Source organism: Candoia aspera, chromosome 5 (genome assembly GCF_035149785.1).
Source record: "Candoia aspera isolate rCanAsp1 chromosome 5, rCanAsp1.hap2, whole genome shotgun sequence".
Classification (NCBI taxonomy): Eukaryota; Metazoa; Chordata; class Lepidosauria; order Squamata; family Boidae; genus Candoia; species Candoia aspera.
In genome coordinates, this window is record NC_086157.1 from 81,177,937 (window position 1) to 81,298,351 (window position 120,415).

Here is a 120,415-nt window from a genome sequence, read left to right on the forward strand (position 1 = left end):
TTTAAGAGCACTTTGTTATATGGAAATGAAAATTAAGTATGTCAAGAGAAGTGGTAAGATGAATGTAGTAGGTAAGTTAGCTGATTTTGTGTCAGTCAATGATCAGCATAAAAGAAGATGCAGTACAATGAAAGCACCCATGCTACTATACCATTCTCATACGGAAATAAAATAAAACATCAAGTTATCAACACTAAATCTATAAAGCTAAATCTTATACTTAAAATATGTGATAAATAAATATTGCTTGAACTATAATACAACAAAATAGTAATTGAAATGTGCATTGTAATATATAACAAATCTAAAATACCAGGGTTCAGTTTCTATAATCTCATGAGCAATTAAGCAGTTCCCCATTTTGGGCTCTGCAGGCAGCATAACAATATTTAGAGACATTCAGGGGGACTGTATCGCTTGATGAGACAACAAATACTGAAGTTATAATGAGTCTGGTTGCCCTGGTGATTTATTATTAGAGGCTTTATACAACATGCATGAATATCCCTATAAAAGAGACAGGAAGGGGAAAAAAAGAGCAGTGGTCTCAATACTGAGCATACATAATCATTATATACAGGTAGTCCTTGCTTAATTGTCATTCATTCAGTGACTCTTTGAAGTTATGATGGCACTGAAAAAATGTATTTGTGACTGGTCCTTGAACTTGAGACCATTGCAGAGTCCCATGGTCACATGATAAAAATTCAAGCCAGCCTGCATTTACAACCACCCTCCTGCTGGCCTCTGCTGGCCCCCCAGCTGACTTTCATCATTGCCTGCCTCCCTTCTGCTGGGCTCACCATCCTGGCCACATGTGGGGAGGCACTGCAGCTCTGGGGCTTTTTGCCATCCCATGGCTCTGCGGCTGTTTGGACCCTCATACATCCTCCCCCACACGGCAGCAATCACCCCCAGCCCCACCACACTCACTGGCCACCCGTGTACCCTCCCCTAGCCCCTCTCCACTTGTGCCACACCAGAGACCAGTGCACCCTCCCCCACCTGGCAGCAGCCACTTACTTGCCTGCTGGACTGCATGCAAGCCACCTGAGACTTGCAACTTCCTGCTGGCTTCCTCACTGACTTTGGTTGTTGGAAGCCAGCAGGAAGTTGCAAGGAGGTCCTCACTTAATGACCCATGGTGATTTGCTTAATGACAGCAATGGGGACTGCAGGGATTGCTGTCACTAAGTGATGCTGTCACGTGACATCATGCTTCATAACCACACCTCTTAGTGATGGAAATTCCAGTCCCAATTACCAGTGTTAACTGAGGATTACCTGCATATATAAAAAATCTTATTGTCTCCTTCCAGAACGGCAGTTAGTAATATGTTAAATTGTGTTAGACTTTCAGTTTGAATAAGATATCTAGCCAATTTAAAACTAAAGGGATGATCACTTAAATAACGTTCTTGGCTTTCTATATCCAAAATACTATAGCTCCACTTTGGCCCGATCAAACCTTAAAGCTAACAGAATGTCCTGTGAATAGCCAGGGTCAATCAACTTTTGCATTTCATTTACTGATAAATTTATCAGAAAAAAAATAAGTAACAGAGATGGGGGACTTCTGGGAAAGAAATGGTGAACTGAAGACTGTTCCATTAAAAGCAGAGCTGATGACCCCAGTGGAATGAAGAGCTGGCAAGTAGACCAGCTCTTCGTAATTCCTCTCAGGACAAGGAAAGCACTTGTGCTCCATGGAGTTTCTCCTCACAAGGAGACTGCAAGACAGCAGTCTCCAGCGGGTGTAGAGCTCAGGGACATGAGGGAATAGCCATCTTTTTGCGGGAACCATGGTTCGGCCTTCAAAACGACACTGGGTTTGCATATGTCCTTTTCTAATCACTTTTGGAAATTGATTGTTAACTGCTTTTAAGCTATTAGGAACTTTTGGATCAACAAGTTTTATACCACTGGGTTACTTTCCTTCAAGCTTTAGCAAAGTAAGTTTTAAATACAAGTTTAAGGACTTAATTTTTTTCTTTTGGGATAAACAGCAAAAGGGTGATTAGAACTTTGACTTTGGAAAGTTACAAACAGACTAAGGCTCTAGATGGATTTAAAATAAGATTTTGGAATTAATTATAAGAATCCTTCCTATTGGAAAATGCTTTTGTTTTGAATTCTCTTAAAAAAAACATGGTAGGATGAGACTTTGAAGGTTGGACACTAGAGGGAACCAGAAGGAACTAAAGATTACAATTAAAGGAGAAGAACACTTAAATTTGACTTACTAATACAGAATGAAGCAAAATACTTTAACATTGGATGTACTGAAGGATATTTTTGAAGAATGAAACAGAAGTTAATTTTAAGAAGGTGTGTCTCTACAGATAGACTATGTTTAAAAGATGTTATGAAAGAGGAATAATCTTTACCTGACAAAATTGAGACTGATCTGAAAGTGGATTTAAAAATGACAGCCTACAAGAATGATATGGGAAAAGACACTATACTGGACATACAGAAGAAACCAGCTGATGTCTTAATAATTAAAAGGGATATACAAGTAGCAAACCAAGAGAGTGACATGGTTAATTTTCCTATGTTGGATTTACAAAAGAGGCTTGTTAAAGCTTTGAAGAATTTTGTGAGAAGGGACAAAGAAAAAATGAAAAAAAAAATCAAGTTCTAGGACATTACAGTATTTGAAGGGACTAAAGACCGAGATTGTTAAAAGTAAAAGGAAGCAATATAAAGCTGGTTTATCTGATCAAAGCTAAAATAGATATATTGTTATCTCTGGTAATCCTTAATGGACTTTTGCTGATGAGGACGGAAACAACAAGGCTTTAAGAATTTGTTTTTATGAAGATGGGATATGGGAAGAAAAGATCATTTGTTCTATTTTAAGAGAGTTAAAAGTTAAATTTAGTTTAAGTTACTAAAATTGTTTATACTTGTGATGAAGGGGGATGTCATGTCTTTACATATACTTTTCTTTTTTTACTATATTCTTATTTTTACTTTCTTTTCTATTTTTCTTTCAATTTTTTTCTTTTCTGTACTTTCTGTTTTTTCTTTTTCTTTTTTTTATTCTTTTAGTTTGTACTAGTTTTTATCTTTGTAACTGTAATCTTTAATAAAATAACTATAATTTAAAAAAAAAAAAAAAAGGGAGATAAATCCCACAGAGTAAATGATTGATTTATTGATTTATGGTATATAAACTATTATACACCAATAGTTTGCAATTGTTAGCTACAGTAAAGTTTAAATTTTAATTAAAGAATAGCTCACAGGACATATTAAGGCACCTGAAAAATATTTCTCAGAGATTTAGAATGTAGGAACCCCATTTCTGTATGGTTTTAAGTGTATGTCATACAAAAGTTGCCTTTGGGCTTTTGCAATAAATATTTTAATTGCTGCCAGAATATACAAAGCTCTCTGAAAGCTATAAAAGGCTTGAATAGTCAACACTGACCATTCTGCACAACACAATCTATCTATCTATTTATTTATTTATTTATCCAATTTGTCCCTGTCCATCTCCTCCCTTCGGGGGACTCTAAGTATGCATTCCAGAGTCCTGCAGCATAGCAAAATATACCCTAATATTTCATAACTGGACCTGGGGTAACTCATTGATGAAATGTTGATTTGACTCAGAGAAGATGAGGGAGAATGCCAAGAGGTTATAGAAACGATATGTTAGTTCTGGGAAAGCAGAAAGTGTTAGAAAGAAAGTTAACACAACTCTACCTTAATAGTATTATAAGTTGAAATAGATATGGAGTTTGACAAGATTTCAAGATTGCTGTCAGCCCTTCTAGAAAGGCAAGGACAGGAAATAGGAATCCTTAGGAGTCTTGGGAGGTACTTTAATGCAGTTAGGAAATCTTAACAGTATTTTGGAAGCCTGAGTTCCAACACCCAGATTTCCAGCATTCACTGGAGTTGAGGGAGGGGAGAAATGAGCTTTTAAAAGAAACTTCACAAACAGGGCAAACCCCAGTGTACTGTGAGCTTTAAAAAAAATCCTTAAAAACTCTTTAAACAGTAATTATTGCATTTCATCCATGCATTGACCACATAAGAGATAACAGACTAAAAGAAATAGCCCATTTCATCATTAATTCATTAATGCATAATGACACCATTTTACACTACCAGTGATAGAGACTCTGTATGGAAACACATTAGTATGGATGCTTAAAAGAAAGTGCTGTTGTAAAAATCGTACGTATTTCCTAGTTGGCCTTTCTCTCCATTTGCCCCACCCCACCCCCACCCCCACCCCCACCCCCATTCCACTAACATTAATATATAAACCTGAGATAATGCTGCCCTTTTACTGATCTCTGACCCATCAGCATATGGTCCGGAGTTAGAGTCTTCAATGAGTATAGAATTTCTCATAGATTAATTTTGGAAAATTCCTTCTCATTATTCTTCCTTTATCGCTACAGAACACTTGCATTCCTGACAGCAATTTATGAAGCTCATTTTGGGACAAGTATTGCTAATATAGGTTGTTCCAGTTGTATTAAATGTGCAACAATTTGCTTTGCTTGATGGTTACTATTGATGTATTCAGTTATATTATAATAACAGTTGCTGCCACTCAGCACATATATATTCCCTTAGGGATTTCTTTATGAGGAAAAGCTGCTGGATTTTTATACTTAGGGTTTTGATCCAGCAGTTGATCCTGTTTGTAGCAGTGACAGCGCACATTTCTTCCAGTGAATTGCTTTTGTCATTTCTAGGGGAATAAAGCCAGGAAGGATATAGTCTTCTGTCAATTGCCCTGGTACTTTTGACAAACTAAAAGGCAACGTGCATCTGGAGAGCATTTACAAAAACAGGATGGCAAACATCTTCTGCTAGAATCATTATTCTGAATATGTACTGTCAATTGGAATGATGAGTTTTGAATGCCACATAATGGGCATTTTAATAGTACATGTGATGCAGATTCAGCATCTCTTTCTGAGCACAGGCCAGCTTTCAGACAGAAGTTTAGTGGGTCTGCTGATTGTCATCCTAATGGGTAGTACGCAATTGGTGTCAGGATAAAGAGCCTCTTCTAGCAGCTTGTAGGATATTGTATGTATGTATGTATGTGTGTGTGTGTGTGTGTGTATATATACAGTATATGCTGTATGTGTGTGTGTGTGTGTATGCTTATACATACATACACGCATACATACATACATACATACAGTTGGAGGGGAAGGCTTTTAGAAACCAGCTGGAGCTGCTTTCCCATTGTTAGCTGTTTCAGGATTTTTATTTTATTTTATGCTGTATTTCACTTTTATGATTGGTCTTAGGCCACATTTAAGTAAATATTAATTCCAATATAGGCCAGTACATGAGCACAGCTCAGAAGAGCATTGGGAACAACACCAGAGGCTCCAAACACCAGCTGCTCATAAATAGAGCAGTCACCTGGGACTCAAGGTCCAGACAGACCAAGCTAAGCGCAGCCTGGATTGACTACAGGAAGGCCTATGTCTCAATGCCACATACATGGATCTGTGAATGCCTGGCGCTATACAAAGTCAACAGGACACTCAGGACCTTCCTCAAGAACTCAGTGAGAATGTGGAAGACAACACTGGAAGTCAACTCAAGGCAGCTTGCACAAGTGGCCATCAAGTGTGGCATATACCAAGGTGATGCACTGTCCCCACTGCTGTTCTGCATGGGCTTGAACCCCCTCAGCCCAGATTATCACAAGAACTGGATATGGATACAAGTTCAAGAGTGGAACTACCATCAGCCACCTCCTCTACATGGATGACATCAAGCTGTATGCTAAGAGTAAACAAGACACTGACTCACTGATCCACCTGACATGGATCTACAGTGAGGACACTGGGATGTCATTTGGACTGGAGAAGCATGGCCGGATGGTAGTAAAGAGAGGGAAGGTAGTTAAGACTGATGGGGTGGAACTACCAGCAGGCCACATAGCAGACATACAGACCAGCTACAAATACCTTGGTATCCCACAGACTCATGGGAACCACAATGAGGAGGCAAGGAAGACAGCAACAACGAAGTACCACCAAAGGATAAGACAGGTCCTGAAGAGCCAGCTCAATGGGAAGAACAAGATCCATGCCATCAACATGTATGCCCTGCCAGTTATCAGATACCCTGCCGGTATAGTGAGCTGGCCAAAGGAGGACATGGAGGTTGCCAATGTGAAGAACCAGAAGCTCCTCACAATGTACAGAGGCTTCCACCTCAAGTCCAACACCCAGAGACTGTATACAAGGTGGAAAGAGGGAGGGAGGGGTCTGTTGAGCATCCAAGCCACTGTCCTGGATGAAACCCAGAGCATCTAGGAGTACATCAGTAAGATGGCCCCTAAAGATGAGCAGTTGAGAGAATGCCTGAGGCAGTAGCAGACATGGAAGGAAGATCAAGCAGAGGAAGTGCCATGGCAAGACAAGACCCTGCATGGGATGTGCCATCGACAGATAACTGAGGTGGCTGACATTGGGAGATCGTACCAGTGGCTGGAAAGGGCTGGACTAAAAGACACTGAGGCACTGATCATAGCAGCACAAGAACAGGCACTATGCACCAGATCGATAGAAGCAGGGGTCTACCACACTAGACAGGACCCAAGGTGCAGACTGTGCAGAGAGGCCTCAGAGACAGTTCAACACATAGTGTCAGGGTATAAGATGCAGGCAGGAACAGCATACACTGAACAACAAAACCAAGTAGCTGGCATTGTGTACAGGAACATCTGCACAGCATATGGGCTAGACCTTCCCAAGTCCAGATGGGAGATTCCACAGAAGGTCATGGAGAATGACAGGGCTAAGATCCTGTGGGACTTCCAGATCCAGACAGACAGGCAGGTACTGGCCAATCAACTGGACATCGTAGTAATAGACAAGGACCAGAAGACAGTGGTGGTGATAGATGTAGCGGTGCCAAGTGACAGCAACATCAGGAAGAAGGAATATGAGAAGCTGGAGAAGTACCAGGGCCTGAAGGAGGAACTAGAGAGGATGTGGGAAGTGAAGGCCAAAGTGGTCCCAGTGGTGGTAGGGGCACTTGGGGCTGTGATCCCCAAGCTGGAAGAGTGGCTCCAACAGATCCCAGGAACAACATCAGAGCTAGGAACAGCTAAGATACTGTGCAGAACCCTCAAACTTCCAGGCCTCTGGTAGAGGACCTGAGGTTGAGGAAGACACGTGCCACTCATATGGGTGAGAGGGAATTTTTTTTTAGACAGTTGGAGGGGAAGGCTTTTAGAAACCAGTTGGAGCTGCTTTCCCATTGTTAGCTGTTTCAGGATTTTTATTTTATTTTATTCCCATATTTGCTGTATTTCACTTTTATGATTGGTCTTAGGCCATATTTAAGAAAATACGAATTCTCAAATCGTGTAATGAAAATTATATTAAATGCATTTCTTTGATAATGTCTTTATTTTTCAATTTTTAAAGGCAATTTTGTATGAAGGGCATAGGGGAGTTGCATCATCTCATATATGTACTCATTCTTGGATCACAACTAGAGCAGCTGGTGAGGACTAGGTCCTCTGTGCTTTTTGTCTGTTTTGATTCAAAAGCAGCCTTGAGATACCATGGGTGCTTCCATACTGCCATCATTTCCACTCCCCAGTCCCTCAAAAGCAATTTGAAGATAATGTGTGAATGTTTTCATTAACACTCAGCCTCAAAAACATGGAGCAAAGTATGAGCGAATTGTCCCAATCTGAAGAAACAAAAATTCTTTCATTCCTGTTCCTTACAAAGGGAGATAAATTGTATAAAATATATGCAGGTTAGTAGGGAAATCGACCTGGAAAAAGACATGAGGAAAAGCATACAACCATGTGAAAAAAATTATAGATCTGCCTAGTTTATCAGTCACTCATCCTACATTCTACTCTACTCTACTAATCGCATGTGATTTTGGTGTGTGTGATTCTATTCTGTAAGTGACTTTGTTCACAAAACAAAAAAAGTAGAAGAAAAGCCTAGACAAAATCCAATATTGTGAGATTAGATTTTTGCTTATACAATGGTACTTTGCATTGTGCTACTCTCTGTACACATTCTTGTTCACAAATCTGCTCCAGACTTCCTTGTCCTCTGAATGAGAGGCATTTTCAGAGGGTGCAAGGGAGGGCAAATGACAAAACCAATATTGCGCCAGTACAATCCAAGCTCCATTCCTTGTGTATGTCTATCATGGCATTCTACCCCCATATGTTAAGGGGCAGAGTTGATGGAACAATGCTTGTCATTTTGACAAAACTGAAGTTAGGAACAGATGCCTCTTCACACAAGAGGGAGATGAAATCTGTTGCATTAATTACGTCCATTGGTAGCTGAAAAGTATTTGATTTCATCCATTGTTGAGTGCTTCTCATAATGATGTGAAGTTCTGATCATAGAAAGTAAGCTCCAATCACTTGAGATAGTCTTTTTTTAATAAGAATTTTATTAAATTTAAGACAAATATAAAAACTACAAAAAGAAAAAAGAAAAAACTAAAAAGTGAAAACACAAGATATATATATATATTTAGATTACAAGAAAGGGTGACTTCTGACTTTTAACAGCAAGGATATACAACAAATTTTCCATAATCAATCCCTTACTCTATATTAAACAAAAATCACATTATTTCTATAAATCATTCCATTGGCACATTATAAAAATCACTAAATACAGTTGCTCCATCCTCTTATATTAAAAGAAAAAGGAGATTTTGTTGTTTATTCGTTTAGTCGCTTCCGACTCTTCATGACTTCATGGACCAGCCCACGCCAGAGCTTCCTGTCGGTCGTCAACACCCCCAGCTCCCCCAGGGACGAGTCCGTCACCTTTAGAATATCATCCATCCATCTTGCCCTTGGTTGGCCCCTTTTCCTTTTGCCTTTCATTCTCCCTAGCATCAGCATCTTCTCCAGGGTGTCCTGTCTTCTCATTATGTGGCCAAAGTATTTCAGTTTTGCCTTTAATATCATTCCCTCAAGTGAACAGTCTGGCTTTATTTCCTGGAGGATGGACTGGTTGGATCTTCTTGCAGTCCAAGGCACTCTCAGAATTTTCCTCCAACACCACAGTTCAAAAGCATTGATCTTCCTTCGCTCAGCCTTCCTTATGGTCCAGCTCTCGCAGCCATATGTTACTACAGGGAACACCATTGCTTTAACTATGCGGGCCTTTGTTGTCAGTGTGATGTCTCTGCTCTTAACTATTTTATCGAGATTTGTCATTGCTCTTCTCCCAAGGATTAAGCGTCTTCTGATTTCCTGACTGCAGTCAGCATCTGCAGGAATACAAAGTCTTTCACTGCTTCTACATTTTCTCCCTCTATTTGCCAGTTATCAATCAAGCTGGTTGCCATAATCTTGGTTTTTTTGAGGTTTAGCTGCAAGCCAGCTTTTGCACTTTCTTCTTTCACCTTCATCATAAGGCTCCTCAGTTCCGCTTCACTTTCAGCCATCAAAGTGGTATCATCTGCATATCTGAAATTGTTAATGTTTCTTCCAGAGATTTTAACTCCAGCCTTGGATTCCTCAAGGCCAGCTTGTCGCATGATGTGTTCTGCATACAAGTTGAATAGGTAGGGTGAGAGTATAGAGCCCTGCCGTACTCCTTTCCCAATCTTAAACCAGTCCGTTGTTCCGTGGTCTGTTCTTACTGTTGCTACTTGGTCGTTATACAGATTCTTCAGGAGGCATACAAGATGACTTGGTATCCCCATACCGCTAAGAACTTGCCACAATTTGTTATGGTCCACACAGTCAAAGGCTTTAGAATAGTCAATAAAACAGAAATAGATGTTTTTCTGAAACTCCCTGGCTTTTTCCATTATCCAGCGGATATTGGCAATTTGGTCCCTAGTTCCTCTGCCTTTTTTAAACCCAGCTTGTACATCTGGCAATTCTCGCTCCATGAACTGCTGAAGTCTACCTTGCAGGATCTTGAGCATTACCTTACTGGCATGTGAAATGAGTGCCACTGTTCGATAGTTTGAACATTCTTTAGTGTTTCCCTTTTTTGGTATGGGGATGTAAGTTGATTTTTTCCAATCTGATGGCCATTCTTGTGTTTTCCAAATTTGCTGGCATATAGCATGCATTACCTTGACAGCATCATCTTGCAAGATTTTGAACAGTTCAGCTGGGATGCCGTCGTCTCCTGCTGCCTTGTTATTAGCAATGCTTCTTAAGGCCCACTCAACCTCACTCTTCAGGATGTCTGGCTCTAGCTCACTGACCACACCGTCAAAGCTATCCCCGATATTGTTATCCTTCCTATACAGGTCTTCTGTATATTCTTGCCACCTTTTCTTGATCTCTTCTTCTTCTGTTAGGTCCTTGCCATCTTTGTTTTTGATCATACCCATTTTTGCCTGGAATTTACCTCCAATGTTTCTAATTTTCTGGAAGAGGTCTCTTGTCCTTCCTATTCTATTGTCTTCTTCCACTTCCGCGCATTGCTTGTTTAAAAATAATTCCTTATCTCTTCTGGCTAACCTCTGGAATTTTGCATTTAATTGGGCATATCTCCCCCTATCACTGTTGCCTTTTGCTTTCCTTCTTTCTTGGGCTACTTCTAGTGTCTCAGCAGACAGCCATTTTGCCTTCTTGGTTTTCTCTTTCTTTGGGATGTATTTTGTTGCCGCCTCCTGAACAATGCTGCCAACTTCTGTCCAGAGTTCTTCCAGGACCCTATCTACTAAGTCCAGTCCCTTAAATCTATTCTTCACCTCCACTGCATATTCCTTAGGAATATTAGTGAGCTCATATCTAGCTGATCTGTGGGTTTTCCCTAATCTCTTTAGTCTGATCCTAAATTGTGCAAGAAGAAGTTCGTGATCTGAACTACAGTCAGCTCCAGGCCTTGTTTTTACCGACTCTATAGATGTCTGCCACCTTTGGCTGCAAAGGATGTAATCAATCTGATTTTGGTGTTGTCCATCTGGTGAAGTCCATGTATAAAGCCGTCTCTTAGGTTGTTGGAAGAGAGTGTTTGTTATGCAGAGTGAATTGTCTTGGCAAAATTCTATCAGCCTATGTCCTGCTTCGTTTTGTTCTCCCAGGCCATACTTACCTGTAATTCGAGGTGTCATTTGACTGCCCACCTTAGCATTCCAGTCTCCTGTGATGAAAATAACATCTCTTTTAGCCGTGTTGTCCAGTAGGTGCTGCAGATCCTCATAGAACTGCTCTACTTCAGCTTCTTCAGCATTTGTGGTTGGGGCGTATATTTGGATTACTGTGATGTTAGATGGCTTGCCCTGAATTCGAATTGAGATCATTCTGTCGTTTTTTGGGTTGTATCCAAGCACTGCTTTAACCACTTTACTATTAATTATGAAGGCTACTCCATTTCTTCTGTGGTCCTCTTGTCCACAGTAGTAGATCTGGTGGTCATTTGATGTGAAGTGGCCCATTCCAGTCCATTTCAGTTCACTGATGCCCAGAATGTCTATCTTTAATCTTGACATCTCACCAATAACCACATCCAATTTGCCCTGGCTCATAGATCTTACATTCCAGGTTCCAATGGTGTGTTGATCCTTAGAACATCGGATTCGCCGTTCACCACCAGCACTGTCGGCCGCTAGCCGTCCTTTCGGCTTTGAGCTAGCTGTGTCATCACATCTGGGGCTAATTGAGCTCATCCTCTGTTCCTCCCCAGTAGCATTTTGACCATCTTCGACCTGGGGGTCTCATCTTCCGATGGTATACCGACCTATCTCTGGTTGTACTGATCCATTTAGTTTTCACGGCAAGAATACTGGGGTGGGTTGCCATTACCTTCCCCAGGGATCGCATTTAGTCTGACCTCTCTGTCATGACCTTCCCATCTTGGGTGGCCCTTCATGGTTTAGCTCATGGCATCATTGAGGTGCTCAAGCTCCAGCACCACGACAAGGTAACAATCCTTTGCTGAAGGAAAAAGGATATATATATATATATATATATATATATATATATATATATATACATACATACATACACACACACACACGCACGAACATACATACACACACAAAGACACACACACCTCCTAATCAACTTTCCCCCAAAAGATAACATTTATTTAATTATTTCCTTCCTACTACTATTCTATACATTTCTGTCTACTATAATAAAAATCAAACTAAAAAGCATATAAATTGTCTGCCATTATAATTAATAATACAATCATATATTGTATTATTAATTATATATATATATAATTATATATACAATATAATAATCTGAATCATATCAAGCCTAAAACCAAGCATGTATTATTGTACTTTATCAAACTTAATCCAAATCATTAAAGATAAATGGAGTCAAACCAGCCCTAGAAGCAATCCAGACCTATACCACATTAACCTTAATCCAGATCATTAAGGCATCAGGCTAGAAACCGGGAGACCGTGAATTCTAGTCCCGCTTTAGGAAAGAAGCCACCTGGGTGACCTTGGGCCAGTCACCCTCTCACAGCCCTAGCAAAGAGACAATGGCAGGGACTTATCCAAGCAGTCTCCGAGAATCAGACACAATAGAACGGGGAAAAAAAATTGAAAAGAAGGAGACCCAACAAAAAGAGAGGCTAAATGGCCTGCCTAAAAGAAACAAAACAGCTGTGGAGAAATTAATATCCTTGAATACTGAAGTCCTGTTGAAAGTGCATGTTTACAAGGAGTCAGAAACGAAGTATTCCTATTGAGGAATTTATTCCAATGCGCCCATTAGAGCTTCGCATTGCTTCAGAAAGATGCTATCCTGGACTTAATCCTGACAAAACAGGGAGAAATTGGTTGATGGTCTGAAATTGCCAGGTACCTTGAGGGGAAGCAACCACGTCATACAGGAATTCAAGATAACTGGAAGAGGAAAAGTTGAGAGAACGCAGTCAGGATCCTGGACTTCAGGAAGGGACTTTTTAATGAACTGAGACAAATATGGGCAACTTACCAGGACTTGCAATCTTAAAAGATAAATGAAAAATGAAATGCTGAAAGCATGGACATCAGAAGGAAATATGGGGAAAGCTGTAAAAGGCCTACTGGGCTATGAAAATCGTTTAAAAGAAGTGCTTCACAACGCACTTCTTTTGAAATCAGGAAAGCAGTCACATCTCTTTCCAGGCTCTCACGGCTTCTTGGTAAGCTGCTTCTGGCTGTCTCCACCTGCGTGTGGGAGCACAACCACTTTACTCACCTTGGCAAAGTAAAAAAGATGCAGAAGAAGATACAGCTGCTTGTTGATTTGAAGAGACACGCTTCATGCCAGTCTAACGTATATATTGCAAAGCACCTCTTCTCAAGAATCTGCACAGCTCTAATTGGAATGGGTGAGTAGAGAGCTTACTGAACAAAGAACGAAAAAGGAGATGTACAGGAAATGAAAGCAGAGGCTGGTAACTAAGGAGGAAAGCTAGCTGGTAGCTTGAGCCTGTAGAGATGGAGTTGGGGTGGGGAGGAAGGGGTAAAGCTCAGAATGAGCTGAGGTAGCCAAAGAATGCAAATTACAATAAGAATACATTGAGGAGGTACAACCAAAATAATAACAACAACAACAACAACAATTAACAATAACAATAAGTCACAGAGATTGTTGGTCTGCTATTATAAGAGATTTACCCATGGCAGATCAATAGTGCTCCCTATCTCTCTCTCTCCCCTCAGCCAGTATTCAGGAGCTAGTCATGGGAGAGTCAAAAACAAGGATCAGATGGATAAGTTATTTTTATTGAAGATACAAGAAGCTGTAATTAGGAAAAGTATCGGTTACTATAGAAGATAGCAATCCATCCCTCTCTCTTTGAACAGGTTATAGCAATCCATCCCTGAACAGCTCCAGAGTTTAAATCTTACATCTCTTTTTTTCTCCCTTGTAGGCTAACAAATTTTTGGATGTTCGTTTACTGGTTTAGGCAGCATCACCCCCTCACAGTTGCATGGAAAAGGCAGGGAAGTGATAACGGTATACAGAGAAGGCAAAAACTGCTGCATGCTTTCTTTGGGTTAATGTTCTGTACTTCTGGATAGGAAAAATGAAATGTATAGGTACAGCACTGGGGAGACCTGACTTGGCAGTAATGCATATGAAAAGGAATTAGAAGTAGACCACCAGCTGAAATGGGCAAGCAAAATGCTCACTAAAATCACAGGTTGCCTTAACAGAAGCATTGTGTCCAGATTATGGGACTGAATAGTTCTATTGTACTATGGACCACATAATAATATGTCCAGTTCCTGATATGGAGTAGCCACCGCAGGTTTATAGGAATAGCTTGGTAATGGGTGTGAAGCTAAGCAGTTATGAGAAATGAGACATGGCTAAAGGAACTGGCTATGGTTAGCTTGCAATAAAAGAAGACTCAAAGATATTGAGGTGGTCTAGAAATATCTAACAAGTTGTCATGTGCAGGAGGCGGTGGTCCTGTTCTCTGCTGAAACCAAAGTGGGACAAGGATCAATGGGGTGAAACTGAAAGAAGAGTCAGGTTGACTATTAAGAAGAATTAAAAGTCATAGCTGTTTAGCATTAGAACTGCCTACAGTGGATTCCCCACTCTGGAGGTTTTCAGACAAGGGCAGTATAGGCTCATTTCAAAGATGGTTTAGTGGATTCCTGTACTAAACAGAGGGCTGAACTAGATGACCCTCAAGGTCCCCTTCCAACTTATGCATCCTATCCTATGATGGAAAGTTCCAGAGGAATACTACTAGGATGCTATATTTGTAAAACGAATCAGTGTGTACACTTATGGTAGTCAAACCGTTTTCAACCCTCTGGATGCTGTTCTGTAACTGAAATTTTAGACTTACTGTCATTTGATCCCTAAATGGCCCCCATTATGGATTCCTTTAAATCAAATACTGAATCTTAGATTCACTGTTTGTTAAAGCATTTGGATTAAAGCTGTTTGAGATTCAAATAAGGCAGTAACCTAAATGACAGAAAGTTACTGGGTTTTTTTCCCCTGACAGTCTTCAAAATACATGCCGACAGGATGAAAAGCAATTAGCATTTGCTTTTCTGTCATGAATGGGAATGGGACCTTGTTGGTTATGTAGTTCAGCCCTCTGTTTAGCAGGGGAATCCACCCATTGGATGCCATATTAACCATGGTCAAGACAAAACACCTGGCTATCACTGTGGCCGTAGTAGAGGAAGGGGCTGAGATCTGGAAAGGGCTTTTTAAAACCAGATCCCAGTGCAGGAGAGATGCCTAGAATGAAACTTCAGTTAAGGATCTATATGTGTCGAATACAAAAATGACCCAGTGCCTATTACTTTCTGAAGGTAACAGCCAAGCATGCTATATAAAGATGTCCAATGCAGAAACCAAATCAGATGTGATCAAACGCATCACATTAAGCCAGAGTGTGGCTTGCTTCTTTGTGACTTAGCATGTGTATGTTATTAGTTTCAGTGGTTTGAACCATGATGTATTACTTCACCTGATCTAGCGAGTGTGCAGTTGAACTGTGGACTCTGATTCCACAAGACGGAGAAGGTCTGCCTACTTGGATGGTTTTTAAAAGGTTAATTAGAAAATTTCTTGTTAGATAAGGCTATTGATGACTGTTAATCAAGATAGCTACAATATGGCTATGTTTTCACGACATACTAAACCCAAAGCTACTATTTTCAAGGTATAAGGGACAATCCAAAACCATATACACACACATCACATTATTTTATAGTGTTGTGTTAAACTATCACATTACACCATTTTACAACAGTTTTGTGAATGCAAATGGTGTGGTTTAGTAACCATTCTTTAAGGTCCAGCTGTTATGTGAACACAGCCGGCATAATACCAGAGTATCATCAAGTGATACTTTCAATAGTGTTGTCCTTTCTGAAGACCTTCCCTGACCATCACTTTGGTTATTAAGGGAACTTGCTGAACCAGATTGCTTTTGATCTAATTTATTAGGGCTTTCCAAAGTTGGTTATGTTATAGTGCATAAAGTCCTGTTTAACAAGTACCAAAAATGTAAGATCTATCGCCTAATCCTACCCACTATTAATTTCTGTTTGTTCGCTTCTTCAATTCTGTTTACCTCACTTATGCATGGTTGAATTAACATGATTTACTCATTATCCCAATTTTGGTCACAATACACTGAATAAACTCTGAGGGCTTAGATCACAGCTGTAATGCATAGGCACCCAGATCTGGGCTGCAAAAATACAAACAAGTATCAGCCCCTCCGCACCCCCACCCCACTACTCTTTGCTCCCTTGTATTGGTCGTCCGGATTGTTGCAGCCCAGACCGGAGAGCTGTAAATTCGGTCAATTACATCGTGTTTGATTAAAACTGCAGTGCCAGGCATCGCACATCGAACACTCGGGCTTCCAGATGCACGCCGTAAAATCCCGGCGAGCCTTAGATGGCAATAATGAGTCAAAGTTTGCTCGATCTAGTGATTATCCGGATTTTTCGCAGCCCAAAGGTGGCAGCCCTACAAGACCGAGGCTTCCAAGAATCATTTCGTGCGGAGTCGATTGGTCAGACCCATCACGGAAGGACTGCTCGGATTAAGAAGGGATTGGCGGGCGAGTGTTCGAGCAGGCGGGGTTTGTTTCCCCGGTGACGTGGACGGCCTTGGTGCTTGTCGCGTTGCGCTGGCAACTTGGAAGCGAGAAGCTGCGATTGAGACGTGTCATGGCGGCCGCCGAGGAAGGGGACGCGACTGGGGAAGCTGCGGTGGTGGAGCGCGGGCCGGGGGCGCTTTATCACATGTTTGTCATGATGGAGGATCTGCTGGAGAAGTTGAAGCTACTGAATTACGAGGAAGAGGCAGCGTTGCGGAGCCACAATATGAGACCGCCTTCCCGGTAAGGCAAGCGAGTAGGCCTTGCTCTTTGGTTTTCTGGGGGGTGGGGGGTGATGTGTAATAGAAGATGAGTCCCACTTTTTCCAGCTTGGAAGAATAAATTGCCTGATCTCAGCCAATAACTGTGTCAGGGGCTTCGTGGATTAAAGGCTAGTTCACGCGTGTGCATTTAATGTACAGTTGACGAGTGTGTGTTGTGCTTTTGCCTGTAAGTTTGGGGTTTGATATTGGAGTTACTGTGTCTGAACGAGCCCCAGGACTGTCAGACAGCAGAGAACATTGAAGTTGTTCTGGAGAAAGGCTCTTTGGAAACGGAAGTGTTTTGTGTTCCAGTTCCGTGTATAATCATTTTGGACTGAGACCTTGCATTTTGCACGCAGGCCTGTTTCTATATAAAATTAAGGAAAAGTAGGAAACTTACATACTTAATAATACTATTCTGTTGCAGGATAAGCAGTGTTATGCAAAGTGCAGAAAAGGAGCAAGAAATACTAAGTCAAAAAAAGTAAAGGCCTGAGAAGAAAATGAAACATAATAAAAATTATTTACATCAATATTATGTGCTATATCTGTATACCTGGCAAATTAAGTAACTTAAGAGTTAATTTTGTTAAACCAATTAGAATTTTTGTGCTGAAGAGTTGGTGATTTCTTCCTTGTTATATTTATAATCTTTCAAAAATACAGTATCAGACATATGACAAGTATTGTTTATTGCAAAGAAACTTTTTGTCCTTACAAGCTCAAATTATTGAACAGAATAAGTGGTTGTGATTCAGTAGATAAAAGTTTTTTGGGATAGAACTTTTTCTTTCAGACTCATTGTAAAATGGGAAACTAGTTGTAAAGCCATTCTAGTGAGAGTAAATGAGAAATTCTTAGAAATGTGTTTTGTATAGAGCTGGTGATCTAAATATATGCATCGTTTTCTAATATATATCTGAATTAAGGCCACAGGATAGGCATGCATCAGGCAAATGTCTTACATATGAAGAATGGTACTCTTATTAGTGTTATTTCTGAGAAGTAACATATTCATTATAATTTTACACTGGCTGTATACCTAGCCTCCTTTTTTTCCTGATTTCCCTACAAGTACCCTAAGGGGACGCGGTGGCGCTGCGGGTTAAACCGCTGAGCTGTCGATCGGAAGGTCGGCGGTTCGAAACCGCGCGGCGGGGTGAGCTCCCGTTGCTCGTCCCAGCTTCTGCACACCAAGCAGTTCGAAAACATGCAAATGTGAGTAGATTAATTGGTACCGCTTCGGCGGGAAGGTAACGGCGTTCCGTGAGTCATGCTGGCCACATGACCCGGAAGTGTCCTATGGACAACGCCGGCTCCAAGGCTTTGAAACGGAGATGAGCACCGCCCCCTAGAGTCGGACACGACTGGACTTTACGTCAAGGGAAACCTTTACCTTTACCTTTTACCCTAAGTCATGGGAATCTTGGGTAACTTTTGATTTTTTATTTAGGGTTATAGAGCATTTTGGTTAAATGCTGTGTTACTAATAGATAACTCATGGACCATGGAGATATAATGTGAGATAAAAACGGAGTCTGCCAGACTATGGCTATGATTATATGCTTCTAAAATACATGCCAAGGTGTGTAGCTATAAGTTTAGGATTGTACCATGAATACAAAAATAATGTGCCACATTTCAATACATTATTCTCATTGAAGCTATGACTTTAGTATGCATTAAATCTATCTTTAAAATATGACAAATACTTTTAATTTTCTTTCAATTTTAATACTTTCCCATCTATAAGGAAAAAACAACAAAAATACATGTTAACTTGGTTTGCTTCTGCAGTTTTTCCTGTTGGGACAACATGGCAATAATAATTTAAATGTTGCCAGTAAAACTTTCTACCAAATCAGTGACTATATTTTTGTCATGCAAGTGAAATGTATTTATGGTGTATATTGTTTATATGCTGTTAATATAGATTGTAGTTCCAGTTTTTGTGATTTGTTAGGAAAAAATAGAATAGTCTCAGAATACAGTCATATACATACATACTTAGAAATACACCCCATTAATTTTGTCAGGTTTACGGCTTGACCTGCATTTTGGTCTTTAGTTCAGTCCCTTTTACAACATAGGAATTGAAATTAAAACATTTCCAACAGATGGCTGTCCAGACTCTCTGCATCCAGTGAAGCAAAACCCATCATTTTCTTGACTAATTGGTTCCACTGTCAAAGTGTTAGGAAGTTTTTCCTAAGATTCAGCTGGAAATAGCCCTCAATTGCAATTAGTAGTATTTTGCCATTCTGATTTCTTTCAGCAGTATAAAAAGTTGACAATACAGTGTTTTTAAACATCCAAATATATTTAACATTGATTACTTTTTATAAACTGTACAGTTTTTAAAGAGTTTTCCACATTCTTAAATCACAAAGATATATCCAATTTGTTACAGATTTAAGACAATCAGAACATATGAGGATAGATTAATGGGTACATACAGGTTGAGAAATTGTATTTGAGTAGTGCAGACCTAATAAAAAATATTATGACACAGAGTAAGATAACATTATAAAAACCATGCCCCAAATCCTTTTTCTTAGGTGTAGCATTAATATGCTTGATGTGAAATTGCAGAATATTAGTGTAATGTCAAGATATAAAAATAGAAAAAAATAACCCCAATTTTGAGCATTCTAATGCCATTTTCTTTATAACTTTTATTGTATGAATATCTTTGTCAGAAATAGGACATAGGTAATAGATATTTTGGAAGTGGTCTCAGAGAAGCTTCTTCTGAAGGAATTCAAATCAATCTGAGAACTGAGAATAGAAAATAGTAAGTTTAAAAACAAATCTAACAAATCTATGCTGTGTTCAGGTCCAATCATCATCTAGTATTAAGCCCTTAATATTGAAGCAATCAGCAAACCATAGGTTCCAAACAGACAGATGAAATAGATATCTTCTTAGAATAACTGTTCACCTGCTATTTGGGCATCACAGAAGATCTTGTTAAAAACTGCTTTGAGTAAATTAGTGTTTGCTGATCATGAAGATATATATAATTGAAAATATGTTTTCAATTATAGTTATATTAGTATATTAAATATACTATTCTGTATGTGTATATTAAAATAGTTATATACTATTTTCTCAGGTCTTATAATAGTTATTATTTGTGTCAGTAATGATAAATTAGGTGTATCTTTTTTTGTCATACAAAGCCATTTGTGTTTTTGTGGTATATTCGATACTTCCATAGAAGATCAGATTAACAGTACATTTTATAATCTGCTCAATAACTTCATATATTTTGTCCAGAGCTACTGCCATGAGTCATTGTACAGTATGGCAGCACAAAAATACAGTAAATAAATCTGCTTTTAAAAACCTTGACTTATGTTATTTTTCTGTAAGGTATACATACGGAATAAAAGTCATGGCCAGTTTTGACATACCATTCTGAAAGTATTGCAAAGAAAAGAGCACATATATTAAGAAAATTGCCTGTCAGTGAAATACAGTATCCTTAGAAAAAAAAGTGTTGAGGGCATAAATGATTGTACAAACACAGAGAAGTTTTCTTAGCTTTTAGAACAATTTTTTTTCAATATAGGCAGATTAATCTCTGCTCCTTTTTCTTTTAAAACAGGCATTATTTTGCATTGCCTATTAACCCAGGTGAACAGTTCTACATGTTTTGTACCCTTGCTGCTTGGCTGATTAATAAGGCAGGGCATCCTTTTGAACAACCACAGGAATATGATGACCCAAATGCGACAATATCTAGCATACTTGCAGAGCTGCGGTCCTTTGTAAGTAAATTATTTAGGTTACCATCTTTGAACTGTTTTGATCATTCCTAATAACTCTGTAGACTGCAAATACAGTAGTTCTTTTATTTTTTAGCAAAATTATATTGACTTAAGGAAGAATGGGTGACTAAAAGGGTAGTGAGTGGTAAAGCATCAGACGTTTTTACAGCTTAGCAACTAGCTGACCTTGAAAGCTAAGAAGATTGGACCTGATTAGTACTGTGATAGGAGACTATTAAGAAATACCAAGTCTGTAGGCTAAACTGGAAAGTAAATAAATACATTAAAAATCCCAGGAAAAGGCAGTGGCAAGTAAAACTATATGGACTTGTTGATGAAATCACCAGGACTCAAACTTGTTTGGATGATTGAGAAAGCCAAAGAATACCAAAAATTAGTCAGTATGTGCTTCATTGATTATAGAAAGGACTTTGATTGTGCTAATCATGTCAAGCTGTGGAATGTACTTAGAAAAATGTTCTGGAATCCCAGAACAACTCATTGTCCTCATGTGAAACCTGTCTACAGATCAGGAAGCCAGAGTCCAGCTGGAACATGGTGAAAGAAAATGGGTCCAGTTGGCAAAATAGTGAGACTGTAAATTCTCCCTTTATTTATTCAACCTGTATATTGAGAGAAGTTGGCTTGGAAGATGGTTAGCATGGTCTTAAGTTGGAGGAAGAAGGTCAGTAACCTGTGCTACATTGATAACACTGATAGCTGAAAATGCAAATGATATGCAAGCTCTGGTAATGAAAGTCAAGAAGCACAGTGAAGATAATGGGACTAAGATTATATGTAAAGAAGATCAAACTTATGGCAACAGGTAGAGCATCCAGCCATAGATTTGACAATGAAGATATTGAAACAGTGGATAACTTCTGCCTTTTAGGATTGACTATCAACAAGTAAAGGAGCCATCAGTCCAGAAATATGCCACAGATTAGTACTAATGAAGGCCTTGAAAAAATATTCAGATACCATGATATGTGATCAGAATAGTGCAGGAACTGGCTTTCCCTGTAATGGAAGCAAAAGTTGCACTTTGAAAAAGCAGTATATAAAGCATATTGATGCTTTTGCATTTTTTGAAATTTTGAATGTCAAAATTATTTTAAATAACATCATCATCTTTGGTGTTGGAGAAGACTCCTAATACCATGAATAGCCAAGAAAACAGACAAATGGATCATCAAACAAATCAACCAAATGACCAGATTCAAATTATCCTACTTTGGACACATTATACAAAGACCTAGCTCTCTGGAGAAGTCTGTAATGAAGGAAAGAGAAGAAGAGGATGACCAGCGACAAGGTGGATGGACTCAATTACAGCAGCGATGGGTGCACCATTGAAAGGACCAGGTTGAGGATAGATTGCCCTGGAGAAAATCTATGTTGCCAGTAAGAGTTAATGGCAACTTGAAGCCACATAATCAAGCTTGACTCACATTAGACTTTAAGAGAGTTATAGAAGTATTGGCCTTGTATATATTTTATTTATGATCAAAGATCAGTTGCTAATTACATATTATACATAATCAAAGCAAAAGGAAAAAAACTCTCAAACTAAACTAAATATTTAATTAAAAGAAATATGAATCAGACTGTTAACGCTTCAACCCTCTGAAACAGCAATAACTATAGAACAGGATTTAGCAACTGCTCTAGAGATGACTAGAGTTAGACCTGTTAGTAAGTGGAGAATATGCTCCACATTCAACCTATTAAGGTGATTGCTTAAGAGGTATTACTAAATATGTGTACCAGGCCCTATAGAATGGGCACACAATAATGTATGTACTTCCTGCTGAATACAATGGGCTTACCTCTGAGTAAGGTAAATAACACCATTTTCAAACACCTCTGTCAATGGGGCTTACTCCCAGGTAAGTGTGGATAGGATTGCAGCCTCAGTCTCTTTATTAGAATACAACCAGAAAATATAGGAAATTTGTATGCAGTATACAGGAAGTTTGTATGCAGTATTCAAAAACAGAAAAAAAATCAGAAATACTGTGTCTGTGTATATATATACACATACACACACACACACTTTTGTGCAAGGGGAACAGGGTAAAAAGGCTAAGATATGCTGAAGCTCACAAAGATTGTAATGAAGATCAGTGGAAAAGAGTATTATGGAGTGATGAATCCAAGTTTGAAATTTTGGGGTCCAATCGTCGACAGTATGTGAGAAGAAGAGCTGGAGAGAGATGGACAAATGAGTACTTGTGGCCTTCAGTGAAAATTTAAACAAACACAATTTTCAGAACATCTTAGCCTAAAGAGACTGAGTTGATTGAACACAATTTTCAGACCACCTTAGCCTAAAGAGACTGAGGCTGCAATCCTATCCACACTTACCTAGGAGTAAGCCCCATTGATAGAGGTGTTTGAAAACAGTATTATTTACCTTACTCAGAGGTAAGCTCATTGTATTCAGCAGGAAGTAGGTGTAATCCTATCCTACTCACCAGAAACAAACACCTCTACCCATTGAGTATAATGGGACTTACTTCTTAGTAGACATACATAGGATTGGGCTCTGAGAAATAATTATATATGGTAACTATACCATCGCTAAAACAAAAAATCTAATGGTGGCTTAAGACTTTTGTACTGTACTGTATGTCTTAGTTTCCCCCACTAGGCATGTGCATAAATGCTCTTGCATTGAAATGTCAAAGCATTACATCTGGCCCAAAAAAAAAAAAAGCTCTTTAGTGAGATAAATACAGAATATTAATTAGATAATTAACTGGAGTGAAAAATGTTCCAGACAAAACCACCACCATAATAGATGGTACACTCAGATCTTTTCTGAGTATCAGTAAGGAATACACATTACCTCAACTCCATTATTGCTTTCTCAAAGCCCACTGAGGTCTGATACTGGGCTGAGAGTCTATAATATCTTAGATCTTATTCAGTGCCATTCTTCTAGATCAGTAGAAAGTTGTCCAAAAAAACCTGAAGAGGCAAGGGACCCCTTGCTGAAAATCAATTTTAGCCAGAGATTTATCTGAGAATCCTGCAAACAAGCCTTTAAAGTAGCTAGCCCAGATTCCAGACACAATAATGAACTAGAAAGTCTAGGAATTTGGAGTGTGACTTTTAGAAATATAGACAGTACTGTTTCTCAAGGTCTTAGAACTTTATAATTGCAAATCAGTGAGCCATACAACAGGTGGCTAATCACCTAAGCCTTAAAAATTTAGAGCAGGAAACATAGCTACCACTTCTGTTGCTAGCAGAATAGCATTAGGCATCAATAGTAGGTTCTTGTTTGTTCTGTCCAAGCAGCCCGCAATTGTAAAGTAACTGCCAACATTTAAATGCTATAATTTGCTCTGTGCAGGTATCACTGATCTCTCATCAGTATCTGTGGCTTGCATGTCTCTTACTACTTTTAGCATAATTTTATGATTGTTAGCCGCCCAGAGTCACTGGTTTGGGATGGGCGGCTATATAAATTAAACAAACAAATAATTGTTGATAAGTCTTTCCTATCAGCAATACGAAGTAAGAGCTCAAATGTTCTGGCTTACATCTATTAACATTGTAGAAGTATTGAAACAGGTTTATTTGGCATAATTTGTGCAGTTAAAATCATTTGTTTTCAAAGCTTGGACTGTAGAATTGATGTAAATGTTGAGAAACTGGGGACCCAGGATGCCACCTTGCCCCTTTTTGAATAGAAATGGGGGCAGAAAGGCATTCTAGGATACAATATCTAGCCTGAATTCAAGTATTTACCTGCCATCTTATAATTAGAAGTTCAGGTAGTTCTTGCTTAACAACCACAATTGGAACTAGCAATGCCGCCACTAAGCAACACGGTTGTTAAGTGAGATATCACATGACCGTGACAGACTTACACCCTCACTTTTGCTGTGGTGGTTAGGTGAAACACCCATGGTCATTAAGTAAGACATCATGTGACTGCAATTTGTAATTTTACTACATTGACTCTGCTTGTTGGAAGCCAGCTGTGAAGCATGCAAATAGCAATCATGTGACCACAGGAAGCTGCAATGGTTGTAAACACCCACCGGTTGCATAATGCCCAAATTTTGATTGTGTGACTTCAGGGACGCTGCAGTGGTCATAAATGTAAGAACTGGTTGTACAGTTACTTTTTCAGCGCTGTTGTAACTTCAAATGGTAGCTAAACAGGACAGTCATTAAGCAAGGATTACCTGTAGTCATTGAAAGTAAAAACTCGTAGCCTCATATCTCAGGACTGAGTTACATGTCCTTAGATCTTTAGATGTCCGCTGAGAGTCACTTCATGCGAGATGGGTGGTGACCAAATTTGAAATATAAATAAATGAAATATAAATAAATAGATCAATAAAAACAGAAGGAGTACCGTGAGAGCAGGGGGATAACAATTTTAATTCAGTTTGCAAACCCAGTTAAAATGGCAATTTCTAATTCTGATTTGAAAGTGAGAGCCTGATTTTTCAATTTTGACACCATATCAAATCATGGCTAAATTTCCCTAAGTGTGTTTGATGTGATATGTGAATGAAGACTGTGTGCTGGCACATACTGCGTGTATGTATCCTATTGGTTTGAAGAAATTACTAGAGTCTCCTTGTGTGAGATGAGTGGCCATATAAATATGAGCAATAAATAAGTAACTTGTAAGGTAAAAATGACACAGAATAAGCAATATTAATATGATTGTGCTTATTGCCGTGAAATATCTCTAGAAAGCTGACACAAACATTTGATATACTTTGGCTATCTCTTTCATTTTAGAATTGTGTATCCAGTTAGAAAACAAAAATAAAACATGGATAGTGACTATAATAATCTTGAATTTGGTTTGTGCATTTACTTTATTAGTTTGCACATTAGTTTGAATTCTTATGATTTGCTCTTTGCAGCTGAACATATAAATTAACTACACTGAAGAGTGTTGTATTAAGTTGCATATTTATTTATTATTAAATTCTCAACAACTCGGTGGCTCACAAGAGGCAAAACAAGGAAATTATAATAAAACCAATTAAAAGGAAGAATAAAAGATAAAAGATAGCAAGAACTACAAACCAGATGGAAATGAAGCAAGGGGGCATAAAACCTTGTCTGCTTCCTCTTGTGCTAATTGTATAAAATAATAAAGCTGGAACAATACAAACAGGTCAGATCCAAATATCACAGCTCTTTGCAACAGCAGCAGAGTAGGGGCCATCCAGATCGCAGGAGGAACCTCATTCCAGAGGGCAGGCACTGCTAAAGGGAAAGCGTGCTTCTGGGGTCCTGATAGATGACATTGTTTAATCAAAGGAACCTGTTTAAAGAATGAATTGAATCAGCCAACCCTGCAAGATCAAATCAGCCAGACGGATACTGTGGGAGACAGGTGGTTCCTCAAGTAACCTGGCTCTTATGCCATTCTGATGGTGTTTGGTGACTCACATGTGCAGATAGTTTCTTGTTGTGACAAACAAGGACTTTAGAGAAGGTAGACATTATTATTTGATTTAATGATGCTTTGTTTCTGTTAATGATGTTTATTTCTTCTTCAGGGAAGAACTGTTGATTTCCCTCCCTCAAAGTTAAAGGCCGGTTATGGAGAACAAGCATGCTATGTTCTTGATTGTTTGGCAGAAGAAGCTTTGAAATACACATCATTTAGCTGGAAAAGGTACAATATCTTGTCTGCTTCCTCTTGTGCTAGTTATATAAAATGAGAAAGCTGGAACCATATAAACAGGGCAGATCCAAAGATAATGTAGTGATACAGATAGTACTATTGTTATTCATTTGTGTAGGATCCAGGTAGTCTTCTCTGATAGGTTTTTATTGTGAACTTGCTGAACCAACTTGGGAAAGGCTTTTGTATTGTATGTATGCTGTGTTTTGGTTTGGTTTTTGTTTTGGTACTCTGGAGTTGGAATGTTCTCCCAAATTACACTTACTGTCCTTTCAATTTATTATTTATTTCTTAGTTTTGTATACATTTTAGCTACTATAGAGAGCAGAGATAGGGAAATTTTGGACCTCCAGGTGTTGGAATAATAGTATCATAGAGTTTGAAGAGGCCCTAGAGGTCATTTAGTTTTACTGCCTGCTCAGCGTAGGATGCACTAAGCACCTCTGACATATGACTATCCATTCTTTATTTGAAGACTTCTAGCTGTTGAACTACAGCTCTTAGCCTCTGTCATAAATAGTTGTTTTGGTTGGAGTTGTTGAGTAATGAAGCAAAGGAACCCCTGATCATGGGTTTCACTTCTCTGTGATTGTGTGAATCATTGCTACCCTTTAATCCTACCTTTCTTTTAAGTGGTTCAGAATAAACTATGTGTAATTACATTTTATTGTTTCAGTAATTCTGTAAAAAGATTAGAGCTGAAGGCTTAGACTTAGGCTTGTTGTGTAGAATTTCTAGGTGCGTACATATTTAAATCTGGATATCCAATGTGGAAACATCAAATTTTAGCTTCTGAGCTGAGACCATTGGCTAGGGGCTGTTACAAAACAGTGATTAAGAACATGACATTTAATCTAATTCAGTTAAGTGTTATACATAAATTTCCCAAGTGATTTTAGGCATGTTATGGGCCTAAGCCCCAAAGAATTAATTTTGTTTTTTAATTTAGTGTGTTATGCAAACTCAGTTGTTACGAATTTGTAGTTCACAGTAGGTTTGGTTGATCAATAAATAATGGTTAAATTCTGGCTTAATATATGTTTATCATCTTATCTCAATCAGTCAGATCTTTATTACATCATCTTGTCTTGTTGTCCTTTCCTCTAAAATATGGAAATCATGTTCAGAGAGATCAGTGGTGCCACTCGATTGACATTTTTAGCTTCAGACTTTTCACTTAATCCAGATCTGTGAAATAACTCATGTATTCTGAGATTACGCAGGTTTTTTTTGCATCTACATATTTAAGTGATATGAGATTTGTTGTATTTTGTGTTGTTCTTGATTGTATAATTATATGTAAATTATTTCAATTCTTTTTTTGACAATATTTTTATACTGCCCATATAAACAAATGTTGGATAGTGTACAGAAAGATAAACACCATCTATACTGTAAAACATCCCCAATGCAGAATAAAATAACTCCTCCCCCTCCCAAATCCATATAAAAACGTAAAAAACAAGAGATAGCTGTAGCCCTGTCATTGTTAAGTTTTGAAAGTGCACCTGAAAAAAAATTGTTTTCCCAATTCTTGCAAAATATCAGTAACAAGGAGGCTAGGTACATCTCTACCAATAAGATGATCCAAAGTGATCATCACTACCAAGAAGGCCTGTCTGCTGGGTCATGAATCCCTCAGCTCCTGAAGGAACAGGACCTTGAGCAGACCTTCTCTAGATCACCTGACAACTGTCATTTTGGAGAATTCAGTCCATTATATTAGCAGGAGCCATGCCATAATATAGCAGATTGTGTGGTGGAAGCCATTATCAGCAGGTGTTGAGAATGGAAGTTAGTTAAGTTAGATATTAGGGCTATTTTGTTTTAAATCTTATTAGGTAGCAGGAGTATCGGGTTTAGGATATTATAGTTATAGGAATGTTACTTTACTCCTGTAAAAATATCTTGATGTATATTGATTTTATTGCTTTTGTGTAATTTTAACAGTTTTTAATTGTTAATTTGATTGTGATTTGGATCACACATTGATAGGTTGTGTAACATAAATAAAATTTTCATTTGTTTGTTATATAAAAGGCTTTATAGGAATAACCAACATTTAGGATTAGGATTAAGCATAATGGTGATCAGTGCAATAACCAAAGAATATGTGATACACTGCAGTAGTGAGTTTAATCTGGCTGCTGCCTGACTGCAGCAGTGTATTTTACTTATAGCTTTTGAGTGGTCCTCAAAGGCAGGCCCACATATAGCTTGATGTAGTCAAGTTGTGAGATGATGATGGCTTTGGTCACTGCTGTTAGGATTTGCTGATCAAAGTAGTGCTGCAAATGATGTACCAGTCAAAGTTACAGAGCTATTTGCAGGAACTGCAAATCCAGGAGTATCCTCAAGTCATGCCTGTTTCTTCAGCAAAAGCATAATTCTGTCTAATGCTATCGCTGAAACTATTGTTTCTGGACAGCTCAGATGATCACAGATAGCACACCTATCCTACTAGGGTTTAGTCTAACCCTAGTCATCAACCTCTGCCTTATGACCTACTTTCAGTTTGATGGACAAATATATCAACAAATCAAAGGAACACCCATGGGATCACCTATTTCAGGACTCATAGCAGAGATTGTAATGCAGCATCTAGAAAGGATAGCACTCCCACTTATACAACGCAAAGTATGGATCCGGTATGTAGATGACCCTTTTGTCATAATAAAAAAGGAACAACTGGAGGAAACACATGAAACCATCCACAACATCTTCAGTGGAATAAAATTCACAAGGGAAGAAGAAAACAACAACACGCTACCCTTCTTGGACATCCTCATCAGTAGAGGAAATGATGGCAAGTTAGAAACACAAGTCTACTGGAAAGCTACTCACACTAACCAAGTGCTCCATTACCTAAGCAACAACCCAACCTCCCACAAGAGGAGCTGTGTAAGAACATTATTCAGATCAGTGCTTATGCACTGAAGCAACCCTGAATACCAGAAAAGGAAACAAATCATCTATACAGCATCTTCCACAAAATGGATACCCCTTCACCTTTATCAAAAAGTGCCTTATCACTCAACCCACTACAACCCAACCAACAGAAGCTAGGAAAAGGATAACACTGCCATACATCAGAAACATCTCAGAAACTATCAATAGACTGTTACAACCACACAGCATCACCGTAGCACATAAACCAACTAAAACATCTTAAGTAATCCAAAAGACCCAGTAGCCCGAGAAGAAAAAAAACATGAGTTATCTACAACATACAGTGTAAAGACTGTAACAGCCACTATGTAGGACACACAGGCAGAAGACTAGCAGAGCGCATCCACGAACATCAACTGGTAGTCAGAAGACACAATGAAAACCCCTTAATCTCACAACACAAGGATAGACTTAATCATACTTTCAACTGGAAAACTGTGAGCATCCTAAACCAAGACAAATCCCAAAATGCTAGAGAATTCCTGGAAGCCTGGCACTCAGACAAAGCAGCCATCAACAGACACATAGAGGTAAGCAACATCTACATACCATTCAAAAGAGACAATAGAAAGGCCAAAAGACCAGTACACTCCCTTGCCAGCAATCAACACCCAGATATGCAAAAATCAACACTAGGATTAACACCAGATGAACCATCAAACAGCACAATACACCCTAATCAAGGAACTATCAACTCAGTCAATCAACCAAGCAGCAAACAACAGCCCAATCAAAGAACTCCCAAGGAGAGAACAACACCCCCACCAACACAAGCAGGGCAAGCCACGGTATATAAACTGAGAGCAAGGCCCTTTCCCTGTTCACACTGAAGATGTTGCCTAGTCTGGCAATGAAATGTCTGCAAGAAAACAAGGCTCAGAGAGCACCAAGGACTCCACTATTAACTCAGTCAACCAAGCAGCAAACAACAGTCCAATCAAGAAACTCCCAAGGGGAGAACTACACATCCACCAACACAAACTGGACAAACCACGGTATATAAACAGAGAGCAAGGCCCCCTCCCTTTTCGCACTGAAGATGTTGCCTAGTCTGGCAGTGAAACGTCTACAAGAAAACAACAAGGCTCAGAGAGCATCAAAGACTCCACATTTTAGTCTAAGCTTGTTTTGCCTGATCCATTCCCTCACAACCTCCAGATGCTGAATCAGGACCTCTGTAGCATATTCGGCCTGGACTGGGGTGGCAAAGTACAGCTTAATATCATCAACATATTTACAATATTCTATTTATGCTACCTCATCTCCAAAACAGATTTTGTCTCCCAGTGGTTTCATATAGATATTAAATACTATGAGGAAAGGGTTTCGCCCACTGGTACCCCACACTGAAGAAACCAGAGGCTCAGTCCTTCTTCCCCCACAGTTGCCAAGTTTTAGGATTGATGTAGTAGGTTGGCTGAAAGATTTGCAAGTATAATATTAGCAACAAAATAATATTTTCTAATGCACTGTGCTTGAATGTGTTGAGCCTGGGCCTTATAAAAGGCTACAGCATTCTGTACCATTGGCTGTAGACTTATTCAATAAGTGACATTATTGCCCCCTATAATAGCAGAAGCTTGGAACAAAATAGTCTTGGAGGCAAATGAACACTGACAGATACTGACTTGTGTGCAAAATACCATTCCCTACTGGAAGCATAAAACTAATCACTTTCTTTCTAAAAGATTAGTGAGCTGCAGCAGCACTGTAATTTCTCCAAGAAATTTGCCAATGCCATATTTGGGAAATAAAACTAAGTGAATAGTTAGTTCTGCACATTCCTTTTTAGTAAACTAATTTTAAGGGGGCTTTCTCTTTGTGTACATCATTTTAACACTCTTTTTTCCCTTCTTTTTGCAAATATATTGATGGAAATTGTAGCAATAAATATATGAAATAATTGCAGTGTTCACATTTGCTAATATTCTTTGTTTTGCCATTTTGTGTAACAGTTATTGAGAGTGTACTATGATGGAGTTCTCTGTCACTTATAAATTATCTCATATTTTCAAATGGATCTGATATAAAACCGAAGAGCCCATGATTTATTTATGACTACATTAACTGGTATTAGCAGAAACTGTTTGGTTGAAAACTCCCTATTAAAACAAATTTTATTTATTTATTCATTTATCAAATTTATATAGCTGCCCATCTCACAATAAGTGACTCTGGTCAGCGCACAACAAAGATATGCACAATAAAACATATCAAAAAAACAATAGTTATTTAAAGGTTTAAAAAGTATAAGGCACACAAGAGATTAGATTAACAAAGAAGCCACCTCAAGATATCACTGGTCCCCTGAGACCCCGAGGCCTGATGACAAAGGCAGGTCTTGAGGGACTTCCAGAAAGTAAGGGATGTAGCTGACCTTTCTTTGGGGGGGAGAATGTTCCATAAGGCAGGTGCCACAGCAGAGAAGGCATGCCTCCTTGGGCCTGCCAAGTGTAATTCCCTAACAGACAGGACCCACAGCATGCCTCTTCTGATGGATCTGATGGGATGGGCAGATATAATCAGAGAAAGGCAGTCCCTGAGATAACCTGGCCCCATGCAATGAAGGGCTTTAAAGGTCAAAATCAGCACCTAGAATTGGACCCAGAAGCAGACTGGCAACCAATGCAGCTCACAGAGCAGAGGTGTAACATGTGCTGTTCTAGAAGCATACATAACTGCCCACGCCATTACTAAAACTCAGGGAATTTTAGTAATTAGAATATTTGTGAGTACTAAGTGTTTGTGTGCACCATAACAAGTTATGGTTAATATTACGAAGAATGGGAATTCCAGAGCACTTAATTGTACTCATGCGGAACCTGTACATGAATCAAGAGGCAGTCATTAGAACAGAAAATGGTGATACCAAGTGGTTCAAAATTGGAAAAGGTGTGCAGCAAGGTTGTATACATTCACCCTACTTATTCAACATGTACGCTGAACAAATAATTTGAGAAGCAGGAATGTACGAAGAAGAATGGGGTATCAGAATTGATGGAAGACTCATCATGACATATACATTCTACTCAAATCAATGATCAATGCCAGGGAAGTAGTAACCAAGAAATCAAATTATGTATCGCGCTGGGAAAATCTGCCATTGAAAACCTATCTAAAGTTTTCAGAAGTAATGATGTCAGTTTAAAAACAAAGGTGCATCTGACTCACGCCATGGTCTTCTCAATTGTCACATATGCCTGTGAAAGTTGGACATTAAAAAAGGAAGACAGAAGAAGAATTGATGCATTTGCATTGTGGTGTTGGCAAAGATTATTGAAAATACCATGGACTGCCAGAAGAATAAACAAATCAGTTTTAGAAGAAATACAACCAAAATGTTCCCTAGAGGCGAAGATACCTAGGCTTAGACTCTCATACTTTGGGCACATCGTCAGAAAAGACCTATCACTTGAAAAGGACATCATGTTTGGTAAAGTCGAGGGCCAACGGAAAAAAGGAAGACCTTCAGTGTGATGGATTGATAGAATTACCACAACAATGGATGCAAACATTGGAACAGTCAGGCATATGGCGCAAGACCGAACAGCATTTTGTTCTGTTATACATAGGGTCGCCATGAGCCGTAAATGACTCGATGGCAATTAACAACAACCAAAGTGTCGACAACTCGATAGAATATACTGTACTTCCTTACACTGATTTGACTTTAAGCAAAAGATGAAGGAGGACTGAAGAGAGAAAAGGAAAAACTCTTTTGCACAAGCATGGCTGCTCATATATGTTATCCAAAGGCACTCCATGGTTTATTCATTTTAGAACTTCTAAAAGTTAGCACTTATATTTATTATATATGCATACATGCATTATGGGATAAGCATTTGAAAAAGTTAATTACAATTTTATTTACATTGTTTGACTGGAATTGTATCCAGTCATCATTTTATTCATGGAAAAATATAGTGGAAAATTTTCTGTATCACATAAATGCAAAGCTATATTTTAAAAAGGGCTATATCTTAAAATTCAAAACAAATATTATTATATCATAAGTCTCAGAGAACTGCATTTATTGCATTTATCTTTTAAGGCCTACATATCCTACTGAGGAGCTAGAAGAAGAAGCAATAACAGAAGATGATGCTGAATTAACTCTTAATAAAGTAGAAGAAATAATTGCGGTAGGTTTATGTAATTTTTCTTGACTTAGGAAGAGGAAGAAAAGCCTGCTGTTAGGAAGGAAAGAAAATTATGTTTTCAATAATTCAGTCTTATATGTGTCACTTGGAAAAAGACATTAAGTCCAGCAAACTTACTTTTAAAAGTGGATAGAGGATTGACATCTAAAGATGATGGAGGAAACAAGATGGAAATTTTGCCTATTCCATATCCCCAAAGAGCGGAATGGTGAACCACTTCTGTATTGTTGCTAAAAAAATTATTGAAATGTCTGAAGTCAACAGGAGTGGGCTTGACTATCACAAATATTTTATTTTTTACTCCCTAGTGCCTCATTTTAATTTTTAAATATTTGTAAATGCTCTTATAAACTTCTGTCTGGGAATGCAATTTAGCACTAGCTTGAATTACAATTCATGTATGTTGATACTGTGAGAAAATGGTTGACACGTGGCTATATTGAACTAAAATAAGTTAAATGCATTTGAGATAACACATGGAAAACAAATTAGGTCTGTCGTTATAGGCAGCATAGAGAATGGTCAAGTTCTGAAGTAGAAGAATGGACTAGTACTTTGTGGGATTTTTCTTTTCTGTTTTGTTCCTGCATTTAAAAAAAAAAATGTGAATAGAAGTTAGCTAAGAATATTTCTTTCAATTAGCTTGGGGCTTTTTTTAATCATAAGTGAGCATTGAGAAATTCACTTCTTACCACCACTATACCAGCAAAAATATAGAGTCCACTCTTCTATTTCCTCCTGCTTCAAATTTAGCAAGTACAGTGCAGTTGACTTCAAATCGACCATATTTCTATCTGTCTTTTCACTTAGGGAAGGAAAATAGTGAAACCTTGATTTAGTGGGCCTCGATGCAATGGACCAAATATTTAATGCATGTTTGTGAGTAATGGTCATCCCATCCACCCAATTAGTCTGTTAAAATGAGGATTTGCTATTGTATCCATATAATTATAGAAAAAAATCTGGCTAAAATTGCTGCATATCTAAATGCCAAAGCACTATTTTTCTCTTATTTTGCTGACTGAATTATTGTCAGACACACAGTTGCATAGTCAAAGTTAATATATGAAATAAAAAATCCATTGATGTAGCTGGCAGCAATTCCTGTCAAAATGGTAGAAGGTTTTCATATGTCACTGTGGTCTGATTCCTGCCAGCTGTTTCTTTGGTTTCTTGGCTCTCATGTTACATTGTCCATATAAATAAATTTGATAGGGGAAGCCAATACTGTTCACAAATGGCTTATATCAAAAATAAGGAGCTTGGGATCCTCCATGTCATGCGCTGCCTACCTCTGAATAACGTTCAGACACTGGATTGCAAAGCAGGCTCTGGTTTATTTCAGGATAGGTACAACGTTGTTAGAAAAAAGCTGAGAGTGACAGGAGCGCGCCGGTGCGGGGTTTAAATACCCCGCGCCGGTCAGCGCCCCCTCGCTCTTGATCACGTCACCCCCCTTTGTCCCATGTGTTGCCCTGCCATTGGTTGAGGGTTTCCAGGATCGCCCATCCTCCGGTTTTCAATCTTCTGCTGATTGCTTTCAGCTGGGCGATCCCCGTTGCAATTGCCGCTGATGGCTTGGGTGGCTCCGTGATCCGTTTATCTATTGTCTATTAGCCGTTAGTCGTTGTGGGTTGATGGCTACTTAACTTGTCCCCCTTCACCTATTTCCTTGTCATTGTCATGAGTGCCATTGCGCTGATGACTTTAGCTCAACGGCACTCATGACATACTGCCCCCTTTCCGAATAGTGTTCTCCCCCGGGTTTCTGGGTTTTCCCCTTAGAGCTGTCAAAACGCCACATTGTTTTTTTTTTTTTTTTTTTTTTTTTTTTTTTTTTTTTTTTTTTTCAAAAGTTCCCGCCGGAGTAGTTGTCGCCCCTCCCTTTGCTCTTCCCTCTACCACGTGCCTTCCCAGGGTGTGTCCATGGTGCGCATGCTCGGGTTCTGACCTGGCGTGCGCATGCTCCAACCACACCCTGTTTGTTTGGCTCAGTTCGGCGAGGCGAGAGGCGTGGCTGGTCGGGTGCTGCTCAGCTCCAGGTAGGGCCCTTTTTTGCTTATTTGGAGTGCGTCGCCTTTGTTGTGTCTCCTGGGCGTTGCCCCCAGGTTGCCCTGTTGACTTGCTTGCCACTCCCCCGCGGCCAGGGGGCGGGGGGAGGGTGCTGGCGATCGTTTGTCACCACCCCGTGGGCCCGGGGCGGGGGGAGTGAGTCCCGGGGGGGGGAAGGTCCACCCAAGTCGCGGGCTTGGGGGGGGCCCTTTCCCTTGGGGCACGGGAGGCGGGGGGAGGCCTGCGGGGGGGGGGTTGGTTTTGCTGACCTTGATTGCGGTTTGTCGGGGTATGCCCGGTGAAATGCTCTGGTCAGGTCAGGCGCGTTAACGTTGTGCGCCGCCACCCATTCCGGGTGGGGGAAATGTTTCCACCTGACCAGATAGTGTAGAGTTCCTCGTTGCTTACGGGAGTCGAGGATGTCCCTGATCTCGAAGTGGTGTTGCCCGTCGATCATTAGCGGTGCGGGCTGTGGCATGCTTGGGTGCCATCGGGAGGAGGTCGCCGGTTTTAGGAGGCTGGTATGGAACACCGGGTGGAGTCTCCGGAGGTTGTGTGGCAGGTCCAGGCGTATTGCTACCGGGTTCACTATTTGCGTGACTCGGAACGGCCCGATGTACTTAGGCCCCAGTTTTTTCGAGGGTTGGGTTGACTTTAGGAACTTGGTGGAGAGATAGGCCATATCCCCCGCCTGGAACGTCGGTTGTTGTCGCCGGTGCTTGTCGGCCTGCTCTTTGTAAGCAGCCTGTGCCTCCTTCAGCGCCGCCGTGATTACCGGCCATGCTTCCGCGATCTTCCGTCCCCAGTCGCTGGCGTCCACCTGGGGTTCCGGGGGTTGAGGTAGCTCCGGTATGGGGACGAAGTCGCGCCCCGAGACTACTTCGAACGGGGTTTTTCCCGTGCTCGTGTGGACGGCGTTGTTGTATGCGACTTCGGCGAACGGGAGCAGTTCAGCCCAGTCGTCCTGGTGGTAGTTCGTATAGGATCGTATAAATTGCTCTAAGGTGGCATTAAGAACCTCAGTGGCTCCGTCCGTCTGCGGATGCCAAGCCGTAGACAGGGCCTGTTGGGTCCCCGTCAGCTTCAAGAAGGCCCGCCAGAATTTGGAGGTGAACTGTGTGCCCCTGTCGGTCACCACACGTGCGGGACATCCGTGTAGCCTGTACACGTGGATGAGGAAGAGTTTGGCTAGTTGTTGTGAGGATGGGACTGACGTGCAGGGGATGAAGTGGGCCTGCTTTGAGAAGTAGTCCTTCACCACCCAAATGGCCGTTTTCTTCTGGCTGGGTGGGAGGTCCACTATAAAATCCATAGAGATTTCCTCCCATGGGCGGGAGGGTTCTGCCACCCGTTGCAATAGCCCCGCGGGTTTGCCTGGTGCCCGTTTGGCCCTAGCGCACGTTGGGCAGGACGCCACGTAGGTTTTTACGTCTCGCCTGAGCGCGGGCCACCAGAATTGCCGCCGTGTTAGGTGTAGGGTCTTGAGGAACCCAAAGTGTCCCGCTTGCTTGGCGTCGTGTGACCTATGCAAGATCGCCTGGCGTTGCGAGTCCGGGACGTAGATTCTGCCTTCCCCCCATGCTAGGTCTTGCGCCATCGTTACCTTGTCGGGGTTTGCCAGGAACCAGGGGTCGGTTTTGAGGGCGGCGGCGAGGTCCGTGCGCATTCCCCCTGGTAGTTGCGGTTGCCTTCTTTCCGTCGCCGGTTGTCCCGCCGTCGGCTGCGCCGTAGCGTCGAGCTGCCTCCGTGCGCCGCTTCGGGTGGTCACGGCCATCCCCAGTTGCGAGGCGGATAGGACCGTCCCAATGGTGTCTGGGGCGGGCTCTTCGTCTTGGGGCAGCCGGGAGAGGGCGTCGGCCAGGAAGTTCTTCTTGCCCGGCATGAACTTCAACTGGAAATCAAAGCGGCTGAAGAATTGTGCCCATCGGACCTGTTTTGGGCTAAGGCGTCTAGGCGTTCGTAGGGCCTCGAGGTTCCGGTGGTCCGTCCAGACCTCGAATGGTTGGGTGGCTCCCTCGAGTAGGTGACGCCATGTTTCTAGTGCCGATTTCACCGCAAAGGCTTCTTTCTCCCAGACGTGCCATCGCCTCTCTGTCTCGGAGAACTTCCTTGACAGGTAGGCGCATGGTTTCAGGAGCCCCGTGGAGTCTTTTTGTAGCAGGATGGCTCCCAGGGAGAAGTCTGAGGCGTCGGCTTGGACCACGAACGGCCGTTCTGGGTCCGGGTGCGCGAGGATTGGCTCCGTCGTGAACAGCGCTTTCAGCTTGTCGAATGCGGTCTGGCACGCGGGAGTCCAATTCAGCACTGTGCCTGGGTTCTTGGCGCGTCTGGTGTCCCCCACCCCTTTGGTTTTGAGGAGGTCCGTTAAGGGGAGGGCTATCTCAGCGAACCCCCGGGCGAAGGACCTGTAGAAATTCGCGAATCCCAGGAAGCTCTGTAGTTGCCGTCTGTTGCGGGGCCGCTCCCAGTTTAGTACCGCTTCGACTTTTGCGGGGTCCATTTCGATGCCGTCCCCGGAGATTCGATACCCCAAATAGTCCAGGCGCTCTTTGTGAAACTCGCACTTTGTGGGCTTTGCATAGAGCTGCGCCCTTCTGAGCTTGTCGAGGACTTGCCTGACTAAGGTTACGTGTTCCTCGTATGTTTTTGTGTAAATAAGGACGTCGTCGATGTAGACCAGGACCCCTTTAAACAGATGTTCATGCAGTACCTCATTGATGAGCTGCATGAACACCCCAGGGGCCCCCGCGAGTCCGAAGGGCAGTACCTTGTACTGGAAAGCGCCTAGGGGGCAGTTGAACGCCGTCTTCCATTCGTCCCCCTCCCTGATTCGGATGCGATAGTACGCCTCGCGCAGGTCCAATTTGGAAAAGACTTTGCCCGTGGACAGGTGGGCGAGCATGTCCTTCACCAGGGGTAAGGGGTATTTGTTGGACAGGGAAGCCGCGTTTAGGCCCCGGTAGTCGGTACAGAGCCGTAGGGTCCCGTCTTTCTTCTCCCGGAATAAGACGGGGGCTCCGACCGGTGAGCATGCTGGCTCTATAAATCCCCTGTCTAGGTTTTTGTCGATGAACTCCCGGAGGGTTGCCATCTCCTTCGGGGTCATCGAATAGATCTTTGGTCTAGGTAGGGGGACGTCGGGCAGTAGGTCGATTCGGCAATCCGTCTTGCGGTGGGGGGGTAGTTGGTCTGCCTCTGCTTCTCCGAAGACCTCGGAGAAGTCGGCGTATTGTTCCGGTAGGTCTGCAGTGGTAGCGGCGTTGTCTTGTGTGGTCGCCTCCGCTCGTCCTACCGTGGGGTTGCTTTTGCCAGCTGGTACTGGTGCTCGATACTCGCCGTCGCCGAATGTGAAGGTGCGGGTCGCCCAGTTGATCCGCGGGTTGTTTTTCGCGAGCCATGGCATCCCCAGGACTGCAATGGGCCGTCCGATGGGCGTGACTACGAACGACGTGCGCTCGGTGTGAGTGCCCATTTGCAGGGTGACCGGCTCGGTTTGTAGCGTGGCTGGTTTCCCCCCCGCTGTGGAGCCGTCCAGCTGGTGGAATGCTAGCGGCGTGGGGAGGGGGAAGCAGCGGAGTTCGAGTTTGGCGACTAGGTCGGGGTGGATAAGGTTTTTTGAGCACCCCGAGTCCACTAGTGCCGCGGCCGTGGTGGCTCCGTTGCCGGCAGAGAGTTGAATTGCTGCCAATATTACGGAGCTTTTGTCGTTTCGTTGAGGTGGTTCGCGTTGCTGTCCCGCCGCCTGCCTCGCCACGCGTTTCAGGGCAAGCGGGGAGCATTTCCCGCCGGCTGGTCGGGGTCGGTATTGTCCTCTTCTCCCCAGTAAGCGTCCCAGCCATCTTCCGGTGTCGCTGTGGCCACGGTCATTCGGCGGTGAGGGGGCGGCCCCGGGTTGGGTGGTTTGGGGCTAATTTTCGGGGCGGGCTTGGGCGCGCTGGTCGGCAGTCGGTTGGCGAAGCAGTCCGCCGTCTTGTGCCCTAATTTGCCGCACCTCCCGCAGGGCTCCCGGTTGAACTTCATTTTTGGGTATATGGGGCCGGCCATCCCCCCGTGTGGTGCGGGTACCTTTTTCCCGACGTAGTTTGTGTCTTCCGTGGTTGTCATAAGGAAGGTGCGGTGCGCGTGTTCGGCTTTCCCCGCGAGGTGGATCCACCCGTGTAACGTTTCTGGGTCGTCGCGGTAGAGGGCCCATTGGAGAACGTCGCGGTTGAGCCCCTTTTTGACGATTTCTAGCAGGGTGGTCTCAGACCAGTCGCAGACCTTTCCCGCGAGGGCTTTGAACTCCAGGGCGTAGTCAGGGACCGTGCGTGTGCCCTGTTTAAGTCTCTGGAGTGCGCTTTTCGCCCGTACTTTAGCTAGGGGGTCTTCGAAATAGTTTTTCATCTCGTTGATGAAAGCAGGGAAGGTGGCGAGGGCGGGGGAGCTGGACTCGTACAGTTGGACGTACCAGTCCGCCGCCCTGTCTTGGAGTTTGATCGCCACGGCGGCGATCTTGTCGGCCTCGGAGTCATAGGAGTGTCCGTGCCTCCCCATGAACTCCCTAGCGTTGGTCACAAAAAACGAGAGTTTTGTGGGGGTCCCATCGAAGAAGATGGGGAAGTCCTTTGGGGCCCGGGCGTTTTGTGCGGCCCCGCCTCTCGCTTCTCGGGGTGTGGTGTCGGCCGCCTGTGCCGTCTGCTGGCCCTCCGCTGGCCCGTGTGGGTTCGATGCTTCGCTCGGGGTGTGGGCTTGTGCGGGGACGTCGTTGGGTGGCGCGGGGGGCATAAGCGCCTGGAGCATGGTCCGGAGTTCCGTCAGCTGAGCCCGCATGGCCGCGAGTTCAGCTCGTGCCTCCTCGTCCACAGCCCGCGCCGCCGCTGGGGCCGGTTCCGTTGGCGCATCCTCGGGGGTGGGTTGCCGGCGGGGTTCATCGTCCCTCTGCCGCGGGTCCGCTTCCTCCTCCGTCTGATGGGTGTCTCCGTCGTCCTCCTCCGTGTCGAGCACCGTGGGGCTGTCGCTCCACGCCCGTTGCTGGGGTGCGATGTGGGGCGCGGGGTCCTCCGCTGGTTTCGGAAGTCGTGCTGCTCCCTCCCGCGGTCGGGTTGCCTCCGTCGCCATCTCCCCTTGGGGTTGGAGCTGAGGCTCGGGTCGGGTGGGGCGGGCGTCCATGGCTCCGGGAGTCCGCGGTGCCTCTGGCCTCGGTCGGTCCTCCTCTGTCTCTTGCCGCGCGGCTCGCCCTCCTTGCCCGCGCCGTTCCGGCCTCATCTTGCTGGTCTTCTCGCCGTCTACTCCTCCCGCGGCTCGTTGTCGTCCGGTGGGGCTCGGCGAGGCTGAGTTTATGACTCTCAGCTTTATGTCATGCGCTGCCTACCTCTGAATAACGTTCAGACACTGGATTGCAAAGCAGGCTCTGGTTTATTTCAGGATAGGTACAACGTTGTTAGAAAAAAGCTGAGAGTGACAGGAGCGCGCCGGTGCGGGGTTTAAATACCCCGCGCCGGTCAGCGCCCCCTCGCTCTTGATCACGTCACCCCCCTTTGTCCCATGTGTTGCCCTGCCATTGGTTGAGGGTTTCCAGGATCGCCCATCCTCCGGTTTTCAATCTTCTGCTGATTGCTTTCAGCTGGGCGATCCCCGTTGCAATTGCCGCTGATGGCTTGGGTGGCTCCGTGATCCGTTTATCTATTGTCTATTAGCCGTTAGTCGTTGTGGGTTGATGGCTACTTAACTTGTCCCCCTTCACCTATTTCCTTGTCATTGTCATGAGTGCCATTGCGCTGATGACTTTAGCTCAACGGCACTCATGACACTCCATAGCTTTTGAACTGCAACCTCTACAATCTTTTGTCACTGTCAGTGTGGGTTAGAGCTGATGTGAATTGAAGTAAAAAAATATCAGGAACGCATCAAGTTGCCTATCCTCGTTTTACGTGAACTGGCTGCAGTGGATATTCTAACGGAACAAGGGTAACACTGTTATGGGAATGATTACTAAAGGAGTGCTTTTGACAAAAAAGCCCTGTGAGTAGCATATTGCATAGTTTTGGATCATAGTACAATTTTTTAAAGTTTGTTTAATCAAAAATAAATTTTGTGATGGCATTTAGAGAATAATTTTTAAATCACAGTGTTGACTGTCCTGCTAAACAATATTTTATATGTTTTTAAGGAAGAAGAGACAGACAATGAGGAAAATTATATTGATCTGAATGTTTTAAAAGCACAAACTTACAAATCAGTAAGTGTTCTCTTCAGTAAGGACTGAGTGCTAGATATTAAAGTACTGATTTGCAAATAGAATGCATTGCTGCTTGCATGAAGTGCCCCCTTCCTTCAGTAACCCTCTTTACAACTTCCTATGATTATCTGGAAAGTGTCCCAGCATTCATACAATTTGGAGAGAAGTTATAGATAATCAAAGGAGCCGTGACAAGGAAGAATTAAGGGAAATGCTCAATTACATGTGTGGCATTCTCTTCATTTATGAATGAATACAACTATTGGCATTCTCCCCCTTTTAAACCCGCCTGATAACAGTTTTTACAAAGAACAAAAAGGATATGAGCTATAATAATATGCCTTGGCCATGTTAAAAAGTCAGCTGATGTCCAGTTTAAATATAAATTGAATATCCATTGGGAATCTACAATTAGTTGTTTATAGGCTTCTCTGATTTGCTTTTCTAATGGGAACAGTAATATAAATACTCCTTTTTATATTTACTTTCTTGTTAACCAGATTTTTCTGTGTGGATTTCTTTGTTGAACTAGTGTAGTTTTTTTATGCTTAAATGGTCGGAAGCGAAATCCTAGGAGTTTTTCCCATGCTGCTTATTTATGTTGTACTTTAAAAGCAATTGTAAGGTGCAGGTAGTCCTTGCTTAACATCCAGCTGCTTAACGACTGTTCAAAGTTACAACAGCCTTGGAAAGGATGCTTTACCGCCTGTACAGCACTTCCGGCTGTTGTGAAATGTTGCACCTCACCCCCCATGGTCATGTGACCCCATTTCAGGCACTTGGCAACCGGCTCGCATTTACAGTGGGTTGCCAAGTGCCCCACAATCATGTGATCGCCATTTGCAGTCTTCTCTGCCAGCTTCCCCAGAAAGTCAGTGGGGAAGCCAGCAGGGAAGGTTGCAAGTGGAGGTAACAAAGGGGAAGGGAAATCCTTTGGCAGGCTGCAGGAACGGAGCTCAAATCCTGAAGATTTCTGCTTTGTTCCTGCAGCCCCCACAAAGGATTTCCCCTCCATGCACGCAAAGCCCTCTTTAGAGCTCTTAGGAGGGGGCAGAGCTTGAGTGGAGAGTGAAGCCATTAGTGGACAGCTAGGACCACTGAATGGAGCAGAGCTTAACATAGCAAAAAGACGCGCACAGAGAAGAATATTACCTAAAATAGCATTAATGAGCACGTTAGAGAAATATAGGTTATTGATCTTACACACTTAGCCCACCCAAGCATAAAGACTTTCACACTTAGACAAAGTAGGTTCAGAAGTAAGCAAAAGAAAAAAAAGTCTTACTTATTTATTTGGTCCTGTTACAGCCATTCAGAAAAATGATCCTTCCTTCCTTCCTTCCTTCCTTCCTTCCTTCCTTCCTTCCTTCCTTCCTTCCTTCCTTCCTTCCTTCCTTCCTTCCTTCCTTCCTTCCTTCCTTCCTTCCTTCCTTCCTTCCTTCCTTCCTTCCTTCCTTCCTTCCTTCCTTCCTTCCTTCCTTCCTTCCTTCCTTCCTTCCTTCCTTCCTTCCTTCCTTCCTTCCTTCCTTCCTTCCTTCCTTCCTTCCTTCCTTCCTTCCTTCCTTCCTTCCTTCCTTCCTTCCTTCCTTCCTTCCTTCCTTCCTTCCTTCCTTCCTTCCTTCCTTCCTTCCTTCCTTCCTTCCTTCCTTCCTTCCTTCCTTCCTTCCCCTAAACTGAATTAACCCTTAGCCCTCATTGCTGCTAAAGGCTGCATGCAGAAAGGGGGAACTTCCTGACTCCAGGCCCATTGCATGGCACCCAGGATGGAAGGAGCAGCAGCAGGACTGAGGAAAGGTGGGAGGGACAACAAGCAGCTTCCTCCAGAAGCACATAGAGAATTGCATCCTAGAATGAACTCATCCACATGCTAATGAGGCATGCTGATTTGCTGCTGCTCCAACAGAGAGGCAGCACAGTAAGATAAAGGAGTGTGGGGTGCCTCCAGAGGGTGGGTAAAATTATTTGAGATTCCTGCTCTGTGCAAGCAGGCACAAAGGATTTATTGTAGCTAAATCCTTCGTGCTTGCTTGCATGGAGCAGGAATCAATAGGCAGGGAGCTGTTTAAACAGCCCCTAGCGATGAGAGGGAGATGAGATCCAAGCTGGATTCTCAGCCCCTGAGTGGACAAACACTCGTGCACAGCCTGTGCCGGGCCTCCCAGGGTTTTCCCCGCCCCTCAAGGCATCCCACACTCCTTACCTGGGACTCTGTCTGCTTAATGACCCACAAGATTGCTCAACGACTGCAACCAGGAATGCTGATACTGCAGTCGTTGAGTGAAGCAGTCATGTGCTGTCTTGCTTAACAACAGCTTTGCTCAACGACCGAGATTCTTGTCCCAGTTGTTAATTGAGGACTACCTGTAGTACAGTATTACTGCTTCAAATCTTGTACTGGTATAACTATTGGGTATCACTCTTTGGCCCTTATGGTGACGAAGCAGGCTTGAAATTGCATAAGGGCTGGGTGTTTTCTGTATCACTGCGTATTATAATGTGATAATTCACTAGTGTGTTTAATGCCAAATCTTGATAGGACACGCTTGAGTCTAAACAGGAAGAGATTTTAGAATCTAAAGTAGATGCAGCTGAATGGAACCTTGAAGTGGAACGTGTTCTTCCTCAGTTGAAAGTCACAATCAGAACAGATAATAAGGTAAGGAAGAACTTGTTGTTTACTGTGTTGCTTCTAAGTTAGCATTTCATCTTTCAGAATTTCACATTCTACCTATGTGTATGCATACTCCTGTTTAGGCATTATGAAATAGGCCAGACAACTTCTGCTCTAAAAAGGGGCATCTCATGAAAATTCCCACAAGTACATGTATATTAATGAAGCTTTCCTTCCCACAGTCATTTGCACTGTATGTGTGGAAGTCAGGGAGAATTGCTAAAATGCTCATGTAAGGAAAAGGAAACACTTTTCACCTTCTCCTCCTCATATTATATCAATTGTTTTTCATAATGTCTGTAAAATCAACAGGCTTTCAAAATTTGCAAAATACAAAGTTCCACTTGTCTTTCTCCTTCAAAATAAGATAATTAAATATAAAGGGTAACTATACTTGACTGATATGAGACTTAGTATAGGTAAGAATCTAGAAATCAAGTATTTGTTATTCCAGAATAAACATGTTGCAGTGGCTGAAAACAATGACCTTACTCAAAGCAGTACAGATGTATGAATAGATTTTAGCGGTATTAAGATAACATTTAGGTAACCTAACTTTCAATATCAACTGAAGACATGTAAGTTTTTATGAGTGGTAGATCTGATTAGAATAATGGCTACATTTAACTTCAAATTCATCAGTTTTCCCTGAGGAAAAACTTGATGATTCAATCATGTTTAATATTGGTTTGAAATCAAATCATTTTTCATCCAGTCGTTTTTTAATCTTCTTCACTGTTAATACCTCACATTTGCTCATTAGGTTTTGAAAATACCAGAAGTATTCTTAAGCAACATATCGTGGATATTGATCTTCTAATCAGCCTAAGTGGTTCCTGAGCTACAGCTCTCAGCATTCTACACTACTCACTTCTAGGTTGGGCTCTTATGAGGGTCTCTGTCAGATCCACCCAATCAAAGGTTTTACAAAAACCCTTATCGGAGCATCTACCATCATTTCCTTCTCTCCAAGGAATGGAATCCATGTCGCCAGATGGGAGGGGGTGAGAAGTTGGAGTGTGAAGTGGTTTATTATGGCTATGGAAGACATCAAGGACACGGGGTTGAGATATCCCAGGAATTCCATCTGGATGGGAGGGGGGTGACATGGTTTCATGGGAAAGGGGACTAACTAAGGGAATGTAGTTTTAAGTTAGGTTTGAGCGGGAAATCTTTATTCACAGCTTGCCTTCTGTACCGTTCATTACACTTCATTAAAACAGTTAAAGGAATCCCAGCCTCCTGACTGTGATTGTGTGAATGCTCAAATGATCAGGTGCTGACAGTCACAGGTTTCCCATGGCTGCTATGTACAGGTAGTCCTTGCTCATCAACCCTAATTGGGACCAGAATTTCTGTCACTAAGCGAAGTGGTTAGGTGAAATATCATGTGACTGCATCACTTAGTAATGGCAGTTCCAGTAGTTCCAGTTGTGGTCATTAAGCAAGGACCGTACACTTCTCCTGTCCTGCTGCATTCCCTCCATTTCAACTCCCAGCTGGCTTGTAAAGGACCAGCAGCTGCCTCAGCCAGGCATGCCTCATCAGTGGGAGGAAGAAGACAGCGAAGGTCAGCGGGGGCCAGCAGGGATAGGTGGCAGCAGAGTGCAGGGCAGCCAAAAGGGCAGAGATGGTGGAGATAGGTGGGTGGGGGGAGATGAAGCACACACTGCAGTCATAAATGTGGATGGGCTACCAAGCACCCAAATTTTGATCACATGACCACGGGGGTGATGCAGTGGCAGTGACTTCAAGGACTGGCTATAACTACCATTCATTATTGTATTAAATGTATTGATTCCATTTATTCTGGTTCTTCTATTTATTTTTAATTAAACTGGTTGGGAATTCAGTTCTTGTTCACCTCACTCAACTCTTTTCTCTCTTGAATTGTACTGTCTCTCTTTTCTGTGCAGTGTTGAAACCATGTACTTAACTTGAGTTATTCTCTACATATCAAGTGAATTACTAAATCACATTGCTGCTTTCTTGTATGTCACATGTGACCTTATGTTTTATCATGCAACACCAAAGTTTTCATTGCTGCCCATCATCACAATTAATGCGGGCAGAAAAAAATAGTGATTTTCTGAAACCAACATTCAATGCAGTCAATGGATAGCTGCAGCTTTGCAGAGTATATTCTATGAAATCAGAATGGTCATTATTTTAGATGGTAAAGAGATTGCACTTTATTTATTCAGTTTATTCAAGTATTGCAAGTCCTTTCTTGCTGCCTTCCCACACTTCCAATTATCATTTTTTATTCAGAACATTTCTGCTAAATTATGTGGCTTTCTTGTTACTATAATTACACTTGTCATCTTTAAAGTCTGCACCTTGAGTATTCAATTGAGGTGCATATATATTAAAGATTTTTCCTTGCAAACCTGTACAATTTTACACTGGCATGGAGGAATGTTCGGATGTGTAAAAAGTTTTGTAGGTGGAACATTCATTGCACAGATTTTGGTATTCCATGCCTGAAACAAATCAAAAGCTTTGTTTTGTACCTGGAATGAAATAGGACAGTTTTGTTGTGAGTAAGAATTGAAACATTGTTCTTTTGGGCAGAATTGGTTTGGGGTTGGGTGTGGACTGAGCGACTGGTAGGGGTAATTTGTTGGGTGGAGAGGAGAGGTGGTTGTTGGTGTCTCTGATGGTGCTGAGGCTAGGGCTGAAGTGCCTCAGGGGACTCATCTTCCCCTCCCTTTCTTGGATGTAGGTAGTGAGGACCGGAGGGGATTCCCTGCCTTGGGAACCAGTGGGGGTTGGATTAGGGGATGTTGGGGCCTCAGGAGGTTGGGGCGGGTCAGAATATCACGGTGGTGATGGGTTTGGGAAGGTATGGCAGGCGACTGGGAGCAGGCCACTCTTGGAGAACATGGGCCTGGTGCCTTATAGTGGTTCCGTATTCCAGCTCCCGGAACTCAACCCCTAAGCCCAGTCAGTGTACCTTCAGAGGCCTTGGGTTTTGGCTGCTGCTACTAAATGCCAGGTTGGTCTGTAATAAGGCCTCCTATATTTGTGATTTAATCACAGATGAGAGGGCCAACCTAGCATGTGTTACTGAGACCTGGTTGGGTGGGGGGGGGGTTGGAATTGTGCCCAGCTGGGTTTCAGGTGTGTCATGAGCCAAGACTTCAGGGTAGTGGTGGTGGTATGGTGATTCCCATCCAGGAGACTCTTCATGCTTTGGGGCACTGTTTCGCAGGTTGCCAGATGTGAAACCCCGTTCACTAAGTTGGGCTCTGGGGATCAGTTGTGATTGTTGCTACTGTACCAGCCTCCATGCTGTGTAGCTGCTTGACTCCATTTCTGGGTTGGCAGAGTTCCTCAGACTTATGGTCTTGGGGGACTTCTGTCTAGCTTCTCTGGGAGAGGCGTCTGAGGTGGCTGAGGAGTTCATGGCTATCCCAGGTTATCCAGAGCCTGACATGGGACAGTGATACACATTTGATATAGTTTTCCTGTTGGAGCGGTGGTAATGTGATCTGGTATTGGGGGAACTTTTAGTGTATCCCTTGTCATGGTCAGTTCATGCCCTGATACTCATGGAATTATCCACTGCAGGGAGGCAGGACCTATTAGATTGGTCCACCCTTGGTGCCTGATAAACCCTGCTGGGTTTCAGAGGGAGCTGGGGGTTCCTGCTGGTCTGCTGCACAGTCCATCTGACACCTTGGTTGCCACTTGGAACAAGAGGGCTGCTGAGGCCTTAGATCAGATTGCACTTATGTGACATCTCCCGACTCATGGATCCATCACTGCATGAAGAGTTGAGGCGGATGAAACAGGAGAAGAGATGTCTAGAGTGTCACTGGTGCTCAACAAGGGACGAACTCAACTGAATACCGATTAGAGTCTCTATTAAGGCCTACCTTGTAGCAATAACAGCAGCGAGGTGACAATACTTCTCTGCCCTCTGCTGATCCAGGAGCCTTGTTTGGGTGACATGTGCCCTCTTGGGTACATGGATTCCTTTTCCCCTTAAGCTAAGGAAGTTACTAGCACTTAGCTTCTGTTCTATTATACAAATTTACCATAAGGTTAGAGTGTTATTTTGAGGCCTGTTAGAGAAAGTATGGGATAAAAATACAGTAAATAAAGTTGGTATCAAATTAATAGGTTTATGCAGATCATAAAATTTGTAACTGATGTGCCCCTCTGGATCCTTACTACAAAGGCACAAAACAGTTCAGACCACTTAAAGACTCATTTGCTTTTTATCTTTCTTGAAGCCTTCTGGGCATGCGTGTGCATTAATATATCCATTAATGGAATGAAGCTATGTATACTTGAAGAAGGGTATGGGTATCTAGAACCTCACTGAATGATCTCCACAACCCTACAAATGTGAAAGGCAAATTGAACAGCTTTCATCATTATGATGGAAAGAGTAATGAATAAATTCTATATCATCCCACCACCATCCTGAAGTCCGCTCTGAAGCAACTAGGAAGAAAGAGAGGGCTGCCTGGAAGAAAAAAAAAGTGGGGATGGAATCTTACATTACACATGTGGAAACCTTTTACTTTCACTTTTCAACTTGTTCTTCTGGGTAGCGCATGTGCATTTAAATATTTTCCATATTGACTCAGCTGAAGCATATCTACATTAACCTTCTCCTAATTCAAAAGCTTCTTTCTGAATTTCTTAAATCTTTCATGGGTTCCATATATGGTGATCTTTGTGAAAGTTTTATTTCCGGGCATTCTTAATTACAAGTATAAGTTAACGAAAATTATCTTAAATTCTGTAGTAATAAACTTGAACCATACAATAATGACAGCATTGTTAATGAACATAGAATTATTCATTATTGTAATGATCATTTATTTATTATTTAATGAAGCCATTTTATCCTGAAAGGTAGTCGCTTTATCCAGCCATAACATATAATTTCCACTCCAATCTTTCCTTTTTGGGGAAGACGTTAGAGAATATGACATGTCAGCTACAGAGAATCTTAGATTAAGTAGATAATCTAGATCCCTTCAGTTAAGATTCAGATGTGGACATGATACAGAAGCAGCATTGATTGCTATGGTAGGTGACCTTTGTCAGGACTTGGATAGAGAGAATGTGCTTTTCCTGGTTCTTTTAAACCTGTTACAGGTTTTAGTATTATCAACTGTAATATCCGTATGGATTGCCTACAGAACCTTGGAATAAGGACATTAGTCTAAGGTGGCTTCATAACTTCCTAAGTGGCAGTTCCAGATGGTAGTCATGGGGAGGAACAGTTGAGTCCATGGTTGCTTCAGTGGATTCCTACAGGGCTCCTCTCTCTCCCTATACTATTTACCATCTACATAAAACCAGTTGAATAAGACATCTATTGGCTTGAAGTAAGTTATTGCCATTATATTGATAATAGTTACACATCTCCATTCCCAGCAGGGATGGAGATGCCATGGAGGTCTTAATCTAGTATCTGGAAGCTGAAGGACTGAATAGAACAAAACAGGCTCAGATTGGATCCTAAATCCAATCCAAAATTATTGACTGTCCAGAAATAGTGTGTTTCAGTCTGGTTCTGATTTTTGCTCTAGATGGGGTTATCCTCCCCCTGAAGGAGCAAGTGCTTGACCAGAGGGATCTATCGGGTTCATGGCTGCTGCTGTAATGGCAAGCAGAAACTGACCAGTGGAGCCTTACAGAATGCAGTGGCCAGACTGCAAGCAGAGGAGAGCTGCTATTGCAACGTAGCACCTATACTCTGGGAGGCGTGGTGGCTCAGTGGTTAAGACGCCAGGCTTGTCAACCAGAAGGTTGCAAGTTCAGCAGTTCGAGACCTGAGCACCACATGATGGAGTGAGCTCCTGCACTTGCCCCAGCTCTTGCCAACCTAGCAATTTGAAAGCATGCAAATGCAAGTAGATAAATAGGTACTGCTTCAGCGGGAAGGTAACAGCGTTCCGTGACTGTCATGCTGGCCACATGACCACGGAAGTGTCTTTGGACAACACTGGCTCTTAAACCATGAAACGGAGATGAGCACTGCCCCCTAGTGTTGGACATGACTGAACAGGAACCTTTACCTTTACCTTTTACCTATTCTCTAGTTGCTGCAGTGGTTTCCAGTAGCTTTCTGAGCCCAGTTTAATCTTTAAAGCCCTACACAGTACAGCCCCTTTTATTTTGGGAACCTTCTCCAGGTACATTCTGACACTCTGTACAATAATCAGTGATGGAAATGCTTATGATCCCAGACTCACAAGAGATGAAGGGGACATGGACTTGAAGGTAGACCTTATCTGTGGTGTCCTAAACACTTTGGAAAGGTCTTTGTGCCTGGTGCTTCACTATTGGCCTTTCACAAGGCAGTTAGAATTATCTTGTTCAGGAGACCTTTTCGGTTTTAGTGAAGATGCTGGGCTGTCATTTTTGTTTGGGATTTTATCATGACTTGGGTTTGATAATGCAGGCATTTTTTGTGTGCTCTGCTTTGTGGGATTTTATTTTATTTTATTTGTAAAGCACCCAGAACCTTGGGAGAGGGGCAGCATATAAATAAACATAATAAATAAATTGGTAAATGTATTCCAATTCCAGTTTGATGTACCAGAAGACAAGTGTGAAATTGAAATCAATATTAGTATTGAAACCTTGTTAGAATTGGAATAGGAATGTTTATAATTAAGAATTGTCTTCCATTCATTGGCAGTGATGATCACAGTTTATGCTGAATCACAAATGTATACTAGGTTTTCATATTGTGTTATTCTAAAACAACCTTTGCAATCTTTGGATTGAAAATGGCATATTTGTAAATACAGTGCAAACTCACTCAGATACTATTAGAGAAACATGGAGAAAAGCACAACTTTGTGTATCAAGCTTTTTTAAATTTTAATTTAGGATTGGCGAATCCACGTGGATCAAATGCATCAACACCAAGATGGAATTGAATCAGCTTTAAAAGATACCCGCGTAAGTATGACATGTAATTCAGAAGTGGTATTCTGAATGACATTGTGGTAATTCAGGTACTTCATGCTGTTAATTAGTTGTATGTTGTTACATTATTTCCACCAACCATTGTCAAGGCCTATAGCATCAGCTTTCTCCTTGAAACCACTTCTAGGGAATAAAAAGTATTTTCCAGGCATCTGTTTTCCTTCTGAATTGGGCTGTCTGTGCCAACTGGCTATTTTTTATATGCTAGCTATTTTATGAGACTTCTGGTAGTAACTGGGTTTGGGAGCAACATGTTATAGGAAGGGTTTGCTTTCAAATTAGATGTCTTCAGCGTTTTGAGATCATCAAGTTTTTCTTCTTAAGAGATGTTAGCTGATGATCAGTAACGTGCCAGCCTCCAAGCTTGAAAGTAGTGATCTGTATTAACATTTGAAACTTTATGGTTCCTAATAATTGAATTTTATGTTTAATATTAAGCTTTTTGACATCAGTGAGGAGCAGATGAACATCACTGCATACTGTTAGCTCTCATTCTGAGATGCAGACACAATTGCAAGATCATTTTTGCTGCAGTATTCATTGACTGAATTTTAAGCAGAGCAACAAATATGAATGATTGTTGAGGCTACAAAAGTGTTTAAAGAGTTCAGGTGTACAGTGATAATTGTTTTACTGTCATAATTAACTAAATATTAAATATATATGCTGTTTTTCTGTTGAAAATGGGAGTCAGAGTAGATTGATGAATGACTCAGGAAGTCTAACAGCATACATCCCATTTCATTATTTACACTTTTCAAATGCAAAATAATTTAGAAACTATTGAATACACCCTATTTTTAGTGTTAGGATTTATTTTATGTTCCTTGACACAAGCAGACTTAAGCAGGATAGAAAAATAGCCTAAGTATTTTTATTTAAGGACTTTGGATCCAGTGTTGGGTGTTTCCAGAATTTCAACATTTGAAAGTATTTTTTCCAGTATGGTATTACTGGGTTCCAAAGGACTTTCCAAAACGCTCTTTGAGTTTGTATTTTTCTAGTGCTTCAAATCAGTCTGGTTTTAAAACTTGATAGTTTTAAAGTTTTCAAAGGCTGTTTGGACATGGAACATAGACTAATGGCCAAATGAAAAAGTGAAAAAAAAATCCCATTGGACATATTGAAGCTGTTGAATAGGTCAGCAGAACTTTAGATCCCAGTCAATCTTCAGTGATAATTAACATGCATGTAATACCTTTACAGTGCTATCTTGACAAGCTTCATAATGAAATCAGCAGAACTTTGGAAAAGGTTAGCAGTAGAGAAAAGTATATTAACAATCAGCTGGAACATTTGGTTCAAGAATATCGTTCTGCACAGGCACTTTTGAGTGAGGTAATCTATTTTGCTTTTCAAACTATTTTTGCAATACTGTGTCACTGTTATTGCTAACTGAATGCTATGGTTTTTAAATTATAACTCAAATCATAAAAATATAGGAAATGTTCACATTTAGGGTTGTTCCTCTGAAAAAGAATATTTTCATAGAAATTCTTTGCCTGATAAAAATATTTCCTGATATTTCTCCCTCTCCCTTCCCCCAAACAGGCCAAAGAGAAATATCAACAAGGAAGTGGTGGTGTGACAGAGAGGACAAGAATTCTATCTGAGGTACTGCTTTTTTATCCTTGGGTACTATTGTCAGATATCAACCGAATGCCTATGTGTTTCCCCTCATATTTAAATATACTGTACTAAAAATAATGGAGTAATTGTGGAGACAGGGATTCATTATTTCCAAAAGTCTGGTAAAGACTGATAGTCATGGGGGACTGCATTTTCCAACCAATGGGAGGTTGGTTTTTGGTACAGCTTCTGAGTTCATGAACTCCATGGCAACCATGAGTCTGTTCCAAGTAATCTCAGCTTCGAGACGTGTGAGTGGGCTCCTGTTGTATAATCATTTGAGCAGATGAGGGGTGATTGGAGATGGTGGATAGTGACATCTGTTTCCCTCAGCATTGAGATTGCTTTCTTGTTGAAGTGGGTCTCATAGTCATCCTAAACTTCTGCATGGATAGAATTGGTTAACCGTAGGCACTGGATGATTTTCAAAGGGTTGTTGGGAGTTTTCCTGACAACTTGGCAGGTAGTTGTGTCTCACACTTACTCAATCTTTGGAATATGAAGACAGCCAAAGTATTTGATAAAACTGCTCCTGTAAGGCTTCTGCTCAGTCACTGGTCCCATGTGTTTACTGAGAAGCTGTGGGAAATGAAGCAATTGAAAAGATGCCCAGAGTAATGGTAGCACAAAACCTGAAGTGGATGCAACTGAGCACTGATAAGAGCTTGGCCTCAAGCCTCCATGGTGGTAATAAGAGTGGCAAAATATCAGTTCTTCATGCTTACTGCATCTGAAGATTCCTGCCTGGCATTCCTGTTCAAGTTATCTGGATCCTTTTAGGGAAGGATGGGTGGGAGAAGGCACCTCCAGGTTTACTGGTTGATTTTGAGCATGTCTTGGCAGCTAAATTTGTTCATATAAGTTTTGGGATGGATGTTGCTTGGACAGAATCCGCAATGGGATCTTGTGTTGTTACCGAGCATTCATTTGAGCTTATCAAGTCCAAAGAAGTGATTAAGATCCCCTGTAGTATGAGTTCTGCTACCTGTACGTTTGTTCCATGTTCTTCCTGACTCCTTTGGGTAGTTGAGGAAGGATGAGCAGCTGGAAAATTGTCAATGCTTCTCTAGGAGAGGGGATTATACTTTTTTTTTTTTAAGTTGAACTTCTTGAAGACAACCTCCCTTAACCCAGCTGTTTTGATGACTTTCTCCTAGTTTCCAAGCTTTTCTTTTTAGGAGAAGATTGTTGCTAAAGTAATGGCACTCAGCTACAGATCCTGTCAGTCAGGATTTAGACTCATTCATGGGATGGAAACAGCATTGGTCACCCTGGTGGATGACCTTCTTCTGTACCTTGATGGAGTAGTGCATCTCTCTTGGTCCTGTTAAGCCTTTTGGCAGATTTGATACCATTGACCATGGTATCTTACTGGACTGGGAGTCAGTAGTTCTGCTCCTGAGTGGGCAATTCCAGCCTGTAATCATGAGATGCAATGTTTGAAGCCATGCTTGCTCTAGTATGGGGTACCACAGGATTTGATGATATCCCCAGTGTCATTTAACTTCTGTATGAAGCTACTTGGAGAGGTCATCTGGCAGTTTGGGTGAGATGCCATCAGTATGTAGAATCACTCAGTTATATATTACCACCACAGGCTGGATGGGGATCGCTTGAACAGATATCTGGAGGTTGTCAGGGTCTAGGTCTGTTCAATCAAAGTTCAGTAAAGAACATGGAGACCTGGTCTTTGCCCAGGTGCTGAGCCAGGAAGGGAGTTGGGCCAGCACATGTGAAATTGGTGTAAGTTTATTATGGTGCCTTGATTAGAGTGTGATGGTTTTTAATTGTGTGAGGTTTCTGTTAGTATCTTTTATCATATTTATATTGGATTGATTTTCATTAGCTGCCCAAGGTTATATTGTATAAAATGGGCAGCCATATAAATCTTATAAATAAATAAAATTTCGCTATATTAAAATAGTGGTGCTAGGCCACTACTTCAGTCTATAGTATATGGTGTTTTAGCATGTTTGTGACAAAGTTAAGTGTTTAACTTACGGATGCCTGTTTGAAACTTAAGCAATGGATTTATCCTGAAGTATTCATGAAGGCCTGGTGTGTTATAACTTGTATGGTTTGAAATGTAGAGCACTCTGAGTGGACATTTGAAATTTCCACTTCTGTCAGTTCTCTCCCTGGAGCCAGTTCACTAAACTCAGTTAAATGATTTACTGTACTCTGCTTCTGTGAAATGGTTCAGGATAAATGAATTACTGCCTTTCCTTTTCAAATAACTTAAATTTTATAAAATCATTAATATTAAATAAATGAATGTATAACTTTGCATGACTAAAAGGACTAGGCAGGGCCTCTGATGAGTGTTTCATCAGCATCAAATTAAACTATATAATAGAACTTTTCTCATTTATCCACTTTGCATTCTTGATTATTCTTCTGGATGAAGAATTGAACAAAGTGCACGTGTCTTGGCCATATGTCAATAGACAGAAGAAAGGAAATACTGGGTATGAAGCCTTCCTTTAACAGAACTATTGTAAGTGTAACTATTAAAGCAAGATCTCTAGTGTCATAGGAGCTATCCTGTGAAAAAGCCCCTGGACATGGTATTATGTATTATCGTCATGGATAAATGAGATTGAAAAGTCTTGCATCTGAAATTCAGAGACACAGTGCTGTTTTACCTATGATACCACTTCCTCTGACTAATTCATAAATTTCCAGCTTGAAGTAATCTTTTCCTTCCAATGATGCTCTTCCTTACAATTATGCTAAACTTGACAAAATATATTAGCTCCATCCCTCCTTATTTTCCAGAAGTCCTTCAAGACCTGGCTATGTCATCAGGCCTGCGGGTCTCGGGTCTGGTGAGATCTTGAGGTGGCTCCATTGCTGATCGAATCTCTTGTGTGTGCTGCTTTTTTTTTTTTTTTTAATATGACTGGGTTTGACATATTTATTGTTTTATACTTTTTGCTGTACCCCACCCAGAGTCACTTCTTGTGAGATGGGCAGCCAAATAAATTTGATAAATAAATATTAGTTATGGTTTGTGTATTTCTTCCATTTTAGCTATCATCTTGGTTTTCAGTATGTAGTGGGTCTTTCATATGCCAAAGTGAGTGTATAACCTAACTAAGCTTGTTAGATTTCTGTGGGCTGCAGCAGTTTGCAGTACTAGAAGAAGAGTTTTTTTAAAAGCCTGAACCACTTCATAGTCTATGTATTTCTCAGCAAGGGTCAGTTGTCTGCGTGTGACTCATCTACCCTCTTCCATTTTCACTTGATTTTAAATTATGTTTACTTTATTAAGCATTGAGGCAGAATGGCATAAAAGAACCCAGTGCTGCTGCAACCGGCCTGTTCTCCATCTGTTTGACTTGGCTGGCTGCCACAACAGTACTGCTCTTTCCACCCGTAGCCTCTTGCCAGCTGGAATACCTTGCTCTAAGGTGGTTGTGGTAGCTAAGTAATCCTTATTTGTCTCCCACTTGAACTGGCCACTGTATCTTGCCAAATGGCAGATCTGCTTTGGGGAATCTACTTTACTGTACTGAAAATAATGGGAAAGCAAAACTACTGACCTTGTATATGTATACATAATCTAACTTTGAGTATCTCTAGTCCTCTTAAAAACAAATTCTCAACTCCACTTATACTACATCTAAAAGATAACAAAACAGACAAGCATTACTAAAGAAGGATAATGTTTTTTTTTCTTTTAGACGGCAGATATTCTAGCTGCTATTGTGCTTCTGACCATTCAAGACTGTGCCAGGTTGTAGAGGCTGCTGCAACAGCAACAGCCAGATGTTAGTGTCTCAAAGAACAAGATTTCCCTCCTCAAGCTGCTATTGCTGATATATTTCACAGTTTTGGCTTCTGTGGATTTCCCATCTCTTGTGTTCTAACACTCACACTGCTTCTATTTGAGCTAAACCATTACTTTTTTAAAGCCATAAATGTCTGCTTCACATAATAGGCTAATCCATAAACCATGGTTTACTGTCCTCAGTGGCTGAGTTCATACAGTGCTTAGAGTTTTTGGTACTGTTGTGGAATATTGGACACCAATGTGCATGATTCAGACATGTTTCTTGATGTACATACTCCATGCCCCACCTTTAAAAGATATTAATTAAAAAATGAAATTGGAAATAAGCATGCTGTAAGCAAAGTCTAGCCTCAGTCATCATCTTAATTTTTAAAAAATGCCTCTGGGCATTGCATTGACTCTCGAGAAAGTCTTTAAAAAAAAAAGATACATGGCTAATGTTTTGACTGTAAGTATGGCCATCTGCTCAGTAAAATAGTAGAAGGTAAACAAGTGATAGAGTCACCTGTCTTGGGAGACTAGAGAAGATGGTGAGAAGCTATCTTAACCCTTTTAATTTCTTATAAATAAATGTTCTGTAATGGGCCATGCCCTTATTGCAGCCATTTTGTGAGAGTGCTCATGTTATGCTCTCAAAATTTAAATACGATTCAAAAAGACTTGGTATACTTTACAGAATATATCACCAAACAAACCACCTTATGTCTTAGTGTGAACATAGAATATTTCTTGATATTTGGGTGACAAACAATTTTAGAAAAGAATGATACTGGCTAGGAGATGGTTTTCGGAACAGCCCTTAGTTTTTCAGTAAGTGAATCTCTTTTACCTATCTGCTGTTTGTCTCACTTTTGGTTCTTGAGAATACATAAAAGAAAAAAAAATAAAGCAAGTTGGGGTCCATTCTCCAAAAATCTTTCAAAAGAGTAGGAAAAGTATTTTTATTTGTAGTTTTTTGAGAATATATAAGGCCACACAACTCATAATTTATGATTCTGGGTAGCATACATCAATAAAAATAATCAGAATTAAAAAATAATTTATGTTATATTGGTTTTAAAACACACACACAGCTAAGACTGAGCAAAACAAGCACTTGTTCTAAGAGCAGAAAAGGCTCAGTTACTATCCTGGGCCAATGCGTGGAAAAAAAAAACAGGTCCTCACAGCTCTATCAAAAACTAATAGAGTCAGGGCCACCTGAACCTTAATGGGGTGTCATGAGTACTGATGGCGAGCAGGAGGGGGCCTCTGTCCAGGGGGGAAAACGCATGCGTAGTACTGAGGAATTAAGCAGCCATTCAAAGAGACACAGATCAGACCCGCCTTAACTTTTGGGGTTTATCTGTCTGAGTTTTTCCCACACTTCTTCAGTTTGTTAGGATTCTGTAGCAGTAATAAACACTAGAGACCTACTCCTCGTCTCAGCGTGATTTCTGACTGTTAGGACACGGGGAGCTCATTCCAGAGTATGGGCACAGCAACAGAGAATGCACATCTCATAGGTCCCATTAGATGACATTGCCTCAAAGGGGGGACCTGGCGCATACCCACCCTGTATGACCTAGAGGGACAGGCAGAAATAAATGGTGATAGGTGGTTCCTCAAATAACCCAGTCCTGTGCCATGTAAGGCTTCTTACAGATTTTTTTTATCTATCTATCTATCTATCTATCTATCTATCTATCTATCTATCTATCTATCTATCTATCTATCACAGGCTGCCCAACTCCAGATGATTTTGGGAGGCTTACATTTTAAAAGTCAAGAACAATAAAAAGAAAAGAGAAAGATAATGAACTCTCTGCTAGGCTTGGGAGCAAAGCTGAGTTTCAAAGACTTGCAGAACATCAGGGTGGGAGCCATACGGATTTCTGGAGGGATGTTTGTCAGCCCCAATAGGTAGACACAATGAGAAAATCAACTCCATGGGAAGGCTAAAACATTTTTTTTAGATTGGCTATAATAAAATCATTTAAGTCTCATTGTGCTACAACTCCTCCTCCTTATACTTCTGTGAATTAGGGAAGCGTCTGTCTGTCACTTCCACATGTTATCTTGTTCTGGACTTTAAAAATAGTTCAGCCCTTTTTGCCTGGGCAATGAAACTTGCATATCTCCATCAAGGTCATCTTCCTTACTCTCTACACTACTGTTCCAGAGGCAGCACCTCTGCAAAGGCCCTCCTGGCCATATCTCCCATCTGCTCCTCAGGCAACAATTATGAGTCCAGGAGGACCCTCAAATTGCATAGGTCTGAGTGAGAAAGTCCAGCCCCACCCAGAACAAAAATGGAAACTCTCTAGATCTGGATCCTGGGTGCCTAAGACTCATAGCTGCTCAGTCTTGCTAGGGTTAAGTTGAAGTCTGTTGTTCCTCATCCAGGCCCCCACAGCCTCCAGACACATTTTAAATCAAAAACTACTTTTTATTCTTTTGAACCCAACAGAATATTGGAAAGAAATCATGTGAAGGGGCTCAGGACTCTGTCTTTCCATCTCTCTCTGCCTGTCTGTCCATCAGCAAGATAACTCTCCCCAAACAGCTGCTGGCTGAATAGAAAGAAAAATCCAGGCAAAGAATTCTCCAACGTATGCCTACGGGAGAGGCAGTTGGGCAGCAGCTCAGAATGCTTCCTCTATTCAAAGCCCCTTCCTCCTGGCCATAAATAAAGTTAGGAGCATTTATAGTTTGCCCCATTCCTTCCAGTGTACACATGCATTCTGTGGCCACTCCTGCTAAAGAGGTTAGAAAGAATTCCACAAACCATTGTTTCCATTCTTTCCTTAGTTTGTTTGAAAATAAGAGTATTTTCATAGTACAGCCTTCAACACCATTTTCTTATGTTTGTGTTTTGGGGACTGTACTACAGTAAATTGAATCTCTTCTGTTATTTCCAGTGAGCTTAGTATTTCACTTGGAAGGGAATGGGGAGGTTCTGCTCTGTTTTATACTCTAGCTTTCCTGCTTGACTTTATGGGGGTTGAGATAACCCAACTGTTCTTGAATTCTGATATCAATAACATTAATATATTAGTCTGGTGCTCTCACAGAGCAAAACGGAGTCAACTTAACCCCAACAACAGGTTGATAGTGTAAAAAAAAAAAAAGGTCTTTCTGTGTGGAAGGGAAGGAGGTATCTTTAATTTCAAGGTGAAAGTATTATAACCTGTTTGTTTATTTTTTCTAAGATTACTGAAGAATTAGAGAAAGTAAAACAAGAAATGGAAGAAAAAGGAAGCAGTATGACTGATGGAGGTAAGGGCATTCTGAGGTCTTTTCTTGAGATTCTTCCCCAAATGTAGGTTGAGTTCTCACACTATGTGTCAGGGTTGGCATAAGAACAGTGTCAAGTCAGTATATTCCAAACTCAAGTTCTTTATTGATTTCACCGTGCAGACAGAATCTTGCCAGACTAAAGCTACTCTGACTGACCTAAGGGTAAATAACCTGGGAGACTCTAGGGCGGAGCTGCCTTGAACCTCTTAACTTTCCCAGCAACAGACTCCGGACTGTGAATCCTCTTGTCTGCCTGGAATGCGCCCCCTCCTTCCTGGGAATCAGCGGTGGCACTGAATTCCATCACATCAACCCCTCCCTCAGGAACACATTCCATCACACTATGTTAAGTCACGGTTTTGGAGGCTAAAACCTAACAAGCCATAATATGTTTAGCATAATGCATGACTGTCAAAATTTCCATTTTCTGAATTGCTTTGTAATTATCTAGCCTTAGATCAATAGCAAAAGCCTTAATACAGAACAAAAGATGTCCAGAAAAGCTAAATTATGTGTGGATTTTATGTTGGGGAATTTAACTAGGTGTCATATTTCAATAATTTTAACTTCATGAAAATGTAAGGCCTTCCTTGAATTGAACTTACTCTTGGTGACTTCATGGACACACCTGTGTTATTTTCTTGGCAATGTAATGGAAGTGCTTTGTCCCTGCCACCTTCTGGGATGTTTTCATTTGTATAACAGGTGCAGAAATAGGCTATTCAGCTGTGAAAGATATATAGAAGATACTGGTTGCAGTTTAATTCTATTTTTATATCTTCAGAAAACTAAATGTTATCTGGAATTAAAATGTAATAGGTTTCTTGTTTATTGCTGAATCATCATTATAGTCCTTTCAAGATTGGGAGGGTTACTTAATTTTGAAGACATTGGTGAAAGTAAGTAAAGTTGATAAAATACATTGAGATAATATGCAGGCATTTTTCAAATAGAATATTCTGTATTATCTCCAGAACTACTGGAAATATATGTACATTTTTAATGTATATCTTCAAATCTAAAATGTCATGAAGGTGGAAAATACATTCTGATTTATAAATAGCTTTGATGTGAAATGATAATCTAGAGAATGTTTCCAGAATATTGTCATTCTTCTATTCATTTAGCTCTCTTGTTTAAAAAAGATTGAATCGGGGGGGGAGGGTAATAACTTTGCAGTAAACTGAAAGAAAAAAATGTACTGTTTTATATTTTCTTTTCAATAGCTCCATTAGTAAAGATAAAACAGGCTTTAACTAAACTGAAGCAAGAAACCGTTCAGATGGACATACGAATTGGTGTAGTGGAACACACGTTACTTCAATCAAAGTTGAAAGAAAAATCAAATATGACAAGAGACATGCATGCTACCATAATTCCAGATTCTTCGATTGTTGGTACCTATTAATTTTTAAAAGAAATGCTATGCTAATAAAATTTTGTACATAATATATTTTTACATTATGTATGTTATACTGCAAATCTGCTGCTGCTTATATAAACACAAAGATTTATGTTTTACAACCAAGACTTACTGTGTGCCTGTTTTTATATGTATATGTGTCTGTATGTGTGTGGAGATAGTTTAGATAGATAGATAGATAGATAGATAGATAGATAGATAGATAGATAGATAGATAGATAGATAGATAGATAGAATTCTTTAGCAAATATCTAGTATATTAAAACAAAAAGGGTTGGATTGAATCGGATTGAAAGAAGAAAGTATTCAAAAGCGAAATCCTGTACAAAAATGGATTGTTGCAAAACATCTAACAGCAAGATTGGTTTCCTTTTTTCTAAGGCAATGAGCCATCACAACTTTATGGACTGTATCAGGCTCTTTCAGGGCTACCTCTTTCATCTTGTTTGTACTATACTGTTTTTTGAGCTAGGAAGTTACTGCCTTTTTTAGGGTAGAATAACTGATTTAGCCATAATTGCTCAACAACTGCCTGGCTAGGGTATGTATCACTATAGTCCATAAGCTGTTAGTGTAATGGATTTAAGTAGGATTGTAGCCTAATTACATAATACACTTGATTTCTAGGTTAGTTTTTAATCTAATATTACATTTGTATTCTAATACCTTTTAGGATTTTATTATATATTAACTATATTTTATAAATAAATAACATAATGAGCACTAGAAAGAAATTGAAAACAACAGAATTATAAAACTTAGGGTTTATCCTTGCATCTTGCCTACTCTGGCATGAAGACACCTCCTAACCATTTTTAAGTGGTTTATCTTATAATGTTGCTTTCATCTAATCCCCAGCCCTCAGTAGAGGCAGCCTAGAGTTGTCTGTAGTTGTTCCATAGTTAAAGTGGTATCTTCCCTTTTCTCCTAACACAAGTCCTGTCATATAAACAATCTACAACATCTCACTGATGAACCTGGTGATGACGTGGGCAGGAACCTACCTACTTCCTCTTGGCTGCTTAAAGTCCACTGTGGATATGTGTCCCCTCTTCATCCAGTCACTGCACAACACCCTCTGCAGCTTTTTTGACTTAGGCTGAAAAAGGACCCAGACCCCTGTGCAATCCTTGTTTCTTCATTTTGAAATAGAAATATTCATCTCATGAAAGTCTGGTTCTTCCAGGAGATCGATGTACCTGTGTCAAAACAGACAAATTCTGGCTGTCAGGTCAGTGAGGATTGGGAATATTGGTGGGTGAAACAAGGAGATCTGTCAATCTAGCTTGAGCTGTATACTGACTGACATATTTTTTTTTATAGGCTATATTGCTCTCCTGGTAGACTTTTTTTTAACGAAGGTATTCGTTAATATGTCTTCTCACTGGACAGTTGATTTTGGCTTGCAAGAGATACGAGACACCTAGGTTGTACAGAGTAGAGTTGGCAACCAGGTTTTCTTTTTCTCTCCCAGAAGATCAATTGTCCTGTGGCTAAACAAACACACACAAATGTTCCAGCTGACTGGTCAGTGTGGCATGGGAGAAGTAGAAAGATGCTCTGTTGATCTGGGTGCAAATTCCATCCCAACTGACAGGTTGTTTTGATTTGTTTTGTTTGGGTAAAATTGCTGGTCCTATGAGAGGGAAAACCCATCTGGCTGGATGGTGGGGTGTAAGAAGGTTGCACGATGAAGCAGGAGGGAGCACCTGGAGTCCCCAACCATGCCTCATGAATGGAGAGTGATTGGTGATTGTTTTTCCTGCCAACTGGTGACACTGGCTGGAAGGGGAAAAGAAGCTGAAGAATCCACCAATTAGTGCCCTGAAGCTGTCCTTCATTAAATCTGTAGGGATACAATTCCTGATCTGATTGATTAAATCAGCTGTGGTGGCAGTGAAAATTACATTGACATACTTTTCTGTTGACTCAAGATTGGGGGGAATGCCCATTTACACAACCATGAGGAGGTGCATGTTCCACTTATTGGAACAAGCAGCAATTAGTATAAACTCAGCTATGACTATGTCTGAGTTGCTTCCTACCACCTCCCCACCGCATTCCTCTTGCTTAGATGTATTTCAACACCACAGCATATCTGTACATTAATTTCTCTTTCCTTTGAGTAATGTGAAACTTCCCCTAGTTACACATTTTCTGTAGGTATAGGGAAGTTGTCATTCTGGGCGTGGAACAGAGCTATCATTCTAAGTTTTTTGTTTTGTTTTTTATTAGCCTCTCCAAGTCAGCTATCTGGGCCTCAATGAAGTATATTTGTTCTCTGAGACTCAAGGGTTTAGTACGATGCAGGTCTATAAGAGCAAATCCTGAAACATGGACATAGGAAAAAAAATGAAAAACTAGAGTGGAAGTAGGACAACTGCAGAAAAAGAAAGTATTGGTCCTGTATGTAAAAGTATTAAGATAATTAATCTCCCAACAGAATGAATTGAAACTGGATGTAAGGAAAGAAGGATGTGGAAGCTACTTGGAACAGAATGAAAAGTGTGGAGTTATTCACACAGGAAGCATGAAAAGGTCTTCTGGTGAATGATAAGTGAAAGAGGCAATGGATGAGGAAAATGTGAGATGATGGTTGCTGTAAAACATTCGGATGAGAAAAATAGATGTGTTTAGAGAGAAAAAGAGAGAGGGGAGATGAACAGAGCTCAACAAGGAGACTCCGGCAGAGGAACTGCAATAAAAATAAAAACGAAATGATTTGGGATGAACTGAAATGTGCGAATATTTCAAGTATTTTAGAAATTTCTGTAGGAATGATAATGTTATGTTAAATAGTGGAATTGAAATGTTGTAAATGTTAATATCCAAGGAAAAAGGGATGAAAAGGAAGTCATAAATGCTGTGAGAATGTTGAAAAATAATAAGGAAGCAGATACATATGATATAACTGGGGAAAGATTAAAATGTGGTTGTTTGCTTATAATCTGGATATGTAAGTATTTTACCATGTGTATGAAAATTGTAACTATGTATGATAATTGGAAGAATGCCTTTATTCTTCCCATATATAGAGGGAAAGGAGGCACGAGTGAATACAAAAACTAATGCAGTATTAGCTTATTAACTGTCCTCAAGAACGTTTGGCAGAATTATGATTAAAAGGATATGAGAGATGACTGTGAGTGAAGTGTGAGTAGTGCTGTGCAATTTTATTGCAGGCACAGAATATGCAGAGCAATTTTTTTTCCTTCACAATTAATTTTAAAATATATGAAAAGCTTATTATATGTGTAATAAACTTTGTATGAAAAATTTGTGTGATACAATAAATAAACTTGAATTATGGAATGTTTTGACTGAATATGGAGTTGGGGTTGCTTGCTGAAGCAGTTAGAATGTATGTAATGGAAGTGAAGCATATGCAAATAGTTCAGCACTGATCAAGAGCTTGACAGGATATATATCCTTAGTTGTTGAATGTATTTATAGAAAACTTATTAAGAATATTTGGATTAGTTAGAGGTGTGCTGGCTGAGAATGTAAATCAGTGTACTTTTGCATTAGGACAATGCCAAATGATTTGCAGTGAATGTTCAGCAGATTATATGATGCAACAAAGAGTATAGATCTGAAAATTGATCTATTGAACAAGATTAAAAAGGCTATGTGTAACTGAAGAGAATTGCCTCATTTCTTTTTTTCCATTCTTGTTAATTGTCTATCATGGACTAAAAGCTTGACAGAGGAAATGGCAAGTTATACAGAACAGGTGAAAAATCAGAGCAAGTAAATGAATTATTGTGCCTTTGTTTGATGTTTACTTAAGGTGGGAAAAATGGGTGAGGGATTTTTAAGATGCGCAAATGCTGGTAGGGAGGTAGTGGTTATTGGGGGCGGGCAGTGAGGAATGAATGTTTCTCAAAAGAAGCAAAAATGTCTGCATATGAGTGCATGCTTCTACCCATTTTGTTATATGGAAGTAACAGTTGATAAAAGTTGGTAACAGTATCATAAACATAAAGTTGAATGCAGTAGGAATGATAAAGACCTTTTGTGTTCAGAAATAAACATTTAAGTTTCTTCTCTAGAAACTATAAAACAGGTCTCTTATGCAACTCTAAGGTGTGCCCAGAAGGAGTGTCTGTCACATTTCATCATTAGACTTCAATAATTTTGCTTCCTGGAACCTGCCCACTGTGCTTTCCCCATGATTCATTCTGCTGTCTGGACTGCATACCATGAAGTTTCCAGGAAAACTGATCATCAACGTTGCTGCTGTTATTGTTCCTGCTTTCTTTAAAATCTTCTTTAAAATAGCTGATGTCCTGACCCTTGAAACATCTATCAGCTCCAGACTCAGTGTAGCAAGCTTATAGTTCATGCTGGATGTGAAATATGTTGTTTCCTTTGTATGAACAATCCTTTGCTTCAGTGCCTTGATAAGACATGCTCAGCTGACTTCCCTGGAGTTTAAGTGATTCTAACAATTCATCAGCAATAACTTGGGCTGAATTCAAATGATTATTTCCTGTTATTTACTAAGAAGTTTACTGCATACAACTACCCTCTTATAATGAAAAAAGGGATCAGTACAAAGTCAGTTTCTTACTATAAAACAACTATGTGTAGCTTCAGGGTTTTGCCTCCTTTCTTCCTTCCATTCTCAATTGTTCAACATGGATTGAAAGCTTGACGTGGGATTGTACCACTAACATCAGTTGTTCTATCAAACACAGTTGGTGTTTAATCGTAGAACTAAGCAAGAAACATCAGCCTGCTTCTTGGACAAGATTTTGAAAACTATTAAGGATCATAAACTGTCAGTGGACTCATTTATATTGTTAATCCCAGGACAGGGTGTTCTTTTGGGGTTTTTTCCCCCCATTCAGCATGTTTTGTGACCAATTGGGACCACAACAACCCAAATCCTCAGTGCCATTTGTGTTGCTTGGCTAATAATTTATCTGTGTGTGTTTAATTTTTCCTCATTACCCATATTAACATTTCTTTGAATTAACCACAATACATGCTAAGTAATTGAATTAATTTCAGGAATTATTTTTTTTAAAACTACCTACTTAAATCCTCCCACTTGTTCACTCAGGAACTCTATTGTTATATTATACTACCATTGTTAACCTTACAACTGCTTTGTATTTTTCTGCTGAAAAGATTATTTCCAGTAATAAAAAAAACTTTTGGAATAATTTGTCACTAAAAAGTTTATTATATGATAAGGACAGGAAGCTTCAGGACATGTGAGCTCCCATTCCTATTTTCCTGGAGCTCTATCTGATTACAAATGTCAAGAATTGAGGTCAGAGGAAACACAAGAATTATAATGGAAGCCCCAAAATAGGCATAGCTTTGTTTCAAAGAGGAGAAGGCAGAGCACAGAAAGAAGCAGCTCGCCAAATGCCCTCTAAAACATAGAAAATCCTTTCCTCTCCCTTATTTGTTACATGCATTACTCATTTGCAGCACTGTTGTTCCCCAAAATATTAAGTGTATCACTTGGCCATAAAAAAATTGCCTACCTCTGTTGTAAATGAATATACCCATCTCTTTCTTCTTAATAGATAGTATTACTAACATTTAAGGATGAATTATTTTGAAACTTTGGAATAGGGTTGGGATAACAGTGCATTCCTGCCTACTCAGAAGCAAGTTCCATTATGTTTAATGTGATATTTCTCAGATAAGTGGGTACAGAATTGTAACACTGTCTCAGCAGTCACATCCAAGGGGGAGGTACCATTGGCATGTAAGGATTGCTTACATATTATAAAGTGCCTTTATGGCAGCTGCATCTCTGTCACCTGTATTATATATAGCTAGTAATGTTAAATCCATCATGTACTATATTTAAGTTTTATAAATGCATGCCTGTACAAGCAAAACATCAGTATGAATAAGAGTATGGTGGACTCACACATTTAACAAATTTGTTGGGTGTTTTCCCTAGGCTAAAGGCCACTGTAGCTTTAACATACTATAATACACACTATTCTTTAGTGTCTGCCATAATTAAAGAAGAAAATGTGCTTCTTTATGACAAAGATAAAGTAAGAGTAGTAAAATTCGGAATCAGAATGAGATTTTGATGCCATCTGCTTTCTTTAATAAACACTCATATTTCTGCCATTTTTATTGGAACTAAAAATACTTTTGGGCTAAACAAAATTATACCTGATAACCTATGAATTTCTGACAAGGAATTCTTGGAAACAAATCTCTGTGGCAGGTGGGTTTTCTAAGTATAATCAGTTAAGAAAATTAAGTCTCAAATAGAACAAGCTACTCAAATCATGTTCAGCAGCCACAATTCATTTATGCACATTTTATTCTGCTTAGAAGATTTGGGATTCAAAGTAGCATATTTTAGGCAAGAAGTGAAATTTTAAAAAGTGTGAAAGGTCTAAATTCAAGCACTAAAGGACAATTATGAGTACAGAAGTGATTATCTTCAATATATGGATTGTTTTTCTAGAATTTGTAAGGTGCAAATCCTTATAATTTCTGTAGTATTATTTATCTGTTGTCAAGCTTTCTCCTCAACAAAGAGGGAAATGTTTATCATATTTAGGGAATACCTAGATTCTTAGACATCTATCAAATTGTATATGCCATTGTATATGCAAGATTAAATCTTGAGTGGATTTTTAGCATATATTACATGGAGATGATAGATTTTCCTTGTTATCCAAGTGAGAATGAGATTAAAATGCTTTGGTCTTTTGCCAGCCAAATCTATATAAATATGAAATAAATAATTAAATACTTAAATCTCCAAATTAGGAAGCTGGGAAGAAGGGGAAGAATAAATACAGAAGCTATTTATGTCCTTCCTCTCAAACACATACACAGTGAAGCTGGATGGGGCCAGTTATTATTGGACAACAGGTTAAAAATTGTTCTCCCAGAATGACTCTTTCAGGGTTACCGTCTGATTGCTAATTAATTAAAACTAAACAGGATATAACTCATAGTCATATCTAATTTGGTACTTAATCCAATATATTTATCCATGTGAGCATTTGTAAAATTTTGCACTCATGGACAGAGAAGAAGAAGGTAAAGCACAAAACAGGAGAATATTTCAACCATTAATTTGGAAACCCTCGTGTGCATGGCTTCAGTGTTGGTAAATGCAAAGAGTACGCCTGACACAAGGCCAGGCTGTCACAGCCCAGAGAATCCACAAATGTAGTGCCATACGCATTCATTCCCCCCTCTCTGCCCACCTGCCCACCACCTTTCTCCTGGAGGTTTTTTGCAGAACCAAGGCTGTCAAGTAAGAAAGCAGCTTAGCAATGTATCTACATTCTTTTTAAAACAGAATGAGAAGGAAAAAGTGCCAGTGTGTAGTAATATTGGGGTGGGGCATGGGGGGGAATAAGAAAAGTACATCTTTGAAGGGAGAGAGAACAAACAAGGTGGGGGTGAGTGGGGTGGCCAGAAGGATAGTTAGAGGCAAGAGGTGCTATTCATTCGTTATTTCAAAGAACAGATTTACGATTAAAATCTCATATTCCTTTCTGAGTTAAAGAATGCAGGCATTTTCCCCCACTTTGGGGGCAGCTTAGAGGAGTCGTTTCAATTACAAAAAGCAACTTTAATTTAACCTGCCATCTTTATTATGGGTTAGCATTCCAAATAATTTATATCTGGGATGAGCAACATCACTGAAATGCAAGAAATGATTAGTCACCATGATCAACTTCAGTCATATTAATTTTAATGAGATGATAAATGTTATAATCATGTTTTGAAAGGCAGTATAGAAATTAAATTTATTTTAAAAAATAAAGGTCATATATTATTACAATATATAATAAAAATATCTAATACATCATTTTTATGAAGGTCTTACAGTAATGCATCATTTTTAAGGTCTTACAGTATTTTTGTCACCATATTGTTAAGATGTTATTATGTAGCTATATAGATTTGTAGCTGTAGTGAATTAAAGGACTATTAATTCTTAGTGGTTTCCTGGGTAGGGGACCTTTATATATTCTCAAAACACAATCATCATCTTCCCCGATGAGAGGGTAGTGAGATTCAGGAGGAGAGGAAATTAAGAGTTCCATTGTTCTGAGTAAGTTTTTGCTGTCCCCACCCCCAGCCCAAGGAATCAGGTACCTGAATGAGCAATTCCATGAAAACCATGAAAGAATGGGAACCAGTGGGAGCAATACTGTATGTGCATAGGACATCATCATGCATATGCTGTGACTTATGTACTTGGTTCAGATAACATGATGCAAACATAATCATGACAGATGTGTGGCTTTTTGACATAGTAGTTTGTTATAGACTCTGCTGTTGGGAATTTAGCTGTGCAAAGGTTTTTTTAAAAAAAATAAAATTAAAAAAACAATGCTGTACATTAAATTGGGGGTGGTTTTATATCTGTTGCAATCCTTTGCACAAACCCTTGTACAGACTACTGAAAACAGGTTTTATTTTTTAATTTATTTTCTATCCCGCTTTTATTTTTATAAATAACTCAAGGCAGTGAACATACCTAATACTCCTTCCTCCTCCTATTTTCCCCACAACAACCCTGTGAGGTAAGTTGGGCTGAGAGAGAGGGACTGGCCCAAGGTCACCCAGCCGGCTTTCATGCCTAAGGCAGGAGTAGAACTCTCAGTCTCCTGGTTTCTAGCCCATTGCCTTAACCACTAGACCAAACTGGCTTTGGTTCAAAGCCAGTTCTCAACCTCAGGTAAATTACAGCAATTAAACTGTTTTCTCAGATCCCTACTTTGTTGCTTTAATTAGTTTTTTTTTTCTTTAAAAATATACTCAAGTGTGTAAGCTTGTTCTTGGAGATTTCCTGGTCTACTCCATCCAGATTCCAAGGGAGGAAGGCATTTCCCTAGTCAAGAATAGGTGGTGGCAGCGGATTTACCTGTGTGGGTGAAACTGTTTCAACTGGGTAAACCCAGACACTCCAGAACCAGAGGGTTGAGGATCCCAGAGAGGTATCTGGCAGTTGGATATGGGTTTGGTGATAGACATATTTCTTACCTTTTTCCCTCCCTTTGAGACAGCAGTTCTTTACTCCATCTCTCTCTCTCTGCCTCTGCTTCTGCCTCCTGTCTTGTATTTAATTACCTATGTCCAGACAGAGTAGTTTGTATGTAGCTTTCTATACTGATATCTTGCACAGCTGCATAATTTTTATAAAATGAGATAATTCAGTGAATTGCAGACTTGTCAAACCCTTCAAAGCTGGCAATCTCAGGAAACAAGAACCACTTGGATTTTCAGGACAATCTTTATTCTTAGTAGGATAATGTAACAGATTCTTGAAAGCCTGCCAAAGCAGTTCTCCAGGTCAACTTATGCCTAGTATAATTAAGATAGAGTTACTCTGAATCATTTTCTTACGTTTCACCTTCTCCTTGACTAAGAAATCTTTTCTGTAATGGTCCTGCTCCCTCCTCCATGTTCCAGGGTCTGTTAGAAATTCCATCTCAAGCCTTGATGATATGTTTACCATACCACACAGAATGTCTTGAATATGCAGAGCTGGCATGGAAATAACCATGTGTGTTCATTTTATTTATGCCTGCACTTTTCTCATAATTTCCTTTTGAAAACAAGGACCTCAGGGCTTTGGCGATGTAACTATCAGCAGGGACTACTATTAGTGTCTGTAGTTCAAGGTTCTCTGAATAGCAAAAAATAAAGAAAAACATGCTAATTTTCTGTTCTAAAGCTACATTAACATTTTCTGGCCTCACTCATGGTGGAGGAAAGGACCCTTAAAGAAAATCTGTCTCTCTCCTTTAGGTTAGAGATGGTTAGGTGGCCATTGTATATGACCTACTCTAGGAGAGGGAGAAATGATGCGTGCAATTAACAAAGCGGGTGTAATATTCTGTATTATTTTGGGGAATGAAACACAGTGGCTTAGATACATAAAGTAAATCAATCAATGAAGCAAATCCTTCAAGTTCTACACAGATGTTTTATCTGTGGTAAACCCCCTCCTGATAAAACCTTCTGGAATTTAGCAACAACTATAGTTGAAAACTATTTTCCTGTATTGATGCAGGCCTATTTTATGTATTGTTAATAGCTGTGAGCAAAACTCCTAGTCTAGTCATAAAATACTTCAATATTCCACTAAGCATTCCATTTTTTTCCCCACAAATTGCTGATCTGTCTATTCTGAGGTGGTTCGTTGGTCCCTATAAATGATTCATCTGGAACAGGAAATAGTCTGCAGTGTTCTGGATATAAAACTCAGAGACCCTCTTTCTCATTCTCTTTCTCTCACACACATACACACACTGTCAGTCTCTCTGTCCTTCAGTCTGTCCTCCATTGCTTTTACGTTCAACAGCTGGGATTTACCAACTTTCCTTGTTGCAGGGCAACCTCCCATTTTTTTTTAAAGTTGTTACAGTATTTATATGGTGCAGTGCTGGCAGATGAGCTTCTATCCATGAGCAATCTCTCATATTTTTATTTTAAAATGTGTACAGCTGTGCCTATGGACAAAGTGGCTTAAATAAGGTGTTTACTACTTTCCTGCAGCTGGAGGACTGTACCATTTATTTTTTTAAAAAAATTGCCTCCATGGGTAGCAGGGTTACAGCTGTTGAGGCAATGTTTTGGGAAGGTTGGAAGGGTTAATGGACAGAATGAATGCCTTAAGCCTTGCACTTATTTAAATGATCCATGCAATGCTACTGTACAAATGCAGCTGTTAGATTTGTAAGTGACTTGGTTAAGCACATTTTATGAACACAACCAGTCTAATTCCTTCAATATAGTTGTTTGCTGCTCATGTCAAATTTGTAATTTTCAGGATAGATAAAAATCTGAGTCCTTTTTTCTCTTCATTTTATACATGAAATTATCAGTGAATCTATGATGATACATGATTTTGTATTGCTACTGAGGCTTTGCACATTTTGAGAACAGTAAGATAGCAAAATGGCACACAGAAGGGTGTTTCTTTCATTATTGTGCCATCCTCTTTAAAAATACACATTTAACCATGGCCCCAATCTACCCTGAAAAAAAAGATATGCAATTTATTTTCCTGGGGATCAATGTGAGAAATAGAAGCAACATTATACTTAAATTATTCATTTCAGATTATGCTAATGTCTGAAGCAAGGGACTCAAAACTATATAAATAGTAATATTAGGAAACATTTTTGTCATACTGTGATAATGAAATATTCGGCAAGGCCAAATAATGCTGGGTGAAGTGATAATCCAGCCCAGATTATCCAGACAAATGGGGAGAGAAAAGAGTGCATCCAGGATTTGGAGTAATTAGAAAAAGAGGGGGTGGGGTGTCTCTATAGACTGAAATCCTATAATACAGATTTGAACTGAAATCAGGAAAATTTCCAGATAAGTCAGCACTTAAGCATGGACAACTGTAAATTGTCCATACTTTTCACACTGAATTAAAAAAACCCTCTTCTGTATAAGCATATTTGGGATTGTGTATATTATTCCTAAACATTGTTTAATGTAGCTAGGTGGTATGCAATATTTTTAGAACGATAATTAAACAATATGGCAAGGAAACTTCACCTTGTATCGTTCATTGTACCGCTTATTATAAGAACTGTTGCATAGAATATATGATGCTTGTATTTCAACATACTCCATTAAAGACTCCTGCCAGGTGGCATGGATGTGCTAAAGGTTCCTTCCTGGAATGTTCAAATCGTACAATGTGTCATTAACATCAGAACAGCCTGTTCTGGATGGTTTAGAAGTGGCCTGACCTCAGAATGATCTATTGAGCTTCCAGAATATTTGGGGTGGCTCATTTTGTGCTTAGACACTTCTAGAATGTTCAGAACAGCCCATTTTGGAATTGGAACATTCTGTAATGGAATTTTTGTCAAGCCCGAATGCAATTTTATAATTAAAACCAGAACAGCTCTGGCTAGGTATTATCTACACCTGAAAATGTTTAATTCTTCAGTCTGTACTTGATCTTTAGCTGGTATGATGGGAAGCATGAGTGGGCAGGGCCAGAATGAAAAATTCTAGGAAAAGAAGACTAAATTTAATTTAAAATTAAATTATTAAATACTATTGTTAGATAAAAAAATAATGAAAACCCAGACCAGAGATCTCTGAAAAGGCACCTACTTTATTTGAGCGGTTTGCAAAGCGCGGTGGGCACCTCGACCAGGCTATGCAGAGTCTGATTGAAAGGAGAGATGCCACACCCAAAATTACAAATATACACTTTCTTATACCTTTCCCTGTCCAGCCCTCACCCCCCTTTTCTGGCCTGTTTCCCCATTGGCTGGGTACTCTCAGACGTACAATCTTCTGACCGCCTCATCCCCTGGACCCCTCTATCTTATTTTGCTTACGCTTGTAAAAGCCTCATTCTGAAACATTTTAAACATTCCAAGGTTTTCACACATTGAAATCTTTATAGGCCAATCTCTCATATGGTGACATTTACTCTATCTCCTTGCCTAGCACATCCTGGAGGAGCCTCCGTTTGAAGTTGTTCTTATCACACATCTGGCATATGTCTCCTCTGTTAGTCAGTGTTAGGCTACAAGACATCTGAAGGCTAAGCTTTTAATTAGGCCCATTTCTTCCCTTTGTTCCTTTTGAAAGCGTTCTAAGTTGTTACCTTATTTGTAAGCCTGCCAGTTTCCACCTCATTATCCCAAGGCTTTTACACATTTAAATCTTTACCTGTGTTAGTTATTTAACATTGTGTGGCTCACTAGCTTGAACTTATTTATACATATTGCTTCCCCTTTGCTCCTTTGCTATTAGCTAATATTAGTATTTACACCTTAAAATCTCCGCCAACCATGATCTATATGATATTGCCTTATATGGCTATATATATATAGATCTTCCTTATTTCTTTACAAATTGTATTTTTCCATATCTTACACTATTAACAGTCATCTGTTTAATAGTGTTACTTTTTTGTCAGATAAAAAAATGCCCATTCAGTTTAGAAGGGCTCTGTCTGCAACACAGAGCTGAGGCTATAAATTGTGGGCACCCCATTGTAAGATATGCAAATTTGGCAAAATCAGATGCCATGATTGCTTCTGAGGAATTAAGGAAAACTCATGTTTGTGACCTGTCCCTGATACTGAGGGGCAATGGTGATCCATGAAATTTGCCAATGACATCACAATACCACAGCATTCTGGCTAAATTGCATTCAGGCAGCGAAAAGGATACAGAAGAGTGCCCAGGTTCCCAGAAGGCTTTCCTCCTTCATTTTTCAACTGACTGCTTCCTCTTTCCATCACTCAGATTTCTCGGAATTCCTCCAACAAATGTGCCCTGGATAATTTCTAAGATTATAATACTTCTGATGGAAAATCTTTACCATGAGACTTAAACTTACGCATCACATTGCACATGATTTGCTGACCAAACCACAATGGCTGTATTCATACATCATGTTAAGTCCTAATTGCTGGTTTAAAAACAAGCCACACTGTGGCATAATGGGATACATGAATCCAACATAATCTCACCAAGAACTGCTTTTGCTTTTTTTTTTTGGGGAGTACCCATCATAGTGATATTTTCAAGTTTCAGGCCTCATATACCCTCCTGTGGTTTATATGGCTATCATTATAATATTTTTATAGGGCTATGGCCCAGAATCTGCTTTCTGAACCAGGATGTTGCTTCCAAATTTAAAAAATAGATAGCTAAATCTCTGCCCAGAAATACCTGAAACCTTTGGGAGCATTTTTCTACTGCTGGTCTTAGTTCAGATGGTCATACTGTAATATATAAAAGAAAAACAAAAAAACCCCACACTATTCTGCATGACACAGAAAGTATAAATAGATGCAAGCAAAAGCTTGTTAGGTCATTTACAGAACTGAAATGGTGAAATCCTTTAAAGTGTATTAAAATGTATTATTATGTTCTACGAATCCATTCAGAAAATAAATTCTAGATTCCTCATTGGCTTGGACTGTGTTTTTCTGGCCATAAGACAACTTTTAATTCCTAAGCAAGTACTGCTAACTCTTATCAAAACTAAAGAGAAGACCTTCAAATCAAAAGGATAGAATTCCAGGCAGAATGGAACTTATTTCTCTAATGTTACATTCATTTAAAAACAATAGCAGCACAGTCTCAATCTGTTGATTGGCAGAACAATTCTCTTCCTCCTTCACGCAACAAGCTGATATGGACACATTAAATCAAAAGGGAACTGCATGCATAGCAGCACTGATACTTTGGGAGTCAGAAATAGCCTAATTAAAGTCCTTGCAAAATCTGGTACAGGCTCCAATCTTTATCCTTTTTAGTGATGAGGGAACTAGAAATCACTGTGGTTGGGACTTGGCAGAACTAATGTCAGTTTAGCTACCCAATTTGCAAGTTCCCTAAAGAGCATAGCTGCATGTTATATATGCAAACTATCTGCTGAAATCTGGTGACTGTTTTAAGAATACCTAAATCTAGTAGAATAGAGTATGTAAAGAGTGAATGAGAGAAAAATGCATTATCAATACAACTGGCATATTTCTTGTTCAAAAGAAATAAGGGTGTTGATTTATCACAATTAACGAAAGGTACCAGACAAGGATCCTAACAGTTTCTGCTGCAATTTGGAAGTGAATCAAGATAAGGAAAGCATGAAGAATTCTTTCCAGCCCTTTACCGCCAGAGGCCATAGAAGGGGTCTGCTTTGTTCTGTGCAATGAAGTAACATGGTACATCTTTCTCCGGGTTTCTACTCCTTCTCATGTCGCATCTGTACGTTTGAGTGTTTATGCACACTGAGAAGTGAGCTGCGTGTGCTCCTCACTCTGTATCCTGGTGACCATGGAGGAGTTACCAGCATCCTGAGCAATTGTCCAGCTGCCATTCTCCATAGGGAAGCACTAAGGGAAAATTTTCTTGACTTTTTTTCTATAGCATCCAGCTGGATTCAGCCGATTTTCAAACCTGAATTTTTCTTGGCCAGCTTCTCCCCCTGTAGCAAATTTGGTTTCTGTTCTGTTCAGTCTTTGGAAGTTCCTGCTGAGAGGCAGCCATTTGGACAGAGTCCCAACTCCCTTTACATAATTTCTTTCTCACAATATGTGGGTAGTTTGAAAGTATAACCTGGAGTTTATTTTTGTCAAAAATTCAATGTGATTGTTAACAAGCAATTTAGGTAAAATATTCCAACATTATTGCCATGTAAAAAAAACCAACTCAGCCATTGAAAATTAATTGTGGAAATAAATTAGGGTTCCTCCTTCCTCCTCAAATTGTTGTTCATTAATTTGGGGGGAATCAGAAATAAGGCCTAGGAGCTGTTGAGATAGTCAGCTAATTACTGTAGCACATACAACATGTTATTTGAGAGTTCTAGAAAGCAAGAATTCATTTGCCATTTTTCCTCTAGCGGTGGTTATTTTAATAGGGATAGGTCCTTTAGAGTAGATATTTAAATGTCCAGTTCTTCTGTACCCCCAACAGTAATGATTTCAGAACAAGCAAATTCTCACTTACTGTAGAGGGTAAGTTGTTGTTGACAGAGATGGGTCAGATATGTTACCATCTCTACAAAGAACATATGTGCCATCAAGTCATTTTTGACTCCTAGCGACCACATAGATAGATTTTCTCCATGATGATCTATCCCTAACCTGGTCTTTCAAATCACCCAACGGTGCCTGCATTGTCACTGTAAATGAGTCCATCTGCCTTGATGCTGGTTATCCTCTTCTCTTTCCTTCCTTCTTTCCCAGCATTACAGCTGTTTCCAAAGAGCTGAGTCATCACATAATGTGTCCAAAGTAGAATAATTTGAACCTGGTCATTTGTGCCTTGAGTGAGAATTCTGAGTTGAAATTCAGACAGACCACTCCCTAATTCACATGGTATAGGAAAGGTGGGGGGTGCAGCACCATCAGACTTGCGAGATTTTGTTGTTATGGCCATTCTCAATAAAGTAGCCTTAACCTTCCTGTGGAGTTGATTTGTGGTCTGGTCTATGTGGTGGGGCTGACACTTATGCCTTATTGCAAACAAACAACCATGCTTTGTTGCTGGTTGCTAAGTTTTAAAACCACTCAACTAAAACATAAATAACCATAGCTAAGTCCTGGGAGTAGAGTGTACCTCTCATAAAAATTTAAAATATTGAGCTATTCACTAGTTATGTTATAACACTGGCTGCTTTTCTTATGACCATGTGAAATACTCAGAGGGTAATTAAGATTGTGAACAATCCATCCAGAGTCAAAGGATAACTGAAATAAGAAAATATTTTAAGTCTACTCCTACTGCATTTTTGAAGGAATAATCATTACTATCTGCTGGGAAATAGCACTGTTCATATTTTATTTTTAAAACAAGCTGTCAGTCTTTAAACAGAGGCTGCCTTTGTCATGTGATCATATTAAGCAATCCTTTAAAAACATATGGGGTGAAGCATTACTGTAGGTGGGCTGAGACACCTATCCTACCTACTGTAGCTACACTGCTCTGCCAAACCTGAACAGTACCTAACTATCATGGCTATAGTCAACAAACATTATTTAATCACAGTATACCTTTTGACACAAATTCAAAAGAAAATGATTGTGCAATTTAATTAGGACTATATTTGGGTTTTAACAATCCTGATGATTGCTAGATGGCACCAAAGAGTTAGAGTTTTCTCTGTCTATTTGCCACTATGTAGTGGTATCTGATTTTTTTGCAGCCCAGATATGGTAGCCCTGTGTTTAATGAACAGTTTGCTTGCTTTACCTATTAGCTGCTTACAAACAAAAAACAAAATAAAGTCAATCACAGTGCAAGAAACAATAATTTTGTTTTCATAAAACAAATATGACTACACTGGGCATAGGAAATCATACCTTAACTCCATATTTAATTTCTTGGCATGCTCCGTCTCAGTCCCCAACTTTCTGATTTTGAGAGGGAAGGGCCCATTAATCAATTCACCTGAACACAAATGGAAACTTTGATATGATCTTAAGGCAGCTAAGGCACCCTGATTTCAAAAATTTCTACTCATTCAGTGCAATGAAATAGATAATAGGTTGGTCTTTGACTGGGGAACTCATTTTCACGTCTCCACTCAACCCAGAACTCACTGGATGATTGGGTCTATTTATCTTTCTCAGTCCAATTTACCAGACACAATTGTTGGTGAAGGAAGAAATTAGGGTAGCCCTTTGTATATATTGCCTCAATTTTCCAGAGGAAAAAAGGGAGATATAAATACATTCATTGGATTGATCAATCAGAATAGAAATTCCTACCTGGTCAAGATATACATCAAGCAAAACATCTGAATAGGGAAGTATGGTCATTTAAAGCTACCATACAGCTGGGTTCCATTGCCAGATGCTTGGTGTTTAAAAAGCAAGCAAGACCTGACTTCCAGTGGGGACATGGCAGACTGAACAGTTGTGTCCGTGGGCTTAGTAGGCAGAACTGACAACGCAACACTTTTTTCGGGCTCAGGCAGATTTTTCGTGAAGTCCAAGAATGTTTTTCCAGAGCAAGGAAAACACTTGGAATTACCCCATCTGTCCTCCGGATGGCAGCTTGCAGCCAGAAGATCGTAAACAGAGTTCATGCTCAACTGGTAAGAGCTAGCCGGGAGGCTGGGACATCACCATTTTCCAAGCTGCGCTGTAGCCTTAAAGGGACATTAAGACTGGCCACCCCATTTCTAAATCACTATATATATATGTATATGTGTATGTGCCCTAAGAGAGGCTTTCTACAGCAAGGAAAAGCTGGTTCTCTTGGTGCTTATCATTACTTTTGGGATTTTTTTTTAAATTCCTTTTAAGTTTTGAATTGTTTTCCATCCAAATATTAAGAAGGATTCAGAGTAAATAATTGTCTCCCTGTTATTATTTTTGTACTAAATTTGAAAATATTAGCATTTCCTTACACGTTGAATCTGCTATTTTGAACTTTCAGTTTCCTGCTTCTATTTTCCCTGGGGAATTGTCTGCTCATCACTTTCACTTGTGTAAACATATTCTGTAACTCTTTCATATCCTCAACTTTCACTGGTTAAGCTCCTAGGGGGTGCCATAATCTACTGCTGGAGGCATGGAGGATCTTAAAGAAACTTTCTCTGACTTCCATTGGGATTTCAAACAGAATCTTTCTGATTCTTACTGAGTTTTTATGCAAGGTATTCAGAACATTGTGGAAAATATGAACTTTAAAATGTGTCACTTGGATGGGGATGTCATGGATGGAATTGAAGAATTTAACAGCAGCAGAAAAGTCTCTTCAGTTTCTGTTGAAATGCTGGATGAAGATTGGATAGTCGAGTTGAAGAAATTAAAGGGACAGATTGAGTTGCAAGCCATAAATGGTCCAGGTTACCTGAGGAACCGCCTCACCCCCACTACATTGATCCGTCCCACCCGGTCAGGCAGAGAGGACATGTTGCGGACCCTGTCCATGAGGGATTGCTGATTGGCAGGGTCCAGGAGGAGGGCCTTCTCTACCATGGCACCCGCTGTCTGGTACAAGCTACCCCTGGGGTAAGACAGGCCCCCACTCTCCCAGCCTTTCTAAAGGGAGTAAAAACATGGTTATGCCACCTGGCCTAGGATGGGAGGGGCGACAGCTATTCATGGGGGTGGTTGGCCCCATGAGGGTGCCAGGATAAGATCTTATTTCCCATTTTGAAATTTATATTTTATATTCAATATTGATATTTGTATTTATATGCTTTTGTATTTATTTTTATTCTTTGTAAGCTGCCCAGAGTTGTTGTGTACGAGATAGGCGGCAGAGAAATTTAATAAATAAATAATGAAATAATGAAATTGATCCTCTGATGGAATGCCATGGAAAAGAAGGGTTTATTAGGTATGGGAGGTTTCTTGAAGAGAAGTCGGAATTTTTGAGGGGGGCAATTGGGCTGTTTGATTTCTGTAAGAAAAAAACTGTGCATTGTGGGCACATGTAAATGCTTTGGTCTATTTTGAAGTGGGATAAGGGGTTTAAGAATATCTATCTGGATTGCTTTTAGGGTTTGGCTGATTTCATTTATCTTTAATGATTTGGATTAAGATTACTAAGGTATAAAATATATTATTTGGTTTTGGGTTTCACATGACTAAGTTTATTAAAATTCTTGTATTATCAAGTATGATGGTAGACAATTTATATGCTTTTTAGTTTGATCTTTATTATAATAGACAGGAATATATAGAAAAGTAGTAGGAAGGAAATAAATGTTATCCTTTGGGGGGGGTAGTTGATTAGTAGGGGTGTGTGTGTGTGTGTGTGTATGTATGTATGTATATAGTGTATACATATATTTCTTCTCTTTCTTTTAATATAAGGGGATGGAGCAATTGCATTTAGTGATTTTTATAATGTGCCACTGGAATGATTTATAGAAATAATGTGATTTTGGTTTAGTATAGAGTAAGGGATTGATTATGGAAAAGGGTTGTATATCCTTGCTGTTAAAAGTTGGAAGTCACCTCTTTCTGTAACGTTAACAAAAAATTATCTTGTGTTTTCACACTTTTTTAGTTTTTCCTTTTTCCTTTTTCTTTGTAGTTTTTTGTTTTTCTGTAGTTTTTATCTTTGTGTGAAACTTAATATAATTCTTATTAAACAAACAAAAAGCAAGAAAGGCACTGCTTGTTTTGGTTTTCACTTTTCAGAGAATGCCAGAGTTGCATTGTATCTTCAGTCCTAGGCAGCTATGAATGAGTACACAGAGAAATAAACACATAGGAAAGAAGGAAAGAGAGAACATTAGAATATGCAGACACCCAGGCCCACTGTTATGCTGAGGGCAATCTGGCTTGTGTCCTGGTAGCTGTGGAGCCTAACACTGTCCCTGCCTGTGCCAAAAGCCACATGTTCCAGAGGCATTTATTTCATCAGCCACATTTCAGTTATTGCATCTACAAGAGCAGTTGAGTTAATTTTCTAAGAGGATGTTGCGGCAAACCAAGTTGCCAGTCAGAGTCCATCAGTGTGGTCAAATGTACTGTTATTTTTATTGTGTAATTTTCTCAGTAGACTCTTTTTAAAAAAGAAAAAAGAAAAGAAGAGCCAAAATAAACACTATAGGGAAAACAAGTAAGATCTCTAGTCAACCTCAAGACAATTTAAAAAAAAAATCAGTCTAATCCTTGATGAGTTATTCAGATATCAGTGCCTCTATGTTTGATTAAGAAATCTAGGCTGCCAAAATCCAGATGACCATTAGATGACAGAAAAGAGATACTGCAAAACAGAACCCTGTACAGTCCAAAGTTTGGCAGTTCAGATATGGTAGCCCTACTTGGGTCTGCTTCTTCCCAGGCACATGTGCACAAACTTACTTTTTTTCTAAATATAATATCTCAATCTTTACCACTTACCAAGAGATCTTAATGGGACTTACTTCTATGTAGCTAGGTTTAGAATCTCAGCCTGAAAATAATGCAAGACATCAGAGAAGGCACTTAATTGTGCTATTGTGTACATATCATCAGGAAATCAATCCTCAGCATGCCCAAATGTTGCACATCTTCATAGCCAGAAACCCCCCTTACCCTCTCTTTTTTCCTGTCATCCCCCAAATTCATCTTGGTAGCCCAAACTGCATAAGTGCTCAGCCATCAGGAATAATGACTTTTTCCCTCCCCCCCTCCTCCCCCTCCTTTTCCACCTGCTGCTGCACATTAGAGTTGAGTTTTCAGTGGGACATAATTCAGGGATTAAGGCTAAGAATTAGCTTTACTTTGACAAAGGATAGCATAATTTTGTGCTAAATAAAATTATGGAGCGGGGGGGGGGAATTCTTGTTCTTTTGTCACTGAGATTTGCTCTGGAGACTGCTCACATGTTGCTACATTCACTTTTTTTTTTTTTTACGGGAAGAAGCTAATGTCAGTATAAGAAGTAGAAATGTGACAGGCATTAGCCACAATGGAATATTATTTATCCCAGACCCTTCTGGAGCCCTTCACAGCAGTTCAGGAATCAGTAGATGGAAACTGCTGTGAACATCTACATCTGTATCTGAAGTGGATTTTAAAGGTACAGCTACAAAGGTAGTTGAAAAGTTGGCAGCTTCAGCATGGGGAGATAAAAAGAATTTCAAATGATGGAAATAGATGTATGGCAGTAAATTATATATAGAGAAAGTCAAAAGACTTATAGCAGAGATAAAAAGTGTAAGTTCTTGGTATTATACTGTCCATCTAATCAGCTGTCTCTACTCAAGCTGGCACTTTTCTGTAGTCCCAGATAACTTTCCCAACACTTGGTATCCAATTTTTTAAAATGAAAGATTTTAAAATTAATGCTGTTCATTAATAATATGTGTTTTACTTTTCCTTTGTAGTTTCTCCCTACATGTATCAAGCAGCTCAGGAAAAGGAAGGCCTAAATATAAAGCAAAATACAGCAGAAACCTTTGATAGCAAAGTTTAGATACAAGTGTATTGCCTTATTCCTCCATCTGCTTTTAAATACTGGAGTGGTAGGATATTTTCATTTTAGATATGAAAATATGTAGAACTGGCATTGCAGGTTTTTTTTTTCTTTTTTTGAATATGTTATGTTTACTCATCCCTACAATAATAGCAGGGCATACAATGTGGTATCCACAAAGCATACTTGAACTCTGATGCGCTCATCGTATATAGCTCTCTTACGCTAAGTGATACCATATGTAGCTCTCTGTTGATCATTTACTGCAACAAGGGGAAACAACTGTAAACATCTGGATGGACAGCAGGTTAATGTATAAGGTTTTCAAAGACTGACTACTCACATTTTAGTTACTGCCTATTGGCAAAAAGTAACCCTAATAGAAATGCCATGAATATAAAATATGTATCCATATCAACTCAGACAACCTATTTTGACACATAAAATACCTTCTTAAAGGATAAAAATTGGCCAATTTTAGGAGCATTAAGGAGGGTTTTAAGGTATACAGTGAGTGCTTTGAGCTTCTTCAATGTTCAGCTGTAAGTCATTTATGCCTAGTGATTCAGCTCATAACCTCTGAACTTCCTCCTCAGGATCATAGGAGAAATCATCAACATTCTGAGAAGATGGATTTAAAGATCTCTCTTACAAGAAACCAGGAACCCCTTTCCCAGGAGCAATTTGTATTCTACATAGGACAAATGGGCCAGCACCCAGTGTATAGAGATTGGACCCTTGAAATGGTACTGTTCAACAAAGTTTGGGAGACTATTTCAATCTCCCAAATTGTCATTGACCACAAGATGGCTATTCTTAAGCAACAGAACTCAAAAAGGAAAGTGCACTTTGAAACTGCTGAAGAATAATTTATCAAGAGCTTCTACTGGAGCAAGGGATTTTTATTATACTGCTAGTGTGATAAATACTGCAGGCATATGTATTATTACCAGAAGTACTTTATGAATTATTACTATTAATATTATCATCATCATTGTTCTGCTCTCTCTGTTTCAATTCCCTCTTTCCCCATACATACATACCTATTTATCTATCTGTCACTACAAGGTAAAACAATAACCACATAGAGTCACTGGGAGTCAGGTGGCATATAAAATAAATAAATAAATAATACTAATATACCTGCTAGCATATACCACCCCCTCTTTTAACCCCCTCCACCCAGGAATAAAATTCAAAGATCTACTAAGTTTAAATCATGAAGTTGAAACAAAGGAAGTTCTGATATATTAAGTGATGTTGTACTTGGGTTTAGTCAAGCGAATGAAGAGGATCTTATTTTCTGTCCGTTCTTGAGATGGAATTATACATTAGACATAAAATCCTTCCATTAAAATCATAAGATGCACATACACATTGGTGCTCTATATGGGCCTTATTATTATTTAAAGCAAAGATTGGGCAAATTTCTTTTTCTTTCTTTCTTTCTTTCTTTCTTTCTTTCTTTCTTTCTTTCTTTCTTTCTTCATTTATTATTCAAATTTTGTTACCGCCCATCTCCCCCAAGAGGGACTCTGTGTGGTTTACAATAAACTACATACCACAACAATAAACATTAAAATCTGATAAAATAAACAAATTACCAATATAAAATACAATGTAAATAAATATAAAATCCAAGTGGCTCTAAAATGCCAATCCAGTGGGAGGGGATCTAAGGCACAAGCCACCCCTAAGAATGGCTACCCACCTTCCCAACCCAAGCGAGACGACAGAGCCAAGTCTCAAATGGGAAGAATAGCTGATCATCTACCACATTACCATCTGTATTGCCTTAGAATGTCAGAGAATGAATCATTCCATCATAATTCTACCCTGCACAACTTATTTAAACAATTTATATATCTGCCCATCTCATAGCAGTGTTTCTAGGGGGTGAACAGAGGATTAAAATCAAGAACAGCAATACAATTTGCAAAAATAAACTTCTCAAAACAAAGATAGAAAGTCTTTGGATCCAGGGAGCCTTAACCTCACAGCTTCTCAGTCTTGCTAGAGTTGAGCTGAAGACCATTGTTCCCTATGCAGACCATCACAACCTCCAGCCACAAGGAAATAACCTCAGTAGCATCATTTGTTTGGCTTGGGACAGAGATGTATAGCTGGGTATCATTAGCATATTGATAATACCTTACCCTCTGTCAACAGATTACCTCCCCCAGTAGCCTCATGTTAATGTTAAATAAGAGTAGGACAAGTGTAGAGCTTGAATGAATTCCACAAAGCATGGGCCTTGGGCTCAATCTCTCCCCACTATCCTCACCAACTGGAAATAGCCCTGGAGAAAGGAGGAGAACCACTGTAACACTGTGCCTCCCACTCCCAATCTCCTGAGCCAATCCAAAAGGATGCCATAATAGCATCAAAAGCAGCTGAGAGATCAAGGAGGGCTAGGATGGATACACTACCTCCATCTGAGTGGGGAGGCAGGGTATGTTACAGGTCCCTTCTATGAGGGAAGTTCATCTAGTGGGACCACGAAAAAGGGCCTTCTCCATGGTGGCTCCCTCCCTGTAGAACATCATTCCCCCAGAGATTTGATTGGCCCCCACCTTGTTACTTTTCCAAAAAGCCCTGAAGAAGTGTTTCTGACAGAGGTCCTGGGGACCCCAGGTTGAGACAGAGCCAATCAAATAGGTGATCTAATTGTGTTTGTAGCCGCTGCCGCCACAGGGTGAGTGGGTGGGGGCATGATGAGTCTTTTTATATTGTGGATTTTAATTTTGTAAGTCACCTGGAGTCACTGTGTATGAGTTGGGCAGCCATATAAAGTTGTTAAGTAAACAAACAAACAAACAAACAAATAAATAAATAAAATCTTGAACCCACCAGAGGTCATGCACAAATATGATCAATGCCATTTCAATGCTATAACAAGGTCTGAATCCCAACTGAAAATGATCAAGATAATCTGCTTCCTCCTGGGCCTTCTGGAGCTATGAGCCAAACACCTTTTATGAAATGTGTCCAATTCTGTTGGGTCAATTAATGGCCTCTTGAGAAAAAGATAGATAACCACCCCTTTCAAAGCAGTTGGCATAATTCCCTTCCACAAGGAAAAAAAATTCTTCCCAGATTATCCTCATGCACCTTTATAGGACCCATACAGCTAGAGTCCAGCTTGGAGTGAATCCAAACAACTTTATCTGGAAAATTTATGGGTAATTGTGTGCCTTTAAGGATTCAAATTCCTGTACTTGATTATCTGCATGAAGAATACCTTCTCAGGTGACAGGATGTATTTACAGGGTGTTTTTTTTTAAATTCTATCATATATCATTTATCATTCAAGTTTATCTTATGTTTAGTGAACTATCAGGGCAGCTTAAAGGGTCACTCCACAGAATTTCTCTTTTAAAAGATACAGCAGATGGGAGATGAGGGGAAAGCTGCCACCAGGTAAAGGAGGTTATCTGAAATTGAAAGTAACTCTGTATTAGGTAACTTTAAATGACAGTGTCATCACTTTTTAAAATTATTCTCTTTTTTACAATGGCATATATTCAGTTAATACAAACTACACTTCTGCTGTGCACAGTTGCTAGACAAGACAGAAATGTATTGATTTTTCTCTAACAATGTATGTTTATATACCCATATAGATAAACACTGTAATCCACAGAGCAATGTAAGGCTGCCACTCGCACAGTTCAAATAAAAGGTTTAAAAATGCTTCTGTGACCTCCTCCATGTAGTGTAACAGACAACTGAATTGCAAATGTTTGGTGTTGTTGCTAGGACTGAGAGTTAGACTGCAATCTCTGCACATCTTTTATGTATCTATAGGTTTATGCAATAGGTTTATTATGTCTTAGCTTATGATGTTATTAAAACAAGTTTTCAAGGGAACTTCAAGAGAAATAAAAAGATGATTGCAGCATTATTTAAATGTTCAACAACCAGGCAAACAGGTCAGCCTTTAAAATAAGTGTATAAGTTGAGCCAATGTAACAGTTATCCAGTTATTTAAAATTATGGAACAACAAAATTTTAGCTACAGCTAATCCGAAGCACTGGATAATACAAGCTGTCACTTTTTCCAAAGCTATTCCTGTCCATTGGGTGACCCCAGACATTTAAATGGAAGTTTTGCTACTATTGTTGCCTTTCACACAAATTTATATTTACACATAAGGCGCAAATTTATGCAAGCTGAATAAATTTGGATTTAATAGACATTTGGATTTAACAAACCACCCCTTCCACCCAAATGATCCATTAAACTGAGGCTTTACTGAAAACATACTTATTATTGGTGTTATAAGTATAAGTCACATTGGAATGGTAGCATAGGGGGAGAAAAAGGAGAAAAACTTGAATAGATCAAGATGCAAGTCCTAATTTTATTTTTTTAATCTTTTTTAAATAAATCCAAATGTCTGTTAAATCCAAATGAATGCAGTTTGCATCAATTCACCTCATTTGCATAAACTCATAATTGATGTACATGGTGTCATTTGCAATAAAACCCCACTTTAATGAATTTTGCAGTGTCAATTAGGCAGCTAACAAAAGAAATGGAATTTATGTTTCGTGCTATTTAAAACCTGGAGAGTAGGGCTATGAGGATTATTTACCACAGATTGTTGAATAGTCTTTCTGATTTTCTCAAATATATTTGCCCTCAGTTTCACTACAGTTGAATTATACTGAAATAAACAATCCTTACAAAGTGAAAAGTGTTCCAGATGTTCCAAGCTCTGTCAAAAGTATCATTTACATAAAAATGCAGCTGTCCTATAAAGCAAAAGCAGGTTGCAATCTTCATGGCACTATGTAAAATAAGTCTCTTTTGAATTAAGTTTAGCTCTTGGTAACTTCTTGTACACATTTTTGGCCAAAGTATAGAATGGTTTGTCACTGCTGTCTTCCAGGATGGTTTTTCAAATTCCAAGTCTAGCTTACATCTCTGGTATTTCTTGGTTGTCTCCCATCCAAATACTAAGCCACCTGATCTGCTAAGGAGAGCCATTAATCAAGTTCAACCTTCCTTCCCCCTTTTGTGTCTTGGTATCCTCTTTTGTTAACCCTTTCCTCCTTCCTTTGTTCCCCATTTTTCTCCAGTAGACCCAGCTAGATTAGCAATACTTCTGGCTCAGGGCAAATATCCCTTATAAAAAGTGAGGAAAAGAACAGAGAAAGTCATAGTTGTTGAAGGACTCCTGTTCTTCAGTGTAGCACTATATCTGAACACATACACATATAGAGACATCTCTTTTTTTGACTTGGGATCCTCTATTTTCTTGGATAACTTCATACATCAGTTATATCAAGTAGTGCAGCCCAGCACCTCCATGAAAGACAATTCTTTCTCTGCTTTCTCTCCCACCTTGGTCCAGAAATTCCCTCCCTCTCTCCCTCCCTCCCTTATGCCCAAGTTAGCTGTGACTATGCAAAGTGTGTGTTTGTGAATGCTGTCTCTTTGAACCTCTTATTTTCTTTCCTGTGATGGGAAGCTTTAATGGTACATATTTAAACCTCTCCTTCTTTTGCTTAGCAAGCAGCCTTCTAGTTTCAGCCTTCCTCTGAACTTCTCCTTCTCTTGCCTTGAGAAAAAGCCTTGCAGTGTTTTTAGTCTCTATTTTTATTTTTCTGGTTTCTTCATGTCTAGCTACATGTTATGCTAAAACAAATCACCTTTTGAAATCCCTACTTTCCCCACCTTTCATTGAACTTGCTCTCTATCTTCCTTGGATTCCATGAATTCCCTACTGATGATATTACTTCTTGATTTCTCTGTTGGTCTCTCTTTTTCTCAATCTTGCTTCCTGTTTGGCCTTTCCACTCTAGTTTCAGTCTACCTAATACATTAGGCAGGGGCGCGGTGGCGCTGCAGGTTAAACCGCTGAGCTGTCGATCGGAAGGTCGGCGGTTCGAAACCGCGCGGCGGGGTGAGCTCCCGTTGTTAATCCCAGCTCCTGCTCACCTAGCAGTTCGAAAACATGCAAATGTGAGTAGATCAATAGGTACCGCTTCGGCGGGAAGGTAACGGCGTTCCGAGTCGTCATGCTGGCCACATGACCCGGAAGTGTCTATGACAACGCCGGCTCTAAGGCTTAGAAACGGAGATGAGCACCGCCCCCTAGAGTCGGATTCGACTGGACTTTACGTCAAGGGAAACCTTTACCTTTACCTAATACATTAGTGCTGTATTGTTTTGTATAGTTGTCTAGTATTATTAGGATGTGTTTGATTAAGAACTGGCTGTTAGCCTGTATGCTGTTAGCCTCACTCTTTAATAATTTGTATTGATTTATTATTAATGATTAATTGCTTTCTGAATGCATAAGCCTGTCCATCCTTGACAGAACTGGCACTGTGGGAGGGTTACTACTTAGAATACCAGGAATACCTGCAGGATTAACATATCACCAATGCCCTAGAATAGCTGAAACATTTGGCATCAGTTTTACAATGGATGAGCTGATGCTTTTTTGTAAATTGCTTCTAAGTGTACTTTTATCCTCCTGAATTCCAGGTAAAGTTATAAAACATATTCTCTTTTCAAGCCTTTCTTGAAACAGAATTACAGAGATATCTGAAAGAAGAGTCAAATAACATTGGGTCATCAAATCTCTTTGTGTTGCATACAGAGTAGGTTGCAGTCTTAAGTAAGCCTTAGAAGCTTAGTTTTATCTACACTTATTCTAAATGCATTTCACTGATAAGATTTGGAGAAGATTTCTATTCTGGGTAAATTTTCCTTAACAAATTTTCTTTGTTATTTTCCCCACTTTTAGAATAAGGGAAAACCTTTGTTATGCCAAAGGCTGTGTAATGCCATAAAACAGGACAGGCTAGGACCAAAACTAAATATAATTATATCTGAACAAATAAAGTACCATTCAGATTACTCCTTGGGTTTCTAATAATATCCTTTTCAGTCACATTAAATATTACAATTTGGTGGCATCATTTGAGGGGCTGTAGTCCTTTAGAGTCCTCATGCAAAGATTTCACGGGTCATAGGACCACCTAGCAATAATGTATGGACCAGATTAAAATTGAGTGGGCTTCAAAAGATCCTTTATGTATTTGATCTGTCAATGCCTTAATCTTGACAGATAAGTAGGACAGAAAATGTGAAATAGAACCTGAGAACAATGAGCTACTGTCTTGAGATGAAAGGCATTTTTATATGGCACATTTAGACGGCCTTGAGTTTGAAAGTTTTCCCATTTATGTAAACATTTGATTGTTGTTGATGCAGAAGAAAAAATGAGAAGTTGAGGCATATGTAATTAAAAGAAACTTTCTAGCAAATATGGCCTGAACATTGGCATGAACTGCAAGAACTGCATTAGGTTTCATATGAAAATTTCCTCCCATAAAATACGTTCAATCTCTGGAAAGGGAATTAAATTCTCACGATGCATAATAAATCTACACTTGAAAAGAAACATAATATAGTAGCTTAAAAAAAGGCATAGACATTTGGAAGAATACCTGCATCTACTACAACAACTCACACAAACTAATACACAGTTTTTGGTAGCCATGTGTAAGAAATCCCCTTGCAGAATATGAACTAGAATTCTTGGCAGAGTTACTACTGGGCGGAAATATATAGCCTTACACTGTGAAAGTAGTATTTGGTAATCAGAATTGGAAGTCTGTTACAGTGTTTATTACTCATATCTCTTGTGATATTTATGGGTCAATTCAAGCATCAAGCAGGGATGAGTAATTGTTTTTGACAACAATCACAGTCCTGATTTCTGATTAAAGAACATCACTGCCTAGTTCTTTTCTTTTCACCTTCTGCTTCAATCCACTCTTTCATTTTTGAAAGCTTGACCACAACTATTCCAACTGGATGAGTGAGCAGTATTTCAGTATAGTCCTTGTCCTTTTCTTTCTATCTCTGTCCTTAATTGGAAGATCTAGATCAAATATAACAAATTAATAGAAACAAATCAGAGGAGCAGAAAATTCCCATTCAAACATCTTCTTCACTCCAGTTTTCATTTCCAAAGAATTTATAGTACTGTTGCCCTGACTGCTGTTAAATTAGACTTCAGTGTTGCATTAGATTTCAGTTTTAGCTACCGAAACCTGATGGGAAAGAACTCTGAAACCTGAAGCTAACAATGTAAGCCACTCAGAGCAATGTTCATTCTCATTTCAGCCATGCCATGTGTGGAAAAAAACTTATTTTTCCAAACCCAGTACAAATGGTGCTCCACAATATGAATATAAGGGTAAATTGCAAAACATGTAATAGCAACATGTTAAAATCTTTACATATTTCATAGTTACAGAAACTGTCAAGTATAGTAGTATGTCACATGCATGCTTAAAAGTTTGCCTTCAGGCCATTTTTGGCTCCTGGCAATTGCCTCTGCAGTTTTCAGAAGTGGTTTGCCATTGCATTCTTCCTAAGGCTGAGAAAGAATGACTGGCATTCATGCTTCAGTTTCTAGCCTAGTGGCTTAACCACTACACCAAACTGGCTTTGTTTATGCATCCTTATAGATTATAACATAAACTCACTAGTCACTGATAACTTATAATTGCAATCAATATTTTATATGCATTTAAAATTGTTCATTTTCCCTTTTTTAAAATGTAAGAAATATTTAGATAGAAAAGGGTTATACAAAAACCATTTAGATAGTCATTTCTGTTTCATTTTTCCCCATTCTTTTCTTCTTCTCTGGATGTATTCTGAACTTCTTTAAACTTTAATTATTATTAATTTAAAAAAAAACTATTTTTATAATGTTAACAATGATCATAGATGTTGTATGGCTGATATTAATTAAAACTTGTTATATATTAATATTAATTAAACTAATATTAATTAAACTTTTCTGGAGGGAGGAGGGAAGTGCTCCTTTGTGTGCAAGAGAGTCTGGGATCATGCCTAGCCTGTCTCTAGCTGGGCCAATCCAGAGCAGGTCAATTCCAACTGCAAAGCTGGGAAAGGACCACCTGTCTGCTGTCCCAGACAAAAGGTGCTTCCCCCAGAGTTTCCGCTCAGTCCGCACCATGGTGCTGCCAACTGACCCCCACTGCTGCAGTCAAGGAAAGGTTGTAAGCTTGTGCAGGACTCCTTGTGAGCTGCAACTCATGATCCCAGAGTTTTATGGCATCTAAATTTATTATTATTATTATTATTATTATTATTATTATTATTACTACTACTACTATTATTTTGGGGTAACTTAATTTGGTGCATGATCAACTTTGCCTTTGACTGTGTGGACCATAACAAATTGTGGCAAGTTCTTAGTGGTATGGGGATACCAAGTCATCTTGTCTGTCTCCTGAAGAATTTGTATAACGACCAAGTAGCAACAGTAAGAACAGACCAGGGAACAACGGACTGGTTTAAGATTGGGAAAGGAGTACGGCAGGGCTGTATACTCTCACCCTACCTATTCAGCTTGTACGCAGAACACATCATGCGACATGCTGGCCTTGAGGAATCCAAGGCTGGAGTTAAAATCTCTGGAAGAAACATTAACAATCTCAGATATGCAGATGATACCACTTTGATGGCTGAACGCGAAGAGGAACTGAGGAGCCTTATGATGAAGGTGAAAGAAGAAAGTGCAAAAGCTGGCTTGCAGCTAAACCTCAAAAAAACCAAGATTATGGCAACCAGCTTGATTGAGAACTGGCAAATAGAGGGAGAAAACGTAGAGGCAGTGAAAGACTTTGTATTTCTAGGTGCAAAGATTACTGCAGATGCTGACTGCAGTCAGGAAATCAGAAGACGCTTCATCCTTGGGAGAAGAGCAATGACAAATCTCGATAAAATAGTTAAGAGCAGAGACATCACACTGACAACAAAGGCCCGCATAGTTAAAGCAATGGTGTTCCCTGTAGTAACATATGACTGTGAGAGCTGGACCATAAGGAAGGCTGAGAGAAGGAAGATAGATGCTTTTGAACTGTGGTGTTGGAGGAAAATTCTGAGAGTCCCTTGGACTGCAAGAAGATCCAACCAGTCCATCCTCCAGGAAATAAAGCCAGACTGCTCACTTGAGGGAATGATATTAAAGGCAAAACTGAAATACTTTGGCGACATATGAGAAGACAGGACACCCTGGAGAAGATGCTGATGCTAGGGAGAGTGGAAGGCAAAAGGAAGAGGGGCCGACCAAGGGCAAGATGGATAGATCATATTCTAGAGGTGACGGACTCATCCCTGGGGGAGCTGGGGGTAGTGACGACCGACAGGAAGCTCTGGCATGGGCTGGTCCATGAAGTCACGAAGAGTCGGAAGTGACTGAACAAATAAACAACAAGAATTTAATTTGGTGCATGATCAACTTTTACTATGTCTGTGGGTTTGATGAGTAGTGTGTGTGCACACACACACCTTAGCGGGAACATAGAACCAGATTCATTTTGGAGTTGGGCAGTGCTGATATCAAATAAATAAATAAAGTTATTCTTCTCTAATACAGTTTTGAATGGTTGGATTATATGTATTTCTGTCTCATATTTTAGGCATATTCGTCATTTTAATTGATTCAGTACAACCTTCAAGGCACTACAAAATACATCAGTCTAACCTCATCCAATCTTATCAAATGTGAGTTGATTTCTTGAAATATGAACATTAATTCTAACAGGCAGGGAATTTCTGTTCAGTCAATGCTGGGCAGTTGCTATGGAAAAACAGTGAGAGACTGCAGCTGTTTCCTTTAGAACAGACTCTCATCCTACTTCTGAATTCAAAGGGGAAAAAATCCTCCACTTCTGATAATTAAAGAGACCAAGAACTGTTTTCCCCATATCCCTTTTTCTAGGAGTAAGCCCCACTGAAGTGAATGGAAGATGTGGTTTAGTGGACCTGTATTAAAACTCCACTTGGACAGTTTAGCATCTCATTTTCTTTTAACACTACAGAGGTTTCAAAGGAATTGTGTTACATAAGATCAATTTATAATTTTGAATTTTACTCACTTTATCTTGGTTCTGGGCAAAATTCCAGTTTCTGTGAGGTACCTTCCAAGTTGAAAGGAATTATGTTATATAAGATTACTTGGCATGCACTCTCATTGAGTTTGAGCTCCTGATATAAAAGATGCTTGAGCAATAACCCACACATGTTAAATGTAAATTATTTATATGCTTTCTTGGGGAAGAGTATAAGGATGTGGGACACTTTTAATGGTTTACTGTGTCCTAGTCAAGCTTAATACCTGTGACTGCATGAACATATCTTAATAGCTTTCTTGACAGTAATATGGAAGTGATTTGCCATTGACTTCTTTTGGAAGGATTTTCAATTTCCTAGTGTAGAAATTACTAAGATAGGATTTTATGATGGTCCCCCAACCAAGTACTTATTAGATTTAAATCCTGCTCAGTTTTTTTTTTTTCAGATCAGCCACAGTCAGTTAGGTGTTGTCACTTGAATGAGGCCAAAATGAATGAATGAATGAATGAATGAATGAATGAATGGCTATTAATCTGGAAAGATAAATAAATTTCTCATGCAGAATCTCATGTAATCCCCTACACATGATTTTGCCTAGTTATGGAAAAGAGAGGAAAGACTATCAATTTCATGGACACCATTTAGCCAGAAGGAAAAAAATAATACCATTTTTTAAAATGAATATATTGTGAAAAGCAACATATGGCTGCTGGTGGAGCTAGAAGAGACTAAAACAACAGAATTATGCCCAGTCAATCATTACCAATGACTTCTTGGACTACAGGAAAGATAAAATCAGTTTAAGCTTATATAGTCTAGGCTACAATTACAGTCAAACAATTTTTAAAAGAAGATACATTTGCACTTGCAAGTGGATAAAAAGAATAAAAATGGGGAAGCATGGGAAATCAACACTTCAGGATGAATACAGATTGGAATCTCTAAAATACATTAGCTAGTTGTCTCAGTATTGGATGCAATGGCTACTGGAGGAGCATCTTAGATATAACTTAACCTCCCCCTATAAAATGTACTTCAGATGTATGGGACTCCAGAATTCCTGTTTTGGAAATGGATACATTCAGGAGAAACACGAACATGTCTGTTTTGTGAAAAAAATATATTAAAAAATAACATTTAAATTCACATTTACATACCATGCTGTTTTTTTAAAAACCATACATTAATGCAGAAATGAGAGACTTGTGAATGAATAAATGTGAAATTAATGTTGTTGTTTATTCGTTTAGTCGCTTCCGACTCTTCGTGACTTCATGGACCAGCCCACGCCAGAGCTTCCTGTCGGTTGTCAACACCCCCAGCTCCCCCAGGGACGAGTCCGTCACCTCTAGAATATCATCCATCCATCTTGCCCTTGGTCGGCCCCTCTTCCTTTTGCCTTCCACTCTCCCTAGCATCAGCATCTTCTCCAGGGTGTCCTGTCTTCTCATTATGTGGCCAAAGTATTTCAGTTTTGCCTTTAATATCATTCCCTCAAGTGAGCAGTCTGGCTTTATTTCCTGGAGGATGGACTGGTTGGATCTTCTTGCAGTCCAAGGCACTCTCAGAATTTTCTTCCAACACCACAGTTCCAAAGCATCGATCTTCCTTCGCTCAGCCTTCCTTATGGTCCAGCTCTCGCAGCCATATGTTACTACAGGGAACATCATTGCTTTAACTATGCGGGCCTTTGTCGTCAGTGTGATGTCTCTGCTCTTAACTATTTTATCGAGATTTGTCATTGCTCTTCTCCCAAGGATGAAGCGTCTTCTGATTTCCTGACTGCAGTCAGCATCTGCAGTAATCTTTGCACCTAGGAATACAAAGTCTTTCACTGCTTCTACATTTTCTCCCTCTATTTGCCAGTTATCAATCAAGCTGGTTGCCATAACCTTGGTTTTTTTGAGGTTTAGCTGCAAGCCAGCTTTTGCACTTTCTCCTTTCACCTTCATCATAAGGCTCCTCAGTTCCTCTTCACTTTTAGCCATCAAAGTGGTATTATCTGCATATCTGAGATTGTTAATGTTTCTTCCAGAGATTTTAACTCCAGCCTTGGATTCCTCAAGGCCAGCTTGTCGCATGATGTGTTCTGCATACAAGTTGAATAGGTAGGGTGAGAGTATACAGCCCTGCCGTACTCCTTTCCCAATCTTAAACCAGTCCGTTGTTCCGTGGTCTGTTCTTACTGTTGCTACTTGGTCGTTATACAGATTCTTCAGGAGGCAGACAAGATGACTTGGTATCCCCATTCCACTAAGAACTTGCCACAATTTGTTATGGTCCACACAGTCAAAGGCTTTAGAATAGTCAATAAAACAGAAATAGATGTTTTTCTGAAACTCCCTGGCTTTTTCCATTATCCAGCGGATATTGGCAATTTGGTCTCTAGTTCCTCTGCCTTTTCTAAACCCAGCTTGTACATCTGGCAATTCTCACTCCATGAACTGCTGAAGTCTACCTTGCAGGATCTTGAGCATTATCTTACTGGCATGTGAAATGAGTGCCACTGTTCGATAGTTTGAACATTCTTTAGTGTTTCCCTTTTTTGGTATGGGGATATAAGTTGATTTTTTCCAGTCTGATGGCCATTCTTGTGTTTTCCAAATTTGCTGGCATATAGCATGCATTACCTTGACAGCATCATCTTGCAAGATTTTGAACAGTTCAGCTGGGATGCCGTCGTCTCCTGCTGCCTTGTTATTAGCAATGCTTCTTAAGGCCCACTCAACCTCACTCTTCAGGATGTCTGGCTCTAGCTCACTGACCACACCGTCAAAGCTATCCCCGATATTGTTATCCTTCCTATACAGGTCTTCTGTATATTCTTGCCACCTTTTCTTGATCTCTTCTTCTTCTGTTAGGTCCTTGCCATCTTTGTTTTTGATCATACCCATTTTGGCCTGGAATTTACCTCCAATGTTTCTAATTTTCTGGAAGAGGTCTCTTGTCCTTCCTATTCTATTGTCTTCTTCCACTTCCGCGCATTGCTTGTTTAAAAATAATTCCTTATCTCTTCTGGCTAACCTCTGGAATTTTGCATTTAATTGGGCATATCTCCCCCTATCACTGTTGCCTTTTGCTTTCCTTCTTTCTTGGGCTACTTCTAGTGTCTCAGCAGACAGCCATTTTGCCTTCTTGGTTTTCTCTTTCTTTGGGATGTATTTTGTTGCTGCCTCCTGAACAATGTTGTGAACTTCTGTCCATAGTTCTTCCGGGACCCTATCTACTAAGTCCAGTCCCTTAAATCTATTCTTCACCTCCATTGCATATTCCTTAGGAATATTAGTGAGCTCATATCTAGCTGATCTGTGGGTTTTCCCTAATCTCTTTAGTCTGATCCTAAATTGTGCAAGAAGAAGTTCGTGATCTGAACTACAGTCAGCTCCAGGTCTTGTTTTTACCGACTGTACAGATGTCCGCCACCTTTGGCTGCAAAGGATGTAATCAATCTGATTTTGGTGTTGTCCATCTGGTGAAGTCCATGTATAAAGCCGTCTCTTAGGTTGTTGGAAGAGAGTGTTTGTTATGCAGAGTGAATTGTCTTGGCAAAATTCTATCAGCCTATGTCCTGCTTCATTTTGTTCTCCCAGGCCATACTTACCTGTAATTCGAGGTGTCATTTGACTGCTCACCTTAGCATTCCAGTCTCCTGTGATGAAAATAACATCTCTTTTAGGCGTGTTGTCCAGTAGGTGCTGCAGATCCTCATAGAACTGCTCTACTTCAGCTCCTTCAGCATTTGTGGTTGGGGCGTATATTTGGATCACTGTGATGTTAGATGGCTTGCCCTGAATTCGAATTGAGATCATTCCGTCATTTTGGGGGTTGTATCCAAGCACTGCTTTAGCCACTTTACTATTAATTATGAAGGCTACTCCATTTCTTCTGTGGTCCTCTTGTCCACAGTAGTAGATCTGGTGGTCATTTGATGTGAAGTGGCCCATTCCAGTCCATTTCAGTTCACTGATGCCCAGAATGTCTATCTTTAATCTTGACATCTCACCAATAACTACATCCAATTTGCCCTGGCTCATAGATCTTACATTCCAGGTTCCAATGGTGTGTTGATCCTTAGAACATTGGATTCGCCGTTCACCACCAGCACCGTCGGCCGCTAGCCGTCCTTTCGGCTTTGAGCTAGCTGCGTCATCATGTCTGGGGCTAGTTGAGCTCATCCTCTGTTCCTCCCCAGTAGCATTTTGACCATCTTCTGACCTGGGGGTCTCATCTTCCGATGGTATACCGACCTATCTCTGGTTGTACTGATCCATTTAGTTTTCACGGCAAGAATACTGGGGTGGGTTGCCATTACCTTCCCCAGGGATCGCATTTAGTCTGACCTCTCTGTCATGACCTTCCCGTCTTGGGTGGCCCTTCACGGTTTAGCTCATGGCATCATTGAGGTGTTCAAGCTCCAGCACCATGACAAGGTAACGATCCTTTGCTGAAGGTGAAATTAATACAGATGGGTAAAAGACAGATCCTTCTATTAGGATGCTTGCATAAATTTTCAGTATCCATTTCTGGCACCATTACCAGCATAAAAACGCTCTTACAATTATTATGTTTGGGTACTTTGCGTTTTTATAGCATCTTGAGATTGCCAAGTATTTTAAAGATAGAAGTTTTTAAAAAGGGTTCAGGTATTGCAAAGAAGATTCTCAATAAGGGATGAAAAGCATTAATAAAACTGGGCTGCAAGTCTTGTTAACAATAGACCAGCTCAAGATCTACAGTCATACCAAGGCAAAGATGTAATGAAGGACAGGGATCTGCAGGGGAGCAGGGGTAAAAAAAGTCATGATAGCAGTGTGACTGTGCAGTCCAATCCCTGACCCCTTTTTTACATCCATCACATGCATGACACAGTTTAAAAAGGAGCAGGTTTTTAATTGTGCAGCCACCATCTTGATTTCTTTTAACCTCTGTGGACACCTCTTTAGTGTAGTACAATTAACCTGCCATGCTCCAGTAACCATCGGTGAGTTTAATCTCAGTCTCATGGGGTACACACACTGTGAAGAGCAACTGCTTGTTTAATCATGACTTGCTGAAGAAACATGATTGGCTGGGTTCACACAACACAAACAAAATCCCTTGAGCTATATAATGGCCTGGTACAATTGGAGATCCCAGCCCACTTATGCTGTTTGTGTCCTAACCAGAGAACCATAGGATTGCTGTTCTCAAGGAAGAAAACAACAACATGATGCCCCAGCCAAAAGGGGCAGGGAGGCCCACAGCTGCGCTACCACCATTGCCATACTGATCCTGCTGCATTTCCAGAGATGCTTGTCTTTTCAGTTGTCCTTTTCTTTGTTCTTTAGTTAACTAGTTGTTCCTGGATAGTTTTTCTTGCTTCCCTGTTGTTGTTGTTTTTAGCATAAATGGTAAGGAAGAGAGAAAGAACTGCATAAAGTAGAGAATCCTGGTCATGATGAATGAAGATTAAAAATAGATGAATTGGTTTTATGGTTCTCAAACACAGGGAGCTATATTCCATTTACTTTCTGGTGAGGAGCTGCTCTGTCAGCCACATGGCATCCCTCAGAAAAGCTCTTGATTTTCTTCAGATTATAGCCCAGGGGTGTAACCTCAGACCTCTCCAAAACTTGGTGGTAGCCAGAGGCATTCCAAAAGTTGCCATCGTGTTTAAGGTGACTGATTGGAGAAATCAGGAGTGTTATCTAGCCAGTTCAGTCTATTTTTTCCTGGTTTTATTTTTTATTAAGTAAGTTAAAAAAAAGCAAAAAGCAAAAACAAAGTAAGGGAAAGGAATATATATATATTCCTTTCCCTTACTTTGTTTTTGCTTTTTACACACACACACACACACACAGACAGACAAAATAAACTTTATACTAGAATGAAGGTTGAAGTGAAAATATGATGATTGTATTTTTTTTTTTAAAAAGAGGCAAAACAAACAAGAAAAAAACATTCTAGTAGTTCCCCTCTTCCTTCCACAAATTGCTAATTGCTGCTTACATTTTTTTATACTATGCTTTGGGCATCTGTGATTATTGCTCATTTCTATTGGGATCATTTTAATTATTTTTAAAACAGAGTTTTCCTTTTTCTTCAAAAACCATATTCCAGGCATGTTAGCTTGCTTTGCTGTGTAATATGTTATTTATAAGGGAACCATTCCTGCTTGATTTTGCTTAGATTTCTGCTGTTAATATATACAGTCATTTTTTCCATTGCCACATAATCATAGCCAGTTCAGTCTAGATAAAACTGGTTGTTCTTTTTTTTTCTAAGTTGCGTCTTATCTTTTGTCATTCTGTACTAAACTGAATAAAACATATTATGCTTGGCCTTTGTTGAGTGCTGTTTATTCTCCCCTCTGTTAACATCTGATGTGAGTCTGAGTCATCCTTGTCCCCACAGTATTGAGGAATGTTAGCAATTTCAAAATCCACCCCCAGAAAGATCTCAGTTGATCACGAGAGACTCAGATTCCTGAGAAGAACAGAAATGATAACAGAACATCACAGCATATCTCAGAAATCTCTTTTTACCCCTGCAGCAAAAGCTAGGATGGAGGTAGTCGTTTGTTTTTTTTTTTGCAAAAAGCTCCTGTTACTGGTGTTAGTGATTTACCATAGAGTTCATTGTTTGTTCAACCAAATCCCATGAAGTGTATTTGGCATTTTTTTTTAAAAGGGGGTTTCAAATGATATATGCCATTTCAATAAAGCATAAAACATTCAACACAGCTCATCCTTATAGATATGTGTTAAGAGAAGGGAAGATACAATAAAAAGTGGTGTAAAACCTAAAGAAATAGAAACACTAAAAATAATGAGAAGACCTGTTCATGAAGCATTGTGTGGTGCTGTATTTATTGCCTGACTGCTGAACACCAAAATAGGGTAAGCATCTTAGTAATCAGAACCTTGACAAGAAGTGCAAGGTGACTTTTTAAGTTGCAAAATGTGCCCCAAAGTATGTTCTATTCTTGGTACAGTTGTGAAAAATGTGCATAGGTCATTGCAATGAGAAAGTGGGTGAAACAAAGGCAGTAAAACTGGCATTGTTGTGGGGAAAAAAGGATGCAGTGATAGTCATCATTACAATAGGTCGGGTCAGCATTAGAAAGTGCTGATATGAATGAGCTCCCTAAAGTTTTTGACAGGTTCAATTCTTATGAAGTGTGGAAAATAATTCTTATTTTCAGTATGGAATTTAGCAAAAAGGAATAGACCAATGTCAGATAGTCTACATTTTTGCATTTTTGTTTGATGGCTACTAGTTTCTCACAAGAACTAAGGAAGGAAATATTCAGCAAAATGGTTGCAATAATTATTATTATTGACAAAACCTCAACTGTGCTGTGTCTATGCATGCCACTTGGATTAGTGTTAGATGTAAAATAAAAGAAGCAGAAAGCCCTGTAAATCTCACTGAATTACAGCAACCCAATGGAAGCAGTATTAAAGATGGATTTTGGAACAGTTTGTGTATTCATTGATGAGTCTTATCTACTAACTTGACTGCATTATGCTTTCACAGTGCCAATACAATGCTAGCTGAAACATCACACGTTACCATGTGCATTATCCAGAAGTGTCCAATCATCGCTGCATAGCATTACTTCAGTCATATACAATATAAACCAGGTTAACCACTTCAAGATATTTTTAGACTATCTATATTCAATGTATCATCAATCAAATAAAAATCAAAGTGAACTCTCTTATAACTTCTATGAAGCATATTGGAAGCTACTTCTTTGTATCTTTTTTTCTTTATTTTTTATTTTTCTTCGACTTTTTTTCTTTTCTTTTCTTGCACTTTTTGCTTTCTCTTTGCTTTCTTTCTTTTTCTTTTTTATTCCTTACTTTATGTTAGTTTGTATTAGTTTTTATCTTCTTTTTTAAAGTTTCAATAAAAATCATTAAAAAAATCAAAGTGAACTTAATGCAGTCACAAGTGATCCAGCATTCAAATAAGTAAAATTAACAGAATTGAGGTTTTGTTGGGCCTCTTACAATTTACATACTGCCCTAGTAGTACGGAAGAATTATCCTGTTCTTTGCAAGCTTTTTGCTAGCTGAAATGAGTGTAAAGAATTGAAGAAAGACTGCAATCAATCAATTTTATCAACAATCTGGCACTACTGATTGACATTATTCAAGAGCTCAGCCATTTACATTAAGCTCTACAAGAGCATAGAGACCTTAGCAACAGTAGACTATACCTAAAAATGGCTATTAGAGCCCTGGAAGTTATGAAAAGTGGTCTACAAGTTCATCTTTTTGTATAGGGTAGGAAAGCAAAGTCTTTACCAAGATTACAGTGCCATCAGAATGCAAATAAAAGTGCAACTAGTGTCAACAGTGTTTTTACATTTTTCCTTGCTACTAGTATGAATTACTTGCTTCAATCTATCTGAAATAGATACTTGGCCAGAAGACATACTTTGCCTTTGGTATAATGGAGAAAGCCTACTTAAAATCCTCTTACCAGATGAATTTTGACATTTCAACCAATAATTTTCATGACTTCATAACATAAAAAGAACTGTGGATTCAAAATCTATAGTGAGAGCCAAGAAAATACTATGCACTATATGTGCTGTTGTAATTAACAGTACCAAAGCAGAATGCAGGCTAAATGACATTTAAACAAAGGATACAAACTTGCAGCTGATATGCAAAATATCCAAACTTATATACATCAACATTTCAGAAAAACGTATCAATCACTTCAGTGCCCAACCACAGATAAAATCATGGTTATACAGTCAACAAAGATCAGCTGCTGAGCTATGTGTGAACAATTCTACAGAAAAAAAAAATCAGCCAAAATGAAGAGAGTGTCTGGAAAATGTTATTGAAATAACTGTAAGATAATTTGTGTCTTTTATCTTTGATGAAATAATACAGATTTTAAAAAAAGACAAGTTGATACAATCTGATTATTACCTACATTGATATTTCTTATTTTGAAGGGTTAACATGATGAGTTTGCGTCAACTGTTGCCTAATTTCAATAACAACCCAAGGGACAATTATTCCATATCCGAGGAATAATTATATTTGTTGTATTTAATTTAATGAAAGAAAGGTCCCCAAGTCATTTTCTGACTTTTTGGGGGACACCGCTTTTGCGATGTTTTCTTGGCAGACTATAGAGCAGAGTGGTTTGCCATTGCCTTTCCCAGTCATAATTACCTTTCCCCCAGCAAATTTAACAGTTAAAATTTAATTTAATTTAATTTAATTTAATTTAATTTAATTTAATTTAATTTTGTATTTATCCAGGCCCTGCCTATTTCCTTATCTTGATCCCACCCATTTTTGAAGTACCGTCCTTAGCACCCTACTCAAAGGAGAGCAGCTTTCAGTAGAGAAAAGAGATATATATAGAACATTATTGATTGAGCAGCCCTTTATTTTGTACTACAATTGTAAACTAGTTACAGAGACCAAGAGATCTGTTCCTGTTCTGCTTTAAACCTTATCTTTCGATCTTCAGTTCATTGGTCACTACCTTCCTCCTCTTCCTTCTGTCTGGACTGCCTGTACGGTTCAGACTCAGTTCATCTGTGAGTCAGCTTTCCTGTAACATCCTCCAGCCTAGCACTCTCTAGAATCATTTGGACTACAACTTATAGCAGTTCCAGAAGAATGTTGGTTGTGAATGTCGGGTGCCATAATCCAATCCTTCAGGAGGTGGCAGATAAGGCAAGTCTCCTGAGAAGATCCAACTTTCCTAATGAGAAAAAAAAAATCTGTTTAGGATTTTTTAATGAGTCATGTAATAATGGGTGGAAAAGAAATAGTCATGCTAACAATGAAAATAGTCTCAATGGGCTGTGATTCTAATACAAATTCAATGTGGAGTTTGAACAACAGCAAGGACAGTTTTAAAAGGCACAGGTCCAGGCTACCTAAGGGACTGTCTCATCCCTATCATATCAACCCATCCCTCCCAGTCATGCACAGAGGGCATGCTACAGACCCCTTCTGTAAGAGAACTCCATCTGGCGGGGTCCAGGATGTGGGCCTTCTCTGCAACAGTCCCTGCCCTTTGGAATATCCTTCCCCCGGAAGTGAGATTGGTTCCCTCCCTCCTGGACTTTAGGGAACAACTAAAGACCTGGTTCTGTCAGCATGCCTGGGGCAGGAGAGAGAGTAGTCTTTCCTGGGGGTGGTTAGTCTCTTAGAAGAACCCTGCTCTGCTTGCAAATCACAGAGAACTTTCAGCCATTGGGGTTTTTATCATCTTTATTTTATTATGTATTATAGTGTTTTACAGTTACAGTTTTATATTTTTCTTATTTATGTTTTATTGTAAGCCGCCCAGAGTCCCTTTTGGGAGATGGGCGGTGATAAATTTGATTAATAAATAAATAATAAATAATAAATAAAAGGATACATCTTGTTGGCTGTCTTCATTGGCCCCTCTTGCTTCCTTTTTCTTTTATTTCATGGCCATCTATGTTATTTTGTTTTCCAGTGACCTTTTTTTCTTCCACATCTGGAAGTCTTCAAGCAGCAACAAACTCCACTGATTTGCGTTGTGGTAATCCAATTTAAAACTAAGCCAACTACATAAGGACTGATGACACTTATCAAAAGAATAGATAATGACTAAAATAGTGAGAAATTTAAACTACAAAACTGCCTCTTTACCTCCATTCCATCCACCCCACCCAATTTGAAATGACTTGAAGATCTCCAAGGGGTTCTTAAGGAGGAAAAGATGTTGAATTTATATATATATATATATATATATATATTGAGACTGGTGAGGAGCCCTTGCCACTGCCATCAGTTATAAATTATTGTTCATTATGTATCTAATGCAAAAGGAGTCATCACCCTCAATTTTCAGAGGCATATTTGTTCAGCTTTGCTGTGCATATTCTGACCCCTTCGCTTTTCACTGCCTAGTCTGCTTCGCCCTTTGACTCTGGTTCATTGTTAATTGTTTTCTATTCATATCATATGTTTTCTTCTGGATAGACACACACATATAGGAAACAATGGTGCCATTACTTACTTGTTCCACTTGGCATGCAAATAGAAAAGGAAAACAAACAGACTTCTGTTTTCCAGTGCTGGCCAGGTTATTCCTGAACACCACTCCCTGGTGCCTTTCACCCAGTGTTGAAATGCAGCTGCTTCTTGGCAAATCAGGGTCTTCTTTCATTTCAATCTGGCTTGTCAGATAGGCAGTAGTTAAACTATCTACTGACTGACATGGTTTCAGTTATGGGTCTAGATCTGATTTGTTTACTTTCATTGTTTTGGGCTTTGATGGTATTAAAAATAACATTTTCCAGATGGAAAGCTTTGTTGCAAAAAACAATGCCTTTTCAAAAAGAGAGGCTTTTCTTCTGTGCTTGGAAGCCTTTGAGTCCTGCAGGCATATACCAGGTGTCTGAGATCTGAAAGGGGAATAAAAGACACTTTGCACAAGTTCAAAGACACTTGCCAGTGTTATTACTTTGTATCTTTTTGTTCAAGTCCTATCAAAACCATATGAGGTGTTCTGGGGATAGGGTGTAAAAAAAAAATCAAGACAGTGGCTCCAACTATGTGAAGCCCTACCCCTTTTATATATCCATCATATGCATGGCACATAAATAGCAAATGAGGTTTTAATGTCATGGTCATGGATACTATCTTGACTTTTTTGACATATCTCCCTGCTTAAAAGACCCTCGGTTGAGCAGTCCAGTCTAGTGTTGTGATGTGCAATCACATAGATGTTATAAAACCAGCATGATATAAGTGCTGACTTTGAATTAAGACCTGGACTCATATTTCTGTTCAACCATGAAGATCACTGGATGGCATTTGGCCATAACCATTTCTCAACCCAGTCTATCTCACAGGTTTGCGGTAAGGATAAGGTTGAGTTCTACCCCTGAGTTATTGGCAAGGCCATAATGGAGGAAAAGTCAAATTGAGATAATTTGTGAAGCAAAACTAGCTCAAGGAATTCACAAGCTGCCTGCCATATTTTAGTGATAGAGTGAAAAGAAGGCACTGAGGATTTCACTGAACAAATATGTCCTAATATACACACTAAACAAAACAATATACTAGGAATGGATAGATGGCCAACAAGGAAGCAGCCTGCAGTTTTAATAAACTTTCATGATGTGTCCTATGCAAAGGCAACAATGTTAGATTTTGCTAAAAAATAAACTCTAAATTACTCACTTATATATTAAGTTCACAGCTAGCAGCTACATCTATTTCTGTTGACATTAATTAATTAATAGTGAGCTTGGCAGGAGAGCACAATTTTCACTGAGACTGCAGGACATAAGATGACAGTTTACAGTCCCCTTCCTTGAGCTGTAATCTAGACTAAAGTCCCATCTTCACCCATGCAGCAATTAGCCTGAAGGAAAAAAGTTCTATTGGCATCATGTCAGCTCCCCCCTTGCTAATTGCTGTGTGAAGGGAAGGAGTTTTATTATGAGTATAGGAAAAAAGGGAAAGGTAAAAATGTTCTTTCTCATACACTGTAGTTTCCAGTGAATTTTCCCCAGTTTATAATTCATTAAAAAGAAAAACCCAGATATAGCTGCTAGCTATGCAACCAATGTCAGATGTAAAGGAAAAGTGCTTCAAACAGAACTTGATTCCTGGTATCTCCATAGACACACCCTTGAAGCTTCTTGGTTATATTAAACAAGTGTCAGATTGGAGCATTCAGGCACAATAGTTAATGGTGTCTGAATGCAACACTCTGACATGGGGTAATTGGGTTTAAGTAGCTGGGAATAGATACGTGTGTGGTTTAGAGCTTGTTACATGTGTAGTTTAGAGTGGCACAGGAGGGAGAATTGCCAGCATTCCAGCAGAGTCGTTAAGAATTGTTTAGGTGAAGTTTCATATCAAGGTCAGGCAGCTGGCACCATCTGGGAACTGCTGTGGGCTTAAAGGAGAGGGAGTGGAGGTGCAGTAAAAAAAGGAAAAGTACTGAGCTGTTTATTTTAGCAAAAGGGGAGCTGGCAGAAAAAGGGAATGGAATGTCTTAACTGAATGTTTTGCACAGGAATCTTCATTCAAGGCTTTAACCTGGTATTAGTCACTTACCTTAATAAAGAACTTTTAACATATCCTGAATGGCTTGTGGCAAGAGTTACTGAGTTTAAGATTAAAGGACTACAATCCTCACAACAAATGGGTTGCATTTCCTTCTTCTGGGATTGGGAAATCCCAGGATTTCAGGGGATCTTTCTTTTTTAACCCTTTCCAGTATTTCCTAGTGGTATTAACTGAATCCAATTCTGCTAACTTTTCAAGAATAGCTAAGATCAGCTAATGTTTTCACTTAGTTGAGCAATGTAAGATGTATCTGACCTGGTCTGAGGAATCCATCTCTTCCCAGCATTGGTATCTCTACACTTTGTCTTCCAGTGGATTCAGATCTGGTGTATTCTTATTACTTCCTATAATTCCTGTTCTTTATAGGCTTGCCTCCCTTCCTGATGAAACAAATTTCATGTTCTTGCATATTTTCAGGTTCTTAGGGAACTTCCATAATTTATAGTATACTTAATAAATCCTGAATAAGAATACAGAAAGAGTTTATATTAAATGAGCATAAATAAATAAATATGGATAACTGACCAATACAGCATATCATTTTACCACTAAAATTATAAATCCTGTATAAGAATACAGAAGTAATTTCTATAAAATGAGCATAAATAAATGTATATGCTATTAGTGAGATAATTGGAAGAGGATTCTTGAAAGAAAACAGATGTTAAAATACTTACATGGTGTTTAGAACCCAAAAAACCTGGTTGACTAATTTGATAAAGTAGTATAAAACAATAAGCACTAAAATACTACTTTAATATACAGCTGTTCATACACACACACACACATTAAAATTTGAATGTAAAATTTGAATCTTAAAATATTTAAGGTTAAGACCTGTTGATTGATAAGACACTACTGTATCAAATTCTTTTTTAAGATTACAAGTTAGTGCCACTAATCAGCTTTCATGAGTTTTATAATATAACTATCCTAAAATATTTATTTAAGCTTGATGCTTTTTAAGTGATCTTTGTATCTGGCATGCAATTACATAGAATTTTGCTACTTTTTGGGTCATTCTCTTCAAGTAGATATTTTACATTGGTAGCATCTGGAGCATTCAGAAGTTTTTGCATTAAGGAGGCTAACAAAGTTCTTTGAGTATCTGCATACAGACAACAGTGAAGAAGAAACATGGGCATGAAAACACAGAATTTTGAGCAGAATCATGATCATGATCATCATTATCTATTAAACGTGTATGCCCACTGACTACCAAACTCTGAGATATTTGAGGAGTGGGTTGTTTTAGATATTGGGCTGCTTGTGGGATTAATGCTAGCTAGCAACCACACTTGCAGAAATTCTGCTTTAGTCTTCCTGTCTGCCCATACTGATTGGTCTCTGTCTCAGTGTATCGCTTGTGTGGTCATATTCCATTCCCAAGAGCATTGGAAAGGAGGTACATTGTGCCATCTTCTGCCCTACCCCAACTTTCCATGGTGCATGGAAGAAGTCTGCCAATATCAGTGGGCCCAAGCCTTGAGCTAGAAAATGCAACTTTAACCAAACATTTCACATCCTCAGCCAGGTCCTGGTATCGACCTTGGGCGTGACTGCCTTCTGGCAGACTGCTGCATTAGAAATACAGCATTCCACTTGGAAGACTTTTCTTAAAAACCTTGACTGGAAAGACTCAAGCATAAATGATTGACTTCCTACTCTTAAGTCCATCCCATAAGCCATGCTATGGTTTATTCAGTCTGTCATGGCACTGTCTATTAATGAGCTGTTTAATGCCTCTAATCTGTGTAGGATTTCAGTTTGTTTTACTTGTGAAAATTTTTAAATGATTGAATTAAACCTCTTCCTCCTTCTCCTCCTCTTCCTCCTCCTTTCTCTTTTTCTGCTCGGTTAAGTTAGGTCTCTCCGCAAAGGATCGTTACCTTGTCGTGGTGCTGGAGCTTGAGCACCTCAATGATGCCATGAGCTAAACCGTGAAGGGCCACCCAAGATGGGAAGGTCATGACAGAGAGGTCAGACTAAATGCGATCCCTGGGGAAGGTAATGGCAACCCACCCCAGTATTCTTGCCGTGAAAACTAAATGGATCAGTACAACCAGAGATATGTCGGTATACCATCGGAAGATGAGACCCCCAGGTCGGAAGATGGTCAAAATGCTACTGGGGAGGAACAGAGGATGAGCTCAACTAGCCCCAGTCGTGATGACGCAGCTAGCTCAAAGCCGAAAGGACGGTTAGCGGCCGACGGTGCTGGTGGTGAACGGCGAATCCGATGTTCTAAGGATCAACACACCATTGGAACCTGGAATGTAAGATCTATGAGCCAGGGCAAATTGGATGTAGTTATTGGTGAGATGTCAAGATTAAAGATAGACATTCTGGGCGTCAGTGAACTGAAATGGACTGGAATGGGCCACTTCACATCAAATGACCACCAGATCTACTACTGTGGACAAGAGGACCACAGAAGAAATGGAGTAGCCTTCATAATTAATAGTAAAGTGGCTAAAGCAGTGCTTGGATACAACCCCAAAAACGACAGAATGATCTCAATTCGAATTCAGGGCAAGCCATCTAACATCACAGTGATCCAAATATACGCCCCAACCACAAATGCTGAAGAAGCTGAAGTAGAGCAGTTCTATGAGGATCTGCAGCACCTACTGGACAACACGCCTAAAAGAGATGTTATTTTCATCACAGGAGACTGGAATGCTAAGGTGGGCAGTCAAATGACACCTCGAATTACAGGTAAGTATGGCCTGGGAGAACAAAACGAAGCAGGACATAGGCTGATAGAATTTTGCCAAGACAATTCACTCTGCATAACAAACACTCTCTTCCAACAACCTAAGAGACGGCTTTACACATGGACTTCACCAGATGGACAACACCGAAATCAGATTGATTACATCCTTTGCAGCCAAAGGTGGCGGACATCTGTACAGTCGGTAAACACTAGGCCTGGAGCTGACTGTAGTTCAGACCATGAACTTCTTCTTGCACAATTTAGGATCAGACTAAAGAGATTAGGGAAGACCCACAGATCAGCTAGATATGAGCTCACGAATATTCCTCAGGAATATGCAGTGGAGGTGAAGAATAGATTTAAGGGACTGGACTTAGTAGATAGGGTCCCGGAAGAACTCTGGACAGAAGTTGGCAGCATTGTTCAGGAGGCGGCAACAAAATACATCCCAAAGAAAGAGAAAACCAAGAAGGCAAAATGGCTGTCTGCTGAGACACTAGAAGTAGCCCAAGAAAGAAGGAAAGCAAAAGGCAACAGTGATAGGGGGAGATATGCCCAATTAAATGCAAAATTCCAGAGGTTAGCCAGAAGAGATAAGGAATTATTTTTAAACAAGCAATGCGCGGAAGTGGAAGAAGACAATAGAATAGGAAGGACAAGAGACCTCTTCCAGAAAATTAGAAACATTGGAGGTAAATTCCAGGCAAAAATGGGTATGATCAAAAACAAAGATGGCAAGGACCTAACAGAAGAAGAAGAGATCAAGAAAAGGTGGCAAGAATATACAGAAGACCTGTATAGGAAGGATAACAATATCGGGGATAGCTTTGACAGTGTGGTCAGTGAGCTAGAGCCAGACATCCTGAAGAGTGAGGTTGAGTGGGCCTTAAGAAGCATTGCTAATAACAAGGCAGCAGGAGAAGACGGCATCCCAGCTGAACTGTTCAAAATCTTGCAAGATGATGCTGTCAAGGTAATGCATGCTATATGCCAGCAAATTTGGAAAACACAAGAATGGCCATCAGATTGGAAAAAATCAACTTATATCCCCATACCAAAAAAGGGAAACACTAAAGAATGTTCAAACTATCGAACAGTGGCACTCATTTCACATGCCAGTAAGGTAATGCTCAAGATCCTGCAAGGTAGACTTCAGCAGTTCATGGAGCGAGAATTGCCAGATGTACAGGCTGGGTTTAGAAAAGGCAGAGGAACTAGAGACCAAATTGCCAATATCCGCTGGATAATGGAAAAAGCCAGGGAGTTTCAGAAAAACATTATTTCTGTTTTATTGACTATTCTAAAGCCTTTGACTGTGTGGACCATAACAAACTGTGGCAAGTTCTTAGTGGTATGGGGATACCAAGTCATCTTGTATGCCTCCTGAAGAATCTGTATAACGACCAAGTAGCAACAGTAAGAACAGACCACGGAACAACGGACTGGTTTAAGATTGGGAAAGGAGTACGGCAGGGCTGTATACTCTCACCCTACCTATTCAACTTGTATGCAGAACACATCATGCGACAAGCTGGTCTTGAGGAATCCAAGGCTGGAGTTAAAATCTCTGGAAGAAACATTAACAATCTCAGATATGCAGATGATACCACTTTGATGGCTGAAAGTGAAGAGGAACTGAGGAGCCTTATGATGAAGGTGAAAGAAGAAAGTGCAAAAGCTGGCTTGCAGCTAAACCTCAAAAAAACCAAGATTATGGCAACCAGCTTGATTGATAACTGGCAAATAGAGGGAGAAAATGTAGAAGCAGTGAAAGACTTTGTATTCCTAGGTGCAAAGATTACTGCAGATGCTGACTGCAGTCAGGAAATCAGAAGACGCTTAATCCTTGGGAGAAGAGCAATGACAAATCTCGATAAAATAGTTAAGAGCAGAGACATCACACTGACAACAAAGGCCCGCATAGTTAAAGCAATGGTGTTCCCTGTAGTAACATATGGCTGCGAGAGCTGGACCATAAGGAAGGCTGAGCGAAGGAAGATCGATGCTTTTGAACTGTGGTGTTGGAGGAAAATTCTGAGAGTGCCTTGGACTGCAAGAAGATCAAACCAGTCCATCCTCCAGGAAATAAAGCCAGACTGCTCACTTGAGGGAATGATATTAAAGGCAAAACTGAAATACTTTGGCCACATAATGAGAAGACAGGACACCCTGGAGAAGATGCTGATGCTAGGGAGAGTGGAAGGCAAAAGGAAGAGGGGCCGACCAAGGGCAAGATGGATGGATGATATTCTAGAGGTGACGGACTCGTCCCTGGGGGAGCTGGGGATGTTGACGACCGACAGGAAGCTCTGGCGTGGGCTGGTCCATGAAGTCACGAAGAGTCGGAAGCGACTAAACGAATAAACAACAACAAGTTAGGTCTAGCCTTCTCTGGCCTTGAGAGGGTCACTAAGTGACACATTATCTCTGCCTGATTAGAAGCATTACAGTAACAATCTCCTCTGCCATAGTCATTTGGTCAGGTGGTATGCTCCACCCTAAAAGGAACATAATCATCCTTAAACATTCAAAGCTGGTGTGATCTGAAAACCCATCAGAAACTCTTCCATCCTGATGATCATTAACAGCAAAGTAAAATGTTTAAATATTAAATATTAATATGATTCTCTTCCGTTCATAGCAGTTAGGTGGCCATATGATTTTGTTCAAATCACTAGGACTGACCTGACATTGCTGTGGTTGTCTAAGGGAACTGATTATTACTCACCTGTTGTGCCATCTGCCCTTGCTCATCTCCATCAGGGCAATCTGAAGCACTACACTGTTTAACTGCAGCGCCTGAGTGTTGCATTCTCTGCATGGGTTTGAGGTAACAACCTGTATGGTTGAGGGAAGTGAAGAGAGGGAGATTCTCATTCTGACTTGCCATCTCTTTTCCTCTCCTGATTCCCTTTACAACTCAAGTATCCCCACTCAGGAAGTAATTATCTTCCCAGACCTTGTTTTCAGGTCTGGGGCTCTTTCCTGTAATTTCATCATATACTGTTCCATTTACCAGTTGCTCATAGACTGAAATTGCTATTCTATGAGCCATGGCAGAATGGCCCATCTCAATTGTACCACGTGTCTGTTAGATGAAGAAAAAAGCATTAAGGTCACCTGTTACTTCTTTATGTGGCAGTAATTCATCTATTTTGAGTTGTTTAGAGCATTCAGTAGATGTTTGAGATTAGGAGCTCTTCCTGAGATGCTTCCTTAATTTGTTCTTTTTCTTCTTGTTCTTAAATTTGTTGCTCTTCCCCATGGCATTGTTATTTATGTTTCCCATTCACAAATAACAGTGTCTGCTGAGACAGTTGCTTCCAATCAATTGTTTTTATTTCAAGACTTAGACAGTGTGGAAGGAGTTGCTTTCAGACACCTCTCTCTCCCTTGGAATCTCCCCTGCAATGCCTTTTGCCAACCTTAAAATGCAGAGAATATGCAAAAACCTGCATGACTCAATCAGTGCTCATCACTTTTCCCTGAAGCTGACCACAGAATAGGCATACCATATCTAGGCTGCAATATTCTGGTTGACTATCAGATGGTAGCAAAGAGTTAGAGAATAAATTAGTATGTCTTCCAATCAACCTCAGAACAATTAAATATCTTCCCTCTCACATCAGTACCACTGTGTCTGGTTACAGCTACCAGATCTGGGCTGCAAAACATTAGACTATCTTTAGATGGCAAAAAGGGATAGTTTTATGTATCTCTTTGCAGTGATCTAGTGGTTGACTGGAGTTTTGCAGCCCAGATATAGTATGTCTAGAAAACAGTGTCATCCGATCAGTGTCCTACACTCTTAGCTATCACCAGTTCTTGAGTAACAAAAATTTCCTCATCTGTCCACTTCACTCAAAAAGATAACAGAATGAATTGCTAGTAGCCCACCTATCCAACCATGTTTTTAATACATTCCCATGTTTTTCAATATTTGTATTTGTCTGTATTTATTTGGTGGTTTGCCAAAAATATCTGAGAGACTGCTATGATGAGAAGCTGTAAAAAATATAAGCAATGCTCCAAAATGCAAATTCTTCCCAACAACCTTACTACTGATGCTCTGGTGCATTTAAAAGTCCTTTTGAATTATGAAAGTAAAATGATAACCTGCTTGCAATTTGGCAAGTAGAAGCTTTTCCCAATAGTTCTGGCCATAGTTGCATGTTTTTATGGCAGCTGAATTGGGGGGAGGTACATAAATTCTAAACTATGTAAACTGGAAGAGACAAGCTTCAGGAATTGAACCCAGACATTGAGGATAGAGGGATTAGTGGGTGGCATGAGCCCATGAAGTCTGCAGAATCATGGCGATTTAAAGAAAAATACCAGTTTTGCTAGTTTCAAATAAACTGGAGCAAAATCAGAAATATATTAACTATCCAAAACAAATTACAGTATATGTAATGACATTGACAAGTCTGAAGCAGATCTTAAAGTAGCACAAAACAAGTAAAAAGTAAAGTAGCACAAATACAAAAACAGGAGGGTCTTTTCTGCCATGACGCCTACCCTGTAGAACATCATTTCACCTGAGATTAGGTTAGCCCCGACCCTGCTGGCCTTTCACAAGGCCCTAAAAACTTGGTTTTGTGCCCAGGCCTAGGGCCCTGGGAGTGTGATAGTGCCCATCTCTTGGCTTTCTTGATGATTTATGAAGCTTGGCTGCTATGCGTTTTTATTTTATATTATGTATTTTATAGTTTTTATCTGTTTTATTGTAAGCCACCAAGAGTCACTTATGTGATATGGGTGGCTATATAAAACAAACAAACGAACGAACACACACACTACGATGTCCTTATTCATTAAAAGACCATCTTGTTATCTTTCCTGTTTATTTCAGTAATTAATAATTTTCACCATACTAATAGCATCCTCTTCAGCAAAGGATCGTTACCTTGTCATGCTGCTGGAGCTTGAGCACCTCAATGATGCCATGAGCTAAACCGTGAAGGGCCACCCAAGACGGGAAGATCATGACAGAGAGGTCAGACTAAATACGATCCCTGGGGAAGGTAATGGCAACCCACCCCAGTATTCTTGCCGTGAAAACTAAATGGATCAGTACAACCAGAGATATGTCGGTATACCATTGGAAGATGAGACCCCCAGGTGGGAGATGGTCAAAATGCTACTGGGGAGGAACAGAGGATGAGTTCAACTAGCCCCAGACATGATGACGCAGCTAGCTCAAAGCCGAAAGGACGGCTAGCGGCCGACGATGCTGGTGGTGAACGGTGAATCCGATGTTCTAAGGATCAACACACCATTGGAACCTGGAATGTAAGATCTATGAGCCAGGGCAAATTGGATGTGGTTATTGGTGAGATGTCAAGATTAAAGATAGACATTTTGGGCATCAGTGAACAGAAATGGACTGGAATGGGCCACTTCACATCAAATAACCACCAGATCTACTACTGTGGACAAGAGGACCACAGAAGAAATGGAGTAGCCTTCATAATTAATAGTAAAGGGGCTAAAGCAGTGCTTGGATACAATACAAAAAACGATAGAATGATCTCAATTCGAATTCAGGGCAAGCCATCTAACATCACAGTGATCCAAATATACGCCCCAACCACAAATGCTGAAGAAGCTGAAGTAGAGCAGTTCTATGAGGATCTGCGGCACCTACTGGACAACACGCCTAAAAGAGATGTTATTTTCATCACAGGAGACTGGAATGCTAAGGTGGGCAGTCAAATGACACCTCGAATTACAGGTAAGCATGGCCTGGGAGAACAAAACGAAGCAGGACATAGGCTGATAGAATTTTGCCAAGACAACTCACTCTGCATAACAAACACTCTCTTCCAACAACCTAAGAGACGCCTCTATACATGGACTTCACCAGATGGACAACACCGAAATCAGATTGACTACATCCTTTGCAGCCAAAGGTGGCAGATATCTATACTGTCGGTAAAAACAAGACCTGGAGCTGACTGTAGTTCAGATCACGAACTTCTTCTTGCACAATTTAGGATCAGACTAAAGAGATTAGGGAAAACCCACAGATCAGCTAGATATGAGCTCACTAATATTCCTAAGGAATATGCAGTGGGGGTGAAGAATAGATTTAAGGGACTGGACTTAGTAGATAGGGTCCCGGAAGAACTATGGACAGAAGTTCACAACATTGTTCAGGAGGCGGCAACAAAATACATCCCAAAGAAAGAGAAAACCAAGAAGGCAAAATGGCTGTCTGCTGAGACACTAGAAATAGCCCAAGAAAGAAGGAAAGCAAAAGGCAACAGTGACAGGGGGAGATATGCCCAATTAAATGCAAAATTCCAGAGGTTAGCCAGAAGAGATAAGGAATTATTTTTAAACAAGCAATGCGTGGAAGTGGAAGAAGACAATAGAATAGGAAGGACAAGAGACCTCTTCCAGAAAATTAGAAACATTGGAGGTAAATTCCAGGCAAAAATGGGTATGATCAAAAACAAAGATGGCAAGGGCCTAACAGAAGAAGAAGAGATCAAGAAAAGGTGGCAAGAATATACAGAAGACCTGTATAGGAAGGATAACAATATTGGGGATAGCTTGGATGGTATGGTCAGTGAGCTAGAGCCAGACATCCTGAAGAGTGAGGTTGAATGGGCCTTAAGAAGCATTGCTAATAACAAGGCAGCAGGAGATGACGGCATCCCAGCTGAACTGTTCAAAATCTTGCAAGATGATGCTGTCAGGATAATGCATGCTATATGCCAGCAAATTTGGAAAACACAAGAATGGCCATCAGATTGGAAAAAATCAACTTACATCCCCATACCAAAAAAGGGAAACACTAAAGAATGTTCAAACTATTGAACAGTGACACTCATTTCACATGCCAGTAAGGTAATGCTCAAGATCCTGCAAGGTAGACTTCAGCAGTTCATGGAGCAAGAATTGCCAGATGTACAAGCTGGGTTTAGAAAAGGCAGAGGTACTAGGGACCAAATTGGCAATATCTGCTGGATAATGGAAAAAGCCAGGGAGTTTCAGAAAAACATCTATTTCTGTTTTATTGACTGTTCTAAAGCCTTTGACTGTGTGGACCATAACCAATTGGGGCAAGTTCTTAGCGATATGGGGATACCAAGTCATCTTGTATGCGTCCTGAAGAATCTGTATAACGACCAAGTAGCAACAGTAAGAACAGACCACGGAACAACGGACTGGTTTAAGATTGGGAAAGGAGTATGGCAGGGCTGTATACTCTCACCCTACCTATTCAGCTTGTACGCAGAACACATCATGCGACATGCTGGGCTTGAGGAATCCAAGGCTGGAGTTAAAATCGCTGGAAGAAACATTAACAATCTCAGATATGCAGATGATACCACTTTGATGGCTGAAAGTGAAGCGGAACTGAGGAGCCTTATGATGAAGGTGAAAGAAGAAAGTGCAAAAGCTGGCTTGCAGCTAAACCTCAAAAAAACCAAGATTATGGCAACCAGCTTGATCGATAACTGGCAAATAGAGGGAGAAAATGTAGAAGCAGTGAAAGACTTTGTATTTCTAGGTGCGAAGATTACTGCAGATGCTGACTGCAGTCAGGAAATCAGAAGACGCTTAATCCTTGGGAGAAGAGCAATGACAAATCTCAATAAAATAGTTAAGAGCAGAGACATCACACTGACAACAAAGGTCCGCATAGTTAAAGCAATGGTGTTCCCCAAAGTAACACATGGCTGCGAGAGCTGGACCATAAGGAAGGCTGAGCAAAGGAAGATAGATCCTTTTGAACTGTGGTGTTGGAAGAAAATTCTGAGAGTCCCTTGGACTGCAAGAAGATCCAACCAGTCCATCCTCCAGGAAATAAAGCCAGACTGCTCACTTGAGGGAATGATATTAAAGGCAAAACTGAAATACTTTGGCCACATAATGAGAAGACAGGACACCCTGGAGAAGATGCTGATGCTAGGGAGAGTGGAGGGCAAAAGGAAGAGGGGCCGACCAAGGGCAAGATGGATGGATGATATTCTAGAGGTGACGGACTTGTCCCTGGGGGAGCTGGGGGTGTCGACGACCGACAGGAAGCTCTGGCGTGGGCTGGTCCATGAAGTCACGAAGAGTCGGAGGCGACTAAATGAATAAACAACAAAAATAGCATCCTATACACTGTTAGCTTGGACTGCAAGAAGATCAAACCAGTCCATCCTCCAGGAAATAAAGCCAGACTGCTCACTTGAGGGAATGATATTAAAGGCAAAACTGAAATACTTTGGCCACATAATGAGAAGACAGGACACCCTGGAGAAGATGCTGATGCTAGGGAGAGTGGAAGGCAAAAGGAAGAGGGGCTGACCAAGGGCAAGATCGATGGATGATATTCTAGAGGTGACGGACTTGTCCCTGTGGGAGCTGGGGGTGTCGACGACCGACAGGAAGCTCTGGCGTGGCCTGGTCCATGAAGTCACAAAGAGTCGGAAGCGACTAAACAAATAAACAACAAATACACTGTTAGCAATTCTTGCCATAGTTATATGTCTTTATTTTTCTTTACTGTTGATCTAAGCCCTACAGGTCTGACTTCCACAATGAGGTATCATCTGTTGCCTTGTTCACATTCAGCTGTTTCTTCTTCTTGTGTTGAAGGTCATTATTCAAGATGCTGCTATTAGTGATGTCCTCCACAGTGTGATTTTGTTCATACAAATTACTTAGTATTCCAGATAGTTTTATCTCTTCGCCAGTTCACATGCTTTTCTATCCATTAAATTGTTTTTTTTTATAGCAACATCCTCACACACTGATGGTGTTTGGTAAACGCATAAGAATAAGATGAATAAAGTCAGAAAATAGCATTTTGATGTGAGTTACAGAAGATCAGCTCTGAAGTCTATTTTTGTATAGGGGTGGGAAGAGAATACAGAAGAGTCTAAATGAGAGAGAAAAAACACATGCCATTCCGAGAATACCAAGCAGAAATAGGTGCAATTCCTGACTTCTGATAGCAGCTGCAACAGGAGATGCATAGAAGATTTTAAGCAAGTGTGAAAGAGAATGGGTATGGAAGAGGGTGGAAACATATAGGGGTTAGGTTAGGACAGTTACTATCAGCCTTCAGCCTTCAGAGGGAGAGACACAGGAGTAAAAGGCATAATTAAATTATGGGCGGAAGGGAAGAGACTGGAAAGCTAAAAACTGGGCAATAAGGATGTTTTTCCCACAACTCTTTCAGTTTTCTCTGAATTGCTGAAAACGTTCCAGTTGTTGTGAAGAGGGATATTACATATCTGCCACAATCACAAAGAGCTTGTTAAAATAAGTGTTGGCTGATACAAGATACAGCCTTTTTGCAGTCTCTGTAGGCTGGGATAACACTCCCATTGTTTGCTTGATCCTTTGCCCTCTTTACCTGAAAAAAAGAAAAAGAGAAAAATCCAACAGCTGCTCTTTCACCTTAGTTGGCTTCCTTTCTTTCTTTTTCTCCTCATCCTAGCACTGCTAAGAAGCCTAAAAAGTTTGCCTTGTGATTCTTTCATGCTTCAAAGATGCACAGACTGCTGCTTTATTCAGCAAGAGAATATCAGTTAAAAGACAACAATTCAAATTTCATTTCCAATAAAAATATTGTCCTTGTAGAATTATAATTATAGAAATATATACAGTAATTCAATTTAGCACTAGCAAGAGCAGCACCATTATTTATAACATTATATATAAATGCATACTGTAATCTAGGATAATGCATTACACAAGAATGAGGAAGTTAATGTCATTGCAGCTTCCTGATTCTCCTGCAATGGGTGAGAATTATTTGGCCAAGTTAAATATGACATTAAAAGTATCTTTGAATTTCAGTTTCACTTTATAAAAATAAATGCATATAAATTCAGCTGGGGAGGGGTGGTAATAAACAGAATTAGAGCAAGCATTCTGTGGGGAAATTAGCTTTTACCTCTTACAGCAGTCCTAAGGGGAAAAAAAAATCTTCATTTGAAGCAGAGTGCATCTTCCATTGTCACTAGTGGGGGACATCCTATGAAACCTGCATGTCAAATGCAGAAATGCTTTTAAGCTGATATGTGCTTTGGTTAGCAACTAACAATCAACCCAACAATTAAACAGAGAATAGGTCGCTTCAGGCCAGAGCTTTTAAGTGTTAAATTAGGGGAGAAAAGTCTCTTTCCTACTAAAAAGGAGTTAGTGTTTACCTCCATCCCTGCTTAGGAATGGAGACATTTGTTAGCCATTGGACAATTTCGACAAGATGTGCAATGTTTCACCAAATGGTGAGTGTCTAAGCAAAAACATGCATGAACATGTGCAGAATCTCTCTCCATGAGGGATGAGGCAAATTATGTTATGGAAATTGCCCAGTATCTTCATCTGAAGAAGTAAGTCTTTCCTACAGTATATTTGTGTTAGTTGTGGGTAGATTCTTTGAATTAAATTCAATACACACAGAGACAAAAACCCACTTTTAAAGCTTACCTGGAGATTTTTTTTCTCCTCTTAGGATGGTTCCTTCCTTCTGGATTAGGTTGCTTGTGTGTGCTTCACAGGCTTATGCTGCCTATCATAAAGCCATCATGGTGTATATGTAAATCAGTGCATGAGTTCCATCAGTCAAGAAACATCACATCCTACATTCACAAACATTTTCCATCAAACATTCTGCTTTAAAAGTATTTTAATCCCCCCAAATTACCCTAGACCAATCAAAATATTTTTGCCCCTCTGACCTACTGTGGTTCATTCTCCATGGTCTACATCAAGAGGGTTTTACCCCCAGCACTTTCTTCTATTTTCTTTTCACTGGAAATTGGGTAGAAGCTGTTCTGTACATAGAGCATAAATTCTACTGGTGAGCTGGGTACCTTCCTCAGACTGTAGTTCCCTGCAGCCTCATTTCTTTCTATTTCTAACTCTCTGTTGATTTTTGTAAATCAATAGAA

At 39.9% G+C, this 120,415-nt stretch overlaps 1 protein-coding gene across 1 annotated transcript; it reads left to right on the forward strand.

The window, feature by feature from the left end:
• Positions 1-16,572: 16,572 nt before the first annotated feature.
• On the forward strand, positions 16,573-64,716 carry IFT57 (intraflagellar transport 57). The gene is made up of 12 exons (XM_063305582.1): positions 16,573-16,805; positions 20,436-20,598; positions 26,142-26,260; positions 33,270-33,360; positions 41,579-41,647; positions 44,184-44,303; positions 51,183-51,254; positions 52,488-52,619; positions 52,833-52,895; positions 59,898-59,964; positions 61,212-61,382; positions 62,883-64,716. The coding sequence occupies exons 1-12, from the start codon at positions 16,633-16,635 to the stop codon at positions 62,903-62,905; spliced, it is 1,263 nt and encodes a 420-aa protein (XP_063161652.1). The 5' UTR covers positions 16,573-16,632; the 3' UTR covers positions 62,906-64,716.
• The last annotated feature ends 55,699 nt before the right edge of the window (positions 64,717-120,415 follow it).

Coding starts and splice junctions, on each gene's coding strand:
- IFT57 (XM_063305582.1), top strand. CDS start 16,633: ATGGCGGCCGCCGAGGAAGGGGACGCGACTGGGGAAGCTGCGGTGGTG. Junction 16,806..20,435: donor AATATGAGACCGCCTTCCCG/GTAAGGCAAGCG, acceptor CTTTTAAAACAG/GCATTATTTTGCATTGCCTA. Junction 51,255..52,487: donor CAGCTTTAAAAGATACCCGC/GTAAGTATGACA, acceptor ATACCTTTACAG/TGCTATCTTGACAAGCTTCA.